The 109,910-nt window shown below is 57.2% G+C and overlaps 5 protein-coding genes across 54 annotated transcripts; 1 reads left to right on the plus strand and 4 right to left on the minus strand.

Annotated features, from left to right (window-relative positions):
* The first annotated feature begins 6,548 nt into the window (after positions 1 to 6,548).
* On the plus strand, positions 6,549 to 27,930 carry ILF3 (interleukin enhancer binding factor 3). 45 transcript variants are annotated; one of them, XR_010594359.1, is made up of 21 exons: positions 6,656 to 6,777; positions 7,734 to 7,800; positions 12,019 to 12,110; positions 12,194 to 12,420; positions 13,415 to 13,595; positions 13,958 to 14,105; positions 15,423 to 15,514; positions 15,896 to 15,991; positions 16,359 to 16,470; positions 17,192 to 17,289; positions 17,697 to 17,808; positions 17,897 to 18,007; positions 18,307 to 18,506; positions 19,004 to 19,174; positions 19,688 to 19,810; positions 20,039 to 20,215; positions 20,498 to 20,654; positions 20,905 to 20,958; positions 21,382 to 25,075; positions 26,933 to 27,070; positions 27,277 to 27,930. XR_010594359.1 is itself a non-coding variant. In XM_065575692.1 (21 exons), the coding sequence occupies exons 3-21, from the start codon at positions 12,108 to 12,110 to the stop codon at positions 27,408 to 27,410; spliced, it is 2,703 nt and encodes a 900-aa protein (XP_065431764.1). In that variant the 5' UTR covers positions 6,657 to 6,777; positions 7,734 to 7,800; positions 12,019 to 12,107; the 3' UTR covers positions 27,411 to 27,930. The 45 variants fall into 45 exon arrangements, 30 of the variants coding, with proteins under 30 accessions (XP_065431737.1, XP_065431744.1, XP_065431742.1 ...); XR_010594347.1 differs by having other exon boundaries at positions 6,657 to 6,777; positions 17,897 to 18,025; positions 19,673 to 19,810; XR_010594355.1 differs by having other exon boundaries at positions 6,657 to 6,777; positions 19,673 to 19,810; positions 20,501 to 20,654.
* Positions 27,931 to 34,014: 6,084 nt separating this feature from the next.
* Positions 34,015 to 50,119, minus strand: LOC101943512 (beta-1,3-galactosyltransferase 2-like). 3 transcript variants are annotated; one of them, XM_065576515.1, is made up of 2 exons: positions 49,911 to 50,119; positions 34,015 to 36,517 (listed from the first exon to the last, which is right to left on the minus strand). In XM_065576515.1, exon 2 carries the CDS (start codon positions 36,437 to 36,439, stop codon positions 35,345 to 35,347), a length of 1,095 nt encoding a protein of 364 aa, XP_065432587.1. In that variant the 5' UTR covers positions 36,440 to 36,517; positions 49,911 to 50,119; the 3' UTR covers positions 34,015 to 35,344. The 3 variants fall into 3 exon arrangements, with proteins under 3 accessions (XP_065432587.1, XP_065432589.1, XP_065432588.1); XM_065576517.1 differs by lacking the exon at positions 49,911 to 50,119 and adding an exon at positions 49,784 to 49,893; XM_065576516.1 differs by lacking the exon at positions 49,911 to 50,119 and adding an exon at positions 49,703 to 49,857.
* On the minus strand, positions 39,345 to 49,210 carry LOC135977170 (collagen alpha-1(I) chain-like). The gene is given in 3 exon segments (XM_065576459.1): positions 39,345 to 47,473; positions 47,476 to 47,509; positions 49,194 to 49,210. Coding segments are annotated over 3 exon segments (1,545 nt in total). The 3' UTR covers positions 39,345 to 45,979.
* A 1,430-nt stretch (positions 50,120 to 51,549) lies between the features above and the next one.
* LOC101937483 (potassium channel subfamily T member 2) lies at positions 51,550 to 94,607 on the minus strand. Of its 4 annotated transcripts, none has more exons than XM_065576519.1 (30): positions 94,119 to 94,607; positions 85,387 to 85,466; positions 84,771 to 84,873; positions 84,301 to 84,354; positions 84,169 to 84,217; positions 83,131 to 83,190; positions 82,084 to 82,158; positions 81,514 to 81,597; positions 81,078 to 81,172; positions 79,564 to 79,744; positions 76,670 to 76,834; positions 74,584 to 74,720; positions 74,186 to 74,249; positions 72,572 to 72,680; positions 70,722 to 70,830; positions 70,135 to 70,191; positions 69,591 to 69,740; positions 68,615 to 68,850; positions 67,633 to 67,855; positions 65,958 to 66,063; positions 65,082 to 65,254; positions 64,645 to 64,716; positions 64,034 to 64,168; positions 63,650 to 63,761; positions 62,949 to 63,050; positions 62,256 to 62,339; positions 56,948 to 57,076; positions 56,061 to 56,364; positions 55,513 to 55,597; positions 51,550 to 53,430 (listed from the first exon to the last, which is right to left on the minus strand). In XM_065576519.1, the coding sequence occupies exons 1-30, from the start codon at positions 94,205 to 94,207 to the stop codon at positions 53,325 to 53,327; spliced, it is 3,528 nt and encodes a 1,175-aa protein (XP_065432591.1). In that variant the 5' UTR covers positions 94,208 to 94,607; the 3' UTR covers positions 51,550 to 53,324. The 4 variants fall into 4 exon arrangements, with proteins under 4 accessions (XP_065432591.1, XP_065432592.1, XP_065432590.1 ...); XM_065576520.1 differs by having other exon boundaries at positions 62,949 to 63,047; positions 81,078 to 81,175; XM_065576518.1 differs by having other exon boundaries at positions 81,078 to 81,175.
* Positions 94,608 to 98,072: 3,465 nt separating this feature from the next.
* On the minus strand, positions 98,073 to 106,469 carry QTRT1 (queuine tRNA-ribosyltransferase catalytic subunit 1). Its single transcript, XM_065576522.1, has 11 exons — positions 106,436 to 106,469; positions 105,605 to 105,916; positions 104,843 to 104,911; positions 103,641 to 103,779; positions 102,133 to 102,211; positions 101,234 to 101,349; positions 100,551 to 100,689; positions 99,768 to 99,843; positions 99,487 to 99,596; positions 99,056 to 99,140; positions 98,073 to 98,815 (listed from the first exon to the last, which is right to left on the minus strand). Exons 1-11 carry the CDS (start codon positions 106,448 to 106,450, stop codon positions 98,663 to 98,665), a joined length of 1,293 nt encoding a protein of 430 aa, XP_065432594.1. The 5' UTR covers positions 106,451 to 106,469; the 3' UTR covers positions 98,073 to 98,662.
* Between the last annotated feature and the right edge of the window lie 3,441 nt (positions 106,470 to 109,910).

Here is a 109,910-nt window from a genome sequence, read left to right on the forward strand (position 1 = left end):
TTGCAGAGGCTGCTCTAGCTACTCTTCTAAACCACTCTGCAATGGAAAAGACTCACATGCTGTTGCCAAGTTGCTATTTATTTAATACTTAGAACTTTACAAGTTCAAAGCACTTGTCAAACGCATTAATCCTCCCAAAGTCCTGTTAGGCAGGTATTGTCCCCACTTTACCATTGCAGAAACTGTGGCAGATACGTGCTCTGACCTTGCCCAAAGCTTCCACTGGGAGTTGGTATCAGAACTTTGGATTGGAACTTAGGAGTTTCTTATTCCTAGAACTGTCCTTTGGACCACTGGGTCTCAGAGGCATTAGGGTCTACATTAGGAAGCTGATCTGTTGCTGACAATAGCAGGGGGTAACCAGTCCCCTTGAACTGGTGTGGGAAAAGCTCTGCTAGTGTAGATAGGACCAATTACTCTTCAACACTGTTATAAGAAAATATGACAGACTTGCCAGATCACTGACCAAAAAAAACCCAGCCCCAAAACAAACCTTACCAAAACACTGTACTGCATCCGCTGTTCTCCCTTTGCAGAAAGGATGAGAGCAATAAGTAATATCTGTCACATGTGATTTGTTCTCTCACTTAACTCACTACTGGAAGGTGCTCAGATGCCACAGGTGCAGTATAAGAACCTATACAGAACTGAGGGGAAGAAAAAAAAAAAAAACCCACCTGAGCAGGAGTTGCCCCCGTCAATGACTCACTGGCTAAACCTCTTTGAAACTACAGCCTGTTACATAGATAATTTGTGTGCTGTGGAGTCAAGTCTCCAAACCTGGCATCATCTACCTGTCTCCTACAGCTTGGCCTTGCCTGACAGCTAGTAATCCCTTCAATAGGGCTATATATACCCAAAATGTCCACAGAAGCTACATTAAAGGATTTCTCACTCTACCCTTACATAAACTCCTGGTGACTCCTTTAGAATCCCCTTCCCATTTTAAAATATAACCCCGTGTGAACTTCCTATGTCCTGTTACACATCATATATTTACAGTGCCACTTTTTTTAACTAATCATAAAGGTAGGGTGACAAACTGCAATTCTAGGAAATAAAAGGCAATTGCTCCTTAAAAACCAGCTTTTCCCCTACTTCATCCCCAATGTTTTATTCATGGCACAAAATCCTAGACTTATAGCGCATGATCTTTACCTGAAAACAGACTATCTGATCAAATGTTGCTTACCGGAGATGGGCTGTGGGACAGTAAGCACCAGATACAGGATGTTCAAAAGGCCAGGATGGATGGTCACCTAGGTAAGGGGACAGGAATGGTTATAGAAACTAAAGTACAGATTTGAATTACTGGCATCTAATGGAAAATGTTCGCAAAATGTTTTGCGCAAGATTATTCTGCTCGTCTATTGCTCTTTTTTTTAATCTCCACGGTCTTTTGTTTTGTTTTGCATGAGGACAGGCTCTGTGGGTGGTCTATTTCTGCTGCTTGTTTCTCCAGCTCGACTGCTAATTATTTTTTTAATAGAATCATTTTGGTTGCTGTAGAAATAAAGTTCTAAAATAGCAGGTACCCAGGAGGACCAACAGCAAAGGCGATTTCAGGGTCTTTCTGTTCTTAGGATATTTTTCTCATAAGATGGCTCATTTTAAGTCATTATGGAAAGATTTGTAATTTCAGGCATACAAGAGTTGATGAGGAAGCATAGTTCCAGCAGAAACCATTGCTTTGGCTTAGGATGTATTCTGCAGACTCAGTTGTGGTCTAAGAAACTATGAAATTTAAGGAACAGGATGGGAAGGAAGTCCCAGTTCAACCTGATTTCCATTAGGGAATTTAATACCAGAAAGCAGCCCTCTCTCTGCCTTCATAGTCTTGATATAATTGTAACGTAGCCTCTTCCCCCTTTTTAAAGATGACAACTCCACCTACACTATACTATAATGAACATGCTTCTTTATTCATCCTGCTGAAGTAGATAAACATTGCAGGGGTCCTGCCTTCTGCAGCAAAGGGACATATCTTTTATTAAGGAGCTGTTCAGAATATTAATGTTGTCATCGAATCACTCCGACTGGAAAGACAGTCTAGTTCATTTACACATGCACACTGTGTGGCAGGATGCTAATGCCCCAAAATAAACTCCAGTGATTGATCGTTATGCTGTGACTTGGTGATTCTCACTATCTCCTTATGGAAGCCTGTTTCTGTTACTCAATTGACTGTGTGATTAGAAGCTTTTTTCCTGACGTACCTAAGCTGCATCATAAAGCCATAACTGCTCATCTTACCTTTAAGAACAACTGTCCCTGACTGCCTTTAAAATATCCCTTTATATCTCTGTAAACCACTCAAGTTCCACTTTCTTCCCTGGATCCTTCAGGGCTGATCCTGCAATGGTATTTTGCCTGTACAAAGACTGCAGGATTGGCCTCTCTGTTGTTGTGATAACTGTCCCTTCCTGTGATTTCCCAAAGATGCTCACTCTATGCAGGGGGCCTTTTATGCAAAATAAAATAAAAACCAACAACCTTGAGTGGGGATGTATGTGTATATTTCCAATATATATGTGATATTCCATTATATCGATGTCAGCATTCCAACCACAAATAAAGTGCCTACTTGGACTCGAGCTTGGCTTTCCTCCGAGTGGATCATTCTGATTTGTGTGGCTAATCCGTAGCCAGATTACACTGTCATGACAAATAGTCAACTGAAATCTCTTCACTACTTTCATTTCTCCTCTTTCTGATAAGGTAGGTGAACAAATCAGCATTGCTGTCATAACAGAGTAACATTCTACCACATGCAGAAGGGTGTTTGACTGAATTCCACCAAATGTCCAAATTTTCACTGTGGGAAAGGGAGGACACAGCAAGCCCAAAGCCTGGACCAAAGAAAATACAGTAGAGAGAGAATCAGACTCCCTGGCCCTAACTAAACAGGTCATTTTAGGGAGTCCCTCCACCACTGGTCCAACACTGATGCTAGCAACACAGAGAGCATTTGTGTGGGTGAGCTTCTTTGTGTCTTTACCAATGAGTTGTCCAGACTGCTGAGGTAGATGACAGTGATAAAAATGCCGTCTAGCAGTCTACATATTACACCCTTTATCTAGCTGGCATGGCTAAAAATAGTAAAGATGCAGGGGCCTGGGCTGTACAAGCCCACCTGGGATCTTGATTACATTATGTTGCTAGCCTGCATTGAGGCTTTGCTATTGAGTTGTGCTAGCTAGGTTAAAGGTAGTACAGGTATGCCTACCTGAGCTGCAATCACACCTTTGACTGCACTGTAGACATACCCTGAGTCTGGATCAAAGACTGGGACTCCAAGGTTGCTAATAGCCATCACTGGCTGTTGTTTCTTGACATTTTAAGGAGACATTATCACTCGTCTCCAGGAACTTGGGTCACTCAGCTACTTATCAAAATCATCCTAAAGAGTTACAAATAAATCTCGGCAAATTTCTAGACACTTCCACAATATTTTCCACAAATGTTGCAACATTTTCTTCTCCCCTACAGTTACAGCCTCCCTTTCACTTTGATACTTTGACTTAGCAAATGCAAAGAAACCAAATAAAAAATTATCCTACTGTAGCACCACTGTAACCAAAAAGCACTTACTACCACCTTCTCCATATGCGCTACTCTGGTAAAACCTCAGATCTCTTCTCTCAATTGTGTTCCCCAAAATTCTCCTACTGTAGCACCACTGTAACCAAAAAGCACTTACTACCACCTTCTCCATATGCACTACTCTGGTAAAACCTCAGATCTCTTCTCTCAATTGTGTTCCCCAAACAAAGGCTGTTCAGTGGGTCACCCATCCATCCAAAATCAAACATTTTCTGCCTTTTCCTTACACTGAAGAGTTCTCAGCAACAGTAGATAGCAGGATCCTGTTTTGTTGACTGCATCTAAACAATAGAATGGATGAAGAAAATCATAAGTGCACTTAGACCAACCAGGATAATAGTGTGCAGGTGCTGTGTCTGTCTGCACTCTAAAATTAGCAAGTAACACAAATGTAAGTTATTAGAAATAGCTATGCAGCTACTTCAGTGTCATGGGGTCTCAAATAAACTAGGGTGACCAGATGTCCTGATTTTATAGGGACAGTCCCGATTTTTGGGTCTTTTTCTTATATAGGCTCCTATTACCCCCCACCCCCATCCCGATTTTTCACATTTGCTGTCTGGTCACCCTACAAATAAACTGAATTCTTCAGAGAGTAATATCAATGGAACAGCACATCCAAAGTTTGCTTTAGCAAGGGATGCGCGGTTGTAGTGATTATTTATGTGCATTGTCAACTTGCCAACAGTCTGAAACCTTCTCCAAGTGAAATGTACAGAATTTTAAAAGCCACAATGCACCCAAGCATAATATTGTCTCTTGCTTGGAAGCTGACTTGAAATGGCTTGTTTGGCGAGTTCACAAGACTAGCAAAGCAGGGACTTGATCCTGCAATCCTCACATGACCTTGATGGACTGAGTAAGCAGTGAAGAACTGGTCACCTGTCCACCTTCAAGTCTGAGGCAAAGAGCACCCTCAGACTGCATTTGTTCACGGGTGGACCCCCATCTGCGGGCAGCGCCGGAGAAGGATGCTACCACTTCTCCCCCCCTGCCCAAGTCTGACCCTGAAGGATGGAGAATGGTAACAAGACAGAGAGAGGAGAGAGCATTGGAGAAATTGGCAAGTGTTCCCATATTTCCAGCTTGGAAATACAGTCATCCAGGCTCAAAGGGCAGGGGGGCCTGAGTCTTGTCAGGTGAGTCTTCCGCATTGTGCTGAGCGTAAGAGCCTCACACATGCATGCACGGAATGAGAAGATCTGAGCCCTTCCATACGCCACCTCATAACAGGTGTGAGGTGAGCAGCCGGCCAGTGATTCTTCCCATGCTCCCTTCATGATAGGATGGACAAGTGCCACCAGGCTCCCCACAATCCTTTCTGCTACAGCTCATGCTTCAGGCAGTCACCTGCGGGGGTCAGGAAGAGATTCCCCAACCCCCCCTCATGTATTCTGTATTTGTATTTTGTTTGTTTCCTTCCTCAGAAACATCAGCGATGGCTACAGCTGGCTGGTTCTTGTTCACATCATGCTCAGAATCTGAGTGCTATATGCAGATTTGGGAAGAATTTTCCCCCAGGTCAGATCGGCAGTGACCTTTGTTTTGTTTTTTTTGCCTTCCTCTGTGGCTTGGGGTGGGGACTGCTTGTCAGGATCATCTGGGTATATCTCAATTAATCAGTTTCCTACCACAGCAAGGGCCTTAGGCACTGGGGTACCTCACTCCCTCCTATTCTCTTCCTGTGGCACATCACAGGTTAGTCTCCTGAGGGCTGTAATACCCTCAGGGTAGCTGCCCCTCCTACCCCTTTCCCCTCAGGCAGCTGTGTCCTGCCCCCCCTTCTCCTCAGGACACCCCCCCACGCCCCTTTCCCCTCAGGCAGCTGTGTCCTGCCCCCCTTCTCCTCAGGACACCCCCCACGCCCCTTTCCCCTCAGGCAGCTGTGTCCTGCCCCCCTTCTCCTCAGGACACCCCCCCACGCCCCTTTCCCCTCAGGCAGCTGTGTCCTGCCCCCCTTCTCCTCAGGACACCCCCCCCCACGCCCCTTTCCCCTCAGGCAGCTGTGTCCTGCCCCCCTTCTCCTCAGGACACCCCCCCCACGCCCCTTTCCCCTCAGGCAGCTGTGTCCTGCCCCCCTTCTCCTCAGGACACCCCCCCACGCCCCTTTCCCCTCAGGCAGCTGTGTCCTGCCCCCCTTCTCCTCAGGACACCCCCCATACCCCTTTCCCCTCAGGCAGCTGTGTCCTGCCCCCCCCTTCTCCTCAGGACACCCCCCCACGCCCCTTTCCCCTCAGGCAGCTGTGTCCTGCCTCCCTTCTCCTCAGGACACCCCCCATACCCCTTTCCCCTCAGGCAGCTGTGTCCTGCCCCCCCCTTCTCCTCAGGACACCCCCCCACGCCCCTTTCCCCTCAGGCAGCTGTGTCCTGCCTCCCTTCTCCTCAGGACACCCCCCATACCCCTTTCCCCTCAGGCAGCTGTGTCCTGCCCCCCCCTTCTCCTCAGGACACCCCCCCACGCCCCTTTCCCCTCAGGCAGCTGTGTCCTGCCTCCCTTCTCCTCAGGACACCCCCCATACCCCTTTCCCCTCAGGCAGCTGTGTCCTGCCCCCCCCTTCTCCTCAGGACACCCCCCCACGCCCCTTTCCCCTCAGGCAGCTGTGTCCTGCCTCCCTTCTCCTCAGGACACCCCCCCCACGCCCCTTTCCCCTCAGGCAGCTGTGTCCTGCCCCCCTTCTCCTCAGGACACCCCCCCACGCCCCTTTCCCCTCAGGCAGCTGTGTCCTGCCCCCCTTCTCCTCAGGACACCCCCCCACGCCCGCTCAGAGCAGCCCCCCCTCACATTCCCTTGCTATGAGGGCGGCCGCCCCACACTGCCCCGCCTCCCCATCGATCCCCTCCGGTGGGAGGACTAGCCCCGCCCCCCGTCTCTGCCCCAGTTCCCGCGCGCCGAGCCGCCTCCCCCTCGCTCTGAGCCCGAGGCGCCCCGCGAGGAGACGCAAACCAGAGGAAGGCGGAGCCTAGCCGGGCGCGCAGGTGACGTCACCGCGCCGCCCCGCACCGATTGGCGGGGAGCGGACCCGGCGGCCTCCCCACGTGATCCCTCCCTTCCCCCCCCGCCGGCCCCCTCCCCCTTTCTCCCGCCGGCTCCTCCCCCCTCGCTGCAGTCGGAGCCGAACAGCGCTGCGCACCGCACCGTGTGGGGAGCCGGCGGCGGTGGGCACGGCCCGGCCGGTGAGTGCGGGCTCGGGCAGCCGGCTGGGAGCGGGGCCGGGCGAAGGAGGGGCCGCCCCCGGCCGGAGGGACTCCCCGCGCTGAGGCGGAGGAAGGGGGGGCGGTGCTGGGCGGGGGGGGCGGTGCTGGGCCTACTCCGAGGCCTGGCGGCCCCTTCCCGCCCGGCCTGAAGGGGAGCGGGGGCCTGGCCCCCCCCGGGCCCGGCCAGGCCCCCCGCTCCGCTCGCCCCATTGTGCTGTGGAGACAAAATGGCGGCGGATGGCGGTTGGGCCGGGAGTAAAAGGGGGGGGGGAGAGTGGTACCGCGCGGGCGCAGAGGGGGTGCTGCGCGCGCACCTCACTCACCCCCCCCGCCCCGCGCGCTGCCCGGCTGGGGGGTTGGAAGGCGCGTGCGGGGTCTCGCGGCTCCTCCACGCGCTGCTCGGGGCCGCTTTGTTCTCGCGGCCGCCTTTGCAAATGGCGGCGGCTGCGCGCGTGGGGGGCCCGATCCCTCCTTCCCCCCCGCTGCGCGGCGCGAGGCCGGGGGTTCCCGGGGCCGCCCGCTCCTCCTGCCCGCATAGGGCGGGGCGCCGCATCGCGGGCAGGCTGCCTGCACCCGTGGGGGCCTGGGCAGAGCCGCGCTCAGTGCAGCCGTGCTGGGGGGGCAGGCCGGTAGCGGGGGCCTGGTGCGGTGAGGGACAGCGACTCCCCGAGGCCTGCATCCTGGCCGTGCGCTGCAGAGCTCTGCCTTGCTCAGTGCAATGCAACGCCGCGCTGGGGGCGGGGGGGGGGGTGAACCAGGCAGGGCCCAGGCCCGGAGGGGCATGCCGCAGAGAGGGGGAAACATGCGGCTGGGTCCCATTGAGTTCATCCCCCCCCGGGAGCCACGATTTATCCTCCATGGGTTTGCCCAGTCTGTTCTAAATGGGCACCCACAACTTCCCTGATAGCCGAAATCTCTCCTTTGTTCTACTGCAGATCAGTTTTCAGAGCTGCTGGATTTCTGTTTAACTCAGAATTCAATTTAAAATACGACTCGCAGTAGGTATGCCATTACCAATCTGCAAAACCTGGAAATCTCTGCTTTCCGTGAACATCCTGCATCTCTTTACATTTGAGCCAGGTTTTGTAAATCTTCCCACCAACAGTCTGGTCTGGGACCAAGTTTTGAGCAACTCAGAAATTAGTGTCCTGTACTGTTACTGAATGAGAACTTGAAAGTGTAACTGGCTGTAAACAAAAATGAAATGGACTACCCAGTCTTATTCAAATTGAGGAAGTTAAAACAAATGGACTGTATAAATGGAGAAATTGAAACTATTTTTATCCTCATCAATCTAAGATATCACAGAAGAGATGGGGTATTTTTATAAAAAACAAAATTTTAAACCTTCAGCATTCTAATTACTCTCTTGCTTTTCACCCATGTGAGCCAGTTTGGGCCATTACTTTGAAATGTAAGAACCCAATGCTTTTATAGCAGTGGAATAATTAGTTAAATCATTGTTGAAGTGGAAATGAAGGGAGGAAATTTTAGCATAGTAAAGAGAGCATGATGTGATTTCAAAGTGTGTTACCTTATTTTAGTCCTTTCCCCATGTTTTATTGAATGTTAACTTTGTGAAGCATTGTCGATAGTTCACACACCATAAGTAGAATTAATGTTTTTATCTGTTCTGTGGTTACCTTTCCTTCAAGGTCTGTATCCTGTGATGCTGCAGAAGCCATAAGTAGCTCTTCTCACATTAAGAAGGAGTTTCTATGATCTTAAGGGCATAAATATTAGTCTTAGAAAACAGGAAATTTCAGTTTAATCTGCTGTAGCATTTTCTGAACGTGACTTACTTTTTTTTATTGACATGATTCAAAATTTCTCATCTTACTTGGATAGGGAACAATAGATCTGTCAATAACAAATATTAATGTTTGGCTGTCAACGCTTATTTACAAAATGAATATTCAGGGTACAAATTAATTTAAAACTAATTTTTAGTAAATTAAGTAGATATTTAGCTAACAGTTGAGGACATTTTTGAGTAATGGTACAAATACTTTCAGAAGTATTCAGAATCCAAACTCAGGCCTTCGGACAGGGGTTAGAGAGGTTAGGACTTGCATGTGTTCTTAACATAGGATGAGATGTGTGCCTATGTCACAATACCAGCACACCTCTGTATTACAGGATAAGAATGAATCCTGGAATTGTCTGAGACATCTAGGCTTCAGTCCTGCAAACACATACACAGATGCTTATCCTTATCATTGCAGGTAGTCTCATTGAAGTTAATGGGACTGCTCACAGTAGGAAAGTTAATCATGTTTGTAAATATGTGCAGAATTGCAGCCCTAGCTGTTTGTTTTAATATGCTATCATAAGAGGCTGCCTGGTGAAAATTCCCCTCTTGCTGTCACAAAGGTTTAATGATAGTGGCTTGTCTTCATTATAGCGCATTACTTTGTGGGGTTGGGGGGACTGCCTTTTCCTTCTGTATTGGTGCAGCACCTAGCACAGTGGGGTCCTGGTCCATGACGCGGCCCCTAGGCACTATGATTATACAGCTAATAGAACATTAGAGCAGCACTGCTTTAGTAAAATATGGGGTGTTTTGCCACTTCATTGCTAGCATTTTTTTTCTTCCTAACCTCTCAAAATAGTTTATATTTATTTAAGAAGTGTCAGGATTAATTGCAAATTAGTATTATTGAAAAAGGGATATGGCATCCTGAGTATATTGTCAATGCGAAGTATTTTTATAGTACTTACTCATCAGGGTGCTTTTGTTTCTACTGTCTCCTAAGGTACCTGTCTGCATGGATCCCAGTGTAATTTAATGTAGTAAAAGTTAAAATTTAGTCCCCTTTTGTGAAGATGTATGTTCATTTGCATACAGCTGAAATTTGAGTACATGTGTTTGATTCTGATTTGTAAGACTGCCCTGTAAAACTGAGAGAGGTAGAAAATGCCAGAGAAGGTTAATATGGATGCATTTAATCTAGTAAAACTAACTAAATTAAACAGTTTGACAAAATCTGAATTGAAATTAAGCAGAGCCCAGTAGTGGTTTTGAAGTTAAGGGTCTACCAACACTTGTATACAACTATAATTTCTGTTGTAAACCTTTACAAATTTATTCATTAGCTTTGAGGCTTGATAACGTGGCATCAACTTTTTGAGCTCATTAAGAATTTCCTGTTGGAGATGCCATATGCTTAGAAGTTTTTAGCCAGCACCTAACAGGTAATCTAGTTCCCTGAAGTTATTAGAAAACTAGGAGTTTGGGGGTGGTAAATTGATCATGATTTCCCTCTGCAAAACCTTACAAGGAGACTTACTAAAGATAAATATTTTCAAACTGATTTTGAATTACTGTCTCTAAACCAAGAAACTGTTGGTTCTTGTCATATTTATTTCATAGCTTTCTGCATTCTGACTGCTGTTTAAAACTAGAAGGGTAAAGCCAGTTTGGTGCTAGATTGTATTTTGGGCTTCGTGCCAAAAGTCACCTGCACATCTGAAAACATTCTTGGAAAGGTGTCACCTTTCACAAAGAGTAGATATGAATCCTTAGGAGATGAATCTTATTGCCATCTATCTTACTATTAAAGAGCAATACAATGAAGGAACAAAGGGGTAGAAGTTTGAGTTATGGCATAAACTGTTTTAAAGCATTTTTGTTCATTTCTGAAGATGACCTCAGAATGGTGATGAGTAATCCCATGGAGATTCTTGTATAACTGTAGCACAACAATTATGGGCATTATCAAAACACTTGTTGTATTCCTACACAAAAATTAGCTATCTTAGAGTTTAGTTTGCACAAGTGTATTTCCTCATAGGTAGGCCTGGAAGGATTAGATTTTTATCAATAAACATGGATTTCATTGAACACACACAAACTGATGGAAAAACGTTAACATTAAAATTTACACATAATCAAAGTAAGAAAAATGTTTGAATTATTAGGGTTGGTTAGAAGGATATTTATATTTTGTATATTTTGACATGTGATGTTGACAATTTGTTTTAATGGTTATAAAGCTTTGATTTTTTGAATCTCAATTTCTGTCATGAAATAATTGTTTGACCCTCCCCATAATTTGTGCAACTAGTGAAAATTTAATTTGATAAAAATCAAAAGGAGTGCTTAAAAATAGACATCAGTATTATCCGTCAGAAGTATAAAAAACCCGAATTCTGCCAACCCTACTCATAACACAAATAGTGAAACAAGAAAAACAAGAATTAAGGCAACCAACATAACCGTACTTGCTCCTATACCACCATAGTGAAAGGCTGCCCATTTACTTGTAGGCAGTAGGATGAGGCGGTGGTATGGGAAATAGTTTATCGCAAGTGATCACTTAGACCTGTCTGGGATGAATTGGGATGAATAGGCATTGGAGGATCCTTTCTGCTAGGACCCCAGGTTGTTCCTTTCGCCATAAAACTGCAGTGGTTAGTTCAAAGTTTGCAGTGATTCTGTTTTTCACGCTCCACTTCGCTAGTGGAGACGAGTTTTGAATTAACTGGGGATTTAGCTTAGTTGCACTTACAAATTCATGTGTTTACAATGTAGAGAGGGGCTTGTGTAGTGGGTTTTTTTTTTTTTGTAAAGAAAATGCGTGAGCATTTTAGGCAGAGGGAGGCTAAATCACTTGCCCAAGGCCACAGTGGGTACAGTGTAAGAGCTAGGATTAGAAATCAGGCAGTCTTTTTTGCTCAGACTATTGGACTCTTATAATTAAGTCTTCAGACAACATGAAACCTCACTCCTTTTGTGCTCTTGAATGAAATTTAGCATAGGGTTGGCATTATACATTTAGGTCTGTGTAGTTATTTCCCATGTTGCACATCTTTAACGTGCAAAGGATGTGTGGTAATAGTTGTCAAACCTTTATTAAATGGATATATTTGATGTAGCACTTGATGAACTCTGGAATGTTTTCATCCTTCCTCTCAAAAGTAAGAACTTTGTAAGCAATTCATACATGTTAGGATGGTATCTATATGGCAAACTTGATTTTGATCATTATTCCACGATTTTGTTATTGTTCAGCTACTATATCAATGCCTGAGGGTATTGGTCTCCGGGGTAGAATACTTGGTCAGCTATAAACTGTTCATATGGTCCTAATCTACACAGTTTATACAGCCAATTACTTTGATAACAAATTTGAGTTACAGATATGCACTTACCAAGTAGACTGGTGATTTATCAGTCCGCCTACAAATAATTGGTAATTATTTTTCTGTTGTTTTTAGATTATAGGAAGCTGTATTGGTGTAGTTCCTTGGAGGAAGAAGCTAGATAAGTACTTGTTGAAAGCGTCAGCAAAGATTCGGAAGCAAAAATGGTAAGACTCTGAAATCTCCAGCTTTCAGAAATAAATATTATCCTTAGTCTATTATTAAATTGCATCAAATTTTGTCTTTTCAGCGACCGATGCGTATTTTTGTGAATGATGACCGCCACGTGATGGCAAAACATTCTGCTGTTTACCCAACTCAGGAAGAGTTGGAGGCAGTTCAGAACATGGTCTCCCATACAGAACGTGCTCTCAAAGCTGTATCTGACTGGATTGATGAACAGGAAAAAGTCAGTGGGGAGCAGCCAGAACCGGAGGCCATGGAAACAGCAGCTGAAGAAGAAAACAAAGAAGGAGGGTAAGTAATGGTACTAGTCAGCTGTTTTACAGGGACTATGTCAAGTGCTTCAGTGGTGGGTTTTTTCTCTAGACCAGTGGTTCCCAAACTTTAACAACCTGTGAACCCCTTTCACTAAAATGTCAAGTCTCGCGAACCCCCTCCTAAAAATGAATATTTCCAGGGATTTTCTCCTTTACCTGAGTATAAATTATAAAAGCAGTGATCTTGGAAATATAAAATTTGTTTTTATGGCATGCTTATTACACACTATTATTAATTATTTATAATTACATTATTTTTATTACATTATGAAAATGGCAACACTCTTCCAAGATCTCACTTCTGTAGCTTCTATCACTTTGAATAAGCCTGTTATAAGACAAGGCTCCTATGTTTCATCAAGGAGTATCAGATTTGAAACAGCATGAAGGTATTTAAGAAGCCAACTCAGAGTTCCTCCTACATATGCATTCAGGTCTTGAGCAGTCCAGGCAAACAACACACGTTACAACAAAGCTTAAACTTGTTCTTCATAATAATTTTAAAAACAATACTACTTGCCTATTTAATTTTAAAAACACCACAAAATATCCACCTCCCTTTCCATTTCTTATAAGGAGTCTTGAAGTTCCAGGCTGCTGGCCCCGTGCTGTCCGGGGTCCCTAGGGACAGCTCTGTCCGCCATTAGGGAATGTTTTCCCGAGAACCCCCTGTAACATTCACGAACCCCAGTTTGGGAACCACTGCTCTAGACTGATAGTAATGTGCTCTTAAGTGTTTGAAAAGACATTAGTTCTCACTTTCCCCTAATTCTAACATTCCATAGCCAGAGGAAATAAACATGGAATTCAAGTGATTTTTCCTGTATGTGTGTAGTAATATAACCATATTTTGGATCTAAACCATTACTGCTTTGTCCTGTGAACTTGGTTAATTATTTAAGTGTCCCTTTAAATGCACTTCAGGCTTTGACTTTTATGCTGCCATAACTGCATTTACATATCTTTCACAGGGATCAGAAGGCTGCCGAGCATCTGACTAGGACCCTTCGTGGAGTGATGCGCGTTGGGCTTGTAGCAAAAGGCCTGCTACTGAAGGGAGACTTGGATCTTGAGCTAGTTCTCCTGTGCAAAGAGAAACCCACAACTGGTCTCTTGGACAAAGTAGCTGAGAATCTTGGAGTACAGCTTGCTGTGAGTAAAGTCCTTTGATTTTGCATGCTTGTCACAGTGAACTCTCTCACAAGTGAATGGATTAAAGGGACTAGAAGGTAACTGGGATATTTATTAGGCTTCTTACTAAGACAGAATGGGAAAATGTGGTTAATATCTTTGTGCAGTCTTTACAGAACCACCTTGTAAAGCAGGTGGATGTCATTTGCCACAAATGATGATTGTATAATCTCACTTCAGAAACTAACTAAGCTGAAAAGTAAGTTATAGCATCCGTACAAGGCTTGTTGATACTACTTAAGGAAAAGGGCAGTGCTGTGCACTTGGAAGAAACGCATAAATCCAAGAGGAAATTTCTAAATGGTAAAATTATTCTATTGTAGACCATTACTGAAGATAAATATGAAATAATCCAGTCTGTGAGCGAAGCTGCAATTATCATTAAGAACACACAGGAGCCTCCATTGACGCTGACCATTCACTTGACATCCCCTGTTGTGAGAGAAGAAATGGAAAAACTGTTAGCTGGAGGTATGGAAGACTGAAAACAGCTAACAGTCAGTCTGGAAACTTACGTTGTCTGTTGCTAATCACTGTTAAAATGTGCTATTCAATTTCAGATTAGGTAGTCCAAGCTGTTTGTCACAAATATTTCATGCAGACAAGACAAATTCAATTTACAGATCGTAGTAATACAAGAGACCATGGATGTGGATAATTAGAAACAGACTCCTAAAATTGAGTAGCACCTTTCAAGTGGTATTTCACTTTACTTACTTGGGCCTTTAGTTCACTAATATGTAATGTTTAAATCTTTTTTTTATACCTAGCCATGTTAAAGGCCCACACAAATGACATCAAATGTAAGCTTGTACTTTAAAAAAATATTGAAGGCTTCTTGTAAATGACTTTTGCATGTACATGAAATTGGATATGTTATATAAAATGGTTTGTGTTGCAGCAAAAATGATAGGTGCACTGTTGGGTCTCTTTGGCTGTTTTATCAGCTAAAGTTCAGAATTCCAGGACGTGATGCAGAGTTTTGGATAAAGTTAGACGCCATCCATGATCTTATTCAAACTTACTCTTTGGAATAAGACTTCAAAAATACCTTCACTTGAAAAATCTCTTACAATGATCAGTTCTGTATCACAAGCATCACACTACTTGACTTATGAACTTGTATGCATAGCAAGTGTTCGAACTAGCCTTATCTAAAACCCTGGTCTTCAGACACTTCAAAATTATTAACACATATCTTCAGTTTTGCTGCAGCACAGACTGGAGAATATTTTTGTGCTCTATTGATTGTCTATGGTTCTGATATCTGACTTCGTCTACCAAGCCTTCTAGTTTGTCAATTTTAGGGACGCTGGACCTTTGACCAACAGGACGCACTCTGTCACGGGCCGGGGCCAGGGCAGTCAAGCCTTGTGGGCGGAGGGGGTTCCCTTGGCTTTAGAAAAGCCTTTACCTCTGCTCTGGATGTAGAGTGAGGGTTAACTTCAAACTTCCCTTTCTGTTAGGTACTGTAGCATTCTACTTTCTGAAGCTTTGTTAAAGCAGTATAGGCTTTCTGTCCCCTCCTACATAGAATTCCTCTTTCCCCTCATAGTATAGGAGTTAGCCTATTCCCTGTTACATTAATCTCCCCCTCTCTGCAGTGTGAAGTTCCAGTTAAGGGTAATAAAGTGAAGTCTACTGCAGGCTATCCTTTCAGGTAAAGGGTATAGCTCAAGATCTTTTGGGAGCCTCCGCTGCCCTTTAGGAAGCTGCCTCATCCCCTCTCCACCTGACAGAACCCCCTTGGTCAAACTGTGCCTGTCTTCTTATTCCATCCACGAATAGAAACGCTATCAGTCAACGACACCCCGGACGTTCTGGACAGGCAGAAATGCCTTGCTGCCTTGGCGTCACTCCGACACGCCAAGTGGTTCCAGGTTTGCATTTTGTTCTTATATTTGTCTTTAAGTAGCCAGTTAAAGTTTACAAATTATCTAACTTTATATTAAAGTACTTTAACATTGGACGATAGTTGTGCTGAACTTAGCGTCTGTCAACCATACAGTTGCTAAAGAAGCACTTAAGCGAATTTAATGTTCGAAGATGACTTTTTTAATGAGTAGATGCATAGTTGCTGCTTTGTGTTAAGAGTAATGTCGCTTTTGTATACTGTAATTACTATTACATTATAAAATTGTAATGTAAATATATATTGTTTACCCTTGACAAAGTAGCACTGCAAAAATTAATATTTGTCTGCACATTAATTGGTTTTGGTATTTTTATTGAATATGCCTTTGCTTGATTACTTATTCTAGGCCAGGGCTAATGGTCTGAAATCGTGCGTCATAGTCATCAGGGTGCTGAGAGATCTGTGTACTCGGGTTCCTACTTGGGGACCACTTAGAGGATGGGTAATTCTTACTTTTTTTTTTTACTGTTTTCTGAATTGTTTGGTTTTATTCTTTAAGTCACTGGCGAGAACTGTTCTTCAGTCTGAAATTCCATTTTCACAAATTGCAACTTCCTTTAATTTGAAGAAATTGAAGTATTCTGTTTTTGAAATACACTCTTGAAGACTTTCTATATGATATAATCACATGCTTTGGATCTGTGGGCTGAAATTATAGTAACTTCTAAACTTATGGCAGTTACAGTCCTCTGCTTCTTGTATCCAATTTGGCGAGTCTTTTGCTGTTGCTTAGGCATCTGTTGTAAAGTTTCCCTAAAACAGTCATGTGTGCGCATCTCTCACTTTTTAAAATCTCAAATGTCTTACAGCCTCTGGAGCTGCTGTGTGAAAAATCAATTGGAACAGCTAATAGACCAATGGGAGCTGGTGAGGCCCTGAGGAGAGTACTTGAATGTCTTGCATCAGGAATTGTTATGCCAGGTTAGATGGTTCTCTGCATATACATTTCAAAGCAAGAAATCACATGGGATGCGATTAGTTTGGTGCATTGTAATATTGTGTAGTAGTTACAAGGCCCCCCTTGTTGTCAGGGATGATCTAGGTCAGTGGTTCTCAACCTATTTACCATTGTGGGTTGCATATGTGGCCCACAATGTGTGATGTGGGTCGCATCCAATACTACCTGTATGGCCCTGAGGATGTCACATGGTCCATAGGTCGGTGCTGATTGGGCTGCAAGCCGGCCCGTGGGCTGCAGGTTGAGAACCTCTGGTCTAGATATACTTGATCCTGCCTCAGCGCAAGGGGAAGGACAGGATGACCTCTCTCTCGGCCCCCCAGCCCTACATTTCTATGATTCTGTGTTTGCACAGTTGAGATTTAAAAGTTCATAAAAATGTGTAGTGTATATTGGGATTACAGTACCATGGACTGTAATAGGGCACATGAACCCATGATAAGCCCTGTAGTGTGAAGTACCAGGTTCTACACGTGTTAAATTGGTTGTCTTACTTTCTAAGTGGTTTTGACCAACTTCACTTATAACTGTACTTGTAAAATAATCCAGATAAATTTCAAAATGTTGGACATTGATCGGTGTTACACAGATGAGTGTTGAATGATGCCAAGGGAATACTTAGTTTAGTTTTTTTAGAAACACTAGGATAATTCTCTGCATATCTTCCTTGTTTCCTGCCTTCAGATGGTTCTGGTATTTATGATCCTTGTGAAAAAGAAGCCACTGATGCTATTGGGCATCTAGACAGACAACAAAGGGAAGATATCACACAGAGTGCTCAGGTATAGTTTTGCCTACAGATGTTGCAAAAACTGAATGAGTTCAATTTATGTTGAACTTCCATATTGGTTAATGGTAGTTTAGTAACCTCACTGAGATTGGTTTTAATTTTTTTAATACCTAGTCATGTAAAAAAATGGGTCTCACACTAAAAAAGAAATTTATAGTTTCATCTACCAGAAGCAAAGTATCAGGTTTTAAGTAGTGACTTACCACTATGACCCAGGTTTTGGATTGAACTTAGAATTCTAAGGAGCATCCCATTTAAACTGAGGTGTCTTTTTTTGGTGTGTTTTTTGTTTTTGTTTTGTGCAGGGGTGGGTAGAAGATTCCTCTTTGAACCTCTGCAGTGAGCAAATATTACGTTAGCAACTTCTGCATCCCATTAACATGTGTTCCATCTTTCTAGCATGCTCTGAGACTTGCTGCTTTTGGCCAGCTTCACAAAGTCTTGGGGATGGATCCCCTGCCTTCCAAGATGCCCAAGAAACCAAAGAACGAAAATCCAGTTGACTACACTGGTAGGTATTGTAATAAACTAATACATTCTCAGTGCCCAGTGCTCTTGCTGCTCTGTCACTCAGTAATTGCCTCTTATGGTTTTTACAGTCCAGATTCCCCCCAGTACCACATATGCCATCACTCCAATGAAGCGCCCTATGGAGGAGGATGGAGAGGAGAAGTCTCCCAGCAAAAAGAAAAAGAAGATTCAGAAAAAAGGTATTGAGTTAACCAGAGGTAGGTAACAAGTTGCTGCCTAAGAGCTGTTTTCAGACTAGAGGAGGGGCAAATTGCAGAAGAAAGTGTTTCTTGTGGAATGGCTTGTAAATCTGAGGGACTGGATTTCTCTCCTGCTTTTTAAGGCTTTATCAAGTGCAAATGGTCCTTTCCAATCTGTACTTCTAAACACGAAGTCCACAGAGGCAGATTGTAACCTCTTATTGTCTGAACTCAGTTGTCAAGTTTGTCTTAAAACAAATGGGCATGTCTGACAAAGAACAAACTGTTTTTCTGTTTAGAGGAAAAAACTGAACCTCCCCAGGCTATGAATGCACTGATGAAATTAAATCAGCTAAAACCTGGTCTCCAGTACAAACTTGTGTCTCAGACTGGTCCAGTTCATGCTCCTATCTTTACTATGTCTGTGGAAGTCGATGGCAGCACGTTTGAGGCATCAGGACCTTCCAAAAAGACAGCCAAATTGCATGTGGCAGTAAAGGTAAGAAGTTTGTCTGCATGTAAACACTTTTTTTCCCTCCAAATTCCTTTCTCTAAAAAAAAATTAGTATCCAAATAGTTATTCCCTTAAACTTGATCTTCTGGAAGATCGTGTTAAAAATCGTGTGTGAAGTGTGTAGGCCCTTCTACACTGGATACAGTTTTGTGTTGAAGTTAAAACACTGAAATAGTAGTAGCACTTGATGGATTAAGTAAATCGCTAGCCAGAAGACTTTACCCTTCTTGTTGCGAATGTTTAAAGGCCTGCAGGGCCTGGGGGAATGGTTATAGCCTCCTGGAAGTTCCAGCACCATCAATGGGGATGGATGAAGCTTGGGCTAATACTACATTTGGAATGAATGGAGGTAGTAATTTCTGGGACAGGGCCAATGGGACCCACTTCTGCACAGCCTTCTCAAGTGCTTATCTCACAGTAGAGAGCCATGGAGGATATGTCAGCACTTCTCAATGGCCTTTTTTCTCTTCCCGCACCCCCAGGTGTTGCAGGATATGGGTTTACCCACAGGAGTGGAAGGCAAAGAGTCTGGAAAAGGAGATGAATCGGCAGAGGAAACAGAACAGAAACCAGTAGTTGTTGCTCCTCCTCCTGTAGTGGAAACTATCTCTACACCCAGTGCTGCTTCTCCTCCCTCAGAACAAACTTCAGAGGTGAGCGCAAACTTTTTACATCTTTTTGAACCAAATCTTTCCTCCATCCTTCGGGAGAGTGATGTTGTGACAAGCTGCTCAAATGATTCTTTCACTCATGAGTCTGAAACTCTCAAGCACTTTTTAAAAGGAATACTGTCCACTTGAGTTTCAGTGGAGTTTTGGTTCAATAGTGTGTCCTGAAACTCCTTAGAGTCCTATAAAATATTTGAGGATTTTTTTTCTCTCCTGTTTTAAAGGGGTATTCTAAGTAAGGAGTACACTGACTATACAGAATGCTGACAAATGCAAAATAAAACTGATAAAAATCATTAACTTTTCAGTTATAGTAATTATAGGGGTTATAACTGAATTTTTTATACCTCAAACTTAACTTTCAATGTAATTTTTCCTTTAAGATTAACATTTTCTTTAATTATAAAAACCACAAACATACGTTGGATAACTCCAAGTCCAACAGCTCGTTGGACCTTTATCGGCACGTCTAATTTATTTTAGAATGTGAAACAACAGGGACCAATCCTGACGAAGCATGGCAAGAATCCAGTGATGGAACTCAATGAGAAGAGGCGTGGTCTAAAATACGAACTGATTTCAGAAACAGGCGGTAGCCATGACAAGCGCTTTGTCATGGAGGTGAGTTGACTTTATTGTCCTCTGTACACAAGGTTACCTTTATAGACATTCTGTGCAGTTTTAACTTCCAGGCCTAGTAAAATTTCACTAGTTCATACTAATTTGTCTGACACTGCGCATGGAAGTAGCAAGCTATGCCATAATTTACCAACATGGCAGTGACAAAAAGTAACTCCTCTTGTGTGGCTATTACTGATTCATAGCACGGTGATTTAATCTCTTTCTAAGGTTGAGGTTGATGGGCAGAAATTTCAAGGAGCTGGCTCAAACAAAAAAGTGGCGAAAGCCTACGCTGCTTTAGCTGCCCTAGAGAAGCTGTTTCCCGATGCTCCCGTTGCTATTGAGCCCAATAAGAAGAAAAGAGCCCCTGTACCTGCAAGGGGAGGACCCAAGTTTGCAGTAAAGGTAGGTAGACTTGCTGGTGTGTGTGTGTGTGGTAAGCAATACTACTCAAACCCCCACCACCACCACCCCCCCGAGAGACTGGGGGAGGGGTGGTTATTATCCCAGTTTACCTTCGGAGAAATGGAGATTGATTTACCTTTAGTTTTAGAATTAGGACCAAACACACAGGTTCGTGGCTCAGTTCTACCCGCGTTGAACTTTAGAAACACAAATCCGTTTCATCGTGGACATTTAAATACTGATTTAAAAACAGGATTGTGTAACAAGTCGTCTTTTCCACAGCAGCATAATCCAGGTTTTGGAATGGGAGGCCCCATGCACAATGAAGTGCCACCTCCCCCAAATCTGCGTGGACGTGGTAGAGGAGGCAACATCAGAGGCCGTGGAAGAGGCAGAGGTGGATTTGGTGGTGGCAATCATGGTGGCTATATGAATGCTGGTGAGTTACCGTGAATGTTTCACTCTACTAACTTGATGTCTGCTGTCTCATGTTAAACTTAATACACGTAAAATGAAGTAACTGTTCACAAATTATCTCCAATGGAGTTGATCAGTTTTCTTGCAAGTTCCTACATTACACAAGTTAGATAACTTACACTGTAGCTTATTGGAAGTGAAGTTTGTTTTAATAGCTTTTCATTAACAATAGAAAATGAATATCTTAGAGTAATTGCTTTACTCCATTCTAGGAGCCGGATACGGAAGCTATGGTTATGGAGGAAATTCTGCAACAGCAGGCTATAGTAAGTGTTAATGTTTTAATCTTTGAAACACAGCCCCCTACTGGGGTTACTCAAACTCTGGGTTACAACATACAGTGATATACCTGTACCTGAACCATCATAGCATGTTCATTTTTAAAATGAGAAATAATGAAAGGGAGCTGAATCAGATGTTTAAAACTTAAACTCAAATCCAGGTGACTTTAGGTTTCCTCTTCAAATGTGAATATTTTAAATTTCTCTGCTTTAAGCCATGTGAAGCAATCCACCACTCTTGTGAATAAGATTTTCCCGAAAATACACAGCTATTTGTCTTGAGAAGAAACCTTCATTGGGGGGTGACAGGAGCAGAGAAATCTAAAACATGACTTTCAAATGTGGCGCATTTTGCCATCTTCAAAAGAATTCTAATTTTTTTCTCTGCTCTGTCTCCCCCTTTTGTAGGTGACTTTTTCACAGACTGCTACGGCTATCATGATTTTGGGTCTTCCTAGATCATCTAAAAGTATTGCAAAAAAACAGCTTTTTACTCCAATTTTCTCGAACTCCAAAACCCAAAGTGTTCGTGCTGTGTCCCTGTGCTTCACTGGGTTTCTCAACAGTGGCTTTTCACCGCAGCTTGTCTGAAACTGTTAGCCTGCAGAACTTAAGACAGTGGCAGTTTTTATTGTGATTTGCCTTTGAACTTGGTTGTAATTTGATGTACACAACAGGGGGAACTAATTATCCAAGAACATTTTTGTGCAATTTGCACAAATTTTAAAGTCAGCTCTGTTCAGCATAAAGGCAAAACGCCCACCTTTGCTTTTTATGGAAAGCATTACTTTATTTTTAAGAAACAAATACTGAAGTTTTAATCTACCTTTGTCTTAATTTACAGCAGGTTTTGTACAAAATTTAAGCCTTTTAATAAACACCAGAACTTGGGTTGATGCCTCTGACAGTAGGGAAGATACTTACGTTTCTGAATCTAGTACAGCCCAGTTTTTTAAGCATGCAAAATGGTGACTTGTATGTGGAATCCTATGTGCTAAATTAATCTTTACATTCTTTGTAATACACTGGTGGATAAATGCTGGAGGGGTGTGACTTATTGTGGCTGAGAGCTAGTATGCTGTCAAAGGATTGTACTGTGCTTCCAATACTGGTACAATAAATATCCAGGCATTAAGGAGTTGTTGTAAAAAATGTCAGTTTTGATGACTTCTAAAAATGCATGGGTTCATTAGTTACATAAAAATGGGCTTTTTTGATCCAAGCATAAAGGGCCTAAAGCACTTCAAAAACTAAAATGTCCAAGAGTTGCAAACCCCAGCAGGCTGACTGGTTGCTCAGGCCATCTGATATTCTCTATAGTTTATGCCTCTTGTAAAATACACATTGCTCTAAAAGCAGAAGTATTTAATAGCCCGGACAATGAAACTTCATAAGAGCTTGAAGTCTCAGGGAATCAATTGCCCTTTGAGACTCTCGAATGTTTAATAAAACATCATGTGTTTGGTCCTTTATTCTTGCTATGATACTTATGTTTCAAAATTGTATTTTCTTTGTCACTGTTCTTTTTAGCTGCAAATCCTGCAGCATTGCATTAATTTAATTTGTGAGGCTCAATAACATTTGAGTTAACTCAGTAATTTAAACTGGTGAAAACAGTAACCTGTGAAACATCAGGTTGTTGAAACCTCCTTCGGCAAAATTTTAAATATTCAGTGTGAACACTTTTTAAAAAAATAATGCATGTCCTATTTTTTTTAGAAAGTTATTGTTTGAGATAATGTCTTTTTATACAAGGGAATAGATATTGTTCTGAATGAGGTGAAAATGCCATTTTTTTTTAAATGAATACATGTTAAAGTAACTTGTGTGTTGGATATTTTTATTCAGTAGTTTTAACTGAACGGGGGTGGAATTCAGTGCTTAGTTAAATATGAAGGGTTCATCTAGAAATGACTGTCCCAAAAGCTGTCTTAACTCGCTTGGGAAAGGAGTCAACTTCCACCATTTACGTTTTCAGCTCAGGTGATGCAAGTTTCTCCCTCACCTCCCATTCGGAAGAAGCTCGCTTCTGCATTCTTTCATATATTCTTTTGCTATAACTCTGGATCTCTGTTTGTAGCAAAGCCTGGAGTTTAGTACCAAGCTACACCCTACAGAGAGATTGTTATTGTGGTATGGTTGTGCCGTAACCATGTTATAACTTCTCTTGGGTGGAAAGAAATATTAAAGAACCTTGTTTCTGCCCCATTGGAACGTGGCCTTCTGCCACAGAAGAAGAAACACGTTATAACATGTTTATTTGCATAGTGTGAAAAGGGCCTTACCCTAATTTAGAGCTGGGGTGAAGTGGGTTTAAATGGTTACTCCAGGAGTATTAGATGTTTTAAACTAGTATGCAAAATAAAGAAAAACGCTAGATGGTTTCTAGAGCCAGCTCTTGTGTACAAACTGCCGTTTGTAAGTTGGAGATGAGCTCGGAGTCAGTCTATCGTTCAGATGGGCTCTTTAAAGTTTCACAAATGTGGAGCTGTTAAAACAAAAATCACAAGTTTACTCCTTGACTTTCTAACCTTACACTCTTCTCTATTTGAGAAGTACTAAGTTCTTAATACACCCCTCCTTTGTTTCTAATGTAGTTTAAATCAGTAAAGCTCCACCTGTCTCTGAAGCATCACTTGAGCTCCTGGAGCTGTGCGTATTCTGCTGTGGGCGGTGATGCAGGTTTTTGTCTAGATTCTAGTGGCTGTTGTTTCTTGGTAAATAAGAATCATGACCTTTATTAAAAAATCAAATGCAACATATACCTCCTCTCGTCTTAAGTTATTAAAGTAGGCCAATTATCTAGGGCCCAAACTGAACAATCCTGTTAAACTTGAACATGTTTAAATTGGGCAGGAAAGTAGTTACTTAACAGTGCAAGATCCAGTCTGTTAGTACGACAGGCGGATCAGAAAATAAGTTTCAAGCTGCCAAAAGACTAAGTACAACATTATTCCAGTTATTCCTTTTGGGGATCCTCAGCCCCAACACAGGGTTCTGGTAACCGTCTGAGTTCATGCTGGTGCCAGAATTTGATGGAGTGAGCACTTTGGTACAATTGAATAAGCTTTGTATAAGGCATCTTGACTTTCAGTCAAATTATTGCTATTCAAACAGCACTTCATGTGGAAAGTGCTCTTTATCTTAGAGTGATTTGCATGGGTGTTGGCTCCAAGTCCTTGTCACTGGAGTTAGATTCTTCCTGATTGTTATTCCTTTTCGGTGGAGAATGAGCTTCAATTATCATTGGTGGCTAGCTTGTCTCCAATGTAATTTGGGGACTAGACTAACTAACTTTGTAGAACATGAAATAGGAACTGATAGATACTGTAACATGCAATGGAAAAACCACTAGTCACCTTGAACTTAGTTCTAGAATTTGGTATAGATACTTAAAGTTCTACACCCATTTAATTCCTATGACTTGGAGAGTTGTTAAATGAGCAGTGAGAGTAACTGGAAGATCCTATGTCAGTGTATAGTGATTCCTTATCTACGTAAATGAACCAAGTGTTACACCTGTTGGCCTTGTCTGGAATTACTTCAATCTTTAGTCATGTGTTGGTCAAAATAGTCCCAGATTCTAAACTGCTGCTATATAACAGCAGAGCATCGTAGCGTGATATAAGGCACACAACCATTTACATTTAATTGAGGTATTTTAAAACACAGTGTGGAGTGACTGTTTCCTCAAGCCTATCGGAAACACCGTCTGACTTCCTCTTCCTTTGTTCAGGCCAGTTTTATAGCAATGGTGGTCACTCCGGCAACACAGGAAGTGGTGGAGGTGGTGGCGGCGGGGGCTCCTCTGGGTATGGATCCTACTACCAAGGTGGTGACAACTACAGCTCACCCGTTCCACCCAAACATGCGGGAAAGAAGCAGCAGCACGGAGGACAGCAAAAACCTTCCTATGGGTCAGGGTATCAGTCCCACCAAGGCCAGCAACAGCAGTCCTACAACCAGAATCAGTACAGCAATTACGGCCCTCCACAAGGCAAACAAAAAGGATATAATCACGGACAAGGCAACTACTCTTCTTACTCTAATTCCTACAACTCCTCTGGCGGAGGATCGGACTACAACTACGAGAGCAAATTCAGTGAGTGGGGGGTTGTTTATCTGGTTGGAAGTGTGGTGTGGCCCTCTTCTCCCTGAGTGTGTTGTCACCGCAACGGGGGTTCCACGGAGTCTCTGGCACTCCGAAGCAGCCAGGTTGACTGAACTTTGGACTTAGCAGTCTGCAGCTCAGTACTCCAAGGGGCTGAAATTTTAAAAATGGAATGAAATTTTTTATAAGGTTTAAATGCTACATTTGGGGGGCCAGGCAGAGACTTCCACAGGGAGCATGAAGAGTCTTTTTTGGGGTGAGCAAGTGGTACTGCCTTAAACATTTGCGTTTTAGTGAGCTTCAGGAGTTGAGGATGGTACGTCAATGCCATATTGGCATGAGAGTCCATCATGGGCGTGTTGCTCTGCTGAAACTTCCTTTATTGGTTAAGGAGCAGTGCCATGGAATCAGGGACATGAACGGGAGTAGAACAAAGCTTCAAGGCCCGTAAACACTTCTGTCCAGAAATACTGTTTGTTCATGGTATACAGCCCAAATAAAAGATAGCTAGTGAGACTGACTAGCCCTCGATCACGTGGCTGGTCTGAGATGTAGGGAATTACAAACTGTAAATGCAGGCCCATTCTGTGTACTGGCCTGTCTATTCCCTGGTGATTCTGGGCAGAAAATCTGTGGGTTTGACATAAATATATCCTCCTATTTCGTATAGTTTAGATCTAGTGTTTAGTGTTCAACTGGAAAGAAGCAGGACTCCCAGTGAATGTAAATCTATTATAAAATGGACACCCTGTGCACTTCATTCCAGAGTGAGACCCTGTTACACTTAAGGCTGGTCTACACTGGAAACTTACGTCAGCATAGTTACAGCTCTCATCTGTGTGACAAGCTACACCCCAGAGAGAAAGCTAAGCTGACCAAACCCCCGTATAGTCAGTGCTAGGACTATGGAAGAATTCTTCCATGGACCTAGCTACTGCCTCTTGGAGGTGGGTTAATTACAGCGATGGGAGAACCCCTCCTATCGCTGTAGCGAGTGTCTACACGGAGGAGATTCAGTAGCGCAGCTGCAGTTGTGCGGCTGTAGCGTTTGCAGTGGTGACATAGCCTTAGTTGTTTGCTACATTTGGCAGCAGATGCCAGATTGGCCTTTTGACCTATTAGACGGATCTCTCTCCCATTCTAATGCTACTTCCCATGATCAGTCAGAGCTGTACCAAGGAGAGACTCTAGTCTGTTATAGGTTAACTTCTCCCCAGCCTGTCAAATTGTGCTGTCTCTTTATGGCTATTGTCTGCTACATTACCACTAATGTGATCAGTTGGCATTTAGTCTTTAATAGCTTTAGAAGAATAAACGTTTGAGAGTTCTGCTCTTTCCAGCACAAATCAAACTGCTTCAGGGCACTTATGCCAAAAGCCTGCCTGCCTGTTTACATCCACCACTCATGTAGTTTTTGGCTAGGCAAGGCTAACTGCGGCTACCCATGTGACTCAGCCAAAAAATTACCCAAGTCCCCACTCTCCACAAACGGTATCTTTTTACTTGCATGAGCTGTTCTTCCAGACCCTGCAGCCGTACACAATGTACAGGCTGGGGAGAAGTTACCCTGTCACAGACTAGAGTCTCTCCTTGGTACAGCTCTGACTGATCAAGCTTCTGCTGCTCGGGCAGCTGGGCCCGTGGCGCTTTTACCAGCCAAAGGCTGCAGGGGAAAGATTTTCTCTAATTGAACACTTGGCCGTCACCCTTACCTTGATGAGTCATAAACTCCTTGGCAGTTTCTGTTACTAGCTCAGTTCTATATTGATATTTTTAAGGTGTCCTGGTCTAAGAGCAGAGTTGCAGACCTCATTGTCAGGCTTGCTCAGCGTGTGTTCTCCATTGCAGATTACGGTGGCGGCAGTGGCCGTGGTGGAGGTGGAGGAAATAACTATGGGTCAGGAGGTGCCTCATACAATACTGGTTCACACAGCGGCTATGGGGGAGGATCTGGGGGAGGAGGGTCGTCTTACCAAGGTAAGCAAGGTCAGTACACAACCCTCTTCGGCTCTCTTTGTTAAATGTTTTTGTGTGGTGCGAAGATGCAGTCACCACTCTTCTGTTTTCTGTGTGCACTCTGCTGGATGGCAGCCCGGACTGGATAAGTAACAACAATTCTTGTTGCGTACGGTTGTGTTAAAATAGCTCTTGTCTCACAACGTGGTTTAGATGAACTCCTCTCTCCATTTCAGGTGGATATTCTTCTCAGACTAACTACAGCTCTCCCGGTTCAGGCCAGAATTACAGCGGACCCCCAAGTTCCTACCAAGCTTCCCAAGGCGGCTACGGCAGAAACGATCACAGCATGAATTATCAGTACAGATAAACCGACCCTTTCTCCATGGGTGTGAAGTTTTGTTACCTTCTGCACTTGCGCACCCTTTGAATATTCAGTTTTATTGCATCACAGTAAACATGTAAACCCCCGTTTCCATGTTGCAGTGCTCTTTGTGATATCCGTCACTAATGGTTGAGTACCTGTAATTCCATACTTAGCTGTATTTTGGACATCTATGTATTTAATGGTTTGTTAGTTGCCATTACAACTTTGTCTAAATAGAATTTTTGAGTTAATAAAATTTCAGTATCCTTTTTCTATTTAAAATTGTCATTCAAGTGTTAACCCAGTATGGCTTTAAATAGATAAGGGATATGCCATCTGTTAATGCTTTTGTGAAGTGAGTTAAACAAGCTTTCTGTATTTTAATGCTTTAGTGTTTCAGTTTTATAAGTGAAGATTTTATTTTAAAAACCAGTGGGAAAGAGTGGGTTTTGTATGTCTGGATCATTCAGGCAGTACATCTGGATTAAGCTGAATGTAGACAAATAAACACAAACTCTTGATGTCTTTGTCTCCAAACGTGTAGTTTTGCCTTGCATACAAATGTCAGCTAGAATGTTTGTCTGCAGCAAAATAACTTTTTCCTCCTCCTTTAATAGACACAGTGGCACAAATAGTGAAAAATGGCCAGAAACCCATTTTGCAGAAATCTATCCAGCAGCCCGAGTTTTGCAGATGAGAAACCTGAATTAAATAGCTGTTTCTATCAATATAGAAAGCAAAACTCCAAGTTCGTTCTGCTGGACGTGCTGCCCTAGGTACCCAGGGACTGGAAGAGGGGCTGTCGCAAACACCGACTCTTGCCAGAATTAAAAAACTGGCCTACGTCGCCCTTGACCCATGAAAGATAGAGTGGAAGCTGAGAGTCCTGTCTCAAGCAGACATGTCTGAAATGCCTTCGTTGAGCACTAGGTGACGCTCGTGTCTGCCGGGGAACGCGAAGAGCTGCATTAAAGCCAAAGGCTTTGCCTGTGTTGTGCAGAAATCGCGTTTGAGCCAACTCCCACCTGTCTGTTAAATCCCCTCCAGCCCCGGCCACCTCTCTTCATGCTCCCTGGCCAGGAGGAGCAGGGCCATGCAGACTCGGCAAGCTTTGACCTCTTCTGGCAGTCGGGCTTGGTCTGTGCTGTTAGCAAGACACTTGCAATAGCGTGGCTGGGATTACACAGTAATCAGCTTCTCTGAGAAATTCCTCACTTCCCAAAGGGCACCAGTCACTGAGCGAAGGGGCTGGAAAGGATGGCAGACTGTGCTGCCTGCCCGTTCCCGGACGTGCACATCCATTTCAGTCCTCGGTCGTGCAGCTTCAATGGCTGGCAGGCTTGCCCAGCTGCAGACAAGCCATGTATTAATCCCCCGTTAGACAGCAGCGGGATGTAACGAACGAGCCAGTAGGTCAGGCCGCTTGGGCAAGGCTGAACTTTGCTGCCTTTAATCATGCTTTGTACAAGCGGCGCTGAGGCAGGCAGCAAACCATGTCACGGCTCCGCCAGACACAGTGACTGGTGTCCCTCTGGCCTGTCAGGCGCCAGCCGGGCAGCTTTGCGCGGCAACCTGTCTAGGGAGGCCAAGGCGTCTGTCACAGGTGAAGGCAGTGAGGGAGACGGGCTGCTGTGCAGTGGTGGGCAATGGGCCAGAGTCTAGCATCCACAGTTCAGTGCCAGCTGGGTGGGCAGGTTAACACGCGGGGAAGTGCGCTCCCCCCTCTGTGGAAAGAAAACTGCCCTGAGGCTTTCCATCTTGGTTCTGCTCCAGTGTCCCTGCACAGCTGCCCCCCTTCGCCTCTACGGGCCCCAGTGTCCCGGCTTCGTTACCCACGCCCCTGCACGGCTAATACCCTCTTCCTGGTGCGGCCGAGCACCGCCTCTCTGCAAGGTGTTGCTACCTGAATTGCTGTGGGGAAGACACAGGAGAGCTTGTTGCTGATGATTTAGATGTTCTGGCTCAGACTCTGCTTAGGAGAGCCAATCCGGGCCGGCCCCCTCGCATCGTGCTCCACCCGACAAGGCAGGGCAAGGCTTCATGGGCACCCTGCTCTCTTGCCAGGTGCAGCAGGAAAAGGAACCTGAGGGTGCTGCATCTGAGTGCGGGGGGGGGGGGGGGGGTGGGAATGCAGCACCCACCTTGCTGATAGTGGCACACTCAGCCCAGGCTAGAAATCAAAGGGGCTTTGCCCGTCTGGCAGGGAAGCTGGTGTGTGCTTTCATGGAAGTGTTTCCCCATCTGCTTGGATGTTTGGTTCAGCCCTGGTTGGGCACAGCCTGGGGCCCCCTGTCTGGGGCCTTGTCTGTCCTTTTTGTCGTTGGATTGACATCTGGCCCAGCTGCAGGCCCTCCTGGGTTTCTAGCCAGGTTGTGGGGGAAAATGCACCAGGGAAGGGTTTAATGCTTAAGCAGGCCTGGGGAGCTCTGTGGGGGAGGAAGTGAAAAGGTCGTCACGGGAGGACCTTTTTTCCAAGCCATGCAGGTTAAGCCTAGGGGTAAGATGATGGGGGGAGCTGTTGGGTAGGAGAGCTGGGAGGGGCAGGGCGGGGCGGGGGCTGACTTTCACAGGAGACAAAAGCAGGATCTGGAATAAAAGTGAAAGCGGCCTCTGACCACCAGAAGCTGGGAGTGGCCAACGGGACGGATCACGCGGTAGTGTCCCTGTTCTGTTCATCTGGCATTTGCCGCCGGGGGATGACAGGATGCTGGGCTGGATGGACCAGTTGGTCTGACCCCATGTGGCTGTTCTTATGACTGGATAGTAGTGGGGAATTCTGGAAAACCAACTAGAGAGGGAGGCAGAAAGTGGGGAAATAGCCCCATGTCTTGGGGGAGGGAGGGATGGACCCAGCCACGCTAGGCTGTAGCTGGCTGGTGGGACTGGGGGATGTATTGGGCACCTCCCATAAATCGGCACCGGCTTTGCTAGCTGCATGTTCGTGGAAACGTGTCCCTTGTTGAAGCCAGGCAGCTCACTTCAAAGCACCCGGTGCTAAAGTGGATGAAGGGAGGGTGGCTGCGGTAAGCTATTCACTGCATCGAACAGGGCTGGCTTTTGCCTGAGATTTGCATCACAGGCTGCACTTGTGTGTGGTCGTTCCAGGTCGCAGGGCCCTTTTCCCAAGTTTGGGGTGATAACCCTGGTGTTCCTGCTCAATTCTGGCACGGCAGATGGCACTCTACCTACGCAAACACCTCCTGGCAGTTCCAGTTAGCACCATCTAGCTCTTACCAGTAGATCTCAAAGCACTTTGCAAAGGAGGTCAGTATCCGCATCCCCATTGTACGGATGGGGAAACTGAGGCACAGAGCGGGGACATGGTTCGCCTGAGGTCACCCAGCAGGCCAGGGGCTGAGCTGGGACCTGAGTCCAGGTTCGGAGTCCCCAGTCTCCAATCCACGGTAGTCACAGGATTCTCTCTCTCTTCTAAATGGCCGGGCAGTTCTCAGAGAGTTGTTGCGTCCCACCCCGGACGCTGTTTCTGGGCGTCCTTTGGCAGAAATGCCGGCATAGAAATGCAAAGAATTATTAACAAACCTGGGACTGAAGCCTGGTTTTAGCAGTGACACAAAGTCCTTTTTTGAAACCACTGCTTTGACGCTTCACTAAAATCAGAGCGCTCGGCCGTGCCCTGGTCGGGGGCTGCGTGGTGGTCCAGCTGCCCTCGTTAGATATTCATTCAGCATAGCTGTCTCCTGCCGTGTGGTTTTGCATATTTGTAAATCCACTCATCCCCCAAAAGGCCCCTCAAGGTTAGGTATCGGTCATTGCACCAATTCCCCCTTGTGTGAAGAATAAATCACCCAGTTGGTACGTGGACAGGGCGCAAGTGTTCTTTCAGTGACCGTCGGAAGGTGCGGAGTGGGGGCAGCGCTGCATTCCCCAGGCCCCACCGTTGAATGGAATCGGCTCTTGGCTGGCACACGGCAGTAACCAGAAGTTGATTTTTGGCCTTGGCAGTTTGCTTTGTTTTGATCTCATGCAGCATCTCAGCTGAGAGACAGGGCACCCTAGGGAACAAAGTTAAGCCCAGCGACGGCCGCTGTTTTCATCATGCTTGTAGACAAAAGTGTCGTAACCAGGGCCTGAGAAGGATTTGAAGCGCAGCGGACACCTGTCTCCACCACGGATTTGAGCTGTGTTTGTAATGAGTCAGTGGCATGGTTGGCTGGGGAGGCGGTTAAGACAGCTGCTGAAGTGTGCAAGACCTCAGCCCCAGACCTGCATCTCGTTAGGGTTTTTCCTCTTCCTCGTTGGCATGGTGCACGCGGGGCCAGATTGAGAGAGGTTGCTATTAACCTCAGTCAGCTTAGCAAGGGAGGGTGTGGGGGTCTCTATTCTTTGAGGACTTGAAATGGGGAATGGAGGCTGCTTTCTCAGCCCCGTGAAGGTGGCTGCTGGAATCACGGGGCGCGGCTCTCGGCAGCACGTCCGGCTACATCTAGCATGGTCCCTCCTGGCCTTCAAATCTCTGAATCTAGGATCTACCTGAAAATCAAAGGCTCTGAATTGAGGCCGGAATGAAAAGCAAGGGGGGGGGCTTGAGAGCTGAGCACGACCCTTGTGAAACTTGAGTTCTTACTGCAACCCACCCTCCAGCCCGATTTGCACCTGCCTCCACGGCCCCTGCCCTTACCCCACGCTAGGGGGAGCCTGGACCTTGTCTGCCTGATGCTGTCGCGCATGGTACTGGAAGTGGCAGAGGATCTGCTCCACTCGAGGGAGTTCCCGGAACTGGCCTGGGTCAGGGTGATTTTGCAGATGCAGAATATTTTCCCATTAGCCTCTTCCTTTATCTCTGCCCCATCTCCCAGTTCCGAGCAGCGGGGAGTTGTGTGGGGGGGACCCAGGACCCAGCATGCACCACACAGTCTTTGTCCCTGTGCACTCGAGGGTAGCAGGTCGTGCCTTCCCCGCTACCGGCCCAGCATTGTCGAGGTGACGCCACTGGTCTCCATGGGGAAGGGGGATGGGGTGGGGAGGATGCTATGGCAACCAGCCGGCACAGGGGAGAAGGGAAGAGGAGTTGCCTAGCAACAGAGGAAGTGCCAGGATGTTCTGATCTAACCAGCCTTGATGTTTGGGGGGAGTGGGATGGGGAGGAGAAGCGAAGGTGTCCATGCTGTCCCGGGGGTGGGGGCGGTGAGGATGAATTCTCGAATGTCTGCAAACAGTTTTGGCCAGCAGGGATTAGGGTGGGGGGGCGCTGAGAGCAGTGCCCTTGGACAGAGGGGTTACCCACCCCGCTGGAGCAGCAGCCAGGCTGCGGTGCCCAGCTAGGGAGGGGCTCCCAGGGCCCAGATGTTGGCTGCAGGTCAGCGAGTCTCAGGTGCTTGGGCTGGATTCATCCCGGGGGGGGACTGGGGGCTTGTTTTTCTTTTAGGAGGGCAGCTCCTCTCCTTTGGCCCAGGTTTCCCGCGGGTTGGAACCCCGTGTCCTGGAATGGCTCCGGGATCCGTCCTACCCGCACACGCCCAGCAAAGCTCCCGTCCCATACGGGGAGGGGGGGGGGATCGGCAGTTTGCTAGCTCAGCAGGACGTGTGTGTGTCCCCCGGCCGGGGGCAGGGACCAGAACGGGACAGATGCCGCTCGCTGGCGCCTGGCGGGTACTGAATTGTCACCAGACGCCCCCTTATAAACACCCGACTCTTATCTAGGCACAGGGGATTGCTGCAGGGTTCTCCGGGTACCTTGGGCCCAGCTCTGGCTCCAGCCCAATTAAACGGATGCAGGTGCCACTTTCAACATGAGGTGCAACATCTCAGTATTTGTCTCTGCCAGGCCCGTCTAGCCAATGGGACGATGGCAGAGCGCTGGGGGCTCGGGGAATTCACCCGGGGACGTAGCAGCGCCATTCCCAGCTCGGCCGCACGGCGCCGAAGGGGTCACTAACAGCTCTCAGGGCTAAGCACTTCGTCGGCTCTGCGCCCAACTCCCTAGTAGCCCAGATCGGGCTGCTCCTGGCTCTGTCATTGGGTCTCCCTCCCTTGGGGCTCAGCGTGCCCACCCTCAGCCGGCCGCTGCAACTCCCCTGCCTGCGGGCTCCGTTCGGGCCCCATACGCTGGTCAGTGGCTGGACTCGGCCCAGTCATGGGAGCGTTTCTGCCCGGACCAGCCAACCGATGTGCGTGCGCGTAACGCCCAGGCCCGCACTTGTGGAAGGTCACCAGCAGGTGGCAGCATGCCAGGCCTTATTTTTCTGTGGCAGCATCTGGCTTTGTAGCAAAGACCCCACCCGGCCCCCCGATTCCCTCCAGGCCCCACCCGCTGGAGTTGGCCCCTGGCACCTCCACAACGCCTGGGGTTGGGCGCAGCTGCTCTTCCCTGGCGCCAGCGGCTGGGTCAGCGGCCTGCGGTGTCCAGCGCTCCAGTGACAGCCCAGCTGGAGCTCTGGTCCCCTTCTGGGTTCTGCCCAGCGTGGGAAGGGCCGGATTCCCCGCCCCCACCCAGGGGTGTTCAGGCCCCTCCACCCAACGCTTTCGAAGCCCTAGCAGCAGCGGGGGGGGTGGGGGGTGGAGGCGGGAATCGCTTTACCCCTGATTTCAGAAGGCACCAGCCAGGGGCAGGGGAAATTGGCAAGGAAGAGAAATGAAGCACTGGAGGTCTCAGTCCGGCTGGCCCGTAGCCAGCTCATTTATTACAAATATAGAGATCTATAATTTAATACAAAACCCCACCCAGCCCGGCAATAAAGCCAGGCGCTGGGCGGGGGAACCCTGTGTTGCCGGGCAGCTGCAGCGTGGGGGCTGTTTGCTGTCTGGGCAAAGCGAAGAGACATTTCAGGATGAGGAACCCCGCTGTGTGCTGTGCTGGGGGGGCCAGCATGGGGGGGGGTATTCGCTGAGGTCCAGCCGAGAGCCCTGAGATTAGACGGCCAACCAGGCCTGAGCAATTGCCCAGGGGCCTGCGTTTCTGGCCAGTGTCTGAGGTTAGCCTGGCCGGGTGGGGGTCGGGGTGGGGTGGGGGGGTGGCAGTCAGGGAGTGAGACAGGTGGATGTTGGGGCAGTGTCTGTGTGTCAGGTGTACGGCTGGTGAGTGAGGGGCAGAGCTGTGGGCTGTGTAGATACGTTGGGCACGTATGTGTACATGAGGGTGTATACCCTGGCGTGTGTGTGTGTACATGAAGGTGTGTACCCTGGCGTGTGTGTGTGTGTGTGTGTGTTTAGTGGGGGATGTACACAGTTGTGTGTGTGTACACATTGGGGGTGTACACAGCGGCAGGCGCACTCGTGTGTGTGTGTGTGTGTGTACATGGGGGTGTACACAGCGGCAGGTGTGTGTGTGTGTGTACATTGGGGGTGTACACAGCGGCATGCGTGTGTGTGTGTCTGTGTGTACATGGGGGTGTACACAGCGGCAGGTGTGTGTGTGTACAATGGCAGGTGCGTGTGTGTGTGTGTGTACATGGGGACGTACACAGCGGCAGATGTGTGTGTTTGTACATTGGGGGTGTACACAGCGGCAGATGTGTGTGTGTGTGTGTGTGTGTGTGTGTACATGGGGGTGTACACAGCGGCAGGCGTGTGTGTGTGTGTGTACATGGGGGTGTACACAGCGGCAGGTGTGTGTGTGTACATGGGGATGTACACAGCGGCAGATGTGTGTGTGTGTACATGGGGGTGTACACAGCGGCAGGTGTGTGTGTGTACATGGGGGTGTACACAGCGGCAGGGGTGTGTGTGTGTGTACATGGGGATGTACACAGCGGCAGGTGTGTGTGTGTGTGTGTGTGTGTACATGGGGGTCTACACAGCGGCAGGTGTGTGTGTGTACATGGGGGTGTACACAGCGGCAGGTGTGTGTGTGTACATTGGGGGTGTACACAGCGGCAGATGCGTGTACACACTGGGGTGTCAGTCTGGGCAAGGCTCCATGCCCAGCCTGCGTCCCTGCCCGTGCGTCCTGCACACGTCCCAGCTCCTTCCCCACCCCTCTAGCTGGGGCACGTCTTGTTCCCGCCCAGGAAGTCCGGCCAGACCCTCAGCAGGTCCGTGGGCCCGAAGTGATGCACCACCACCAGCTTGGAGAACCGGCACTTCTCATACTCCTGCCAGAAGACGTTGAAGAGGCCCCAGGGGCTGTCGGTCACGCGGACGCCCAGCTCGTACAAACAGATCCCCATGAACGCGTCCTCCATGTTGATGACCCGGAGGGTCTGGGCCACCCCATACACCTTCTTGGCGAGGTCTCCAGAGAGCACGTAGCCGGGGCCGCCGCAGTACGGGGGATAGGTGTCGTTGGGGTACACCTCCCGGGGCACGTACCACTTGTACGCCTTGCTCCGCAGCGGCCCAGTGTTCCTGTAGATGTACCCCGTCATGAAGTCCTTCTTGGGTGGCAGCTGAGGCTGCAGCAGCTCCCGGACGAGGAAGCCCATGTTGAGGAAGATGTCGCTGTCGGCCTTCACCACGTAGCTGGCATTGGGGCAGTGCCTGCTCACCCACTCCATGCCCATCAGCGTCTTCAGGGTCAGGTTGTTGTAGGTGTCCAGGAAGTCCTGCTGGATGATGTCGCGATGCAGGGCGCTCTCCTCCTTCAGCAGCCGCTGCAGCTGGGAGCTGTAGTGTGGGTGGACCCCGGTCAGGAAGAGCCGCACCATGGAGACGCCGGGCACGGCACTCTCGTTGCCCCAGGTCTGGCGGATGGCGTTCCTCGCCTCGATGTCCTTGGGCTCCGTCACCACCAGCAGCACCAGGAAGGGCGCCCACTCCCGGCACTTGTCCGGCTCGTTCAGGAGGAAGCGGTAACTGTAGGGGTAGACGACCTGCAGCGGGTGCCTGGTGGACGCCGGCGGGCGGCTGGGCACGGGCACAGGCATGGAGTGCCTGGCTTTCTCCTCCTCAGTGCCTTGCCACTGGAAGATGGGGCTGCCCTGGAGTGGCTCCGCAGAGACAGGCTCACGCCGGGGTGCGGCCGAGAGCCACAGCTGCAGGGTCCTGGGGGCGTCGTGGTGGACAATGACAAGCAGCAGGAAAAGGAAGGAGGAGACGCAGACGAAGAGCAGCTTGTGCGGGAAGCCGGCCCTCATGCTGGCAGAATTCTCAGGGACGGGGCAGCCTCAGTGGGGCAGAGTCGCAGGCCTCTCCTGTGTCGTTCCAGCACAGACCTAGAGAGAGGGAGGCCCCGTCTGCATTAGCGCGAGAGCGGCCAGGAGCCCCGGGGAGCAAGCCCGGCCTCTTGGGGCTGTGACCCCATCTCCTGGGGGGGCTGGGTCTGCTCTTGGATGGGAGAGCACCGTGTGCTGCAGGGGAAGGGGTGCATGCCACTCAGTCAGCTGCCCCCAATGCCCCAGCCTGGCACTAGGGGGCGCTGTGCTGCAGGGAGTGGGGTGGGAGTTCAGTAGGGGGCGCTCTCCCCTGATGGTCAATGCTGACCCTAATGCCCCAGTCTGGCACTAGGGGGCGCTGTGCTGCAGGGAGTGGGGTGGGAGTTCAGTAGGGAGCGCTCTCCCCTGATGGTCAATGCTGCCCCCAATGCCCCAGCCTGGCACTAGGGGGTGCTGTGCTGCAGGGAGTGGGGTGGGAGTTCAGTAGGGGGCGCTCTCCCCTGACGGTCAATGCTGACCCTAATGCCCCAGCCTGGCACTAGGGGGCGCTGTGCTGCAGGGAGTGGGGTGGGAGTTCAGTAGGGGGCGCTCTCCCCTGACGGTCAATGCTGACCCTAATGCCCCAGCCTGGCACTAGGGGGCGCTGTGCTGCAGGGAGTGGGGTGGGGGTTCAGTAGGGGGCGCTCTCCCCTCTGAACTGGCAGCTTAATTCTAAGCGGGTGAGACATTAAAAACAAGGTCCTCTGGCCCGTCTACCTGGCTTACGCTGCTAACGCTGCTGCCCTGGATACACCTGCCTCATTCCATTTCCCTTCCCTAAAGCCCCCTCGCAACTGCAGCAGGAGACACCGTCCATCCGGTATGTCCCCCAGCACCGCCCATAAACGTTGTGCCGTGTTGCCGTCTGGCTGTTGCGCACACGGGTTGCTCCACCGCAGAGGCAGCTGCATCTCAGTGGCCGGTGAGCAGCGGTTCCTGTCTCTCTCACAGTGACCCCGTACTCCACACACACCAGGGGCTGGAAAACACCCAGTGGGGTGGGGAGGCTCCTGGTCTCTGGGACGCAGGCGCTAGGAGAGACCAAGCCGGGATCTTGTGAGACCAAACCAGCCAGCCCCCTCCTACGGCAGCTCCATGAGTCACCCCACGGAACCTGCTCCTCCAGCCGGCCCCAGCATCCTGGAACTCTGATTCTCAGATTGCAAGAGGTCCGGGAGTGGCAGGGGCACCCCTTGGCCTGGTGAGAAGGAAACCGAGTCCAGAAGCGTCTGGGCCTGTGCCCAGAGCAGACAGGGGGGTGGGGGGAAGTCTGGCGCAGAGATTAGCACCCAGACACTTTGGCCAAGTATAAACAGCTTGGTGCGGTGGGCAGTGCTTGCCTGCCGCTTTGCGGCTGAAGCCCGTTGGCTGATGTATTTAATCTTCTGCCTCCCCAGAGTTGCTTGGGAATGCAACAGGATCAAGGCCGTGGGGAGGAGAAGTGGGGAGCTGGGATCCAGGCTGCCTGGGTTCTCTCCCTAGCTCCGGGAGGGCAGTGGGGTCTGGTGGTTAGAGCAGGAGGGGCTGGGAGCCAGGATGCCTGGGTTCTCTCCCCAGCTCCAGGAGGGGAGTGGGGCCTAGCGGTTAGAGCAGGAGGGTCTGGGAGCCAGGACTCCTGGGTTCACTCCCTAGGTGAGCAGGGTGAAGGCCCTTCCCTTGGCTGTGTCTGTTTGGCTAGCAGCCCAGTGGGGATGGCTCTGGGATGCGGAGTGGCAGCTGGCTAGCCTGCCCAAGACAGCCTGGAAGTAGAGATCTTTGCAGGGCAGGGAAAGGCAAACAAGGAAGAGTCCCTGCCTCTCCCACTGGGGCCTCCCCGCCGGCTGCTGGGCAGCATTCCTGGGGCCCTGCGGTATTTCCTCCACGGGTGATCGATGCCTTTGGCAGCAGTGCAGTTCCAGAGAAAACTGGCTGTAAGAGCTGGTGCCAAGGGGAGCTGCCAGAGCCGGGAGCCCCTGCCCAGCAGTTCGCAGCCCCATGAACCTGTCCCCTGCAAGGCCGGATGGGCCTGTGGCGGGGCTCTAGCTTAGCCCTTGGGAGACCGGCGGCAAGGCCCTGCTCTGCCGTGGCGTTCCTGAGTGATGCCATGACTCAGTTTCCACCTGTGTGTGATGCCCTGCCCCCCCCCACGGGGGTGGGGGGGTGCGTGTGAGGATCAAGGCACTGCAGCTTTGACTCCACTACTAAGCTGATGGGGAGTGGACAGAGTGGCTGCTCTGCAGACAGGATAACAGCCCACTACTGCCGCTCGCTAACGGAGCTGCTGCTTTAGCGCAATCCGGAGAGGCTTATGCTGTGGACGTGAGGTTACAGCGCTCAACCCTCCCTGGAAATTATTAGGGTTATGATGTCACTAGGATGGTAGCACTGAAAGGCTGCAACCGAGATCAGGGCCCCCTCATGCCGGACGCCGCCCAGACCCCGGCCGAGATCAGGGCCCGGTCGCACCGGACACTGCCCAGACCGCGGCCAAGATCAGGGCCCCGTTGCGCAGGGCGCTGCCCAGACCCCAGCCGAGATCAGGGCCCCATCGTGCCAGACTCTGTACGGACACAGTGAGAGACAGTCTACATAGACAAGTGTGGGGACAGGAACTGGAGACGGTAAACATGCCAAGGTCACACAACGGGGCCGTGCAGAGCTGGGGACAGAACCTAGGAGTCCTGGCTCCCAGGCCCCCCCTGCTCTAAGCCTTGGACCCAGGGCCAGCCCCGGGCACCAGCTGAGCAAGCTGGTGCTTGGGGCGGCCGATTGTTGGAGGCGGCATTCTGCCCAATCCTAGGGCGGCACGGCCGCTTTGTTGTTGTTAAGTATCAGAGGGGTAGCCGTGTTAGTCTGAATCTGTAAAAAGCAACAGAGGGTCCTGTGGCACCTTTGAGACTAACAGAAGTATTGGGAGCATAAGCTTTCGTGGGTAAGAACCTCACTTCTTCGGATGCAAGTAATGGAAATCTCCAGAGGCAGGTATATATCAGTGTGGAGATAACGAGGTTAGTTCAATCAGGGAGGGTGAGGTGCTCTGCTACCAGTTGAGGTGTGAACACCAAGGGAGGAGAAACTGTTTCGGTAGTTGGATAGCCATTCCCAGTCTTTGTTTAATCCTGATCTGATGGTGTCAAATTTGCAGATGAACTGGAGCTCAGCAGTTTCTCTTTGGAGTCTGGTCCTGGAGTTTTTTTGCTGTAAGATGGCTACCTTTACATCTGCTATTGTGTGGCCCTGATCAGGAATGGCAATATACAAAAACCTGTAGGAGAACACTTCAACCTCCCTGGCCACAATCCAGCAACCACGTTCGCTTTGCTGCAAACTGCTCGTCCCCCACCACTGCCGCCCTGGCCTGACGCCGAGACACTGGGAAGGGGCGGGGGGGAGAGCTCAGCTAGGTAACATTGACTTCGATTGGAGGCTCTGTGGGGCAGGGACCCCCGCTCTGTTCTTGGTGTGGGTCCTGGCCCATGGCTGGGCTCCCCCGTGCTACCGTAATACACCTAATAAATACCACTCATAAAATAACCCAGGATAATTTGCAAGAAAAGCAGTCGCAGAACCAAACAATGGGGGAAAGGGGCCACGGGACGTATGGGAGCTGCACCCCCCGGCGCTGGGAACAGCAATGGCACCACTGGGGCTCAGTTTCCCCTGGCGTCCCAGCTTGGGGCGGCCGGTAAGTGACAATCTGCAGGAAGCTGAAATGCGCTGAGGGCACCAGGAAGGAAAGCGCCAGGGGCTGCACGCGTGACCAAGGGAACGGTGGGTGCCTCTGCCACGCGACTCAGCAGCAGTATGTGGGCAGCGGTGCCATGAACCGACCCCAGTCTCTGATCAGGCGTCACTCAGCCGGGCTGGGCAACATCATTGGACATGAGCCAGGAAGCGAAAAATTCCCAGGTCTCATGTTCCCCAAGCCGGAGCCTGGGCCTCCAGGGGTGGGGGAGGGGGGGGTCACGTGCAGGGCCGGCTCTAGGCACCAGGCACCCAAGCACATGCTTGGGGCGGCACCTGGTAAGGGGCGGTGGGGGGAGCGTGGCGCGGCATTCCGTGGGGGGGGCGCTCCGGCGGCGTGGCGCGGCGCTGGGGGGGCGGGCTCCGGTTGCGCGGGGCTCGGCGAGGGGGCGGCGCGGGCGCGGCGCTGGAAGGGGGTTCCGGCGGCGCTCGGCGGGGGGCGGGGCGGGCTCCGGCAGCGCGGGGCTCGGCGCTCGGGGGGGGGGGTGCGGCGCGGGCACGGCGCTGGAGGGGGGTTCCGGCGGCGCTTGGCAGGGGGCGGTGGCGGGCTCCGGCGCCAGGGGCCGTCGCGGGGCTCAGCGCTTGGGGGGGATTCCGGCGGCACTCGGCGCATGGGGGGGGGCAGGCTCCGGCGCTCGGCACTCGGCGGGAGGGCGGTGCTCGGTGGGGGGGGGTGGCGCAGCGCTCGGCTGGGGGGCCTAGGGGGTGGCGCTTTTTTTTGCTGCTTGGGGCAGCAAAAAAGCTAGAGCCGGCCCTGGTCACGTGAAGACAAGGGCAGCGTGTTTCGCTGGCTCCACCCTTTGCAGATGCTGCCACGTGTTTTCTGCGGGGCCTCGTCAGGCTCAGTCCTTCCTCCCCGTCGCTCTCCCGCCTTCGGTGACCTACCGGGGCTCTGAGCCCGGCCCCAGATCGCAGCGAAATGACCCATGAGGCTCTGTACTTTGAGCACAACCCTCCTTGAGGGGGCGCAGCCAGTTGCGTGGCAGGCGTTGTGCCTGACGCACCCCTGTGCTCTGGGCTGGGTTTTATTTGCCACCATCCTCTGAAGCAGCACAGAGCAGCGCTGGGCCACCAGGCGGGGTGGGCCGGTGCCCTGAGGCAGTCCAGAGACTCCTGTCCAGAAGCCTGGCCTCTGACTCTCGCTCACATGGTCAGGCTCAAACGGATCATTAGATCTGGGGCAGAAATTTCCTCCAGCTCAGTGATCTGGGGGAGTGAGGGGGGATGTTCGCCTTCCTCTGCAGCGCGAGGCACCTGCTGTGGTCACCTGGGCACGCCTCACCTAATCACATTCCCTGCCTGGGCATTGCTGGACTGTCTCCTGAGGGCTGTAACTGGGTGCAGTGTCACATCCCGTGATACACAGGTGCAGCGCTAATGCTTCCTTCTGGCCTTAAACGCTGACACTAGCACAGAGGAGACCACACACCGGGGATCAGTTGACGTGATCTGGATCTGAAATGGAGCCTTGAACTTTCCCCCTACACAATGCAACTTTCCAAAGAGTTTCACGATGACACAGGTCGAAAACTAAACATCTGCTTGTAAAGGTGTCTTATTGGCCCAATAAGCGCATGTTATCTGTCAAAGTCCACGTCCCGTGTCCTGCTGCTGGGGGCCGCACGCCGAGCGGCCTTGACGTTATAGCTTAGACACTACCCCAGAATGTGGTTTCAGTATGAAACCGTCCAACCCGCTCTGAGGCCTGGTAACATTATCTACCCAACGGGACGTGCACCACCGTGGAGTCCCTTTCAGGACCGACATGTGTTCCTCATTAGACTATTGGATTCCAATCTACCTTGGCTGCTGCCTCGCTGGAGGGACCAACTTCCCCTTTCCTCCCGTCCCTCCTTGCAGGTTGGCACAGTGGGCCGAGGCCACGCCAGGTTCTTTCCCTCCCTGCCCTTCCTCTCAAGTATCAGGCATTGGCCACTGTTGGAGGCGAGGGGCAGGAGGCAGCTAGGAACCGTGAATGCAGACCGCTCAGCCAGGCTGGCAGGCAAGGTATTTCCAGTGGTTCTGTTACACAAGGCCCTGACCAGACCTCATCTGCAATGCTGGGTGCGTGTTGCAGAGAGAGGAACTCAGACCCCCGGGAGGGAGAGAAGCTAAGGGCCAACGCTGGCACCTTCCTCTGCAGGGCCTCGGAGCGGCCGACGCTGGTTTCCAGCTGGTTTATCCAGGAGAAGATTAAGAGTGAGTTGCTCACAGTTGAGAGGAAAAGTCTGACCGAGCTCCGTCATGCTAACTGGGGCTACAGATTTAACGTCCTATTGTGAGTGCCACTGCGGGAAAGTGACTAAAAGTCCCTGAAGCGTCACGTTGACCTAGAGCAACGAACGCCGTCGCCGATGGGAAACAGTGCCACCGGGCGACACGGTCAGACGCAAGCCAAAGGCCTCCTGCGGTAACTCAGGGACTGTGTTAAAACCAGGCCTGGGAAACGAGGGCAGCATGGGGCCAGAATTGGTGGGCTGGAAATGAGGCCTAAGGGGTGGACAAAGCCATGGGCGGATGGGCTGTGCTGCCCCTGGCCCGGCTGGGGGCCTCACCATTGGACCTTTGTTGTCCCGATCCCAAGAGCTGGCCTGAGCAGAGCAGGCCAGAGCGGGCGACCCAGAGGACAACCACCCCCTGGCATATGAGCCCTTCCCACGCCCCTCGGGTGGCCTTTTCCTTCCACACCTTCTAGCTCCTCTTTCCCACCGCTCGCCTTGTGCCTTTGGGTTGCTACGGGGCTGCTTTGATAGAGATTTTTGCAACACTGCGGTGAGCCCGCGACCACAAAAAGCACCACCCTAGGCAGCCTGACGCAGGTCTGTGTCTGCCAGATCTTGGTACGGCTGCCCAGCCCGTGTGCCAGGCCTGTGTTTGTCCAGTAACGAGCTGATAAGGAAAAGTCAAGTTCAAAGACAATAAATGCTGCAGTTCCTGTTTGTTCTTCCCCCTTTGGCGTGTGTTTGTCATCTAGAAACCGCAGCAACACCTGCTCCAGCCCCGCTCAGCCCATCCCTGTCCCGCAACCAGGCCAGTTATCACCGGCTTTAACACCACCCCAAAGCGTCCAAGGGCGGGGCTTGAACCCCCTCCCCGGCTGGGGGCCCAGGGCTGTTGTTCAAATGAAAACCTTACTGCGTTAACCACCCTCCCCCGCCCCTGCTTTTCGGTCTCTAATAAAAGGCTCCAAGGCTCTTTGCTGGCGGGTTTGCCGGGGCGCTGAGCAGAGTCTCCGGCTCCCAACCCCCCCCAGGTTCATGGTGGCCGGTTCCAGGGTCGTGTTAACACCTCTGGCTCTTAGGGTCCATTTATTCCAGCCCAATCAATCCCCCAGCCCTGGGCCCCACCCATTGGGACTGGACTAAGGGGCAGGTTTTGATCAGGAACGGTGATTAGTCAGGGCCAGGCCCGGGGCGTTTGCTCCCTCATTCAGGCTCTGTACTTTGACTTCAGATCTTTGCTCTAGCTCCACCACAAGCTACGGGCTGGACACGGGGATCTCGGGGTGAGATTGTCAGGCCTGGGCTACGCAGGGGGAGAACCGCTGGGAGGAGGTGGCCCTGGTGCTCGGACGGGGAGATGGTGCTAAAGGACAGCGAGGGGACTGGGGAGGGACGGCCCCTGAGGGCAGCGTGAGGTCCAGGTTGTGCTCAAGGCCTCGCTTGCATCGCACAGACGCAGGGCCCCCGTCACTCCCTGTCACAGAGCCCCAGCAAGACACTGGTTCTAGTCCTGGGCCAGCTACACGGGCCGAGCTTGTCCTTGGTGTGTCACGTGCGCAGCGATAAACCCGGGATAACGGTGCTGCGCTCACAGGTGTTACACTTGGATAAAGGGACTTGCCTGGGATGTTGTCTGCTCAACAGCTGTTCCACACCCAGGAACCAGAGCAGTAAAAATCCCGGGCAGCTGTGTTAGACAGCCTCTTCCCTTTCCGGCTGGGAAGCAGGGGCGGGACAGCAGGGGGTGAGATCGGTTCACGAGGGGAGCCGTTAGCAGCACAGGGGTCAGAGTTTAGGGGTAATAGACAGGCGGCGACAGTCGTGTTACTGCCCGGAAGGTAGGGTGCCCAGACAGCAAGTGTGACAAATCGGGACGGGGGTGGGGGGGAACAGGAGCCTATATAAGAAAAAGACCCAAAATCGGGACTGTCCCTATGAAATCAGGACAGCTGATCACCCTACAGGAAGGCAGCTGTGGCGGATTGCTGAGAGCAGCAGGCTACCCCCAGTTCTGGGAGGGGAGTGAGGGATAGTGGTTAGAGCAGGGGGGTTTGGGAGCCAGGACTCCTGGTGTGACGTTATTGATATAATCTGGGACCATATAGATCATTGTTGCAACCGAGGTCCTGTAGTGGCACGCAAATCTTGTATAAAGGGGGTCAAATGGGGTGTCTAAGACAAGATTATGGTTTACTGGTTATGATTATGCTGTCTATGTGTGTGTATCACTTTTGTAGTTGAAGTTATGAATATTGGCTCTATACTGTCTGTATTTCAAACTTATGCTATGCTGCTGGGTGACATCCCAGACGAACTGGTGTTAGCTCTGCCTAGCTTGCTTGATGGCCCATTAAGGACCATTAGCTACACAATGGACCCATTGAGAGAAGGCAAATATGCCTTGAGACTCAGCAAAGTATGCAGGAACTTGCCCATGTGACTCCAGACTCCATTTTGCTGTAATTTTCCACAGTAAGAACAAAGAGGTGATCTTACACCTGGAAAAGACTATATAAGGCTGATGCCTCATCTCCATTTGGTCTTCAATCCTGCTTCTTACCTCTGGAGGAACTTTGCTACAAACTGAAGCTTTGAACAAAGGACTGAGGACCCATCCCAGCGGGGGATGTATTCCAGAGACTTGATTTGAACCTGCAGTTTATTCCATCGCTGCTGCAAGCCTGAGCCAAGACCTTTGCCATTACTGTATGTAATTGATTCCATTTAACCAATTCTAACTCTCATCTCTACCTTTTTCCTTTTATGAATAAACCTTTAGATTTTAGATTCTAAAGGATTGACAACAGCGTGATTTGTGGGTAAGATCTGATTTGTATATTGACCTGGGTCTGGGGCTTGGTCCTTTGGGATCAGGAGAACCTTTTTCTTTTACTGGGGTCTTGGTTTTCATAACCATTTGTCCCCATAACGAGTGGTACTGGTGGTAATACTGGGAAACTGGAGTGTCTAAGGAGATTGCTTGTGAGACTTGCAGTTAGCCAGTGGGATGAGACTGAAGTCCTCTTAGTCTGGCTGGTTTGGTTTGCCTTTGAGGTGGAAAAAAACCCAGCCTTGGGCTGTAACTGCCCTATTTGAGCAATTTGTCCTGAGTTGGCACTCTCAGTTGGGTTCCGCCAGAACCGCATTGTCACACCTGGGTTCTATCCCTAGCTCTGGGAGGTGAATGGGATCTAGTGGTCAGAGCACAGTCAGGGTTTCTATTATCTTGTGCCAATTCCTCCCCGATCCATGCCTCAGTTTCCCCTCTCTGTAAAAGGGATGGGGGGATGGTCCTGCCTCCGTGAAGTGCTTTGAACTCCATGGATGGAAAGCACCAGTGGCTCGTATCGCCAGTGGTGGACTCTAGACTATACAGTCGCTAATGGTAGGTACTTACCAGGCCCCCACTCTGGTATCTGGGCATCCCCATTGCACACTGGGGCCCCAAAGCGGCTCCATGGCTCACCCACAGTCCGACAGGGACTCAAACCCGGGGCCAGCCCACCTCTCTAAACACTGCGCCTCTCTGCCCCCTCACCTACTCCGGGATGATGGGAACAAAGGTGACAGCGGAAGCTGGAGCCAGGTGCTCTGAGGTGAGCGAAAGGGCGTGGGACAAAGAATGCAGCGATGGGGAAATCTGGTTAGAGCACATTTCGGATGACGAATCACCTGAAAATGTGATTTCCCCAACACCCCTGGGAAGGGCCAGGGACCCGGCTTCTCCCTGCTGGCTGGGGAACCGTTCCCAGAAGGGCCGGGGACCCCGCTTCTCCCTCTGGCTGGGGAACCGTCCCCGGAAGGGCCGGGGACCCCGCTTCTCCCTGCCGGCTGGGGAACTGTCCCCCGGAAGGGCCGGGGGCCCCGCTTCTCCCTGCTGGCTGGGGAACCGTCCCCAGAAGGGCCGGGGACCCCGCTTCTCCCTGCTGGCTGGGGAACCGTCCCCAGAAGGGCCGGGGACCCCGCTTCTCCCTGCCGGCTGGGGAACCATCCCCCGGAAGGGCCGGGGGCCCCGCTTCTCCCTGCTGGCTGGGGAACCGTCCCCCGGAAGGGCCGGGGCCCCGCTTCTCCCTGCCGGCTGGGGAACCGTCCCCCGGAAGGGCCGGGGACCCGGCTTCTCCCTGCCGGCTGGGGAACCGTTCCCAGAAGGGCCGGGGACCCCGCTTCTCCCTGCCGGCTGGGGAACCGTCCCCCGGAAGGGCCAGGGACCCCGCTTCTCCCTGCTGGCTGGGGAACCGTCCCCTGGAAGGGCCGGGGACCCGGCTTCTCCCTGCTGGCTGGGGAACCGTCCCCGGAAGGGCCGGGGACCCCGCTTCTCCCTACTGGCTGGGGAACCGTCCCCTGGAAGGGCCGGGGACCCGGCTTCTCCCTGCCGGCTGGGGAACCGTCCCCCGGAAGGGCCGGGGACCCCGCTTCTCTCTGCTGGCTGGGGAACCGTCCCCTGGAAGGGCCGGGGACCCGGCTTCTCCCTGCTGGCTGGGGAACCGTCCCCTGGAAGGGCCGGGGACCCGGCTTCTCCCTGCCGGCTGGGGAACCGTTCCCAGAAGGGCTGGGGACCCCGCTTCTCCCTGCCGGCTGGGGAACCGTCCCCCGGAAGGGCCGGGGACCCCGCTTCTCCCTGCCGGCTGGGGAACCGTCCCCCGGAAGGGCCGGGGACCCCGCTTCTCCCTGCTGGCTGGGGAACCGTCCCCTGGAAGGGCCGGGGACCCGGCTTCTCCCTGCTGGCTGGGGAACCGTCCCCGGAAGGGCCGGGGACCCGGCTTCTCCCTGCTGGCTGGGGAACCGTCCCCTGGAAGGGCCGGGGACCCGGCTTCTCCCTGCCGGCTGGGGAACCGTCCCTCGGAAGGGCCAGGGACCCCGCTTCTCCCTGCCAGCTGGGGAACCGTCCCCCGGAAGGGCCGGGGACCCCGCTTCTCCCTGCCGGCTGGGGAACCGTCCCCCGGAAGGGCCGGGGACCTGGCTTCTCCCTGCTGGCTGGGGAACCGTCCCCTGGAAGGGCCGGGGGCCCCGCTTCTCCCTGCTGGCTGGGGAACCGTCCCCAGAAGGGCCGGGGACCCCGCTTCTCCCTCTGGCTGGGGAACCGTCCCCGGAAGGGCCAGGGACCCGGCTTCTCCCTCTGGCTGGGGAACCGTCCCCAGAAGGGCCAGGGACCCCGCTTCTCCCTGCTGGCTGGGGAACCGTCCCTCGGAAGGGCCAGGGACCCCGCTTCTCCCTGCCAGCTGGGGAACCGTCCCCCGGAAGGGCCGGGGACCCCGCTTCTCCCTGCCGGCTGGGGAACCGTCCCCCGGAAGGGCCGGGGACCTGGCTTCTCCCTGCTGGCTGGGGAACCGTCCCCTGGAAGGGCCGGGGGCCCCGCTTCTCCCTGCTGGCTGGGGAACCGTCCCCAGAAGGGCCGGGGACCCCGCTTCTCCCTCTGGCTGGGGAACCGTCCCCGGAAGGGCCAGGGACCCGGCTTCTCCCTCTGGCTGGGGAACTGTCCCCAGAAGGGCCAGGGACCCCGCTTCTCCCTGCTGGCTGGGGAACCGTCCCCGGAAGGGCCGGGGACCCGGCTTCTCCCTCTGGCTGGGGAACCGTCCCCCGGAAGGGCCGGGGACCCCGCTTCTCCCTCTGGCTGGGGAACCGTCCCTCGGAAGGGCCGGGGACCCGGCTTCTCCCTGCTGGCTGGGGAACCGTCCTCGGAAGGGCCGGGGACCCCGCTTCTCCCTCTGGCTGGGGAGCCGTCCCCCGGAAGGGCCGGGGACCCGGCTTCTCCCTGCTGGCTGGGGAACCGTCCCCGGAAGGGCCGGGGACCCCGTCTCTGGGGCTAGTTAAAGTCCTGCTAGGACAGGATGGGGGGGTCGTGTCAGTTACATTCAGTCCCATCACACCCAGCCGCAGGGAGCCGGATAGAGACCGGGTCCGATCCTGGACGCCCTGACAGGCAAGTGCAGCGTTACTAGGGTGACCGGCTGTCCCGCTATGATTGGGACCAGCCAGTATTAGGGGCTTTGGCTTCTATACGCAACTATTCCCGACCCCCCCACACACACCCCGAAAAAGTGTCCTGATTGTGCACCCTGGTTATCTGGTCACCCCGAGCGTTACGCCCATGAGTCAGCCCCAGCTCGGGCCATCGGGGGAGCAGGAATGTGGCCGGCAGCTAAAGCTCCTAGCCAGGCTTCAGCCTCGGTAGCAGGATTTTCGAGTTTTCCGTGCAAGTCCCCTGAACGCTGAGTCATGTCACCAATGTACCAGCTGGGGATGTGGGGCTGTGGGGGTGGAAGGGCTGGGCAGGGACTCAGGAGATCAGAGTTCAGTTCCTACCCCAGGCTCCATGTGTCGAGTCACTGCCATGCTCTGTGCCTCGGTTTCCCCGCACCCCAGTGCAGTGAGACTGCCAGATCTTTGGGGCCGGGCTGGTCTCTCGCTCTGCGCCTGGGCAGCGCCTGGCATGACGGGGCCCTGATTTCAGCCGGTGACTACAGCACCAGGCGCAAGACTAAGCCCCTGTTTGAAGCTGGCCGGGGCCGGGAGCCGTTTGCCGGGAAGGAATCACAAGCAGTACCGAAAAACGGCCAGTCGGCAATTCACCCCAGCCCTCAGCGAGCCCAGCCTGCCCCGGGAGCCATTCGAACCCCATTGCGGAGTCCTGCCCCCAGCCCTCCCCCTCCCTGAGACCCCCCAGCCCTTGCTTGGTCTCTGCAGACCCCCCACAGCGGGACTCTCCCTCTAAGCACCTCCCCATTCAGAATTGCAGAGCCCCAAGGACTCACCTTGGGGGGATCCACATGGGCCCCCTCCCTCCCCTGCAGCAACAAGGCCCTGACCCACCGGTGCTTGTGGGGCAGCCAGCAGCGTGGGAGGGACAGGGTTAAAACCAGCCAGCACAGCACAGAGAGCATGGACTGAACCCAGGAGGGACGGGGGACACGGGGCGGAGCACAGCACAGAGAGCATGGACCGAACCCAGGAGGGACGGGGGACACGGGGCGGAGCACAGCACAGAGAGCATGGACCGAACCCAGGAGGGACGGGGGACACGGGGCGGAGCACAGCACAGAGAGCATGGACCGAACCCAGGAGGGACGGGGGACACGGGGCGGAGCACAGCACAGAGAGCATGGACCGAACCCAGGAGGGACGGGGGACACAGGGCGGCTTTTCTTCCTACCCCTTTAGACTGAGAGTGAGAGAGAGATTTGCTTCTAATTTCTGTTACTATCATCTTTCTTTCGTACTCCTCCCTCTCTAGCTGGTTCCGCTGGCTGCCTTCCTTAGCTACCTTTCGCGCTCTCTCCAGCCGCTTTTCTTATTTCTCATTCTACGCTGCTTTCTTCCGAAGTGTTCCTCCTTCCTTCCATACCGCTCGCTTCTGTCTTTCTTTCACACTCCTCCGTGCCCGTTTCCTTGTCTCTTTCCGTCCAGTCTAGCTGTTTCTCTCTCTCTCCCCACCTCTTTCCTTCACCGTTCTCCCAGCATCTCCCGCTCACCTGTGAGCCGTGCGGTGCCACCCGTCTGAGCCCTGCTCGCGTCTCTCTCTCCTGCGCCGGCCCCCTCCCGGCCCAGTTTATTTCACGCGCTCTGGGTGCGGGGGGAGGGTTGCACGAGGTGGCTGACGACAGTGTCCAGCACGCACCCTCCCCACAAACTTCCTGCTTCCCTGCCTTGTCCTGCTGCTTGGGGACAGGGGATGGGGATGGCTGGCTGGGCTGGGCACCGCACCTGTACTTTAGTACTTATTGCGACAGGGTGGGATGGGCCAGCCACTTTCCCTGACGTCAAGGCCCTGCTGCCACCTGGCCCCGGGTACCAGGATCTGGGACCCTCCCGGGTGTGGGGTCTGGGCATTGTCTGCCCCAGGGGCCCTCCCCCCCTCCCGGTCATGGCCAGGTGCTGGGGGTTGGTGATCAGGGCACCTGTCCATCTCTGGGCTACCCCCCCTTGCAGCCCTGGGGCCTGATCCTCCCCCCACTGAGCCTGATCCTTCCCCCTCCCCCCACCAGCCCTGGGCCTGATCCTCCTCCCATACTGCCCTGTCTGTTCTTGTCGTCACCCCTTGGATTGCCAGTGTCCCTTCAGCTTCCCAGTGGGGTCCCCAGGCAGCATTGGGGCTGCTCTCCGCTCCCTGGGTCGTCACCAGCTCCGGCAAGGGCCACAGTGTCGGAGGTCGGAGCCAGTGCAGGGCTCGGGGATCGGGGGCGGCTCTTCCCCGGGGAGATTTGCATTTGGAGGGCATGGCCCTGGCTAGGGTGACCAGACAGCAAGTGTGAAAAATCAGGACAGGCGGTGGGGGGTAATAGGAGCCTATATAAGAAAAAGACCCAAAAATCAGGACTGTCCCTATAAAATCAGGACATCTGGTCACCCTAGCCCTGGCTAGGTCAGGGACGGCAACACAGGAGCTGGGCTCCACCCCAGAGGCAGCTGCATTTCAGCGCTGGGTATGTGAGCCCGGCAGGCTGCCCCTTGCTCCTTTCAGTCTGGAATCTGACTCCCCCAGCCCCACCCCAGGCCAGGGGCTACAATACGGACCTGGACGTAGCAGTCCCCGGACACTCCCTCCCAGAGCAGGGAGAGAACCCAGGAGTCCTGGCTCCCACCTACCCCCGCTCTAACCACCAGGCATCGCTACCTCTTTGTCCTGAGTCTCCATCCTTTCGACCCATCTCTGCTCCAACAGGGGAACCTGCCACGCTCCCAGCCCCGCTCCCCGCAGCCCGGCACCCCCCACCGAGCCTCTGCCCCCCTCCCTGGAGCCCAGCACCCCCCGCCGAGCCCCTGCCCCCCTCCCCAGCGCCCCCTAGCTGGGGCAGTGAGTCTTGCTCAGGGGTTGCAGGTCCTGGGTTCCAGCCTGGTTGGAGCCGAGTTGCTGACGGCCGAGCCAGGCCCCACAGTTCTTGCGGCCCCGCAGCCATCCCTGCCCAGCCCAGTCCCGCGGCCTCTCCCCGCCGGGGCTCCTCGTTCGAGGGAGCGGTGTGAAGAGGCCCTCGGCCGGGGTGTTGCTGGGGCAGGTTTGTCAGCCGGGGTTCAGGCCCCGCGGGTGCCCGGGGTGAGGAGCCCAGACTGGACCGTGGCAGAGAACAAGGCAGGCAGGAACCAACCCCCCAGCCCTGCTCCAAGCCAGAGCAGTGACTGGCCCAGGCCCCACCCGCTGCCTTTCCCACCCCGGGGTGACCCCGTCTCGCCTGCACCCGAACTCCAGAGCAGCGCCAGCCTGGCCAGGTGGACAGCAGCCTTGCCCACCCACCATGCCCCACTGCGGGGCCCACACTCCGGGGCCGGCTGCTCTGAGAGCGCTTTAGTGCTGCTCACAACCTCCCCCCGTCCGGGGCCTGAGCCCCCTAAACCTGGGGGGGGCTAATGCAGAGCAGTGTGAGGGGGCCAGTGTTCAGGACCCCACTGGGGGTGGAGGGACCTGTCCCAGACTGGGAGTGCGTGAACCTCCCTTGTCCCCCCGAGCTGGGCCTGCAGCAGCCTCCAGGCCGGCTGTCCTGCTGGGCCCAGCCCATGTCCGGCTCCGAGCTCCCCCTCCATCCCGCCAGCACCCGCACCCCAGGGGCACGGGGAGGGTAAATGGGCCCCGGAAGAGAGCTGCCTGGCCTGAGGTGCCCCAGGAACTGGTGCCCTGTGATGCTGAGGGCAGCAGAGGGGCGCGGCCCGGGGGGGAGCCCAAACCGAGCTGCACCCCAAACACCAGCGTCATAAGCTGAAAGAACCAGGCAGCAAATCGAGCCCCCTCCACCCGCCCGCGAACCGAAGGATTAAAATCCCGCGAAGGTGACAAGTCGGGAGCGGTGCTTAGACCGAATCACAGATTTCCAACACCCCAGGCTGGCCGGCAGCCAACGGAGCGAAAAATCACAAGGACTTAAACAACCCCAGCCCGGCGGCTCAGCTCTCCGAGCGCTGCGTCTTCTGTCCGAGCCCGGCGCTTCTGGTACTGGACGGCTGCACGGGTTTGCTCATTGTTGGGTAAACAAAAGCCAAATGTCTCCGGTGATCACAGCACTCCGGGAGCTGGAGATTTATGGGGGATCCTAGGAAATATGGCGAGATTCACGTGGGGAGAGGCAGACCCCCCCACACACACACATTGATGGAGCGTCTCCAAGGCAGCTAGAGATCCTCTTGAGTTTTATTGTATCTGTACATCTAAGAGCCCATGTTCACAGTGAGACCAGAGCCGGAGGAATCTCTGGCATTAAGAAGTCCCTTGGCCCATATCCCGGGCCCGGGGAGGGGCTCTACATTCCACCAGTGGCTGGGGGCGGGGGGCAGTGCATTTCCCACCATGCCCGGCCTCAATCCTTAAACAGGAGGGGTGCCCGGCGCGGACAGCTCGGCTCCCTGGTTCCAACCTGGTCCCAGCATGGGGGTGGGGAGCTGCCTGGGGGGACCGGAGGGGCACACAACCCAATCCAAGCTGGAAGAGAGACTGGGCATGGGCTGATGCCAAGGAGAAATGCCCTAAGGGCCTTGGCATGCCAGGGGGCGCCCCCAGCCTCGGGGGCCGGATTCCCATCTCTGGGGCTGGAAAGCATGGGGCAGGGCGCGGGGCCCATCTCAGCCAGCTGGAGTGCCAGGAGGCATGGGGCAGTGGGCACGGGCACAGCGGGGCAAGCCTGTCTGCCTGCGCTGGGGACAGGGCTGGTCTTTCCAGAGCCGATGGAAAAGCACTGGACCCACAACAGGCACGGCCCCAAGTCTTCTCTGGGCGGCGCCCCCATGGCTCCGGGAGCCGTAAAGACTGGAGGCAGCACCGGGTCTGGTGGCGGCAGGACCAAGCCCCTCCCAGCAGGTGCCCGGTGCTCTGGGGGCAGATCTGGGCTCGGGGGCTGGCAGAGTCCATTGCCGAGAAGGGGGGACGGGGGGTCACAGTGTTGGCACGTGTCTCCTGGCTGGGGTCACAGGTGGGTGCTGTCCTTGAGGTCCTCGGAGCGGCTGACGCTGGCTTTCCGGCTGGGGCTGCTGGCGGAGACCAGGGTCAGGGGGTCGGGCCGGATGAGATACCTGTGGGGAGACAAAGGAGACGTTGGGGGGGCCGGGGGCCAGGCAGTTAATTCCCCTCCCCCCCAAATGAGCAGGCTGGCTCTGCCCCGGCCCTCCCACTGTGATGTTATGAGTGTGATATAATATCTCATTGACAGGTGACAGGGCCAGAAAGAGTTAATTACCTCCCAGACTGACCTGACCCAGGGGTGAACCTTGAGGACTGGTTAGGAAGATCTGTAAATGAATAGAGCTGTGAAATGCAAATCTGCATTGTTAGAGGTAGAAGGGGAGGTGTTTGCTCAGGGCTTGTGACTTCAGCAAACAAGTCTGGTCTATTGCTAGTGTTGATTCAAAGATCAAAAAAGGAGTATTAACATTTGTGATGACACTTGAGTGAAATAGTATAATTGTCTCTCTGTCTCTTTGCAGGTTGCGGTAGGGTCACCATACGACCGGATTTTCCCGGACATGTCCGGCTTTTGGGGCCTCAAATCCCCGTCCGGGGGGAAATCCCCAAAAGCCGAACATGTCCGGGAAAATAGGGAGGGGCCGGCGCTGCTGGGTGCTGGGCCGGGGGCCGGGCCGGGGCCGGCGGTGCTGGACCGGGGGTGCTTGGCCAGGGGCTGGCCCGGGGGTGCTTGGCCAGGGGCCGGGCCGGGCCCCGGGCTGGGCCCGGCAGTGCGGGGCCGGGGGTGCTGAGCCGGGGGCCGGCGGTGCTGGGCCGGGGGCCGGGGCTGGGGGTGCTGTGCCGGGGCCCAGGCCGGGGCTGGGGGGGAGCTGGGGGTGCTCGGCCGGGGGCTGGCCCGGAGCCGGCACCCCAGGAGCCGAGCCAGGCTGGAGACGCCGGGGCCGGCCACCGGAGGGAGCCGCTCGGTTGGGGGGGCCAGACTGGGCCGCACCTCCTCCCCCCACTTCCCGCAGCTTACCTGCTGCTGCTTCAGGCTTCCCGCGAATCAAATGTTCGCGGGAAGCAGGGGAGGGGGCGGAGTTGGGGCAGGGATTTTGGGGAAGGGGTGGAGTTGGGGCGGGGGCATGGGCGGGGCTGGGAGCGGGGCCCCATGGAGTGTCCTCTTTTTGGACACTCAAAATATGGTAACCCTAGGTTGTGGTAACCTGGATCTGAACTGTTTAATGGATAAATGACCCTGTGCTAATTGCCAGGATGTTTGGGAGAAGGAGAGTTAAGCCTATTGTTTTCTCAGGCCAAAAGGCTGCTGGAAATGTATAAAACCCTGGGACATGATCCTGCTTCATCTCAGATCTGCTTTGGGTTTCAAGAGGGGGAAACCCTGAGCCACAAGGATTGAGATCCCCAGTCACTGACTGGAGTCACCCTGAATATGGACATTGGACTATAACCTATGGACTATTTCTAAAAGGACTTTTGGCAACTGCAAGATCATCTCTGCTGTGTCTGAACCTCAAGAATTGAATTCAAGTCTGTCTGTATATTGATCTTTGAACCAACTCTCTCTCTCTCTTTTATTTTTTAATAAATTTTAGCTTAGTTAATAAGAATTGGCTCTAAGTGTGTATTTTGGGTAAGGTCTAAGTTATAATTGGACCTGGGTGTGTGGCTGACCCTTTGGGGTTGGAAGAATCTTTTCTTTTATACGATGAGATAAGATTTTCAGGAATCATCATCGTATCTGACAGGTGTGTCTGGACGGAGGCCTGAGGCTGGGCACTTTAAGGGAACTGCGTTGGTTGGACTCTGAGTAACCAGGGAGGTAACACAGAGGCTGTTTGGGGCTGGTTGGTAAATCTAAGTATTGGAAGATCCACCAGCATTTGGGGTTTGTCTGCCCCGTTCTGTTTGCAGTTCACCCTGATTGAGTGACCACAGTTGGCTCCCACGGGCAGCACCTCACACCCCCCTCCCGGGGGGCTGCTGAGCTCGGCCCTCCCCCCTCCCAGGCCCATGGTTGGGGGGTGCTCCCTCACCAGGGGAGGGCCGGGGGAGCCGGATGGGGCTGGGGGCTGCGAGGAGGGCTAAGCCTGGGGATGGGGATCAAGAGGGAAGGGTACAGAGGGTGTGGGTGCCCCCCCAGAGAGCAGCCCCCTCCCCCCGCTGGCTGTGCCCCGGCGCCCGGCACTCACACCACGTCGTTGATTTCCAGCCGCGTGTCGGGCGAGGGGTTGAGCAGGATGTAGGACAGCGTGTTGCCGTGGTCCATCATGTCCACTGCGGGATGGGGGGGGGGGGAGAGGGTGAGACCCCTGCCCGGCCCCCAACCCATCCCTGGGCGGAGTCAGTCGGCCCAGGACCAGCCCCAACCACCGTTCAGCCCCATGGGCCCAGTCCCCACGGGACCCCCACGGGCCCAGCTGCCCCGGGCCCCCCCCAGCTCAGCCCCAAGGCCCAGCCCCCCCGGACACCCCCCAGCTCAGCCCCCGGGCCCAGCCCGCCCGGGACACCCCCCCAGCTCAGCCCCTGGGACCAGCCCCCCCGGACATCCCCCCGCTCAGCCCCTGGGACCAGCCCGCCCAGATCCCCCCCAGCTCAGCCCCTGGGCTCAGCCCCCCCGGACACCCCCCAGCTCAGCCCCTGGGCCCAGCCCCCCTGGGACCCCCAACCCCCCCCCAGCTCAGCCCTGGGCCCAGCCTGCCCGGCCCCCCCCAGCCCAGCCTGCCCGGCCCCCCCGTACTGTATCCGGCGGCCGAGAGCCCCAGGTGTTTCATGCGGGTCTTGACCAGGGCGCTGAGCTCCTGGCGCTCGGAGCGGCGGTAGAGCGTCAGGCGCTGCTCGCTGATGCGCTCGGCCGCCGTCTTGCTGGGGTGGCGCCCGCCCTTGCGGCTCAGCCGCCGGGCCCATTGCATGCTCTTGCGGCGCAGCAACGGCTGCTCGGCCTGGTCGCTGCCCGTGGAGTCGCGGGGCCCCAGGCGGCAGATCAGGGCGTCGCGCGGCTCCCGCGTGTCCTCGTAGTCCTCCACGCTGACGGAGACCTGCGGCTGGGGGGGCGGGGGTTAGCGCGGGGGGGCCGTCTGCCCCTGCACCCCACCCCCCGCCCTGGAGACCAGCCCCTGAACACGCTGGAGGGGATGATCCCACTCCTGAAGGGGGGGCGTGAGTGTGAACTAGGGGGGGATGGGGGGGGCAGCCCTGCTTCCAGGGGGGGATGGAGAGGGGGCAAGCCCTGCTTCCAGGGGGGGATGGAGAGGGTGCAAGCCCTGCTCTCTGGGGGGCTGAATGGGGACTCAGCCCTGCTCCCAAGGGTGGATGGGAGCCCAGCCCTGCTCCCGTGGCAGGGGGTGGATGGGCCAAGCCCAGTTCCCGGGAGGTGAGGCCCAGGCCTGATCCCGGGGGGAGGCGTGGATGGGCCGAGCCCAGTTCCTGAGGGGGATGGGGGCCCAGCCCTGATCCCGTGGCAGGGGGTGGATGGGCCGAGCCCAGTTCCCGGGGGGTGGGGCCCAGGCCTGATCCCGGGGGGAGACGTGGATGGGCCAAGCCCAGTTCCTGAGGGGGATGGGGGCCCAGCCCAGCCCCAGCCCCAGTCCCGCTCCCTGGGGAAGGCCCCGGCTGCCCAGCCCCCACCTCGGCGGCAGAGAACAGGTGGCTCTCGGTGCGGTAGATGCCGATCGGGATGTCCCCCGTGCTGGAGCAGAGCTTCTGGTAGAGGCGCCCGTACGAGCGGATCCACAGGTCGTCCTCGGTCACCTTCAGCTGCAGGGGAGAGACGGGGTCACCCTGCGGGGGAGGGGATGTTCCCCTGCCTCCCCCCCCACCGGCCCTTGCAGGGGGACGAGGAGCGAGACCCACACAGAGAACAGAAGGGAAGGGGAGGGTGACGGGGGGCATGTGGGGACCGACGGACAGAGGGCTGTGTGTGGGGACCGACCAGGGGTGCCATTTCGGATTTGGTGGGGGCAACTTTAACCGTGATGCCAGGCCAGGGGCTACTTAGGCACCTGAAAACTCTAGTGGTTTGGCAGAGAACTTAGCAATGAGCTGACAGGAGCCCTGGATCGAATTCCTATAGAAAAGAAAGAAAATGCAATAAATATTAGACCCACTCAGCCCTAATCCTAACACGTTCTGACAGCTTGTGGCCAGTCACTTGAGGGACGCTGGTTAGGTTTAAAAATGTAAAGTATATTCTTACTTTGGTACTAACTCTGCAGAGAGGGAGACCCCGCCAGGACTCCTGGGTTCTATCTCAGCCGGGGAGGGGAGTGGGGTCTACTGGGTTACAGCTGGGGGCAGATACATCTGGGTTCTATATAAGAACATCAGAACGACCTGGGTCAGACCAAAGGTCCATCTAGCCCAGTGTCCTGTCCTCTGACAGTGGCCAGTGCCAGGTGCCCCAGAGGGAGTGAACAGAACAGGGAATCACCAAGTGACCCATCCCCTGTCGCCCATTCCCAGCTTCTGGCTAACAGAGACTAGGGACACCATCCCTGCCTGTCCTGGCTAATAGCCATTGATGGACCTATCCTCCATGAACTGATCTAGTTCTTTTTTGAACCCTGTTATAGTCTTGGCCTTCACAACATCCCTTGGCAAGGAGTTCCACAGGTTGACTGTGCGCTGTGTGATGAAGAACTTCCTTTTGTTTGTTTTAAACCTGTTGCCCATTAATTCCATTGGGTGACCCCTAGTTCTTGTGTTTTAGGTGAAGGAGTAAGTAACACTTCTGTGATGAAGTGGGAATGTTCTTAATGTTTTCTCTGAATACTGTGTGGGTGCCTCAGTTTCCCCTATGCATTTCTTAGGTATCTAGGTGGGGGGATCAGGGTGTAATTGTTGCAGAGCCCAAGAAGGCCCCTGTGATAGTGTCTGCACAGAGAATGGCCAACACGCTGTCTCCTGGCAACTAATGGCCGGGGCCCCTCCTCTACAAAGGTGCCAACTGAAGGTGTTGGAGAACAAAGAGATCAGGTGACCTCCTGGCCCGGGAGAGAGACAAAGCCCAGAGAAGGAGGGGCTGGAGGGGGTTTCAGTTTGGAGCTGGCTGGGGACAAGGACTGAGGGCAGACAGGGTTGTCTGGCTCACTGCCCCCCAGGATGGACCCGGCTGCGGGGTCCAGTTCTCTGGACCTACAAGCTCTGTTTTAGACCGTGTTCCTGTCACCTAATAAACCTGTTTTACTGGCTGGCTGAGAGTCACGTCTGACTGCGAAGTGGGGGTGCAGGACCCTCTGGCTTCCCCAGTACCCCGCCTGGGCGGACTCGCTGTGGGAAGCGCACGGAGGGGCATTTGCTGAATGCTGCAAGGTCAGACCCAGGAGGTGAAGCCGTGTGAGCTTCTTGCCCTGAAGACAGTCTGCTCCGAGGGAGAGGAGGCTCCCCAGAGTCCTGCCTGGCTTTGTGGGGAGCAGCTCCAGAGCGTCGCCCGGGGACTCCGGGACAACTTCCTTATTCATTTTTTCCAAACCAGTTATGATTTTATAGACCTCAAATCCTATCCCCCATTAGTCGTCTCTTTTCCAAGCTGAAAAGTCCCAGTCTTATTAATCGCTCCTCATACAGAAGCTGCTCCATCCCCCTAATCATTTCTGTTGCCCTTATCGGCACCTTTTCCAGTTCTCATCGATCTGTTTTGAGATGGGGCCGTCACATCTGCGCACAGGATTCAAGCTGTGGGCGTCCCATGGATTTATATAGAGGCAACATGATATTTTCTGTCTTATTATCTATCCCTTTCTTAATGATTCCCAACATTCTGTTCGCTTTTTTGACTCCGCTGCACATTGAGTGGATGTTTTCAGAGAACTATCCACAATGACTCCAAGATCTCTTTCTTGAGTGGTAACCGCTAATTTAGACCCCGTCATTTTATACGTATAGTTGGGATTATGTTTTCCAATGTGCATTACTTTGCATTTATCAACATTGAATTTCATCTGACATTTTGTTGCCCAGTCACCCAGTTTTGAGAGATCCCTTTGTAGCTCTTCGCAGTCTGCCTGGGATTTAACTATCTTGAGTAGTTTTGTATCAGCTGAAAATTTTGCCACCTCACTGTTTACCCCTTTTTCCAGATCATTTATGAATATGTTGAATAGGACCAGTCCCAGTACAGACCCCTGGGGGACACCACTATTTACCTCTCTCTATTGTGAAAACTGACCAGTTATTCCTACCCTTTGTGTCCTGTCTTTTCACTGGAGTGCCTGGCCCGGCTTTCAGGATCATCTAACCAGCCTTAATCTACTTTAATGACAAGTCTTTTGTTATCTTAATCACCTGCCCCTGGTTATAAACACACTCCCACCGAGAGCAGCACAGAACTCCTCACATATCATTGAATCACAGAACTAGAAGGGACCTCAAGAGGCAACTAGTCCAGTCCCTGGCACTCCTGGCAGGACTAAGTATTATCCAGACCATCCCTGACAAGGGTTTGTCCAATCGGCTCTTAAAAATCCCCAATGATGGAAATTCTACAACCTCCCTGGACAATTTATTCCAGTGCTTAACCACTGACAGTTAGGACGTTTTTCCTAAAGTCCAACCTAAACCGCCCTTGCTGCAATTTAAGCCCATTGCTTCTTGTCCTGTCCTCAGAGGTTAACGAGAACAATTTACCTCCCTCCTCCTGGTAACAACCTTTTATGTACGTGAAAACTGTCCTCATGTCCCCTCTCAGTCTTCTCTTCTCCAGACTAAACAAAGCCAATTTTTCAATCTTCCCTCATAGCTCATGTTTTCTAGACCTTTCATCATTTTTGTTGCTCTTCTCTGGACTCTCTCCAATTTGTCCACATCTTTCCTGAAATGTGGCGCTCAGAACTGGACACAATACTCCAGCTGAGGCCTAATCAGCATGGAGTAGAGCGGAATAATTACTTCTCGTGTCTTGCTTACAACACTCCTGCTAATACATCCCAGAAGGATGTTTGCTTTTTTTGCAACAGCGTCACACTGTTGACTCATATTTAGCTTGTGATCCACTATGACCCCCAGATCCCTTTCCGCAGTACTCCTTCCTAGGCAGTCATTGCCCATTGTGTATGTGCAACCGATTGTTCCCTCCTACGTGGAGTACTTTGCATTTGTCCTATTGAATTTCATCCTATTTCCTTCAGACCATTTCTCCAGTTTGAATTGTAATCCTATCCTCCAAAGCACTTGCAACTCCTCCCAGCTTGGTATCGTCCGCAAACTTTATAAGTGTACTTTCTATGCCATTATCTAAATCATTGATGAAGATATTGACCAGAACTGGACCCAGAACCGATCCCTGCAGGACCCCACTTGTTACGCCCTTCCAGCATGACTGTGAACCACTGATAACTACTCTCTGGGGACGATTTTCCAACCCCCTTATAGTAGCTCCATCTAGGTTGTATTTCCCTACTTTGTGTGCAGTTAACTATGTACAGTTAAGAGCTCTGTCTGGAGTTAGGGCATGTGCTGTGAGCAGAGCTCAGGTACAAAACTCGACCCCCTGCCCCTTCTAAATGGCGCCCCTTGGACAGACAGAGGGCTGCGTGTGGGGATGGACAGACAGAGGGCCGTGTGTGGGGCCAGCCAGACAGCTAGCCAGAGGGCCATGTGAGGGGACGGACAGACAGAAGGCCGTGTGTGTAGGGACGGACAGAGGGCCGTGTGAGGGGATGGACAGACGGAGGGCCGTGTGTAGGGACGGACAGACAGAGGGCCATGTGAGGGGACGGACAGACGGATGGACGGAGGGCTGTGTGTGGGGACGGACAGACGGAGGGCTGTGTGTAGGGATGGACAGATGGAGGGCGTGTGAGGGGACGGAGGGACGGAGGGCTGTCTGTAGGGTTGGACAGACGGAGGGCTGTGTGAGGGGATGGACAGACGGAGGGCTGTGCGTAGGGATGGACAGACGGAGGGCCGTGTGAGGGGACGGATAGACGGATGGATGGAGGGCTGTGTGAGGGGACGGACAGACAGCTGGCAGAGGGCCGTGTGAGGGGACGGACAGACAGCTGGCAGAGGGCCGTGTGAGGGGACGGATAGACGGATGGACGGAGGGCCGTGTGAGGGGACGGATAGACGGATGGATGGAGGGCTGTGTGAGGGGACGGACAGACAGCTGGCAGAGGGCCGTGTGAGGGTACGGATAGACGGATGGACGGAGGGCCGTGTGAGGGGACGGATGGATGGAGGGCTGTGCGTAGGGATGGACAGACGGAGGGCTGTGTGAGGGGACGGACAGACGGAGGGCTGTGCGTAGGGATGGACAGACAGAGGGCCGTGTGAGGGGACGGATAGACGGATGGATGGAGGGCCGTGTGAGGGGACGGACAGACAGCTGGCCAGAGGGCCATGTGAGGGTACGGATAGACGGATGGACGGAGGGCCATGTGAGGGGACGGATAGACGGATGGATGGAGGGCTGTGTGAGGGGACGGACAGACAGCTGGCCAGAGGGCCGTGTGAGGGGACGGATAGACGGATGGACGGAGGGCCGTGTGAGGGGACGGACAGACAGCTGGCAGAGGGCCATGTGAGGGTACGGATAGACAGATGGACGGAGGGCCGTGTGAGGGGACGGATAAATGGATGGATGGAGGGCTGTGTGAGGGGACGGACAGACAGCTGGCCAGAGGGCCGTGTGAGGGGACGGACAGATGGAGGGCTGTGCGTAGGGATGGACAGACAGAGGGCCGTGTGAGGGGACGGATAGACGGATGGATGGAGGGCTGTGTGAGGGGACGGACAGACAGCTGGCAGAGGGCCGTGTGAGGGTACGGATAGACGGATGGACGGAGGGCCGTGTGAGGGGACGCATCACCAGCCAGACAGATGTGTAAAGCAGAGGGATGGATAGGACAGGTGAGAGGCAGGCAGAGTGATGCAGACACACATGCCCAGAGGCCGGGGTGAGGGGCAGGTGCCAGGCAGCACCCGGCCGGGTACTCACCGCGCACAGGAAGCCGGAGCCTGGCATGGAGTCAAGTCCCAGGAGCAGGCGGGTGATGGAGATCATGTAATCCTTCACGAACGACTGCAGGACGGGGGGAGGGTCAAAGGGGAGCTTTCTGGGCCATCCCTCACCCGACTCCCCATCTCCCCCTGCTGGCAAGGAGGGGGTGGGGGCGGATTGCACAGTGCAGCTCTGTGTGGCCAGCCTGGCCCCTGGACCCAGCACAGCCGGCTCTGGGCTGGCACGTCCTATGGGGGAGTGAGGGGGGCTGTAACGTCCCACGGGGGGGGCAGGAGTGGGGGGTTACCTGGATGGCTGGTTACCCAGGAGTGGGACTTTTCTGGAGCAGGGGTTACCTGGTACAGAAGGAGGCAAGGGGCTGCAGGGCTGGGAGTGGGGGAGGGGGTTCCCAGGAGCAGGGAATAGAGGGTATCCCCAGGGTGGGGGCCCAAGGGCAGGGAGGGGAGGTCCCTGAGGGTGGGGGGGTCCCCAGGGAGGGTTCCCAAGGGCAGGAAGGGGGGTCCCCAGAGGCAGGATGTTTCCCTGAGGGGGGTCCCTAAGGGCAGGGAGGGAAGGTCCCCACAGTCCCTGGGGTTTGGAGGGGGGTTGCTGGGAGTGGGGAGGGAGGGAGAGAGGGAGGGTCCCTGGGGCAGGGAGGGGGGGTCCCCAGGCAGGGGGTCCCTGGGGTACCTGGTAGAGCAGCGTGTCCAGCATGCTGACGCTGAAGACCTTCCCCGCAGCGAAAGGCAGGCGGAACATGAATACCAGGTTGGAGCCGTTCTCCCGTTCCTTCTGCGAGACAGAGCGAGTGACTGGGGCACAGCATGTTGCGGGGGGCAGGGTGCGGGGTGCAGCGGGCCGGGGTGCAGCAGGGGACGGAGGGGTGCTGGGGGGGCTAAGGGGTGCAGGAGGCCAGGGGGTTGGGGTGCAGCGGGGGGCACAGAACACAGTGGGGGGCTGGGGCGCGGGGGGGGGCAGGGGACTGGCGCAGCGCAGGAGGCAGCGGGGGCAGGGGGAGCAGGAGGGGACGGAGAGGTACTAGGGGGGCAGCATGGGGCAGGAGGTTGGGGCGCAGCGGAGGGCAGAGGCCCAGCAGGCGCAAGGGGCGGGGGGACCAGGGCACAGCAGAGGGCAGGGAACCGGGGCACCGCAGGGGACAAAGGGGTACTGGGGGTGCAGCACGGGACAGGGGGCCGGGGCGCAGCGGAGGGCAGGAGGGCAGGGGACTGGGGCGCAGTGGGGGGAGGGGCGGGTACCAGGGCAGTGCGAGGGGGCAGGGGACCAGGGCGCAGCGGGGGGAGGGGGCAGGAGACCGGGAGCAGGGGACTGGGTCAGCACAAGGGGGGAGGGGGGCGGAGGACTGGGGCAGCGCGGGGCCGGCCAGGCCGTACCTTCTCCAGCTTGGACAGGGCCAGCGCGTAGCGATCCTTGGCCTTGAACTGCATGAAGCGCATGTTGGCCGGGTGCGTCAGCTCCGTGATGATGTTCAGGCCTGGGAACAGCCTGCGGCGGGTACAGAGACAGGGTCAGACGGGCTCCTGGGCCCAGCCCCTCCTGCTCTAACCACTAGACCCCACTCCCCTCCCGGAGCCGGGGAGAGAACCCAGGAGTCTGGGCTCCCATCCCCCTGGCTCTAACCCACCAGCCCCCACCCCCCTCCCAGAACTGGGGAGAGAACCCAGGAGTCCGGGCTCCCAGCCCCCCCTGCTCTAACCCACTGGATCCCACAGCCAGGCAGGGAACCCAGGAGTCCTGGCTCCCCCCCTCCCCCATACCTGAACAGCGTCTGGACGTTGACGATGGTTTTGGCGTCGGCCATGTAGTCCTCGTCCGCGATCATGGAGCTCTCCTTGTCCACGACCACCATGTTGGCAGCAAAGGTCACGCCGCAGCGCAGCAGGTCGTCCAGGCTGGGGGCCGGGGGGTCAGCGGTCGTGCCAGGCAGCGCCGTCCTTCCCCATGCCCCTCCCGCCCCATGTGTGCCCAGCCCCCCCTCCCCCTGGCAATACCGTGGGCCCTTCCTATGCCCGGCCCCCACTGGCTTCCACCCCGAGGGCCTCCAAAGCCACCCAAATGGTGACGCCGATGGGATGGGGGCAGGCGGGGGGCGGCCAGAGCTGGCCCGTGCCACCAGCCTCCCAGCTCAGCCCGGGACGGTGCCCGTGAGCCCAGGGCCAAAGTGGGGGTGGCCGGAGATCCAGAGGGGACAAGCGATTCGACCTCCCTCCCTCCCGCGCCCGCAGGCGGAACCACGAGGCTGCCCCGCCCCCAGCCCCTCCCGGGACCCCAGCTCCGGTCTCCACCCCCAGCCCCGGCTCACGCTGTTCGGTGCCGGACGAGCCAGGAGCCCCCCCTCCCCGGTCCGCCCCATGCGGCACCCACTCACTTATCGATGGAGCCCACCATGTAATAGACCAGCGGGAACCAGCAGATCGCCTCCAGGAAATGGGTCTCTGGCCTGCAAGGGAAGGGGGGTGGCAGTGGGGGGCAGCCCCGAGCAGCACGGACTCGCAGACCGGGGGAGGGGCGTATCCCTGCCCCCACCCAGTCTGCATTACTCTGCCCCTGCCCCACAACTCTGCCCCCCAGCCTCTGCCCCACAACCCGGCGCCCCCCAGCTTCTGCCCCCGCCCCACTGCCTCCTGCCCCCAACCCCACACCCCCTGGCCTCTGCCCCCCATGTCCCCACCCCACTGCTCCTGCCCACACCCCACTGCCTCTGTCCCCCAACCCCGCGCCCCCCAGCTTCTGCCCCTGCCCCCAGCCCATGCCTGTGCCCTGGTGGCCGCCCCCCATCCCCTTTGCCCGGGGCAGGCCCCGTACGTGTTCTCCAGCAGCAGCACAATGGGGTTGAGCTCCTTGCGGGGCCGGTAGTAGGCCCGCAGCGGCACGATGAAGTTGTACAGCCCGTTGGCGGCTCTCTCGGCCGAGACGATGATGAGCTTGTTCTGGAAGTGGTAGGCGCGGGCGTCCTCGTACGGGTAGTGGTGGCAGCTCTGCGGGGGCAAGCGGGGTTCGCCGGGGGCACAATCCCCCCCATTCCCTGCCAGTGCTGAGACTGGCACCTGTGACCGCCCAGGGATCTGAGTTGGCTGGGGGTACAGCTGGCTTCTGGGGTGGCAGCACTGCGGGGGTTAAACCCCACCGATCCTCCAGCTGGGAGGGGGCGTGACCCATCCCCCATTTCCCACCAGTAAAGCGGGGGTTAAACCCCACCGATCCCCCGCTGGGAGGGGGCGTGACCCATCCCCCATTTCCCACCAGCAAAGCGGAGGTTAAACCCCACCGATCCCCCGCTGGGAGGGGGCGTGACCCATCCCCCATTTCCCACCAGCAAAGCGGGGGTTAAACCCCACCGATCCCCCGCTGGGAGGGGGCGTGACCCATCCCCCATTTCCCTCTGCTCCCCAGCTGGAGACCCGGGACTGGGGTGGGGGGTGACCTCCTCCCCATTCCTTCCTGGACCTATACGTTGGGGGGGGGTGTATCATCCTTTGCTCACTTGTGCCCCAAACAGGCCATGGGTAGGTGCACCTACCCCCCATCCTCCCCCACCCTCTGCCGTGCCTGCCCCCCAGCCCCTCGCCTACAGCCTCCCTGGGGACCGGCCATGTGTCCCTGGGGTGGCCCCAGGGGCAGGGACCCCTGGGATGGTGCTGGGGGCCCAGCTCAGGGCGTCTTGCCCAGCCCTGGCGGTACCTTGTCCAGCCGCAGGCAGCAGAAGGGGATCTTCTCCTGGACCAGGTGGCAGAGGGTGGGGGAGCTGCCGATGTAGGGGGAGTTGGCGGGGTAACCCTTCACCCAGCTGGAAGACCAAGAGAGAGGGGGGAAGGAGGAGCTGGGGGGCAGGGAGAGGGGGAGGCTGGCACCCTTTGGGGGGGCCTCATGCCTCATACAGAATCATAGAATATCAGGGTTGGAAGGGACCTCAGGAGGTATCTAGTCCAACCCCCTGTTCAAAGCAGGACCAACAGCAACTAAATCATCCCAGCCAGGGCTTTGTCAAGCCGGGCCTTAAAAACCTCTAAGGAAGGAGATTCCACCTCCTCCCTAGGGAACCCATTCCAGTGCTTCACCACCCTCCTAGTGAAATAGTGTTTCCTAATATCCAACCTAGACCTCCCCCACTGCAACTTGAGACCATTGCTCCTTGTTCTGTCATCTGCCACCACTGAGAACAGACGAGCTCCATCCTCTTTGGAACCCCCCTTCAGGTAGTTGAAAGCAGCTATCAAATCCCCCCTCATTCTTCTCTTCTGCAGACTAAACAATCCCAGTTCCCTCAGCCTCTCCTCATAAGTCATGTGCTCCAGACCCCTAATCATTTTTGTTGCCCTCCGCTGGACTCTTTCCAATTTTTCCACTTCCTTCTTGTAGTGTGGGGCCCAAAACTGGACACAGTACTCCAGATGAGGCCTCACTAATGTCGAATAGAGGGGAATTATCACGTCCCTCGATCTGCTGGCAATGCCCCTACTTATACAGCCCAAAATGCCGTTAGCCTTCTTGGCAACAAGAGCACACTGTTGACTCATATCCAGCTTCACGTCCACTGTGACCCCTAGGTCCTTTTCTGCAGAACTGCTACCTAGCCACTCGGTCCCTAGTCTATAGCAGTGCATGGGATTCTTCCGTCCTAAGGGCAGGACTCTGCACTTGTCCTTGTTGAACCTCATCAGATTTCTTTTGGCCCAATCCTCTAATTTGTCTAGGTCCCTCTGTATCCGATCCCTACACTCCAGCGTATCTACCACTCCTCCCAGCTTAATGTCATCTGCGAACTTGCTGAGGTGTAGCCGCGCCGTCCTCCAGATCATTAATGAAGATATGGAACAAAACCGGCCCCAGGCGCATAACCCCAAAGCGCCAGGCCGAGCGCATGGAGCTGGGCAGAAGATGCGGGCATCCCGCCAAGCCGAGCAGCTCCTTCCAACTGGGTTAGTGCCACGGGGCATAGGCGTCTGTCTGTGCCCTGGGCAGCCCTCAACTCTCGGGGGTCCCCCGTGTGCCCCCCAACGCCGCACGCCCACGTGCATGGAGACACATGCACATGCTGTCGTTGGCAAAGCCCCCATGGTGTCTCCCATGCCAGGGGGGAGCATGTGGGCATTGGGGGATCACGGCTCCCGACCCACGGACAGCCACCCCCTCCCCACTGCTATAAACGTTTCCCGTTGGGACCCTGCAGGGGGCGCTGCAGATCCAGGCCTGAATTCGGGGGGGGGGCGGCATGGGCGTACCCCAGAGGCAGGTCCCTACGTGTCCCACTCCCCTCCGTCCCCATGGCCCCTTTGTGGATGGGGCCAGTCAGGACGCTGAGACCCCCCCAGCTCGAGCCGCGTCACACAGGACCCCGGGGCGGGTGGGTCCTTACGTGCTGGAGGCGGCCGCGTCGTCGTCAGAGTGGGTGGCCTCGTCCTCCGACTGGTCGCTCAGGAGGTCGAAGGTGGGGCTGGGGATGGCGTCCACCACCTCCAGCACGGGGGCGATGCTGTGACGTTTCTCGGTGCCCATCGGGTCGGCCGGCAGGCCCAGCGTGGTCCCGTCCGCGCTGTCCGGGCTGCTGCCAGAGTCCGGCAGGTCCATGGCCACCGTCCCTGCACGGCCGGGGGGCGGGCGGGTCAGGGCACTCTTGGGGGGGGAGGACCCTGAGCCCAGCCGTCCCGGCTGCCCCCACACGCCTCCCCCGGCCCACAGGAGGGCATCTGGGGCAGCCAGGGGCCGATTCAGTGACACGCCCCCCGAGGGGGGGCAGGCTGAGCTCCAGCAAACTCATACCACATGGTGCCACCCAGCTGGGCTGGACTGGACCCCAGACGGGCCCTGCCCCATCAGCCACCTGGTGCCCTGCCCCCCTGGTTCGGAGAGGGGGCAGCTGGGCCGGTGCTGGGTGTGGATTGGCTGGGGATTGGTGGGCCCCATGCTGAGTGATGATTGGCTGGGGAGGGGTGAAGGGGCGGGTGGGAATTAATAAGGGAGGGTGGGGCCCAGTACTGGATGATGATTGGCTGGGGTAGTATGACAAGCCAGATGGAGTTTGGTGGGAGTTTGGCAGGCCCCATGCTCAATGATGATTGGTGGGGGACTCCGGGGCGGGGGGGAGGGGGTGTCCCATGCTGGGCAGTGATTGGCTGAGACCTGACGGGCCAGTGGGGGGGGGTGGAGAAGGCTGGGGCTTGGTGCTGAGTTCTGATTGGCTGAGGCAGGGTGAAGGGCCAGCAGGGGATTGGTGGAGAATTGGTGGGCTCCGTGCCGGATGGCAATTGGCTGGAGAGGTGTGAGGGGCCGGCTGGGGACCGGGAGCCCCATGCGGATTGGCTGGGGCGGGGTGATGAGCGGGGAGGCCGGGGGCTCACCCATGCTGGCGATGATGCTGTGCACGGGCAGCCGCGTCAGGCCGTGGTAAGCCGGGGGGGCCCGGCGGCTCTGGTGCAGATGCTCCTGCTGGCGGAAGATGAAGGCCGAGTTCTCCTCCTTGGAGATGTTGATGTAGAAGCAGGTGTCGGAGGAGGCCAGGATGTGGCAGGGCCCTGGGTTCAGCAGGATGTTGTTCTTGTCCTCCCGGCACACGCCGATCAGGCACACCCCGTACCTGCCGGGCAGCCAGGGTCAGCGCCTGGGACCCCCGGGAGGGGGCGCAGCCCTGGGGAGCTGGGGGAGGGAGGCGTGTGTGCAAGCCAGCTCGGAGTGCGTGGGGGTGCAATACGCGTGTGGGCCTGGCTGGGGGTACATGTGCTCCTGAGCAGAGAAGCATGTGCAAGCTGGATCATGCGCATGCACCGGGGTGTGTGTGGGTGAGGATGTCTGTGCATGTGCAAGGGCATGTAAGTGTGTGTCTGCAGGCGTGGCATGAGTGTGCATGTGTGTAAGCGCGTGCAAGGAGATAGAAGAGTGTCCCAATGTGTGTGAGCATGTGCACAACTGTGCACGTGTGTGTGCATGTGCAAGGGTGTGCACCGATGTGTTTAAGTGTATGCATACGTGTGTGAGCATGCGCATGTGCGTGCATGTGCAAGGGTGTGCACCAATGTGTTTAAGTGTGTGCATACGTGTGTGAGCATGTGCACAACCATGCGCATGTGCGTGCATGTGCAAGGGTGTGCATCAATGTGTGTAAGCATGCACACCAGGATATAAGCATGCCCATGCACGTGCAAGCAGATGGAAGGGTGTGCATCAATGTGTGTAAGCGTGTGCATAAGTGTATGAGCACGTGTGTGAGCGTGGGCACAAGCATACACGTGTGCGTCCATGTGCAAGGGTATGCCAGTGTGCCAGCACACGGAGGTGCACACATGGCGTGTGGAGCCGCCCTCCCCCGGCCCCGCTTACCTCTTGTGGGCGTGGAAGGATGCGTAGGTGAAGCTTTTGCCCTGGTATTGGCCCAGGAACTTGCTGTCCTCCAGCCGGACGTGGTAGACCTCGTTAGCCGAGCAGCGGCTGTACATCCTCTGCCATTGCTCCGGCGAGGCGGGGCCGTCTCTGAGGGGGGAGAGACGCCCCCCACGTGCATCACAGCCCTGGGGTCATGGGGGGGGGCTCTCCTGACCCCCCGCCCAGAAGGGAGGGGAGCCCTGGCCTGTGGACTCACCCCGGCGAGAGGACTCCAGGCCGGTGTCGCTGGTGCCTGGGTCACGGCAGAGAAAGTCCACGGGGCTCCAGCCATGCACAGAACGCAGGGGGGGGGGTCTCCCAGAGCTGGGCAGGGTTGGGGCCCCTCCCTCTGCTGCTCGCCCAGCTCTGGATGCGGGGGCTCCAACCGCAGGGTCGGCCCCAGGACAAGGGGCCCCAGCGTCTCCTCCTGGCCCGTGACCCGGGGCAAGCGCGTACCCTCCCCCTGCAGCCCGTCACCCACCCAGGCCCAGCCCGGACTCACCTGGACAGGGGCTGCCAGGCGCTCGGCCGCGGCTTGAAGGGCTCCATGGGGGCAGTTCTGTCCAAAGGCACCAAGGGGCAAATGAGAACCAACCCCATCCCCCACCCTGGCAATCGGCTCAGGCTCTCTGCACACTCAGGCAGTTGCTGCTCGGGCGAGGCTCCCCCACCCTGCTGCTGACTCCTGCCTCCTGCCTCCCCCCGTGCCCCCGATGCGGTTTCCTCCCCCGCCCTGGCACTGGCTTCTGTCCCCCTTCTTTCTCAGTGCTGCTCGGGGGGCACAAGAGAGCTCCGGGGCAGGAGGAAGTGCCATGGGGCTCCCTGGTCCCACTCCCCCTTGACTGCCTTCCCTCCCAGAGGAGTTTGAGTACTGACCCCAGGTGGGGGGACAGACCTGCTGCTGGGGTGTGATTGGCCGGACCCCCAGAGCAGTGGGGCTGAGAGTCAACACCCCACTGGGATGGGCTGAGTGGGATCCCCAGCCCCGAAAGCGATTGGCTCAGGCTCTGTGCAGACTCAGGCAGTGCGGCTGGATCTAGTCTGGCCCCAGCTGGGGGCAGTCAGCCGGCGACGGGCACAGCTACTCACTGTCCCCGCGAGGTGTGGATCAGCAGTGTGATGAGGGTGGACGTGGCTGGACACACACAGTTCAGAGCCAACATGGCGTACTTGAATTCTTCTTCGCAGACCACGTGATCTGGAGAGAGACGCACGTGGGCTGGGAGCCAGGGCCAGGGCTGTCCCGGAGGAGCTGGGCCCGCTCCCCCAGCCGCTTGCTTCCTTCGTCCGTCTCTTCCTTCTTCCCTCCCTCCACCTATCATCCTGCCTCTACTAGCTCTGCCAGCTATCCGTCCACCAGCCACCCGACCACCTTCCCTCCTTCTATAGCTATCCCTCCATCCCCGTCCGCTCCTCTGTCTGATCCATCCTTCCATCCCCGTCCGCTCCTCTGTCTGATCCATCCTTCCATCCCCGTCCTCTCCTCTGTCTGACCCATCCCTCCATCCCCGTCCGCTCCTCTGTCTGACCCATCCTTCCATCCCCGTCCTCTCCTCTGTCTGACCCATCCCTCCATCCCCGTCCGCTCCTCTGTCTGATCCATCCTTCCATCCCCGTCCACTGTGTCTGCTCTATTCATCTACTCTCCGTCTGACCCATCCCTCCATCCCCGTCCGCTCCTCTGTCTGATCCATCCTTCCATCCCCGTCCTCTCCTCTGTCTGATCCATCCTTCCATCCCCGTCCACTGTGTCTGCTCTATTCATCTACTCTCCGTCTGACCCATCCCTCCATCCCCGTCCGCTCCTCTGTCTGATCCATCCCTCCATCCCCGTCCGCTCCTCTGTCTGATCCATCCTTCCATCCCCGTCCTCTCCTCTGTCTGATCCATCCTTCCATCCCCGTCCTCTCCTCTGTCTGATCCATCCCTCCATCCCCGTCCGCTCCTCTGTCTGATCCATCCTTCCATCCCCATCCTCTCCTCTGTCTGATCCATCCTTCCATCCCCGTCCACTGTGTCTGCTCTATTCATCTACTCTCCGTCTGACCCATCCCTCCATCCCCGTCCGCTCCTCTGTCTGATCCATCCTTCCATCCCCGTCCTCTCCTCTGTCTGACCCATCCCTCCATCCCCGTCCGCTCCTCTGTCTGATCCATCCTTCCATCCCCGTCCTCTCCTCTGTCTGATCCATCCTTCCATCCCCGTCCGCTCCTCTGTCTGATCCATCCTTCCATCCCCGTCCTCTCCTCTGTCTGATCCATCCTTCCATCCCCGTCCTCTCCTCTGTCTGACCCATCCCTCCATTCCCGTCCACTCCTCTGTCTGATCCATCCTTCCATCCCCGTCCGCTCCTCTGTCTGATCCATCCTTCCATCCCCGTCCTCTCCTCTGTCTGATCCATCCTTCCATCCCCGTCCTCTCCTCTGTCTGACCCATCCTTCCATTCCCGTCCACTCCTCTGTCTGATCCATCCTTCCATCCCCGTCCTCTCCTCTGTCTGCTCTATTCATCTACCCTCTGTCTGACCCATCCCTCCATCCCTGTCCACTGTGTCTGCTCTATTCATCTACCCTCCGTCTGACCCATCCCTCCATCCCCATCCACTGTGTCTGCTCTCTTCATCTACCCTCCATCTGACCCATCCCTCCATCCCCATGTACATCCCCATCTTCCCATTTATCCACCCTCATTCATAATCCTCTATCCAGCCAACCCTCCATCCTCCTACAAACCCATCATCCATCCCTCCAGCCCCATAGACACCCCCCTCTCTCTCCCCTCTCCCTCATTGTCGACCACTGCAGGAGCACGGAGCGGGGGCAGGAGAGGGTGCCAGGGGCACAGCGGAGGCAGGTGCATGGCAGAGGCAGGGCAGGGGGCAGAGAGGGCCCACCAGGGGCCAGAGTGGGGAGGTGCAGCGGGCAGGGCGGACAGCTCACCTGCGAATTTGATGTGGAACTTGTTCTCGGGTTTGAGGATCTGCACATACAGGGGGCAGTTGGGGGCAAAGTCCTTGACCGCCCAGGCCCTGAGGATGGTCTGATGATCCTGGGGGGCGGGCGAGATGGGGCAGAGCATCACAGCCAGGCCAGGCCCCCCATGTTTCCCCCAGGTACCAGGAGGGATCACACTTCCCCCCACTGCCCTCCTGCAGCCCTCAGCGCCCCGCGGAGGATGGAGAACCGGACAACACGGCCTCTGCCAGCGCGTATCAAAAGAAGCCAGTGCAGGAGAGCTGTGCGTCCCAGCACGCAGCACAACAGGGCCCTGATCTTGGTCAGGGTTGTGATGTTGCACTCTGTGATTTTATGACAGTATCCTGATGAGTGTGACTATAATGTAACTGGAATATGCTTCATGCAAAAGGTCTCTTGTAAGGTATTACAAAGCTGATAATGAGGGTGGTCATCCTATTTGTATAAATGTACCGTTCTTGTATCTGAAACTAGAAATATGAAGTATTACTCTGAAGTCCTATTGTAATTATGCAAAGTGGGAGCCATTAATGGTGGTTTGGAATCTTAATGGCTCCCGTTAACCAGGACAATTGACTGTAGATGGCTCTGTTTACTTGCAAGCCTTCCTGTGAGTCAGGCCGGGAAGAATGAAGGCTTGGGGGTCTCCCAGGACATGTGACCATGTCACCTGGTACTGGAATCCATCTTAAACCTGGTGCTTTTCCATTTAGAAGGAGGGGTGGGGACCCAGAGAGACAAAAGATTCCTGACTTGTGCCAAAGCTATAAAAGGGAGTGGAACAAAGGGGGCTGGAGTCATGAGAAAGCCCCTAGTTACCACCTGAGCTGGAACTAACAAGGACTGTACCGGGGAAAGGATTGGGCCCAGACTAGGAAGGCGTCTAGTCTGTGAAAGAAGCTTATTGGAACATCTCTGAGGGTGAGATTTCATCTGTATTCAGTTTCCTACTGTATCAGGCTTAGACTTGCGTGTTTTGTTTTATTTTGTTTGGTGACTTACTTTGTTCTGTCTGTTATTACTTGGAACCACTTAAATCCTACTTTTTATACTTAATAAAATCACTTTTTATCTTATTAATTAACCCAGAATAAGTAATTAATACCTGAGGGAGCAAACAGCTGTGCATCTCTCTCTATCAGTGTTATAGGGGGCGAACAATTGATGAGTTTACTCTGTATAAGTTTTATACCGAGTACAACGGATTTATTTGGGGTTTGGACCCCATTGGGAACTGGGTATCTGGGTGCTGGAGACAGGAGCACTTTCTAAGACGTTTTCAGTTAAGTCTGCAACTTGTGGGGGACGTGGTTCAGACCTGGGTCAGTGTTGCAGCCGGCTGGCATGTCTGGCTCAACAAGGCAGGGTACTGAAGTCCCAAGCTGCCAGGGAAAACGGGCTCAGAGGTAGAGTCAGCACATCAGGTGACAGTCCCAAGGGGGTCTCTGACTGAACCTGTCACAGGGGTATCTGGGTGCTACCCTGTAATAAATACCCTCCCCCCCGGTACCATCTTTAACCCTGTGCTGGGGCCGGCTGGGTTGCCCGCAGGGCGGGATATCAGTGCATGGCACCTACCGCCGCGATCCGGTCCCCTTCGAAGCGGTTGCTGAGGATAAAGCAGGCCTCTGCGTCATCCATCCTTCGGCGGGGGGAGAAGAGATGGAGGTTAGCAGGAAACCTGACCCCAGCGGGGCAGCTTGGACCAGCTGGGGGGAGCAAAGTGGCTGGAGACAGGATGGGACTGGACCCCTTGTCCCCCCTCACAGACAGGTCCAGCCCCCTGCCCCGGCACCACTCCCCTCACAGACAGTGTGGGGCAGGGCCCCCCATGTGGGTCCGCCAGCTGGCTGGGGGGCAGCCAAGGTGTTCCGACCCTATTGGCCAGTTCCATCGATTTCTTCTGTCCATTGGCTGAGGGGGATGGGAGGAAGGGCCCCCCAGGCCTGGGGCAGCCCCGCCCGGCTGGCACTCACTTGGCCCGCATGAGGTCCTGGTCCTTGAGGGCCGAGCCCTGCAGGAAGATGACGCGCTGGGACCAGAGCGGGATCTGCAGCACCCGCCTCACCGCCACGTCCATCTCCGTGGGGCACAGGATCACCACATAGTAGTCCTGCCGGGGAGACACAGGGCATGGTCAGGGCACGGCCAGCCCTCTACACCTCCCCAGGCCAGCCCCCGCGGGCCAGTCCCCCCAGGCCAGCCCCATATCCCAGCACAGCCAGCCCCCCGGGCTAGCCGCCCCCATGCCAGTCCCCCTGGCCAGCCACCCCCTTTCCATCCACCACCCTCCCCCCACCCTTCCGTGTGGTCCTGAGGGTTCAGGGAGCACCGAGCTCCAGCCTCGGGCGACGCCAGCCCTTTGCCTGCCCACTGAGACGCTCTGCACCCTGCACCGCAATGGGCAGCCCCCTGCATCCAGGGTGGGGGCAACGCGCATTGCTAGCCCAGACCCCCCCACATGGCTGCAGAGTGGTGCCAAGGCACCAGCCCATTGGGGCCCCCTGGAGCAGCCCCCCCCCAGCGCCATTCCCCCGCACTTCCCCAGCTGGAATCAGGGCTCAGCGCCCCCTCGTGCCCACGGTGCCCAGCTCTGCCTACTGCGGTACAGGGTGGGGGTCCAGAGCTTCGCTCTACCGGGGTCGATGCCCCCTGCCCCACACCCACCCCGGGCTGGGTCTGCGCTCCCAACCTCCAGCCCTGCAGTGGCGGAGCACCCCCCTAGCAGGCAGCAATAGTAACCTCTTATCCGGTAGGGCACCGGCCCCTCTGCCGGGGGTACCCGGGGTCTGCCCCCTTCCCTGGCCATAATGCAGCACAGAGCCAACAGCGCTCCGTCCAGGGCATGACGCTGCCATCCTGGGTTCTACTCCTGGCTCCACCCTCTCCGTGCCTCGGTTTCCCCTTTGTCTACTTACAGGGGTTACCCTCAATTTATCCTGAGAACCCAGGATTGGGTCCTGAGAGCTTTCAAAGCATGTTTTTCCCGGAGTGGGGAGGGGGGCATTGAGTCAGCTGCCCCATCTATGTCCCCCCGCAGCCCAGTTGCTGGTTCGATTCCTGGGCAAGGGAGATAAAATGGGTCGCTCTGTTCCCTGCGCCCTCCTCCCACCTGGGCTGTGCCAGGCACGAAGGCCATGCAAGACACGGTGCAGCAGTCTGTGGGGGTGTCTCATTTGCATATATAAATATGCAAATCACCCCTTCTGCTAGTTGGGGGCGTTGCTCCTGATTTGACAAGGAGGGAATGTGCTGGCAGGTGGTGGGGGTGGGGGGGGGAAGGGGCAGACCAGGGTATGCAGCGAGTGTGGGAGCAAACGGTGCATTAACCCCCCAAAACCTGAACTGGACCCCCAGACTTTCCTGTCCAAATCTTACCCCAAGCCCCATGCTGACCCCTCAAAACCCGGCCCTGCCCCCACCTCCACATTGACCCCCCCAACCATGTTCTGCCCCCCCAAACCCCACACTGATCTCCCCGAACCCTGTCCTGCCCCCCAAACCCCATGCTGACCTCCCGAACCCTGTCCTGATCCCCAAACCCCACACTGACCCCCCAAACCCGGTCCTGATCCTCAAACCCCACACTGACCCCAAACTCTGTCCTGTCCCCCCAACCCCACACTGACTCCCCAAACCCTGTCCTGATCCCCAAGCCCCACACTGATCCCCCGAACCCTGTCCTGCCCCCCAAACCCCATGCTGACCTCCCGAACCCTGTCCTGATCCCCAAACTCCACGCTGACCCCCCAAACCCTGTCCTGCCCCCCAAGCCCCACACTGACCACCCCAAACCCTGTCCTGCCCCCCCAAGTCCCATGCTGAGCCCCTAAACCCTGTCCTGCCCCCCAAGCCCCACACTGATCCCCCAAACCCTGTCCTGCCCCCCAAGCTCCACACTGACCCCCCGAACCCTGTCCTGCCCCCCAAGCCCCATGCTGACCCCCCGAACCCTGGCCAGAGACAATGCCTGTGCAGAGCTGGGAGCTACCATCGCCCCCGAGCAGCTGGCACTGGGGGGGGTGTTTGGGGTGAGCTCCTTCGCCCCCGGCCCCCTCTCACCTGCAGGCGGGGGTGGGCGTAGAACTCGTTGAGGAAGTCCATGAGCAGGTCGATCTTGAGGGAGCTCACGCACAGCACCACGTGCTTCTCCGTCTGCGCCCGGTACCGGCTGTAGTTGCCCCCCGACTTCTGGCGCTCCATCCACAGGAAGACCAGCTGCTCGAACTGTGGGAGAGGGCGGGGAGCCGGCCTTAGGGGGCCCCAGCGCAGTGCTAGGGGGCACGGTGCCACCCGGAACGGGGCGGGGGCTCAACAGGGGGCGCCTGGCTGCGGGGAACGGGGGGGGCTCGGCGGGGGGCACTGGGCCACAGGGAGCGGGGTGGGGGCTTGGCGGGGGACTCTGGGCTGTGGGGGGCTCGGCGGGGGGCACTGGGCCGTGGGGAGTGGGGTGGGGGCTTGGCGGGGGGCGCCGGGCTGTGGGGGGCTCGGCGGGGGGCACGGGGCTGCGGGGAGGGGGCTCGGCGGGGGGCGCTGGGGAGCGGGGCAGGGGGCTCGGCGGGGGGCGCTGGGCTGTGGGGAGTGGGGGGGTTCAGCGGGGGGCGCTGGGCTGCGGGGAGCAGGGCGGGGGCTCGTCGGGGAGCACTGGGCCATGGGGAGCGGGGGTGCTCGGCGAGGGGCGCTGGGCTTCGGGAAGGAGGGGGTCGGCGGGGGTGCTGGGCTGCAGGGAGTGGGAGGGGGCTCGGCGGGGGGTGCTGGGCTGCAGGGAGCGGGGCAGGGGCTCAGCGGGGGGGCGCCGGGCTGCAATGAGGGGGCGGGGGCTCAGCGGGGGGCGCCAGGCTGCAAGGAGGGGTTGGGGACTTGGCAGGGGGCGCTGGGCTGCGGGGACCGGGGGGGCTCGCCGGGGGGCGCTGGTCTGCGGGAAGAGGGGGGGCTCAGTGGGGGGCGCTGGGCTGCGGAGAGGGGTCGGGGGCTCGCCGGGGGGGCGCTGGTCTGCGGGAAGAGGGGGGGCTCGGCGGGGGGCGCCGGGCTGCGGGGAGTGGGGGGGGCTCGGCGGGGGGGTGCTGGGCTGCGGGAAGAGGGGGGACTCGGCGGGGGGCGCCGGGCTGAAGGGAGCAGGGCTCAGCAGGTGGTATGCAGCTAGGAGCAATGTGAGGGTACCTCAGCACGGGCGAGGGATCTCTGTATAAACAACCCCCACACCCCACCCCAGAGGTGGCTGCATCGCGGTGCCGGGCGAGGGGTCCTCATGCATGGTGCACGGGCTGGAAGCAGGCCCGTAGCATGAATTTGTTCTGGGTTCCCCCCACCCCCATTCTGCTCTGGGCCCGGTCGTGCCAGCGCCAGGCAGTGAGGTGCCCGCGCTCCGAAGGCCTCCGCTGGCACCAGCTCACAAGCCTGTCCTGACAACCAGGGGGAGGGCTGGGCCCGTGGGCGCTGCCAGGTGGGTTAGCCCCCTTGGGCTGGGATCCCACGCCTTCCTGCCCGGGAGCACCTGCCCGAGAGTCCCCGGGCCTGGCAGCGAGGGGCTGGGGCGGTGCCTCCGGGGCTGGGAGCGAGCGTGGGGGGTAATGGGGAGGCAGAGGAGCTGGCAGGCCACTTCTCGGGATGGGGGGCTGTTCCCTGGGGGTGGGGCTGGGGTGTTCCTGGGTCTGGGGGCTGTTCCCTGGGGCGGGGGGGGAGGATGTTCCCACCCTCCTGCTAGAGGCGCAATCCCCCAACGCCATCTTTATCCCCCCCAGACCTTCAGCACCAGGAAAAGCCGAAACCTGTCTGGGTGGCCCTGTCTCCTGCCTTGCACTTGGGCCTCCCCAGGTCCCTATCCTGTGGGGAGGGGGCAGGGGGCCCTGCGGCTCCAGGGCTCCCCAAAAACCGGCTGTTCCCGGCCCTGGAGGCGTTAATCCACCACCCCCAGAGCCGACAGACGGCAGGAGCCAGCACTTCGTGTCCTCGCCCGCCCCCGTCACCGTGTGGGGCCTGCTGCTGCCAAGCCACCAGGCAGGGCTCCCCACATGCCAGCTCCGGGTGGCAAGTACCCGGCACCCTCCAGACCTGGCCAGGATGGTGGACAGACCATGCACACGCAGCCACACGCAGCGCACATGCAGCCACACGCAGCACACACGCAGCCACACGCAGCGCACATGCAGCCACACGCAGCGCACACGCAGCCAATGGAGCAAAGGCCACTGATGCCAGCTGGGGAACTGGCTCGGTGGATCCAGGAATTTGCCTCCTGTCTCTGGGCCCAAATGCAATGGTGCTGGGAGCGATTCCCCTGCGGGGTTGATCCGGGGTGACCCCGCTGGAGCGGCGTGCTGTCTACACCAGGGCAAGGGAGCTCAGCGAGCCTGATGTGCAGTGGGGCCGAGGCAGCAGCGCCCCGTGGGCTGGCCCGGACTGGGCAGCCGGGCTGGAGCTGCGAAAAGGCAGCAGAGAGGCAGGACGCCCCCTCCTGGCCTGCAGAGAGAGCTCGGCTCCTCCCTGGCTCCAGCTTTCCCCCTCTGGACTCCCACCTGCCCTGTCCCCAGCACGGACCTGCCCCACGGTCACCCCAAGTGGCTGGACCCTGCTCCTGGGGAATCCAGCCTCCCCCCCTCCAGCCAGAGTCATTGTTTCTTTCCGAGATGCCTGGTCCGACCCCCTGCCCAGTGCAGGCCGTGGGCCGGCCCTCAGCTCAGAGCAGCCAGGGACAGAGAACCCACCGCACCCCCGGGTTCATTCCCCTCCCTGGCAAACATCGGCGCTGTGTGGCCGGACCTCGGACAGCTTCACCTTCCGCCGCTGGAGCAGGTTCGAGCTTGGCTGCTGGACTGAGGAGCCCGTCAGCAAACGGCTGCTCTCCAGGGAGACCAGGTCCCCCCGGGTTACGCTAACGGGACCGAGCCCCGGAGTGCACCTGGCTCACCAGGAGTCAGTGACCCGCCCCCCGGTCTGGGCAGCCACCCCCAGCTCACCTGGATGGGCAGGACAATGAGCGCCACGCAGATCATGATGACGACCAGCAGCTGGGAGGGCCAGATCTTGGGGGTGACGTCCCCGAAGCCCACGGTGGAGAAGGTGACGATGCAGAAGTAGAGCGAGTCGAAGAGGGTCAGGTTGTTGCCCGCGCGCTCGAGGTGCTGGATCCCGCAGATGCTGGGGGGGCGGGGGAAGAGCCAGCCACCGGTCAGCATCACAGCCAGGATCATTGGGATGGTTGTGACGAAGTGGGGGATTTTCTGGGTTTTTTTTTCATGTTTTTTCAATGGTTTCCATGCGGAGGGGGTGGGACTCAGTTTCCCTGGGTGTTACTGGTTTAACGAGGTGAGGGGAGAGGGAGTTTGTTGTTACAGAGGACTGGAGAGGGAACTTGGGACCCAGCCGATGGCCAGGAGGATGGAGACCCCAGCGACTGGGGACCTGACGACCCAGAGACCCAGCTCAGGAGTTGCAGCCGGTTCTGGCCAGTGGGAGGAAAATGGGCAGCGGGGAGAGGACCCCGGTGACCTGATCAGCCGGTTCCAGCCCGAGGGGGCCAGAGGAGGGCTGAGAGGAGATAAGGCCCAGGTGACCCTGTTTATGACCCTGTTTCCCTGGAGAGAAGACAATGGACAGAGACGGGACTTGGGGGCTGGGGGTATCAGATGCCCAGCTGGGAGCAGGGGGGCTTGGGGCTGGAGAGGGGGAGCAGGCAGAGCCCCCCTGGATGCAGAGAGACTGGGATGTGCTGGGCTGAGGGAGGCCAGGCCTGAGGCCAGAGAGTTTCCTGTGCTGGGTTCAATGCTCAATAAACCCTCCTGTGTTACGCTGGCTGAGAGTCGCTCCGGTCTAGAGAACAGGGCGGGGGTGGGCATTATTCCCTTGGGGGTGGAGGCCCCGGGGGGTCCAGGGCGACGGGACTCCCTGAGGGGGCCCACGGCGAGAGACAGACATGCTAAGGCTCAGAGAGGTGCAGCTCCAGGAGGTGGAGGGGCCTGACCCCGAGAGAGAGTGGACCCCCGAGAAGGGCTGTCGCACTGAAAGGGGCACCCCCCACGGACCGCACGGGGCCAGGAGTGGGCACGATCTGTGCGTCTGTGACAACGGTAAATACCCTGGCGACGCGCTGCCTGGTGAGTGACGTGCCTCGCCCCAGAGCTGGCTGCAGCAATGCAGCATTGGGGTGGGGCAACCCCACGCTGACCCCTGCAGGCGGGCGGGGGTACAGCATGCCACACACTCAGCCTGGCCGGCTCTGGGGGTTCAAGGCTCCGGGCCCAAGTGGCAGGCGGCCAAGGCCCAGCTGGGCTGCTGTCCATGGTCCTGCCCCTCAGCTGCCCCCGGCAGCACAGCTCCAGCCACGCCCCAGCAGCCCCCAGGGGGGCGCTGCCGAGCCCAGACCCTTTGCTCCTTCGAAGGCCAGGGCCCGGGGCCAGTCTGAGCGGTGTCCCTGCAGCTGGGGAGGGGCAGGGCCCCAGCAGAGCATGGTGCCTCCCCGGGCCCCACTCACCAGGTGAACATCAGGCAGACCAGGGTGCAGACCAGAATCAGGACCTGGTTGAACATGGCGGAGTGCGTCCGCTGGATGGCGCGGTGGAGATCGTTCTGCTGGGACGAGAAGCGGGAGGGGGGGCGTTGAGGGGCCGGGTGCTGCCGTCCCCTCCCCCACCCGGCAGGCGACACAGACGGCCCTGCACAGCTGGGACACACGACACGCACACTGAGCCCGGCACGTCTGGGACATTCAGCAGAAACCCCAGACCCAGCTGGGACTGTGGGCGCTGCTCATTGGCATGGTGTGTGCCCCATCCCCACCCCCTGCCAGATGGGGCCAGGGAGCCATTTGCTGCTGCCTGAGAAGGGCCAGCAGAGGCGAGAGATGGGGGAGGCAGAGCCGTGTCCCCCACCCCTGGGCGAGTCCCCCCTTCCCCAGCCTTGAGACTCACAATCATGTTCTCCAGGGCGTGCTTGGCCAGCCAGCAGTTCAGGAACACCGGGATGAAGAGATTGCGCAGCGGGGGCCAGAACACCTGAGCATGGGGGGGGGGGGAGATTAGCAGTGCGGGGGCACAGAGCCCCACAGAAACCCCCCCCCCCCTCCGGCACAGGACAGACCTCCCAGGAGCAGGAATCTGCCCTGCCCTGTGATTGGCTGGATGTGGGAGGCTGAGGCCCAGTCAGGGCGGGGGTGGGGATGGTATCTTGTAGGGATCCCACTTCTGCCACCATGGGTCCCTGGCCTAGGACAGGAACATGACAAGGGCCAGTCAGCTTAAGGGTGGGGGGGGTGACACATCTGGGGGGGAGGGTTATTGAGGGAAGCAGTGAGATCAGGGAGGGATTTAGTTGGGGCTGGGCTGGGACGCTTGGTGGGAAGGGTGGGATGGAGAGGTTAGCGGGAGTGATGGGATCTAGTGGGGCAGGGGATGGGGGGCTGGTGGTGGAAGGGGGTTAGTGGGGCAGGGGATGTAGTGGGGGAAGGGGGGATGGGGAGGCGGTCCCTGGCTCCGACTCACGGTGATGAGGAAAGGTGCTGTGTTCATCATCTCCAGCATGAAGGGAACCCGCAGAACCTGCTCCCACAAGTTCCCCTGGCGACGGGAGAGAGGAAATCAGAGCCCAAGGCCTCCCGCCAGGAACAAACAACAACGGATCCCCCTGCCCCCAGCCCTGGCCCCCCCTTCCCCAGTTCACTCAGGATTGAGGGGCATCAGCTGACCTGACAAGGGAGCCCAGGGCTGGGCTGGCAGGGGCTGCGGGTCGGGAGTGAGGGGCACCGGCCGAGCTGGGGGGCAGCCCAGGGCTGGGCTAATGCGGGGCTGGGGGTCCGGACTGAGGGGAACCAGCCGAGCTGGGGGGAGCAGTTTCCATTAGTCCTGTCCACACGGCTCTATCCGTCTTTCACCAAACTACCGCAGCCTGTTGTAAAGCTGGGGGGGGGGGGCTCTACGGGTGCTTGTCTCCCCCCAGGTCCCACAGCTTTAATGATTCTGCTCAAGGGGGGGGGTCGTTAAAAGAAACGAAGGGGAAAGATCTGGGAACTCCCAGCCACTTGGGCGCCAGACGGCTGATTGGGGAAAACTGGCCTCGTCAATCTCAAGAGTTGGGGGGGCATTAAATCCATCTACCCTGCCCCCCCCGGTTACAGGCTCTCTCCCCTTCAGTCCCAGCCCCGCTCCCCCCATCACCAGGGAATGGGATGATCCCAGGACATCCTGCCTGCCCCCTCTCTCCCCATCCCCCCCAAATTGCTCATCACTCCAGGGGCATCCGCTAGCTGCCTCAGGAGGGAGCCGGGTTGCCACGTATTGGGGGATTGGGGACGGGGCTGGAACCCCGAGGGCCAGATCCTGAACTGGGGTAAACCAGGGTGGTTCCATCGATTTACACCCGTGCCGGGTCAGGCCCCCGCCCCTGGCTCGCTCAGAGGGACCCCCCACCGCTGTAGCAGGAGATAGCAGCGGAAAGGCAGAGATCTCGGGAAGGGGGAATGGGGGGGGCAGAGGGGGAACCCGCTTTCTCCTGCACAGAGCAGCCCCCCCCCCCCCCCACCCCGGTTGTACCTTGTAGCCGAGATACACCAGCAGCATCGTCTCCAGGAAACTGATCAAAGCCACCAGCACCTGGGGGTGGGGAACAGAGGGAGGGTCAGTAGGGGAATGACGCTGACAGCCCCACATGGAGCCCGGAGCTTTCCCCACCAGCGCACGGCCTCGGGCATCCCAGGGGACTGGGAGAGGACCCCAGCTCCGCCGAGCAGCCGGCGGCCCAACAGCCCGGGGACGACGGCTACAATTTGGTCCTGGGTATTTTTAGTAAAAGTCAGGGACAGGTCGCGGGCGATAAAGAAAAATTCACTGAGCCCGCGACCTGTCCCTGACTTTTACGAAAAATACCCATGGCCAAATCTTCGCACCACCTGTAGGGGCTCAGAGCTCCAGGGTCCCCCTACCACCCGGGGCAGTGGGGAGCTGCGGGGATCCCCCTGATGTCCATGGCGGCTGGGAGTTTGGGGGCCCCGCTGCCTCAGGGAGGACCCCGCGGCTCCCAGCCTCTGGTGCTGAAGTCACAGAGGTCTTTGGAAGTCACGGATTCCATCCGCAGCCGGAATGATCCCCGGGGCCCTTGGCCAGATGGTAGATATTTAAAGTGAGTCATTCTCCACCCCGACCCTGACCCCGACCCCTCTCCCCCAGGCTGGCTGGGGCTTCCGAGTCCTGGGCCTTCCTGGTTTCCGCTCTTCGCTGCCTGGGATCAGCTGTTCCCTTGCCCCTTGTGTGTGCAGCATTGCCCAGCGGCTGTTAAACATGGCCGGGTGACCACGCCCCACCCCAGAGGTGGCTGCATGTCAGCGCCCAGAGAAGCAACCTCTGGGATCCTTTGTGAGGAAAGAGGCTGGTGAAACTGCCGACACGCCACCTCCCTCGATAACCCATGTGACCAGCTCAGTCCCCTCCCAGTGGGGGGGTCCCTCCATGTGTCCATCACACCCCCAAGGCAACCCCCCCAATACTAGGACACAGACTCCTAGGCCCCCACAAGTCACTAACCCCCATGCGCTCCAGCCCCCCGCTGCTCTCCCTGCAGACCCCCCCACTCACCTGCAGCCCCCAGAGGGGCAGAGGCCTATTCACCCAGATAATCGGGGTCCTGGAAGAGAAAAGCCACATTGAGGGCAGGCTCCAGCGCTCCCCAGCCCTGGTCCCGCCGGCTCGGCGCCTCCGGACACTTACCAGTCAAATTTATTCAGGTGGTGAGCGGAGTGGTTCTGCCTGGGGCAGCCCCAGCTGGAAAAGCAGAGGGAGACAGACAGACAGACAGACTTCTGAGCCCCCGGCCATCGTCTCCATTCACCGGGCCGGCCCTGGTTTCTGCCCCCCCATCGCCACCCCGGGGTGTCCGCTGTGATCTCCGTGCCAAAGTTGCTCAGACAGCCTCTCCTGCCCGGCACGTGCAGCTGGCACGTCTCTGGGCAGGGTGGGGTGATTGGCGCCCCGGGCCGAGCCAGCGAACCCAGCGGTGCTGTGGCAGAGAGCATTCTGGGTAACGTGGGGGCTGCCCATGGGGCACCCGTGCCCACCCCACCCTTTCTGTGCGGCTCCCAGCATGGCGCTGCCGGTCACCGTAGGGCTGTGTCTCCTGGCCGCCCGCAGCCAGGGGGGCTCTGAGCTAATCACGGCCAGGGCAGGGGGGCCTCACTCACCAGCCCCCTCGGCCCTCCTGGGGGTCGTCCAGCAGCACCCGGATGATGTACAGGAGACAGCTGAGCAGTTTGAGGGAGAAGTTAAACAGACGCACCCGCAAACCTGAAACACACACGGGGGTGAGACTGGCAGTGCCCCTAGCGCCGCGCTGGGGTGAGCACAGACGGCGAGGGCAAAGCCCCCACCCCACTGCCAAGGGAACCCAGGAGTCCTGACGCCCAGGCCTCCCTGCTCTAACCGCTAGACTCTACTGCCCCTCCCAGAGTTGGGGATAAACCCAGGCGTCGTGGGTCACAGGATTCCTGCCTCAAGCCCACATCTGATGGTCGAGCTAGAGCGAGCGGGGCCCCAGGACAGACAGTAACGCCCACGAGGCGAGGGAGATGGGGCTGGAGGGGAGAAACGGGAGGTTCCCGGGCGCTCCGAGCTGTGATTCGGTCCCATCCTGTGGCCCAGGCAGACCCAGTTCGGGGCCCCGGCAGCTGCAGACCCACAGAACCGTCCATCGCCGTGAGCTGTGGTGCCTGGGCCGTGGGGAGGCCGCGCCCTGCTCTAGCCGTCCCAGACTATGCGCCGGGCCCCCCCCCAGGACTGGGGGCGGCCGGAGCGACTCACTGGAGCGCTGGTTCTTGATGAAGAAGAGTTTCAGCCGCTCCTTGAAGGTGTTTTCGTTGACGTAAAACTCCACTTGGACCCTGCGAGAGAGACGGGGTCAGTGGGGGACGAGCTGAGGCTGCAGGGACCCCTTGGAATGGGGCTCCGGACAGATCCAGGCAGCCTCTGCCAGGCTGGGTCAGCACCAGAGACAGCTCCCCAGGGTGCCACCTTCCCGGACACAGTCCAGGGGCTTTTATCCCCACAGTGCCCCAGGAAGGCAGGGCAGGATCAGTGACTTGCCCACGCTCTCCCCGGGGAGTCGGTGGCAGAGCTGGGTGGCCACCCCAGATCTCCGAGTCCTGGCCCAGCGCCTGCATCCCATGCCCAGCCTCTCCCCCCTAGGTCCTATCGGGCTGGGGTCCCCCTTTGCCTTGTGTCTGGGGCTGGCAGAGCCCGGCGACTCCAGGCCCTCACTCCAGTGCGTCGCTTACTGCTGGGCGCTAATTGGCTGGCAGGACCCTAAGCTGGACTCGCTTCACTTGGCCTCCAGCGAGTGGCATCTCGTTAGCTGTGATCACTGAGCCGGAGAGGGAGCCTGGGGTGGTACCAGGCCTGGGGGGGGTGCAGGGAGGGACGCTGGCATCAGTGATGTGCCAGGATGCAGGGAGCAGCCAGACGTTTGGATTCCAAAGCCCCTTGTGGTTGTGCCCCCAGAAGAGCAGCGGCGATCGGATCCTACCCCCCGGCTCCGCTCCAGGCCCATTGGCAGAATTGCTGGTTCTGAGAGCTCAGAGCCTTCACCCCCAGCGGGGTGCCCAGCCACAAGCCCGGCTGAGCGGCTCCCAGATCCCCCCACTGGCATGTTCTTGCTCCTGATGAACCACCAGCTCCGGCAACCTCAGCCCTAGGCAGGAGCAGACGCTATCGCATGCGGGCTCCCCGTGTAGCTTCACGTTCAACTGGATCATCCTCAGGGCAAGGACCGTCCCCCATGCCAGAGCTGGGAAGAGAACACAGGCGTCCTGACCTGCTGCACCAGCGATGGCACGCGGCCACCTCCCCTCCGCCAGCGAGCGGCTGCATGAGGCCTGCTGCAGGGATACTCGGCTGCTGGTTTCTCCCCACCCCTCCCCATAGCACCTGCCTCGTTTGCATTCGTCAGGAATCCTGCATCCATCACCCCGATCATCAGACAATGCGCCGGGCGGAGGGAGGCAGCCGCAGTAATTTCAGGCGCCCCCACCTGCTTGAAACCCAGGACTTGGCTTTGCCCATGTCATTCGCCCCGGGAACCAGTGGGCATGGGGGGCAGGGCTGGGTTACGGCCCTGCACTGGGACCTGGGCCCAGCGCCTGGCATCAGCGGGTGAGAGCAGCCTCGTGACATTCATCCACCAAACATCCAGAATTACGTTTCTAGCCCTTAAAAAGCAACAGAGGGTCCTGTGGCACCTTTGAGACTAACAGAAGTATTGGGAGCATAAGCTTTCGTGGGTAAGAACCTCACTTCTTCGGATGCAAGTAATGGAAATCTCCAGAGGCAGGTATAAATCAGTGTGGAGATAACGAGGTTAGTTCAATCAGGGAGGGTGAGGTGCTCTGCTAGCAGTTGAGGTGTGAACACCAAGGGAGGAGAAACTGTTTCTCTAACTAACTAACCTCGTTATCTCCACACTGATATATACCTGCCTCTGGAGATTTCCATTACTTGCATCTGAAGAAGTGAGGTTCTTACCCACGAAAGCTTATGCTCCCAGTACTTCTGTTAGTCTCAAAGGTGCCACAGGACCCTCTGTTGCTTTTTACAGATTCAGACTAACACGGCTACCCCTCTGATTCTAGCCCTTGTGGTTTGCAAAGGAAAACGTTAAAGAACATCAGAACGGCCAGCCTGGGTCAGAGCAAAGACCCATCCAGCCCAGTGTCCTGTCTCCTGACAGTGGCCAGTGCCAGGTGCCCCAGAGTGAATGAACAGAACAGGGAATCATCAAGTGACCCATCCCCTGTCGCCCATTCCCTGCTTCTGGCAAACAGAGACTAGGGACACCATCCCTGCCCGTCCTGGCTAATAGTCATTGATGGACCTATCCTCCGTGAACTTATCTAGTTCTTTTTTGAACCCTGTGATAGTCTTGGCCTTCACAACATCCTCTGGCAAGGAGTTCCATGGGTTGACTGTGCGTTGTGTGAAGAAATACTTCCTTGTATTTGTTTTAAACCTGCTGCCTATTAATTCCATTGGGTGACCCCTAGTTCTTGTGTTATGAGACGGAGTAAATAACACTTCCTTAGTCACTGTCTCCACACCAGCCATGATTTTATAGACTTCTAGCATATCCCCCCTTAGTCGTCACTTTTCCAAGCTGAAAAGTCCCAGTCTTATTAATCTCTCCTCATACAGCAGCCGTTCCATCCCCCTAATCATTTCTGTTGCCCTTTTCTGAACCTCTTCCAAATCCAATATATGTTTTTTAAGATGGAGCAACCACATCTGCATGTAGTATTCAAGGATGAATACTGGATTTATACCATGGATTTATATAGAGGCAATATGATATTTTCTGTCTTATTTTCTATCCCTTTCTTAATGATTCCCAACATTCTGTTCGCTTTTTTGACTCCGCTGCACATTGAGTGGATGTTTTCAGAGAACTTTCCACAGTGACTCCAAGATCTCTTTCTTGAGTGGTAACAGCTAATTTAGACCCCATCATTTTATACGTATAGTTGGGATGATGGTTTCCAATGTGCGTTACTTTGCATTTATTAACACTGAATTTCATCTGCCATTTGGTTGCCCAGAGGATGTGTGGGCATGTGTCTGCAGGGGGTGAGCGGGGAAGCTACTGCCCTTGGGCCGGAGCTGGGCTCCGGGGGCTGGGGATGAGCAGACAGGCTGGGACCCCCCCGGGGGACTTGCTCCGCTGACAGACAAGCGGACGTGGGAGGGAAATTGACCCGGGTTCCAGCTTCCACCTCCCGTCAGGTGAGAGCAATTTGCTGACGCATCTAGCCCTGGGGCAGGAGACTGCGCACCCCCGGCGTAGAGAGCTGGGCTGCAGGTCAGGACCGAGGGGCACCAGCAGAGCTAGAGAAAATCTCTCCTGTTTCTTGCCCACGCTCCCGTCTGTCTCTGACACTCCAGCTCTGTGCAGCTGACGGAACTTTTTCCTTTTCTTGTCCCCCGCCCCCAGTACCAGGGAAGAATCCAAAGCCCCTTTCCCTGCCGGCTGGGAGGGGGAGGAGGGGAAGGGCCTGGTTGGCAGGCTAAGGCCGAATTTAGGCTACAGTTGCTGGGCCGGAGACTGGGCAGCTGAGACTGGCAATGAAAGGAACCAATAATGAGCCAAGAGCAGCTCCCAGATTTTCCCTCTGCTCCGGCCGAGGCTGAGAACCGCTGGGGCCAGGCAGAGGTCCACGGGGAGCAGAGGAGCTGGCGGGAGCAATATCCCTTAGGACTCTGGGAGCCAGGACTCCTGGATTCTCGCTCTGCCACTAAGAGGGGAGTGGGGGCTAGTGGTTAGAGCAGGGTGCTGGACACCTGGGTTCTATTCCCAGGACTCTGTCATCCAGGCTGGAGATTGGGGGTGAATCCTGGATCCCTCTCCCACTGGGCCTCCACCCTTTGGGAGCATTTCCCCTTTCTGCCTTCCCTGCAGCCATGAACCCAGCCCCCCTCAGGCCCCCAGGGGCCGCTGGTGGCTGAAATGTGGTGATCAGCCCTGCAGGAGCTCCTGTGTGACAGGGGGTGGGTGGGTGGCCAGATGAGGGAATCTCTCGCCGGCTGCGTTCCCGTTCGGTGCCCGCCCAGCACCCAGCTCCTGTGACAGTCCAAGAAAAACAGTAATTTGCCAGTTAGACGCCTCCCCCGGCTGCTGGGAAGGGGGCGGAACTGGCACCGTTATCAGCACTCACCATGCCGCCTGGCACACTGGGTGCGCAGAGCCGGGCGCGGGTTTGTTATTGTAGGGTGCACGGAGCCGGGCACTGGTTTGTTATTGTAGGGTGCACGGAGCCGGGCACTGGTTTGTTATTGTAGGGTGCGCGGAGCCGGGCGCTGGTTTGTTATCGTAGGGTGCGCGGAGCTGGTTTGTTATTGTAGGGTGCACGGAGCTGGTTTGTTATCGTAGGGTGCACGGAGCCGGGCGCTGGTTTGTTATCGTAGGGTGCGCGGAGCTGGTTTGTTATCGTAGGGGTGCATGGAGCCGGGCGCTGGTTTGTTATCGTAGGGTGCAAGGAGCCGGGCGCTGGTTTGTTATCGTAGGGTGCATGGAGCCGGGCGCTGGTTTGTTATTGGAGGAGTGCATGGAGCTGGTTTGTTATCGTAGGGGTGCATGGAGCTGGGCGCCGGTTTGTTATCGTAGGGTGCAAGGAGCCGGGCGCTGGTTTGTTATCGTAGGGTGCATGGAGCCGGGCGCTGGTTTATTGTAGGGTGCGCAGACCCCTATAGTGTTTCGTTAGCATATTATGAACACGGCAGCTGCATTCACCCGTATGTTAATAGAGGGTCACGCAGGGGCTCCATGTGCTGGTTTGTTATTGTAGGGTCTCTAGGTGCTTTGGGGGCTGAGCCACCCAGCATAGCAGGACCCAGGGGGGCAAGGGGCCGGCCCAGCCCCTCTTGGGGTGCCCTGTATCAATTGCAGGAGACGCACAAGGAACAAAGCTGCTCATTCTCACCTTCCGCTGCTCCCAGCATGCCGCTGGGCACGGCCCCCGCACCCTGCCTCCCTTTGCTGCTCCAGAGCCCCGCCCGGCCCCCAGGGGACTCAGCCACCAGCAGATCCCTGCCCCTCCCCCCCCAAATGCCCTGCGGCTGCTGCCGGAGCAAGGCCTTCAACCCCTTCCTTCCAATCTCCCCACTTGTCACGGGGAAGGATAAACGAGCTGGTGTTTTATTTCCGGCTCCCATTACAGGGCTCTGGTTCTTACTCAGAGAAAGGGAGGAGGCGGCCAGACCAGAGGAATAAAATATTCAACTTCCAAGCCCCGAATCTTGTGATTATCGTTAACCGGATGAGGGTCGTGCCCACTGAGAACAGAGGCCCTGTTGCACTGGGCACCACTGGGTGCTCGTGGTGCCAGGTGCTGCCCAGACCAGATCGGCTGCACACACATGGCGAGAGTCAGCCCCTACCCTGAAAAGCTCCCAGTCTACTAGACATAGGAGGGGTTATTGTCCCTCTTTTACAGATGGGGAAACTGAGGCCTGCAGAGATGCATGGATGTGCCCAAGCTCCCGCAGGGAGAGCCAAGGGATGGAAAGGCAGTGCCCACCCCCCGCTCTCTTCCAGCCCGCTGATGCCTCGCCCAGTGGAGGCCCAGGAAGGGCCATAAGCCACTGGCGGGAACCCATTTGCCTGGAGCCATCAAGACTTCAGCTCCCTGGGGAGCTGGAGGCCAGCGGCGAATCCCGAGAGGCCCAACGCCAGCCCGGGCCGAGCTTGGCCCGCTCTTTCCGCCCAGGGCCCCAGCCAGCTCCAGATGGGCACCTGACCCCCTCCATGCCCACAACGAGGTGCAGCCACACAGCCCCTCACCCTGGGAGAGGATGGGGAGCTACCAGCATTGTGCAGAGGGGGAAACTGAGTCACAGAGCAGGGAAAGGGCTCACCCCAGGTCACAGATCCAGGCTTAGAACCCAGGAGTCCCCACTCCAGCCCCTCCCCCACCCAGATAGGGTTCCAGCCCAGCTGAGCGATGCCTCATTGGCAAAAGGCCAGGATCCCGCTGCTGCAGCTGCCCTGTTCTCTACTCTTGGTGCTGTGGCCCTGGGAAACTACAATGCCCAGCATGCACCACTCTGTCGCTAGCCAAGCATAAACGGTGGGGGGGAACAATGCATGCTGGGAGCTGTAGTCTCAGCAGGCTGCACCTTGGTGTTAGAAATTGGGACATGGGTGGGGAGCGCATTGGTCCAGGCCTTGCCCCCTGGGGAGGGGGTGGGGGTGGGGAAAGGCAGGCCAGGGGATGCCGGGCTGGGGTGAAGCCGGGGATGGGGGGGGGGACGACACAAAGACAGGGAGGGGGAACAGGCCTTGCGACCAGCAACCACCACATTGAGACACCAGCGTGGGCGCGGGTCTATCACTCTCCCCTCCTCAGCGAGTCAAGCGAGCGTTAATCACTCCGGCTGCTCCTAAGCCAGGCAGGGATGGCTCAGCAGTTGGGGGAGGACACAGGCTGCGCTGGGGGGGGGCTGCCCGTCCATCAGGGAACAGACACCGAGATGGCACCTTCTGCTGAGACACTCTGTATGCAACATTCAGGGGGAGGCAAAATCCCATGAGGGGCGTGGGCTTGTGAGGCGGGCACGGCCCTGGCATGCAGGACTCCTGGGTTCTATGCCCAGCTTTGCCACCCAGTGAGCAGGGCGAGTCACTTGCCTGCTCCGTGCCTCGGTTTCCCCTCCAAATCTTTGTCTGTCTTGGGCCTCAGTTCTCCCTTTGTAAGCGGGTGAGAATGATCCTTGAGGAGCTCTCTGGGGGAGGGACGGGCTCTCACGCGGTCTCTGCAGCGCGCGGGATAACGGGGGCGCCCCCGGAGCTGGGTTGTGGTCTGTGCGCATCACAGTGGGATACACCTAGTTAACCACAACAGATCTCCTCCACCCAGCCTCTGCCCGCTGGGCCAGATCCAGGCTGGCACTTAAAGGCCCAGAAGGTTCCCCTCGCTGGCACCAGCCGACAGCCCCGGGTACCCGCTCAGGCTGCAGGGAGCTGGCTCCAGGAGGCCTCCGCCCAAGGGGGAGGAGCTGGGGCAACAGGGGGAAATGAGTGGAGGTTGAAGAGGGTATCCCAGCCCAGCTCCTGCTCCTTCCTGTCTCTGCCCCATATCCACCCCCCACCCACACATCTCCCTGCATGAAGCCAGGGCACACCTAAGCTAGCCCCATATCCCCCACTCCAGTGAGCAGGCAGCAGCCGGTGACTGTCACGGGAAGCAGGCTAGGAACAGGAGGGGTGTGGGTGGATGGGCGGGGGGGGGGGGGAGAATGGGCTCCAGGGAAGCTCTGAAAACACCCCTCCTCCCCCAATCTGGGCACACAGCTTCATTAACCCCTTAGGAGCTGATATCCCAGCAGCCCCAGGCCACCGAGACTCGGGTCACTGGAAGAACAGACCCAGACCAGCCCCATGCCGGGCTCCCCCCACCCAAGCTCTGCTAGTGTCCCCCGCTCCTGACCTGCAGCCCCTGCCAGCCCAGCCCTGCCCCCCCAGCTCTGCTAGTGCCCCCCGCTCCTGACCTGCAGAACCCTGCCGCTAACCCAGCCCTGGGCTCCCCCAGACCCCCAGCTTCGCTGGTGCCCTCACTCCCGACCCGCAGCCCCTGCTACCCCAGCCCTGCCCCCCAGCTCTGCCGGTGCCCCTCACTCCCGACCCGCAGCCCCTGCTATCCCAGCCCTGCCCTCCAGCTCTGCCGGTGCCCCTCACTCCCAACACGCAGCCCCTATTCCAGCCCCGGGATCCCCCCCATCTCTGCCGGTGCCCCTCACTCCCGACCTGCAGCCCCTGCTATCCCAGCCATGCCCCCCAGCCCTGCCGGTGCCCCTCACTCCTGACCTGAGGCCCCCCCCCGGCAAATCTGCCTCTCCCCATCCAGTCCCAGAGCAGCAGGGACTGGCTGGCCCAGCGGGGTGGGGAATGGGATCCCGGCTCCAATCTGACCCCAGGGGCGGGATCTCCAGGGGGACGGGCCGGCTCAGCAGAGAGGCTGGGGACTGCATGAGCCATGGAGACGGAGTGTCCCATCGGGGGATCCCTCAGGGCAGGGCTGGGGGTGGGGCACATTGCCATTGCCTGAACCCCCGCCCCCACGTGCTGCAGCGGGGGGGGGGGGGCGTGCGCTGTGCATGCCAGTGAGAGCCAGGGAGACCCCCGGGGACACCAGACAGAGCCCCACGCAGTGCCACGGGGAAACCGCCCAGCTCCACACAGTGCGCGACCTGCCCCCATGCTCAGCCACGGGGGCTCCCGCTGCGCCCAGCCGCGCCTGGGGGGCAGGCCCCCGGAGATTCCCCCATGGAGACCCCTGGCAGCAGCCGTCAGAGTCACAAAGGACCCCGGGGCGCCAGGCGACACCCCAGGGCGCTACGGAGAACCACCGAAAGCCAGCCGGTGTCCCCTGTCGCCGCCCCGAACCACCCAACATGGGCTGGGAAACAGCCCTGGCTTCCCGGGGGTCCGATCCGGAGCCTCCCCCTTCTCCCGGAGCCGGGGAGAGAACCCAGGCGTCCTGGCTCCCCCCCCCCCCCACCTCTAACCACTCCCCTCCCAGAGCTGGGGAGAACCCAGGAGTCCTGGTACCAAACACCAGACCCCGCTGCCGCTCCCTTCCCTCTCCACGCCCCGGGGCAGCGCCTCCCCATTTGCCCCCCTCCCTCACGCGGGGGCCCAGAAGTGGCAGGACACAGACAGCAGCAGGGAGTTTGGGGGAGGCTCTGGGGGGGGGGGGTGGCACTGATCCGGGAGGGGGACTGAGCCCCCTGCAAGTCCAAAGCTGGAGCCTGCCCCCCCCCGCCTCAAAGGGGGAATTGGGGGGAAGGGGAAGACGCAGGCGCCCCGCTCCCAGGGCAAAGCGGTTCGGGCGGGCGGGCGCAGACCCACCGCCCAGGCACCACGCCCCGGAGAGCCCGACGCCCAAAGCCGGGCTGGCAAAGCTGGAGTGGGGACCAGCATCTCCGGGGCCGCTCCAGCCCCCCCAGGCCCCAGCGCCCCCCAGGCCCAGGCCCCAGCGCCGGGCTCCCCTCACCTCTCGTCGGCCTGCCAGTCCCCCAGCAGCAGGTCCCGGAAGCGGTAGCGAGGGGGCAGGGGCAGCACCTCCTTCTCCAGCTCCACCATGTTGGCTCTCGACGCCGCCGTCGCTCAGCTGCGCCCCGGCGGCTCGCGGGTGCTGGGAGCCGCTGGCCAGGGCGGCCCGCTACGGCCGGAGCCCACGGGCATGGCGGGGCGGCGCGGGCATCCGGGAGCAGGTCTCTGCCCCCCGCTGCCGGGGCTGTGGAAGGAAGCGAGCGGCTGGTGCCATCAGCCTTGCCAGGGACTGGTGCCCGGCGCCTGCGGCAGCCTGCGAGGGGCCCCCGCCTTGGCTCCCCCGCTAGCCCATGGCCCGGCCCCCGGGGGGCGAGCGGCCCCTGCCAGGCGGGCTCGGGGCTCCGGAGGCAGGGGAAGGGAGGCGGCGGAGCGAGGGGAGGCCGCCGCTGAGCGCGCCTCGGTCTCCGGCAGGGATGTGGGGGGCGGTTTCCAGCAGGAGGGGCCGCCCCGATCCGCCCCTCGCCTGGGGGTTGCTGTCCTGTCCCCTCCCTGGGCCACCTGCGGCCGCGGCGCTTCCTTAACCCCTCGGGCTCCGGGAGGGGGGCACAAGATGCCCCCGCTCCCCCGCCACCTGGCTCCCCCCCCCCGCTCTGATCCACCAGCCCCCACTCCCCTCCCAGAGCCGGGAGAGAACCCAGGCGTCCTGGCTCCCAGCCCCCCCCTGCTCTGACCCACCAGCGCCCACTCCCCTCCCAGAACTAGAGAGAGAACCCAGGAGTCCTGGCTCCCAAGTGCGCTGCTCTAACCACTAGACCCCGCTCCCCTCCTCGAGCTGGGATAGAACCCAGGAGTCCTGCTCCCAGCCTCCTCCGCTCTCACCCATCAGTCCTGACTCCCCTCCCATAGCTTGGGGGAGAACCCAGCAGTCCTGGCTCCCCCCCCCACCCCACTCTGCTTTTCTATCCAACTAGACCCCACCCCACTCCCCTCACAGAGCCAGGGAGAGAACCCAGGAGTCCTGGCTCCCAGCCTCCCCTGCTCTGACCCACCAGCTCCCACTCCCATCCCAGAGCTGGGGAGAGAACCCAGGAGTCCTGTTCCCAGCCCCCACTGCTCTCACTCAGCAGCCCCCACTCCCATCCCAGAGCTGAAATAGAACCCAGGAGTCCTGGCTCCCCCCGCCCCTTTTCCTATCCCACCAGACCCCACCCCCCTCCCAGAGCTGGGGAGAGAACCCAGCAGTCCTGGCTCCCAGCCGCCCTGCTCTAACCACTAGCCCCCACTCCCCTCCCGGTGGTGCAGGGGACCCCTGACAGCTGCATTCACACACAGCCTATAGTGCACACGCAGGACCAGACTCACGCCTGGCCATCGCTGTGTGTACTCCTGAGTGTGCATCTGGCACTAGTGCATGTCTCCCTCCAGCACCATGGCCTCCTTCCTCTCCCTCTCTCACCCAGCTTCCCCCCCACACTGGGCCCCACTCTCTGCCCCTTCTCCTAGGCCAGGGCACCTCACCACCACTCCCCGCCCTCCATGACACCCTGTGTCAATGCCTCATGCCAGGTGCAGCCTGGCTAGGAGATACCTGGGGGGGGGGGGACACCTGGGTCCAACCCATGTATAGCTTAACCCCTTGATCACCAACTGCCCAATGTACCAGGGCTGCCCAGGGTACCGGGCACCACAGCTGGAAGAGATGCCCCGAGCAGGGTACAGGTGCCACGTGCCTGGCAAGCGCCTGCCCTGTGATTCTGATGGCCCAGGCAGGGGGACCCGGGCAAGGCCGCTCTCTTTTGCTGGAGGGTTTGCAAAGCTGAATCTGCCCAGAACAGAGGAGCCCCAGTGCCAGCGTCGCTTACCCACTCACCAGGTGCCCGGGCAACACTACCCTTCCCCCGGCCCCTCACCCCTTGGGTTCCTTCCTGGGCTGCCCTGTTCCGGCTGGCAGGGACGAGAGGAACCCGGCTCAAAAGCAGGATGAGGGAGCAGGCAGGGCTAACAAACGCACCGCATCTTCCCAGCCAGCTGCATTACCCGGCACAAGCCCCTGCAAGCCAGGTGGGTGGGCATAGGCACCCCCCCCAGGCAAGACAGGATCTGCGCTCTGGGAGGAGAATGGGGGCTGGTGGGTTAGAGCAGGAGCCAAGACTCCTGGGTTCACTCCCCAGTGAAGGGAGGGTAGGGGGGGCTGGGAGCCAGGATTCCTGGGTTCTCTCCCCAGTGAGGGTAGGGGAGGCTGGTGGGTTAGAGCAGGGGGGGCTGGGAGCCAGTTCTGGGAGGGGAGTGGGGCCGGTTGGGTTAGAGAAGGGGGGGCTGGGAGCCAGGACTCCTGGGTTCTCTGCCGGCTCTGGGAGGGGAGTGGGGGCTGGTGGGTTAGAACAGGGGGGGGGCTGGGAGCCAGGACTCCTGGGTTCTCTCCCCAGTGAGGGGAGGGTAGGATGGGGGGGATTGGTGGGTTAGAGCAGGGGGGGCTGGGAGCCAGGACTCCTGGGTTCTCTCCCCAGTGAGGGGAGGGGAGGGGAGGGTGCGGGGGGGGGGGGGGCTGGGAGCCAGGACTCTTGGGTTCTCTCCCCAGTGAGGGTAGGGTAGGGCAGGGTGCGGGGGGGCTGGCAGGTTAGAGCAGGGAGGCTGGGAGCCAGGACTCCTGGGTTCTCTCCCCAGTGAGGGTAGGGTAGGGTGGGGGGGATTGGTGGGTTAGAGCAGGGGGGCTGGGAGCCAGTTCTGGGAGGGGAGTGGGGCCGGTTGGGTTAGAGAAGCAGGGGCTGGGAGCCAGGACTCCTGGGTTCTTCTAGTACCGGATCACCCCTCCCCCCAGCAGTCCCTGCTCCAGGCCAGAAGCCAGCGCAGGGTCCCCGTTAGGATGCGAAGCGCACTTACCGTAAACACCCCCGCAGGCACGCAGCAGAACCTCCCGAGCTCGCTGCGGCGCCGCCAGAGCCCCGCTTTCGCCGGGCCCCTGCTGCCCCCTGCTGGCCGAGGGGGGAACCTCCCACTGCCAGCAGCTGGTTCCCCCGCGGACGGAGCAGATCACCCCCTGCCGGGGTGCAGGTGGCGGGGCCCCCCGGGGCTGGGCTTGAGGGAGAGGCAGGAGGGGGGGTATGGAAGGGGAATGGGAACCTCACAGCGCTGCAGACGCTCCCCTTCTAAGCAGGGAGGCAGGGCTGTTAGCGCCCCTGTACCCATGGGGAAACTGAGGCACGGAGACACTAAGCCACTGGCGCAAGATCACATAGGGAGGCTGTAGGCAGAGCAAGGACTTGAAGCCAGGTCCAGGAGGCCCCAGCTCATATCCTAACCACTAGGCCCTGCTTCCTCTCCTCCCCCCACCCAGTGCATAGGGATGGGGGCACCCAGTAGGGTCTGTAACAGGCCACCAGTGGAGAGACTGGCTAGATCCTCCCTGAGGTGGGGGGGAGGGGGGAGACCCCACAAGCCTGGCCCCAGGCCCCAGCCACATCAGCAGCCATCAGGCACAGAACAGGTTGGAGGTGAACACCAAAGCTTTCCCCAGACAGCCCGGGCCTGGCCCTGCCTCCCAGCACGCCTGCTCGCTCCATGCCCAGAGCAGGGGCTGCGAGTGCTGGTGCTGTACCACTGCTGAACAGCTGCCAGGTCCCACCCCAGAAGTGGCTGCATCTGAGCGCTGGGCCCCTGTAGAAACAGCCCCTGCACCACAGCCTAGAGGCGGATGCCCTGGAGCAGGTTCAGACCCAACCCAAGAGACGCAGGAGAGCTCTGGGACTCCCTCCCCCTGTACCTGCTGTAAGGGGATTTGCCCACCTCTCCGAGTCGCAAGCAGGCGTGTGCCCTGCCCCGCGGGTGGCTCCAGGCAGAGGGGGGCCGGGAATCTAGTGCACCTGCGAGCAGACACAGGTGTGGAGGGGTCCAGTCTGCACCCTGGGGCAGCCACACCCCCACGAGTCAGCTCCCCCACAACAGTCTGATCCACTTCCACTGGCAGCTTCACCGCTTTTATTGGGGGCTGGGAGGCAGTGCCCGGCCCCGTGGGGAGCGGAGCGGGGGGCCTGGCTCGGCCTCATTAAAAACCCAACCGTTAATTACAAACCGCGTACAAAAGGGGGGGGTGATGGGGAAAAACAGTAAAACAAAAACAAAGTTTAAAATTATTCCCACGCCTCTTTCTTAATGAGCTTGGAGGCTGCTGGGTTTTAACTCTTTGGACCCCACAATCCAGGCACCGCCCTTGCTCCTGCCACGATCCTGAACTGGGGCTCCCGTGTTACCCAGAACCCTTTGCACAGAGGAGCTCTGTGCTGCAGACTCGCCGACCCCCCTTGTCCCATGCAGGAGATGCTGGGAAGAGCAGCCATCGCTGGACACGGGCCTCCGAAGATGGGGCCGGCTTTGGTCCTGATCCTTCCAGCCAGCTGGGCTGCACGTCTGACCCCTCCAACCACAGGGGGCTGAGGGGGATCTGCCGGGGGGGACACGTGCGGGGCAGCTGGGATAATCCAGGCCAAAGAGTCTTTGTGCCCCTCCAAGCTCATCTTCTTTGTAAAACAACTTCCCCCCCACCTGCCGTCACTCCAGAGTGATATTGACCGAGGCCAGGGCCTCCACGGCCCACGGGGGGTACCGCTCCTGGCTGCCGTACATGGTTCTCATGAAGTCCTGGACGAACTGCGGGAACCTCTGCTCCACGATGCTCTCCCGGATCGACTGCATCAGATTCAGCTGGGGGAGAGGACGGGAGGGGGGGCAGATTACACCCTGAACAGCTCGGATACTGCCCATGTCTCCTCCCGCACCGACTGGGGACAGACCCACGGGCTCACCACACGCCCAGAACCCGCCTGGCTCCGGGGAGGGATCAGCAGCAAATGTAACAGCCCTGCTTCGCCCCCCAGCCTCCAGGGCGGTTAACGGCCGGCACAGAGGGTGGCACTCCAGGGGGCGGGCGCCCTGGGGACTCACCTGGTAGGCGATGTTGTGCACGGTGAGGAGGTGCAGGGCTGCCGTCTCGCTGCGGAACAGGGCGTGCAGGAAGGCCCGGCTGTACCTGGGATGGGGAAACGCCGCGGTGAAGGAGGCACAGGCCACAGGAACCGACCCCCCCCAGGGCAGCCTCGGAAGGGACAGCGCTCGAGAGACGCACGGAAGCTCCCAGCGAAGAGCCAGGGTCGAGAGAAAGGCAGGGATCCAGGGTCAGTACCCTGGGGTGGGGGCAGCTCTGTCCTCCATCCCCCTCACCAGGGCAGGAGATCTGTGCTGAGGGTGGGGACCCAATGCCCCCGAGCACCAACCCACTTCGAGGTGCCTGGTACAGCAGCTGGCTCCCAGCCCGTCTGCGGGGCGAGGATGGGGCCACGGGGAGAGGCCCCGCTCCCCCGACCCAGGGCACGCACCTGCGGCAGGTGGGGCAGCCGCAGTTCTCATCGATGGGCCGGAAGTCCTTGGCGAACTGCTTGTTCTTCACCGGCAGGGAGCCCCAGGGCACCAGGGCCGAGCCGAAGCGCTGGGAGAGGAAGGATCCGGCTGGTTACTGGGACGGGGTTACAGGGTGGGGTGGGGTGTGATCCCAACTGCCTGCCCGTCACTATGGGGGCAACCCAGCACACAGAAGAGCAGCCCAGGGTGTAGACGGGCAGACTGACCCCCGCCCCATCCCCGGGGGGCAGCCACTCACCGCCGTCCGGGTGGGGAAGACGCAGTCGAACATGTCGCAGCCCAGGGCGACGCAGACCACCAGGTCCGTGGCGTAGCTGCGGGGGGGGAGACGGCAGCTCTGCAAACTGACCCACGAGCATGTCGGGTCTCAGCATAGGGCCCCAACACCCAGCACAGCTGGGCTCCAGCCCAAGCCTGGGGAACCTCAAGGAGGGGGTGAGATGACCCAAGCCCCCTCTGCCCCAGTGGGGGGGGGGGTCTCTGGAGGGCAGGGTGAAGCACATGGGTGGGGAAGGGATGTTAGGATTGGGGCCCTGCCCATATGTGGGCCGTACCTGCCAGCCCCCGGGCATCACCCTCTTGGCGAAGGGTCACGTGTTCCCCTCCCATGACCCAAGAGGAAGTGGGGTAACTAAGCAGCCATGTTTAGGCTTCAACTTGCACAATAGGCCTCAAGCGCCTGAACCCCCTCGGTTCGGCAGCATGAAGCAACCCCTGCCCCAGGCTCCCAGGTGCCTGAACCCCCTCAGTTCGGCAGCATGAAGCACCGCTGCCCCAGGCTCCCCGGTGCCTGAACCCCCTCGGTTCGGTAGCATGAAGCACCGCTGCCCCAGGCTCCCAGGTGCCTGAACCCCCTCGGTTCGGCAGCATGAAGCACCCCCTGCCCCACAAGCTGGGCCAAAGCTCAGCGCAGCAGGCGCTGCATAGACGGGACAATCCCTGAGCCAGTCCCCCGAGACGCCAAGTCCAGCCGAAAGCTCCAGGAGAAGGGGAGCCGGCGCTGCTCAGCGCCGACACCTACCCGACCCCCATGAGGTAGCGGGGCTTCCCCCTGGGGAGGCGGTCGGTGCTGAGGGTCACCATCTTCCAGAAGTGGTCCTTTGCCTCGCCGCCGCTCAGCCCCCCGATGGCGAAGCCGGGCACATCCCGCTGCGTCATCTCTGGGGATGGAAACAGAGCTGGGAAGGTCCCGTCCCTAAGGGGGGAGGGGGAGGGCAGGATTGCTCCCACCCACACCCTCATGAGGGTCTCCACAAGCTAAGGGGGCAGATGCAGCTTCTACACCCCCTTGCTTTGCCCCACCTCAGTCTTGCCAGCAGCTCTAAATCCTACCCCAAAGCCAGCTGGGGGCTACCCGCCGCAGGCATCACGGCCCCGCACAGCTCCCACGACCAAAGTGGGACTGGCGACCCCAAACCAGGCCCTGCCCGGCTTCCCGGCAGCTCCCGTAGGGTGACCAGATGTCCCGATTTTATAGGGACAGTCCCGATACTTGGGACTTTATCTTATATAGGCTCCTATTACCCCCCACCCCCATCCCGATTTTTCACACTTGCTATCTGGTCACTCTAAGCTCCGGAGAGGTGAAACCGCTCAGCAACAGGTCCAGGAGCACCGAGGCCCCGCCCGAGATCAGGCCCGTCCCGAGGAGCTCACAGTCTATCTAGACACGGGAAGAATTACCATTGTCCAGGTCTCCATTACCTTCCAGACACTTGGTGCGGAGGGCAGGGTCCAGCCCGCCCTGGATGATGGCGAAGAGGTTCTGCTTGTCGGGTTTGCTGTTGGCGGCGATGCAGCGGTCCAGCCAGCGAATCGACCTGCAACGCACGCGGCCCGCTCAGTCCCTGCCACCCCACGGGAGAGTCGGAGGCAGCGGGGACTCACGGATAGAGCCCTGGACTGGGACTTGGTTCTGTTCCCAGCCCTGCCCCCAACCTGCTGCACCACCCTGCGCAAGCCACTTCACCACCCCGTGCCTCAGTTTCCCCATCTGTCAAAAGAGGATAGTCATGATAGGGACCTGCTTCGGAAAGCACTTGGAGATCGACGGACACGCAGCTCAGCCGGGAGTTAGGAATTAGCCCTATCCCCATGTTAGAGATGGGAAAACGAGGCAGAGCGAGTCAGCGACTGAAGCCATCAGATGGCCGAGTCAGGTGCAGAACACTGGTATTCTGATTCCCACCCCAGTGGCGTACCCAGCCTCCCTGTTAGGGTCCCACTGTACCCCCCCCCCCATCTGGGGGTACCCCCGCCAAGGAGGAACACGCAGGCAGGGCAGCACGGTGACAAAAATCAGACTCCAGAGATGATGACAACCCACACTGGGGGTGAACTGGGCGAGAGGGGAACGCCCTCGACCTGCCCACAGCTGGGACCCCCAGGCGACGAGGCTCCAGCCTGCCAAGGGTTAAACCCCCCCCCCCACACACACACACACACCCTACCAAGCTCCTGGGGCGAGGGATAAAGCAGGGGGCGGGGGAGCCCGAGTGGGGCACCTGCCCATCATCCGGACACCGCCACTTGGGGAAGGCTCTTCTGGGAGTTATCCACCAGGCACAGAAGGGGGGGGGGGGCACTACAGAGACTCGACGAACCTGTACATGGCTTCCTCCACCCGGGGCCCCGTGACAGTGCTGCTCACCACGTCATCCAGCTGCATCATGATGTCTGAGCCTAGGAAGGGAACGAGGGAGAGGCAGCCTGAGCTGGGCCCCGCGAGCCGGGGGAGGGCCAATCTCTAGGGGGATGGCTCCGATTCTCTGCCATGAACTTCACATCCCCGCCCAGAACAGAACCCAAGAATCCTGGCTCCCAACCCTCTGCCCTCCACTCTAACCAACGCAGCCCACTCCCCTTCCGGATCAGGGAGAGAACCCAGGAGTCCTGGCTCCTAGCCCCCCTCCCCTCAACCCACTAGACCCCACTCTGCTTTAACCAAAGGAAAAGCATAAACAGCAATTAACGTCTTCAAAGCACTGACCCCTCCCAAGCCCTGTTGCAGGACCGGGGCCTAAACCGTTCCCAGAGTTACGTTAGCTTCACTCTTCCCGATTTCCCAGGGCAGTTGCTTTTTCCACTCCACCGGGGACTCCCCTTCAGGCCGAGCCAAGCCGCAGGCCTGGGGTTCCCGCTGCTGGTGCCAAGGCAGCGTCTCAGCTGATCTCCCGCCAGCAGCTCTCCGGAGGCCAGCTCACTGACAGCTCCCGGGACCGAGCACCCACGCGGCGTGACTGACCACCGAGGCAGGCCGAGCAGCGGCTGGAGGACGGAGAAACCAGTCTCCCAAAGACTGGGCTTCTCAGAGACGAGCCGTGAAAGCCAGGGACAGAGTTTCAAGCCACTCGACTCCGTTTGGCGGAGATCTCTTCCGTCTTATTCGCCCAGCGCACGCCACCAACTCGGCTCTGAGTCACACAATGATGGGCAGCTCTGAACACAGCACTTTTCCCAGCAGGGCGCCCACTGGAGGAATTAGCAGAGAATTTTCTCTGCTCTTTCCTGGAGAGTTTGTTCCCCCCCTCCCCCACTCACTGTCCTTTTGCTTCCTTTAAGGAGCCAAGCCCTGAAGGCCGATGCCTGTTATTTAACCCCACACATGCTCCCCTGCAGGCAAAGGAGAATGAGGTGTGTCTATGACCAGCTGCGGCTGCTGAGTCGGGGGGGGGGGGGGAAGGGGGGAGTTATTTAATTACCCCTCTGAGGGCGGCTGGCACTGACATGGTCTGAGACCCACCAGACTCATTCCACTAAGCAGCCAGCAGACGGCCGTGACTTTCCAACGCTCCCAGCGCCCGCAGGATTCGAACGGGCAGCCCAGCACGGGAAGGTACCGGAGTGACCGGTTCCCTGGTCTCTCCCCGCACCGGTGCGGCAATAAACACTCCCCGATGAGCGCCCCACCCTGCCCCAGCAGTACAGCACCAGGGCACTGGGGTCAGCACTGCCTCCAAGCGCCCCCCACGGAGTTACCAGCTCAGACTCAAAATCCCTTTTCTCGGTTGGTCTGCACCTTGGGGAGCCTTTTTAAAGGACGAGCCCATCCTGTGCAGTCACTGGCAGGCACCAGGGACCCTGCCAGCAGCTCCCACACAGCACGAGTTACCCAGCGCGTTCTGGATTTCGATGGATTTCTCCGGCATCAGCAGGATCTCTTCCCCATCGTACGGAGACCGGAAGCGGACGCCCTCCTCCGTCACCTCGGACAGCTCCACCAGGGAGACCATCTGGAACCCGCCGCTGTCCTGTGAACAAGCCCATCAAGAACTAGAGAATACCGGGCCTGGGGGCGCTGAGATTTATGCCGAAGATACTGTCCAGGGATCAAGGGTGCAACACAGGGAGAAGGGAGGCTGGACAGCTCGAGGGAGGGGACCAGAGACTCCAGGCCTCTGCTTTGAGCCCACTCCAGGTTGACAGTGGCCCATCTACCTCGGTTGTTCCATGGGGCCATCACTGGAGCATCCGAGCACTTCAGTCATTAGTGAGCTTGCTTCCAACGCCCTCTTTGCAGACGGGGAAACTGAGGCACGGGCAGTCACTGCAAGTCCCGCAGGGAGTCAGCCGCAGAGCCGGGAATCAAACCCAGATCCCCCAAGTGCCAGACCAACGCCTGCACCACGAGGCCCCTTGCTAGTCACCCTCTCCCGGGTGCTCAGTGAGGCAAATGGTGCTAAACAGCAGCCTCAGAGGTTACCCTGCTCGCTCCCGGGGCAGCAAAGAGGCAGGTTGGCTACGGGCAGCATCTTGGAGGGAGTTTGCCCTGCTGGTGCCCAGGCTGAGCCTGTAGATACACAGTAGAGAAGCCGCTTCAACGTGGGACCTTCCACTAGCACTAAATGTACTCTCTGTATTATCTATTAGGTGTATTACGGTAGCACCTAGGCACCCATCGTGGCCCATGGTGCTAGGGGCTGTACATTATGTATTAGGTGTATTACGGTAGCACCTAGGACCCCATGGCGGTACGAGGTGCTGTACAAACCCAGAACAAAACAACAGTCAAGAAAAGCCCCAGATAAGAAACACTGGCCGCAACGTAAGAGTTAGCAGAGGGGAAACATGCCGGAGCCCCATGCTGCCACCCAACTCTGAAATGTCGTGGCACGCTATCCACAAGGGCCCCAATCCTGACCACCCACCCTGCACGCTGCCCAGAGGGGCCCTGATTCACCCCCCAGAGCCAAGCTCCCATGAGAGGCTGCCGGAGTGCCTGGCTTCTAACCTGCTTCCCCCATTACCATCAATCCACAGGGATCAGGCCTCTGAAACACGCCTCCTCTGCCAGCCCTGGCCAGCCCCACTCACCGTGAGAAGGTTCTGTTGCCAGTTCATGAACCCGTGAAGGCCGTTGGCTTGTTTGATGAGCTCAGGCCCCTGCGGTGGATTTAGAGGGGTTAGAAATGTGAACACAAGCCCAAGGCTTCTCCAGAAACCAGACCTCCAGAAGCACCAGCTAACAACTCCCCCCAACCAGGATTGCACCCGTCCTACAGACTACTCCTAGATTGCAGGGACAGGGACACTCACCGGCCTCATGCCCAGGTGATAGATGGGGGTCAGGCCCCCCAGCCGGGGGGGGGGGGTGTCACTCACCGGCCTCATGCCCAGGTGGTAGATGGGGGAGGGGGGGGAGGGGAGATGGGGGTCAGGCCCCCCAGCCAGGGGGGACGGGGGGGTCACTCACCGGCCTCATGCCCAGGTGGTAGGTGGGGGAGGGGAGATGGGGGTCAGGCCCCCCAGCTGGGAGGGGGGTCACTCACCGGCCTCATGCCCAGGTGGTAGGTGGGGGAGGGGAGATGGGGGTCAGGCCCCCCAGCCGGGGGGGGTCACTCACCGGCCTCATGCCCAGGTGGTAGATGGGGGGGGGGGATGGGGGTCAGGCCCCCCAGCCGGGGGGGGGGGGTCACTCACCGGCCTCATGCCCAGGTGGTAGATGGGGGAGGGGAGATGGGGGTCAGGCCCCCCAGCTGGGGGGGGGGGGTCACTCACCGGCCTCATGCCCAGGTGGTAGGTGGGGGGGGGATGGGGGTCAGGCCCCCCAGCTGGGAGGGGGGGGGGGTCACTCACCGGCCTCATGCCCAGGTGGTAGGTGTTGCCCAGGCAGATGCGGCAGCCCAGCCCCTCCAGCTGCCGGGCCGTGATCCCCTTCATGGTGCCCTGCGTGCCCACGGGCATGAAGACCGGGCTGAGCACGGGGCCGTGCGGCAGCCGCAGCTCGCAGGCCCGGGCCTTGCTCAGCCCGCACTCGGCCACCACGCGCAGGGACAGCGCCGGGCCGCAACTGCTGGGCGCCGCCATCTTGGCCCGGGAGTCACGTGACGCCTGCTTGGGCGCCGCCATCTTGGGGACGGTCATGTGATTCCGAGTCGCTCTCGTTGCCTTGGCAACGCGGATATGGGGGTAGCAAAGCAGCTGTCATGTTCAGGCTTCAGCCTCCCCACTAGGCCCGAGCCCTCTCGTGCCCCAGAGCAACGCACCCCCTGCTCCAGCCTGCCCCACAAAGGCCTGAGCCCTGAGCCATCTCATGCCCCAGAGCGATGCCCCCCACTCCAGCCCCCCCAACAACCCAAGCCTCCTCATGCCCGAGAGCAACACACCCCACTCCATCCCCATCAACAGCCCGAGCCCCCTCATGCCCCAAAGCAACACATCCTCCACTCCAGCCCACCCCCACAACAGCCCAAGCCCCCTCATGTCCCAGAGCAAATCCCACAATGGCCCATGCCCCCCCATGTTCCAGAGCAATGTGCCCCCTGCTCCCGCCCACCAAGGGCCCAAGCCCCCTTGCGCCCCAAAGCAAAACATCCCACACTCTTCCCCCCCCCCGAACACCCAAGCCCCCTCATGCCCTAGAGCACAGAACCCCTGCTCCACCCCCAAAAAGAGCAAGATACTGACTTGCAGAGAAATCATCTCCCTAAACCTTATTAGAAAGCAGTTGGGGTTGAATTGGGAGGGCTAATAAGGGGCTGATTTAATTAGGTGTGGCAGGGGTCAGGTGTGAGGAGTCAGGTTGCTGTGTGAGGGCATCAAGGCTCCTAGTATATAGGACCAGGAGTGGAAACTGGAGGTGTCTGGCAGGCAGGTGTAAAGGGAAGATAGTGGTGAGAAAGTAAGTAGGCACTTTGTTTTCTTCAATAAAGTGTATGGGTTATGCTTGATCTGCTAAGGAATCTAGGTAGGCTCTGCTATGCCCCAAAGAGGAGTGCAGAAATATTAGTCAGGGAGGGGGCTTACAATGTGGTGGGGTTGGTGTCAGGGTGTTTTTCTGCAGCTCCAGGGTTATGAGTTTTTTTTATTCCTCTTGTGAATAACTTTCAATGCTGGGTGTCAGAGGAGGCCCATTTTGTGTGTGTCCTGAAGCTAACTGTGGGACTAAAACTTGGGGCAGCCCTTGGAATGAGGGCTAATTGATGTCTGTCTCTAACCCTTCCTAGGGGGAGATGATTGGGCATGTTAGTTATGACTGATGACCTTAGTGAGATCGGGACCCTCCTGCCTGGGAGGCCAGTGCTTTCCTTAACCCTGTCAGGTATTCTGGCCCTGCAGTGAGGGGGTGTGGTATGGCATCTGTGCCTGCCTAGGGCAGGTGGTGAGAGAGAGCACAAAGCATGTACAATAAGGGAGAGTATTGACAAGAGCCTGCCAAGTTCTACTCTCCCCATCTTGTAACACAAGAGCAAGGGAACAATTACAATGAAAGGTGGCAAATTCAAGATGGATAAGAGGAAATGTGCTTCCAAGTGCTGCATAATTGAACAGTGAAGTTTCATGTCATGGAAGCACTAAATCTTTGATGACTTTAATAGTGCTCTCTAGAAACAAGGCTCTCTGGAGTCCTTCTAGTCCATAGCTTTTTGCAAAGCTTTTCAGAAGGGCCCTAAAACCTCACGATCTTTCCTTTGCAGCAGCTGGAGACTGGTTAGTGAGCTACGTGGACCTGGGGCTGAGCTGACTGGCAGCTCCTAGGTGTCTTTTCTTGTTACTGGAAAAGTAATGGCCTGTTGATCTGTGTTTGTACAGTACCTAGCACACTGGAGGCCAGGTCCACGGCTGGTGCGCTGAGGTGCTGCTGCAATAGAAATATGGGGTAATACAGGGGACTGGACAGTAAAGGCAAATGTCTTGGGGTGGGCTGCCTGCGGGCCTGGATATGGGGTGTGGTGTGAGTAGCAAACCTTGGGACAGACGAGCATTGCAAGCAAAGGGGGCTGGGTGTTATTCAGGGGGTGCAAGCCCTGTTTATGCTGTATCTGTTCTGTCGCTAGAGAGGCTGTGGGCCTGCAAGGAGATAAATCCAGCACCTTTCTCCCACCACCCCGGAAAGGCAAAGACTCCATAGCCCAGCAGTGCCAGGCTGCCTCCATGGCTACAGAACAAAAAGATTCTGACTGACTTTGGGGGTGTGTGGGGGGTGCATTTCTAGGGAGGTTATGGAAACAATGTGCAGCCTCTGTATGCTAGAGGGCCCTGTGTGCTAGGGGTGCTACAGATACCTAATGAGAGACTGAGGCTTAGAGCTTGACTAAACAAGGAACCATCATGGGGAAACTGAGGCACTCAGCTGACGTGAGGTGCTCCAGGGAGTCTATGGCCGAACCAGGAATCCAACCCCTATCACCAGAGTTCATGTTGAGCATGAGCTCATCCTTCCTTGCAGGCCGAGCCCCGGCCTTTCAAATGGTTTCCTAGCAGGGCACAGCAAGAATCCGTAGGCGAAGCCTGGCCCATTTGCTGGACTGAGCTCCCCTGCGTGTACTCCCGACTGGAAACAAATTGAGGGCTGTCTCCGTAGCAAACAGCCAGCTGGAAATCTGGGTAATAGATTGAAGCTGGTGAGGGATTTAATTAGTTCTACCCAGAAAGCCAGAGGTGGGGAAAAGAGAAAAATCATTAGCTGTTGCTGGCCCATCACTTATTTTCATGGGCTCCCTTGTCACCTCTCCATTCAATCACTCTGCCCGTTCAGCCCCGGTAATACCTCTCTGCATCTGCAAGCAACAAAAATCAATGCTTTTTTTTCTTGTCCTTTTGGAACACCGTGTTCTCCCCTGCACAGCAATTCGGTGTCTGCCAAAGGGGTGTGTTTTCAAGTGAAACCGTGGCCTCTGGATGATGAGTGGGTTAAATCGCCCACCGTGTGGGGCATCACGGTCCCTCGAGGCTTCTTCATCTCCAGCGCTGCACAGTTGGCTAGCTCCATTATGCGCCTAGTGAGCGCTGCAGCGTTGAATATTTCGTATTGGTAGGAAGGAGGGAATATCAGGCAGCGAGCACCAAAGGCAGGATGTGAGGCTAGCTGGACTAACGGTCTGACCTTGTCTGGCAGGTACAGGGCAGAGGAAAGCTGCCGTGTCTGTATTGAACTGAGCTGGTGTGAAATACAAACCAGGTACAATCTGGCCAGGATCAGAGCACCTGCAATTCTGCGGCTGCTGGGCAAAGGGGGTGGGGTGAGCATGGAGCACTGGTGGAGGGTTATCAAAGTCCTGCTGAGTATGCAGAGTGAGGTAGCTCTCAGCCCAGAAACCCTGAGCTGCTTTTCCAGAAGGGCTGAGCAATTAGGGAGCGAAGCTGCCAGAACACAAGGTGGGTGGGGGTGACGAGCCCAGCTGGAGGCGAATGGGACCAGGACACTGGAGATCTGGGTTCTAATCCCAGCTCTGCCACTGAGTCTGTGTGACTGGGCAAGTCGTGGAGCTTCTCTGGGACTTGGTCCCCTCCAATGGGGACATCCCTATGTAGACAGAGGTTGTTGGGGCAGGATGTGGCATGAGGGGGGGCCCTGATCGCTGTCTGAGCCTCTCGGGGGTGTGAGGGCATGCCCTGATGCCTCCTCAGACCGTGTAGGCGGCTAGCCCCATACATTGCTTCTGTGTCACTTGGGTAGGGCTAGAAACCAATTGCCGTGGGGGCTGCATGCCATCCTGAAGGCCTTGTGTAGCCCAGACAGCAGCAGGATCTCTGCAAGGGTTCCCACCAATGGGGTGTGTGTAATGCTGTGTTCCTGGGCGGGTGGTTGGCAGCAGGGATCAAACCTGTGAGCTCAGGATCTGAACGCCTGAGCTAAAAGAGCGCGCCGCTGCTCGCGTGGGTCTGGGTGCCACGTAGGATTAGTAGAACATCTCTTCAAATAGCTTGTGAGCCCACTAGTGGGGCTGAGTGTCTTAGGGGCTTTCCCAGGCCAGCTGGTGCAGTAGGACGTACGTAGCCAGGCCTTGGATCCCCATAAACACGGGTAGTTGGGTCTCGGTGGTGCCTTTGCGGCTTCTGCAGAGGGGGTTGGAGCTGGGTAAAGAGCAAAAGACCCAACACCTGCAGCCCCCACAGGTGGCAGTGGCACAGCAGGGGTCACCCCACTCGCATGCCGGCT

Source organism: Chrysemys picta, chromosome 22 (genome assembly GCF_011386835.1).
Source record: "Chrysemys picta bellii isolate R12L10 chromosome 22, ASM1138683v2, whole genome shotgun sequence".
NCBI classification, from domain to species: Eukaryota; Metazoa; Chordata; order Testudines; family Emydidae; genus Chrysemys; species Chrysemys picta.

Bases quoted from the DNA above. Each gene is read 5' to 3' on its own strand.
- ILF3 (XM_065575665.1), top strand. The intron at 15,992-16,358 runs GTAATTCTTACT...AATGTCTTACAG, and splicing joins GGGGACCACTTAGAGGATGG to CCTCTGGAGCTGCTGTGTGA. The intron at 18,026-18,306 runs GTAGGTAACAAG...TTTTCTGTTTAG, and splicing joins AGGTATTGAGTTAACCAGAG to AGGAAAAAACTGAACCTCCC.
- LOC101943512 (XM_065576515.1), bottom strand. From the start codon at position 36,439: ATGAGGGCCGGCTTCCCGCACAAGCTGCTCTTCGTCTGCGTCTCCTCC.
- LOC101937483 (XM_065576518.1), bottom strand. From the start codon at position 94,207: ATGGTGGAGCTGGAGAAGGAGGTGCTGCCCCTGCCCCCTCGCTACCGC. The intron at 63,762-64,033 runs GTATGGGGGAGG...TACCCGCCGCAG, and splicing joins AACGTCCAGACGCTGTTCAG to GCTGTTCCCAGGCCTGAACA. The intron at 56,365-56,947 runs GTGGGGGCTGGG...CCGCCCCCCCAG, and splicing joins ACCTGTTCTCTGCCGCCGAG to CCGCAGGTCTCCGTCAGCGT.
- QTRT1 (XM_065576522.1), bottom strand. The intron at 104,912-105,604 runs GTGAGTGACCCC...AATCCACCGCAG, and splicing joins ACCACCTGGGCATGAGGCCG to GGGCCTGAGCTCATCAAACA. The intron at 103,780-104,842 runs GTGAGTGGGGCT...GCTTGTTCACAG, and splicing joins GGCAACAGAACCTTCTCACG to GACAGCGGCGGGTTCCAGAT.